Source organism: Phyllobates terribilis, unplaced genomic scaffold (genome assembly GCF_046119375.1).
Source record: "Phyllobates terribilis strain yellow unplaced genomic scaffold, ASM4611937v1 Scaffold_415__1_contigs__length_1637097, whole genome shotgun sequence".
In the NCBI taxonomy this organism is placed as follows: domain Eukaryota; kingdom Metazoa; phylum Chordata; class Amphibia; order Anura; family Dendrobatidae; genus Phyllobates; species Phyllobates terribilis.
Window position 1 is genome coordinate 364,195 of NW_027363175.1, and position 142,939 is coordinate 507,133.

A 142,939-nucleotide genomic window follows, 5' to 3' on the forward strand; every position below is an offset into this window, starting at 1 on the left:
AAAGCCATACTACCAAGCTGATGTTCCAAGTCTCTTTCAATCTCTGTCCCATGTCTCTCCTACAGAAGCACATGTCCCTTAAAATAGTCACAGTTCTCCATGCAAGTACACATTCACAGGTTTGGGGGAAAGGGCAGCGCTGAGGTCTCAATGTTTGAGCATTTAATGAATTTGCATAGTTTGTCCTCCTGTCTTGGGAGTCAACAAGCCACAGTGTCCACACAAAGCTTAATCAACATTCATTGTACCACAGACTAATAGAAGACAACAATCAGGGTTATACAAATACTGGTCTGCCCTTGACCAGTAACAGAAATGCTCATACATAACAAGTCAACAGAAACACAATAGTGTATTTCCCTTGGATTAACAAATCTAATCGTCAGTCTGTGTAGCATCTGTCAGGAATCCAGTATGAATGCTAACATGCCCATCTGTTCTCCATTGCCATTATTACATTACTAATCAAATTGTTGATGCAATTTTTCTGTCCAACAAAAGCATTGTAAACGGGGTATAGGAGGAATATATATATTCTTATATACGCAGATGACCTATATCATGATATTATATTCTGTACCAGTAGATGCTTTGGTGTCACACGGACGTCGGTCCATGTGCTTCGGTGGCATGTGGATGTCGGGCCTGGTGCTTCACGGGTATGCGGAAGCTGAGGCATGTGCTTTGATGGCAAATAAATGCCGGGCCGTGTGCTTCAGCGACATCCAGACATCGGGCCTTGTGCTTCAGTGGCACGTGGACGCCGGATCTTGTGCTTCAGTGGCACCTGGACACGGGACCGTATGCTTTGGGGCACTCAGATATGGAGCCGTGTGCTTTGGTGGTACCGGTACGCAGGGCTTGTTCTTCATAGGCACCCGGACACAGGGCCGTGTGCTTCGGTGGCACCTGGATGCACGGCCAAGTGCTTCGTAGCCCCCGTATGCGGGTCTGTGTGCTTCGAAAGCACCTAAACACGGGGCCATGTGGTTCGGTGACACCCGGATGCGGGGCAGAGTGCTTCGATGGCACACGGACACGGGTCTGTGTGTTTCGTTTGCACCCAGGCACAAGGCCGTGTGCTTCAGGGGCACTCGTACGTGAAGCCGTGTATTTCGGTGGTATCCGGATGCCGATCTTTGTGCTTCGGTAGCACCGAGAAGTGGGGCCATGTGCTTCGGTGGCACACGGACATGGGTCTGTGTGCTTCGGTGGCAGCTAGACACGAGGCCGTGTGCTTCAGGGGCACTCGTACGCGGAGCCGTGTACTGCGGTGGTACCCAGATCCCGGCTTTGTGCTTCGGTAGCACTGAGAAGAAGGGCCATGTGCTTCAGTGGAAACCGGACGCGGGGCCATGTTCTTCGGTGGCACATGGACGTTTGTCTGTGTGCTTCGGTGGCCCCCTGACACGGGTCTAAGCGCTACGGTGGCACCTAGACACGGGGCCATGTGCTACGGTGGCTCCCGGACTGGGGTCTGTGTGCTTCGGTGGTACACGGACATGGGTCTGTGTGCTTTGGTGGCACCCAGACATGAGGCCGTGTGCTTCAGGGGCACTCGTACATGGAACTGTATTCTTTGGCGGCACCTAGATGCGGGTCTGTGTGCTTCGGTTTCACCTAGACATGGGGCCATGTGCTTCGGTGGCACCCGGACACAAGGTCATGTGCTTCGATGGCACACGGATGCGAGTCTGTGTGGTTCGGTGGCACCCAGACACGGGGACGTGTGATTCGGTGGCACCCGGAGGCGGGGCAGAGTGCTACAGTGGCACACGGACGTGGGTCTGTGTGCTTCGGTGGCACCCAGAAACGGGGCCGTGTGCTTCAGTGGAACTCGCATGTAAAGCTGTGTGCTTCGGTGGCATCCAGACACGGGGCTTTGTGCTTTGGTGGCACCCGGATGCGAGTCTGTGTGCTTTGGTGGCACCTAGACATGGGGCCATTTGCTTCGATGGCACATGGATGTGGGACTGTGTGCTTCGGTGTCACCCAGACACGAGGCCGTGTGCTTCAGGGGCATTTATACCTGGAGCCGTGTGCTTCGGGGGTATCCAGACACCGGTGTTTGTGCTTCAGTAGCACCGATTAGCGGGGCCATGTGCTTCGGTGGCACACGAACGCAGGGCCATGTGCTTCTGTGGCACATGGACGTGGGTCTGTGTGCTTCGGTGGCAACCAGACACGGGTCTATGTGCTTCGGTGGCACTTGCATGTGGGGCCATGTGCTTCGGTGGCACCCGTACAGGTAAGCCGTGTGCTTTGATGGCACCCTAACGTGGGTTTGTGTGCTTCGGTGGCACCTAGACACGGGACCATGTGCTTCGGGGTCACCAGGACGCGGGGTCACTTGCTTCGGTGGCACACGGAAGCGAGACTTTGGGCTGCGGTGGCACCCAGACACGGGGGCGTGTGCTTCGGTGGCTCTCTTATGCTGGGCTGTGTGCTTCGGTGGCATCCGTATACAGGACCGTGTGCTTCGGTGGCATCAGTAACCGAGGCCGTGTGCTTAAGTGGCACCCAAACATTGGGCCTTGTGCTTCTCTGGCTCCCAGACTTGGGGCCATGTGCTTCTGTGGCACATGGACGCCGGACCGTGTGCTTCAGTGGTACCTAGACACCAGGCCATGTGCTTCGGTGGCACTCGGACGCGGGGCAGAGTGCTATAGTGGCACATGTACGCGGATCTGTGTGCTTCGGTGGCACCCAGACATGAGGCTGTGTGCTTCAGGGGCACTCATACGTGGAGCCATGTGCTTCGGTGGTACCCGGACGCCGGTCTTTGTTCTTCGGTAGCACTGAGAAGCATTGCCATGTGCTTCGGTGGCACCCAGATGCGAGTCTGTGTGCTTCGGTGGCACCTGGACACGGGGTCATGTGCTTCGGTGGCACCCGGACGAGGGGCCATGTGCTTCAGTGGCACACGGACGTAGGTCTGTGTGCTTCGGTGGCACCCAGACATGGGGCCGTGTGCTTCGGTGGTACTCGTACGTGCAGCCGTGTGCTTCGGAGTTACCCGGACACCTGTCTTTGTGCTTCGGCAGCACCGAGAAGTGGGACCATGTTCTTCGGTGGCACCCAGATGCGGGTCTGTGTGCTTCGGTGGCACCTAGACATGGGGCCATGTGCTTCGGTGGCACCCGGACGAGGGGCCATGTGATTCGGTGGCACCCAGACACATGGCCATATGCTTCTGTGGTACTCGTATTTGAAGCCGTGTGCTTCGGTGGCACCTAGACACAAGGTCATGTGCTTCCATGGCAGCCGGAAGAGGGGCCATATTCTTCTGTGGCACACGGACGCAGGTCTGTGTGCTTCGGTGGCACCCAGACATTGGGCCGTGTGCTTCGGTGGTACTCATATGTGAAGCCGTGTGCTTCGGTGGCACCAGGTTGTGGGGCCATGTGCTTCAGTGGCACCCGGACGCAGGTCTGTGTGTTTCGGTGTCACCTAGACATGGGGTCATGTGCTATGGTCGCACTCTTATGCAGGGCTGTGTGCTTTGGTGGCACCTGTTCAGGGGGTCATGTGCTTCGGTGGCACACGGACGCGGGTCAGAAAGGTATGGTGGCACATGAACGTGGGTCTGTGTGCTTCGGTGGCACCCAGACACAAGGCCGTGTGCTTCAGAGGCACTCGTACGTGCAGCTGTGTGCTTCGGAGGTACCCGGACGCAGGTCTTTGTACTTTGGCAGCACCGAGAAGTGGGACCATGTTCTTCATTGGCACCCAGACACAAGGCCGTGTGCTTTAGGGGCACTTGTACGTGCAGCTGTGTGCTTCGGAGCTACCCGGACGCCGGTCTTTGTGCTTCGGTAGCACCGAGAAGTGGGACCATGTTCTTTGGTGGCACCCAGATGCGGGTCTGTGTGCTTCAGTGGTTCCTGGACGAGGGGCCATGTGTTTCAGTGGCACATGGACGCAAGTCTGTGTGCATCGGTAGCACCCAAACACGTGGCCGTGTGCTTCGGTGGTACTGGTTTGTGAAGCCGTGTGCTTCACTGGCACCCGGACGCGGGGCAGAGTGCTTCGATGACACACGGACGCGGGTCTGTGTGCTTTGGTGGCACCCAGACACGAGGCTGTGTGCTTCAGGGGCACTCGTACGTGGAGCTGTGTGCTTCGGTGGTACTCGGACGCCGATCTTTGTGCTTCAGTAGCACCGAGAAGTGGGGCCACGTGCTTCGTGGCACCCGGATGCAGGGCCGTGTGCTTCTGTAGCGCATGGATGCGGGTCTTTGTGCTTCAGATGCACCCAGACACGAGTCTGTGTGCTTCAATGACACCCGTACAGGGAGGCCATGTGCTTCGGTGGCACCTAGACGCGCGTTTGTGTGCTTCTGTGGCACCTTGACACAGGGCCACGTGCTTCGGTGGCACCCAGACATGGGGCATGTGTTTCGGTGGCACTCGTATGTGGGGCTGTGTGCTTCGGTGGCACCCGAATGTGGGTCTGTGTGCTTTGGTGGCACCTAGACAAGGGCCATGTGCTTCGGTGGCAACCGGACGTGGGACAGAGTGCTTCGGTGGCACACGGATGCGGGTCTGTGCTACGGTGGCACCCAGACACCATGCCATGTTCTTCAGGGGCACTCGTATGTGGAGTTGTGTGCTTCGGTGGCACACGGACGCCAGTCTTTGTGCTGCGATAGCACCGAGAAGCAGGGCCATGTGCTTCGGTGGCACCCGGACGTTGGTCTGTGTGCTTCGGTAGCACCCAGACACGGGTCTGTGTGCTTCGGTGGCACGCGCATGTGGGGCCGCGTGCTTCGGTGGCACCTGTACAGGGAGGTCGTGTGCTTCGGTGGCACCCGGACGCAGGTTTGTGTGCTTCGGTGGCACCCATTCAACGGGGCCGTGTGCTTCGGTGACACCCAGACACGAAGCCGTGTTCTTCATGAGCAATCGTACGTGGAGCCGTGTTCTTCGGAGGTACCTGGACGCCGGTCTTTGTGCTTCAGTAGCACCGAGAAGCGGGAGCCATGTGCTTCAGTGGCACCAGTACGCAGGGCCCTGTGCTTATTTGGCACATGGACGTGGGTCTGTGTGCTTCGGTGGTACCCAGACACAGGGGCATGTGCTTCAATGGCACTCTTATGTGGGGCTGTGTGCTTCGGTTGCACCCATTCAGGGGGTCGTGTGCTTCGGTGGCACCCGGACACGGGGCAGAGAGCTAGAGTGGCAGTAGTACGTTGAGCAGTGTGCTTGGGAGGTACCCGGATGCCGGTCTTTGTGCTTTGGGGGCGCAGAGAAGCAGGGCCATGTGCTTCAGTAGCACACGGACGTGGGTCTGTGTGCTTTGGTGGCACCTAGACACGGGCCATATGCTTCGGTGGCACCCGGACGAGGAGCCATGTGCTTTGGTGGCACACGGACGCGGGTCTGTGTGCTTAGGTGACACCTAGACGCAGGGTCGTGTGCTTCAGGGGCACCTGTACGTGGAGCCGTGTTCTTCGGTGGTACCTGAACGCCAAGCTTTGTGCTTCGGTAGCACCGAGAAGCGGGGCCGTGTGATTCGGTGGCACCCGGACGCGGGTCTGTGTGTTCGGTAGCACCTAGACACGGGGCCATGTACTTCGATGGCACCCGGATGCGGGGCAGAGTGCTTCGGTGGCACATGGACGCGGGTCTGTGTGCTTCGGTGGCACCCAGACACGAGGCCGTGTGCTTCAGGGGCACTCGTACATGGAGCCGTGTACTTCAGAGGTACCCGGACGCCGGTCTTTGTGCTTCGGTAGCACCGAGAAGCTGGGCCATGTGCTTCGGTGGAAACCGGATGCGGGGTCATGTGCTTCGGTGGCACATGGACGTTGGTCTATGTGCTTCGGTGGCACCCAGACACGGGTCTGTGTGGTACGGTGGCACCTAGACACAGGGCCATGTGCTTCGGTGGCACCCGGACTGGGGTCTTTGTGCTTTGGTGGTACATGGACGCGGGTCTGTCTGCTTCGGTGGCACCCAGATATGAGGCCGTGTGCTTCTTGGTCACTCGTACATGGAGAAGTATTCTTTGGTGGCACCTGGATGCGGGTCTGTGCTTTGGTGGCACCTAGACAGGGGGCATGTGCTTCGGTGGCACCCGGACACAAGGCCATGTGCTTCGGTGGCAAACGGATGCGGGTCTGTGTGCTTCGGTGGCACCCAGACACGGGGCCTTGTGCTTTGGTGGCACTCGTATGTGGGGCCGTGTGCTTCGTTGGCACCCGGATGCGGGGCAGAGTGCTACGGTGGCACAAGGACGTGGGTCTGTGTGCTTCGGTGGCACCCAGACACAAGGCCGTGTGCTTCAGGGGCACTCGTATGTGGAGCCGTGTACTTCGGAAGTACCTGGACGCCGGTCTTTGTGCTTCGGTAGTACCAAGAAGCGGGGCCATGTGCTTCGGTGGAAACCGGACTTGGGGCCATGTGCTTCGGTGGCACATGGATGTTAGTCTGTGTGCTTCGGAGGCACCCAGACACATGGCCATGTGCTTCGGTGGTACTCGTATGTGAAGCTGCTTCGGTGGCACCTAGACACAAGGTCATGTGCTTCTGTGGCACGCGGACGAGGGGCCATATTCTTAGGTGGCACACGGACGCAGGTCTGTGTGCTTCGGTGGCACCCAGACATGGGGCCGTGTGCTTCGGTGGTACTCATATGTGAAGCCGTGTGCTCCGGTGGCACCAGGTTGTGGGGCCGTGTGCTTCGGTGGCACCCGGACGCGGGTCTGTGTGCTTCGGTGTCACCTAGACATGGGGTCATGTGCTATGGTCGCACTCTTATGCAGGGCTGTGTGCTTCGGTGGCAACTGTTCAGGGGGTCATGTGCTTCAGTGGCACACGGATGCGGGTCAGAAAGCTACGGTGGCACACGAACGTGGCTCTGTATGCTTCGGTGGCACCCAGACACAAGGCCGTGTGCTTCAGAGGCACTAGTACGTGCAGCTGTGTGCTTCGGAAGTACCCGGACGCAGGTCTTTGTACTTCGGTAGCACCGAGAAGTAGGACTATGTTCTTCAGTGGCACCCAGACACAAGGCCATGTGCTTCGGGGGCACTAGTACGTGCAGCCGTGTGCCTCGGAGGTACCCGGACGCCAGTCTTTGTGCTTCGGTAGCACCGAGAAGTGGGACCATGTTCTTCGGTGGCACCCAGATGCGGGTCTGTGTGCTTCGGTGGTTCCTGGATGAGGGGCCATGTGCTTCGGTGGCACATGGATGCAAGTCAGTGTGCTTCGGTAGCACCCAAACACATGGCCGTGTGCTTCGGTGGTACTCGTATGTGAAGCCGTGTGCTTCGGTGACACCCGGACGCGGGGCAGAGTGCTTCGATGGCACACGGACGTGGTTCTGTGTGCTTCGGTGGCACCCAGACACGAGGCTGTGTGCTTCATGGGCACTCATACGTGGAGCTGTGTGCTTCGGTGGTACTCGGACGCCGATCTTTGTTGCTTCGGTAGCACCGAGAAGTGGGGCCACGTGCTTCGTGGCACCCGGATGCAGGGCCGTGTGCTTCTGTAGCACATGGATGCGGGTCTTTGTGCTTCGGTGGCACCCAAACACGAGTCTGTGTGCTTCGATGACACCCGTACAGGGAGGCCATGTGCTTCGGTGGCACCTAGACATGGGTTTGTGTGCTTCTCTGGCACCTTGACACAGGGTCACATGCTTCGGTGGCACACAGACACGGGGCATGTGTTTCGGTGGCACTCGTATGTGGGGCTGTGTGCTTCGGTGGCACCCGGAAGCGGGGTCGTGTGCTTCGGTGGCACCCGAATGTGGGTCTGTGTGCTTTGGTGGCGCCTAGACAAGGGGCCATGTGCTTCGGTGGCACCCGGACGTGGGACAGAGTGCTTGGGTGGCACACGGATGCCGGTCTGTGTGCTACAGCGGCACCCAGACACCAGGCCATGTTCTTCAGGGGCACTCGTATGTGGAGTTGTGTGCTTCGGTGGTACACGGACGCCAGTCTTTGTGCTGCGATAGCACCGAGGAGTAGGGCCATGTGCTTCGGTGGCACCCGGACGCCGGTCTTTGTGCTTTGGTAGCACCGAGAAGCGGGGCCATGTGCTTCGGTGGAAACCGGACGAGGGGCCATGTGCTTCGGTGGCACATGGACGTTGGTCTGTGTGCTTCGGTGGCACCCAGACACGGTTCTGTGTGCTACGGTGGCACCTAGACACCGGGCCATGTGCTTCGGTGGCACCGGGACGCGGGGCAGAGTGCTTCGGTGTCACATGAACAGGGGTCTGTATGCTTCGGTGGCACCCACAAACGAGGCCGTGCGTTTCAGGGGCACTTGTACGCGGACCCGTGTGCTTCGTTGGTACTCGGACGCCGGTCTTTGTGCTTCGGGAGCACCGAGAAGCGGGGCCATGTGCTTCGGTGGCACTCGGACGCGGGTCTGTGTGCTGTGGTGGCACCCAGACACGTGTCTGTGTGCTTCGGTGGCACTCATATGTGGGGCTGTGTGCTTCGGTGGCACCTGTACAGGGAGGCCGTGTGCTTCGGTGGCACCCGGACGTGGGTTTGTGTGCTTCGGTGGCACATAGACACAGGGCCATGTGCTTCGGTAGCACCCGGACTCTGGACCATGTGCTTCGGTGGCACACAGATGCGGGTCTGTGTGCTTCGGTGGCAGCTAGACACGGGGCCATGTGCTTCGGTGTCACCCGGACGCAGGGCAGATTGCTTCGATGGCACACAGACGCAGGTCTGTGTGCTTCGGTGGCACCCAGACTTGAGGCCGTGTACTTCAGGGGCACTCGTACGTGGAGCCGTGTTCTTTGGTGGTACCTGGACGCCAGTCTTTGTGCTTCGGAAGCACCGAGAAGCGGGGCCGTGTGCTTCGGTGCCACCCGGACGTGGGTCTGTGTGCTTCGGTGGAACCTAGACACGGGGACATGTGATTCAGTGTCACCCGGACGAGGGGCAGAGTGCTATGGTCGCACATGGACGCGGGTCTGTGTGCTTCGTTGACACCCTTACAGGGAGGCCGTGTGCTTCAGTGGCACCCGGACGTGGGTTTGTGTACTAAGGTGGCACCTAGACACGGGGACATGTGATTCGGTGTCACCCGGACGAGGGGCAGAGTGCTATGGTCGCACATGGACGCAGGTCTGTGTGCTTCGTTGACACCCTTACAGGGAGGCCGTGTGCTTCAGTGGCACCCGGACGTGGGTTTGTGTGCTACGGTGGCACCTAGACACGAGGCCATGTGCTTCGGTGGCACCACGACGCGGGGCCATGTGCTTCTGTGGCACACGGACGCTGGTCTGTGAGCCTCGGTGGCACCTAGACATGGGGCCATGTGCTTTGGTGGCACCCAGACATGTGGCCGTTGTGTGCTTTTGTAGCACATGGACACGGGTCTGTGTGCTTCGGTGGCACCCAGACACGGGTCTGTGTGCTTCAATGGCACCCGTACAGGGAGGCCATGTGCTTCGGTGGCACCCAGATGCACCCGGATGTGGGGCCGTGTGCTTAGGTGGCACTCGTATGTGGGCCGTGTGCTTTGGCGGCACCTAGACACGGGCCATGTGCTTCAGTGGCACCCAGACGCGGGGCAGAGTGCTTCGGTGGCACACGGACGCGGGTCTGTGTGTTTCGGTGGCACGCAGATACAAGGCCTTGTGCTTCTGGGGCACTCGTACGCGGAGCCGTGTGCTTCGGTGGTACCCGGACGCCGGTCTTTGTGCTTCGGTAGCATCGAGAAGCGGGGCCTTGTGCTTCGGTGGCACCCGGACGCGAGTCTGTGTGCTTCGGTGGCATCCAGACACGGGTCTGTGTGCTTCGGTGGCACTCGTATGTGGGTCCGTGTGCTTCGGTGGCACCTGTACAGGGAGCCATGTGCTACTGTGGCACACGGATGCTGGTCTGTGAGCCTCGGTGGCACCTAGACACGGGGCCATGTGCTTTGGTGGCACCCAGACACGTGGCCGTGTGCTTCGGTGGTACTCGTATGTGAAGCCGTATGCTTCGGTGGCACCCGGACGCGGGGCAAAGTGCTTCGGTGGCACACGGATGCGGTTCTGTGTGCTTCGGTGGCACCCAGACACGAGGCTATGTGCTTCAGGGGCACTAGTACGTGGAGCCGTGTTCTTCGGTGGTTCCCGGACGCCGATGTTTGTGCATCGGTAGCACCGAGAAGCGGGGCCTGGACGCAGGGTTGTGTGCTTCTGTAGCACATGGATGCGGGTCTGTGTGCTTTGGTGGCACCCAGACACGGGTCTGTGTGCTTCAATGGCACCTTTACAGGGAGGCCATGTGCTTCGGTGGCACCCAGATGCACCCGGACGTGGGGCCGTGTGCTTAGATGGCACTCGTATGTGTGCCGTGTGCTTTGGCGGCACCCGGACATGGGTCTGAGTGCTTCGGTGGCACCCACACACGAAGCCGTGTGCTTCAGGGGCACTCGTACGTGGAGCCATGTGTTGCGGAGGTACACGGATGCCGGCCTTTGTGCTCCGGTAGTACCGAGAAGCCTGGCCATGTGCTTTGGTGGAAACCGGACAAGGGGCCATGTGCTTCGGGGGCACCCGGATGCAGGTTTGTGTGCTTCGGTGGCACCCATTCAACGGGGCCCTGTACTTCGGTGGCACCCAGACATGAGGCCGTGTTCTTCATGGGCACTCGTACGTGGAGTCTTGTGCTTTGGAGGTACCCGGACGCCGGTCTTTGTGCTTCGAGAAACGGGGCCATGTGCTTCGCTGGAAACCGGGCGAGGAGCCATGTGCTTCGGTGGCACATGAACGTTGGTCTGTGTGCTTCAGTGGCACCTAGACACGGGTCTGTGTGCTACGGTGGCACCCAGACACCAGGCCATGTGCTTCAGGGGCACTCGTATGTGGAGTTGTGTGCTTCGGTGGTACACAGACGCCAGTCTTTGTGCTGCGATAGCACCGAGAAGCAGGGCCATGTGCTTCGGTGGCACCTGGACGCTGGTCTGTGTGCTTCGGTGGCACCCAGACACGGGTCTGAGTGCTTCAGTGGAAACCGGATGAGGGGCCATGTGCTTTGGTGGCACATGGACGTTGGTCTGTGTGCTTCGGTGGCACCCAGACACGGGTCTGTGTGCTACGGTGACACCTGGATGCGGGGCAGAGTGCTTCGGTGGCACATGGACATGGGTCTGAGTGCTTCGGTGGCACCCACACACGAAGCCGTGTGCTTCAGGGGCACAAGTACGTGGAGCCATGTGATTCGGTGGCACCCGGACGCCGGTCTTTGTGCTTTGGTAGCACCGAGAAGTGGGGCCATGTGCTTCGGTGGAAACCGGACGAGGGGCCATGTGCTTCGGTGGCACATGGACGTTGGTCTGTGTGCTTCGGTGGCACCCAGACACGGTTCTGTGTGCTACGGTGGCACCTAGACACCGGGCCATGTGCTTCGGTGGCACCCGGATGCGGGGCAGAGTGCTTCGGTGGCACATGAACAGGGGTCTGTATGCTTCGGTGGCACCCACAAATGAGGCCGTGCGTTTCAGGGGCACTTGTACGCGGACCCGTGTGCTTCATTGGTACTCGGACGCAGGTCTTTGTGCTTCGGGAGCACCCAGACACGGGGCCGTGTGCTTCGGTGGCACCTGTACAGGGAGGCCGTGTGCTTCGGTGGCAACCGGATGTGGGTTTGTGTGCTTCGGTGGCACATAGACACAGGGCCATGTGCTTCGGTAGCACCCGGACTCTGGACCATGTGCTTCGGTGGCACACAGATGCGGGTCTGTGTGCTTCGGTGGCAGCTAGACACGGGGCCATGTGCTTCGGTGTCACCCGGACGCAGGGCAGATTGCTTCGATGGCACACAGACGCAGGTCTGTGTGCTTCGGTGGCACCCAGACTTGAGGCCGTGTACTTCAGGGGCACTCGTACGTGGAGCCGTGTTCTTTGGTGGTACCTGGACGCCAGTCTTTGTGCTTCGGAAGCACCGAGAAGCGGGGCCGTGTGCTTCGGTGCCACCCGGACGTGGGTCTGTGTGCTTCGGTGGCACCTAGACACGGGGACATGTGATTCGGTGTCACCCGGACGAGGGGCAGAGTGCTATGGTCGCACATGGACGCGGGTCTGTGTGCTTCGTTGACACCCTTACAGGGAGGCCGTGTGCTTCAGTGGCACCCGGACGTGGGTTTGTGTGCTAAGGTGGCACCTAGACACGAGGCCATGTGCTTCGGTGGAACCACGACGCGGGGCCATGTGCTTCTGTGGCACACGGACGCTGGTCTGTGAGCCTCGGTGGCACCTAGACACGGGGCCATGTGCTTTGGTGGTACTCGTATGTGAAGCCGTGTGCTTCGGTGGCACCCGGACGCGGGTTAGAGTTCTTCGGTGGCACACGGATGCGGGTCTGTGTGCTTTGGTGGCACCCACACACGAAGCCGTGTGCTTCAGGGGCACTCGTACGTGGAGCCATGTGTTGCGGAGGTACACGGATGCCGGCCTTTGTGCTCCGGTAGCACCGAGAAGCCTGGCCATGTGCTTCGGTGGAAACCGGACAAGGGGCCATGTGCTTCGGGGGCACCCGGATGCAGGTTTGTGTGCTTCGGTGGCACCCATTCAACGGGGCCCTGTACTTCGGTGGCACCCAGACACGAGGCCGTGTTCTTCATGGGCACTCGTACGTGGAGTCTTGTGCTTTGGAGGTACCCGGACGCCGGTCTTTGTGCTTCGAGAAACGGGGCCATGTGCTTCGCTGGAAACCGGGCGAGGAGCCATGTGCTTCGGTGGCACATGAACGTTGGTCTGTGTGCTTCAGTGGCACCTAGACACGGGTCTGTGTGCTACGGTGGCACCCAGACACCAGGCCATGTGCTTCAGGGGCACTCGTATGTGGAGTTGTGTGCTTCGGTGGTACACAGACGCCAGTCTTTGTGCTGCGATAGCACCGAGAAGCAGGGCCATGTGCTTCGGTGGCACCCGGACGCTGGTCTGTGTGCTTCGGTGGCACCCAGACACGGGTCTGTGTGCTTCAGTGGAAACCGGATGAGGGCCCATGTGCTTTGGTGGCACATTGACGTTGGTCTGTGTGCTTCGGTGGCACCCAGACACGGGTCTGTGTGCTACGGTTACACCTGGACGCGGGGCAGAGTGCTTCGGTGGCACATGGACATGGGTCTGAGTGCTTCGGTGGCACCCACACACGAATTCGCGTGCTTCAGGGGCACAAGTACGTGGAGCCATGTGATTCGGTGGCACCCGGACGCCGGTCTTTGTGCTTTGGTAGCACCGAGAAGCGGGGCCATGTGCTTCGGTGGAAACCGGACGAGGGGCCATGTGCTTCGGTGGCACATGGACGTTGGTCTGTGTGCTTCGGTGGCACCCAGACACGGTTCTGTGTGCTACGGTGGCACCTAGACACCGGGCCATGTGCTTCGGTGGCACCCGGATGCGGGGCAGAGTGCTTCGGTGGCACATGAACAGGGGTCTGTATGCTTCGGTGGCACCCACAAACGAGGCCGTGCGTTTCAGGGGCACTTGTACGCGGACCCGTGTGCTTCGTTGGTACTCGGACGCCGGTCTTTGTGCTTCGGGAGCACCGAGAAGCGGGGCCATGTGCTTCGGTGGCACTCGGACGCGGGTCTGTGTGCTGTGGTGGCACCCAGACACGGGTCTGTGTGCTACGGTGACACCTGGACGCGGGGCAGAGTGCTTCGGTGGCACATGGACATGGGTCTGAGTGCTTCGGTGGCACCCACACACGAAGCCGCGTGCTTCAGGGGCACAAGTACGTGGAGCCATGTGATTCGGTGGCACCCGGACGCCGGTCTTTGTGCTTTGGTAGCACCGAGAAGCGGGGCCATGTGCTTCGGTGGAAACCGGACGAGGGGCCATGTGCTTCGGTGGCACATGGACGTTGGTCTGTGTGCTTCGGTGGCACCCAGACACGGTTCTGTGTGCTATGGTGGCACCTAGACACCGGGCCATGTGCTTCGGTGGCACCCGGATGCGGGGCAGAGTGCTTCGGTGGCACATGAACAGGGGTCTGTATGCTTCGGTGGCACCCACAAACGAGGCCGTGCGTTTCAGGGGCACTTGTACGCGGACCCATGTGCTTCGTTGGTACTCGGACGCCGGTCTTTGTGCTTCGGGAGCACCGAGAAGCGGGGCCATGTGCTTCGGTGGCACTCGGACGCGGGTCTGTGTGCTGTGGTGGCACCCAGACACGGGGCCGTGTGCTTCAGTGGCACCTGTACAGGGAGGCCGTGTGCTTCGGTGGCAACCGGACGTGGGTTTGTGTGCTTCGGTGGCACATAGACACAGGGCCATGTGCTTCGGTAGCACCCGGACTCTGGACCATGTGCTTCGGTGGCACACAGATGCTGGTCTGTGTGCTTCGGTGGCAGCTAGACACGGGGCCATGTGCTTCGGTGTCACCCGGACGCAGGGCAGATTGCTTCGATGGCACACAGACGCAGGTCTGTGTGCTTCGGTGGCACCCAGACTTGAGGCCGTGTACTTCAGGGGCACTCGTACGTGGAGCCGTGTTCTTTGGTGGTACCTGGACGCCAGTCTTTGTGCTTCGGAAGCACCGAGAAGCGGGGCCGTGTGCTTAGGTGCCACCCGGACGTGGGTCTGTGTGCTTCGGTGGCACCTAGACACGGGGACATGTGATTCGGTGTCACCCGGATGAGGGGCAGAGTGCTATGGTCGCACATGGACGCGGGTCTGTGTGCTTCGTTGACACCCTTACAGGGAGGCCGTGTGCTTCAGTGGCACCCGGACGTGGGTTTGTGTGCTAAGGTGGCACCTAGACACGAGGCCATGTGCTTCGGTGGCACCACGACGCGGGGCCATGTGCTTCTGTGGCACACGGACGCTGGTCTGTGAGCCTCGGTGGCACCTAGACACGGGGCCATGTGCTTTGGTGGCACCCAGACATGTGGCCGTGTGCTTCGGTGGTACTCGTATGTGAAGCCGTGTGCTTCGGTGGCACCCGGACGCGGGTTAGAGTTCTTCGGTGGCACACGGATGCGGGTCTGTGTGCTTTGGTGGCACCCAGAGACGAGGCTGTGTGCTTCAGGGGCACTTGTACGTGGAGCCGTGTTCTTCGGTGGTTCCTGGACACCGATGTTTGTGCTTCGGTAGCACCGAGAAGCGGGGCCACGTGCTTCGGTGGCACCCGGATGCAGGGTTGTGTGCTTCTGTAGCACATGGACGCGGGTCTGTGTGCTTCGGTGGCACCCAGACACGGGTCTGTGTGCTTCAATGGCACCCATACAGGGAGGCCATGTGCTTCGGTGGCACCCAGATGCACCCGGACGTGGGGCCGTGTGCTTAGGTGGCACTCGTATGTGGGCCGTGTGCTTTGGCGGCACCCGGACATGGGGCCGTTTGCTTCGGTGGCACCCGGATGCGGGTCTGTGTGCTTTGGAGGCACCTAGACACGGGCCATGTGCTTCAGTGGCACCCAGACGCGGGGCAGAGTGCTTCGGTGGCACACGGACGTGGGTCTGTGTGTTTCGGTGGCACGCAGATACAAGGCCTTGTGCTTCTGGGGCACTCGTACGCTGAGCCGTGTGCTTCGGTGGTACCCGGACGCCGGTCTTTGTGCTTCGGTAGCATCGAGAAGCGGGGCCTTGTGCTTCGGTGGCACCCGGACGCGAGTCTGTGTGCTTCGGTGGCACTCGTATGTGGGTCCGTGTGCTTCGGTGGCACCTGTACAGGGAGGCCGTGTGCTTTGGTGGCACCCGGACGTGGGTTTGTGTGCTTCGGTGGCACCTGGACACAGGGCCATGTGTTTCGGTAGCACCCGGACTCTGGACCATGTGCTTCGGTGGCACACAGACGCGGGTCTGTGTGCTTCGGTGGCAGCTAGACACGGGGCCATGTGCTTCGGTGTCACCCGGACGCGGGGCAGAGTGCTTCGATGGCACACGGACGCAGGTCTGTTTACTTCCTTGGCACCCAGACATGAGGCCTTGTACTTCAGGGGCACTCGTTCGTGGAGCCGTGTTCTTTGGTAGTACCTGGACTCCAGTCTTTGTGCTTCGGTAGCACTGAGAAGCGGGGCCGTGTGCTTCGGTGGCACCCGGACGTGGGTCTGTGTGCTTCGGTGGCACCTAGACACGGGGACATGTGATTCGGTGTCACCCGGATGAGGGGCAGAGTGCTTTGGTGGCACACGGACGTGGGTATTTGTGCTTCATTGGCACCCTTATAGGGAGGCCGTGTGCTTCAGTGGCACCTGGACGCGGGTTTGTGTGCTAAGGTGGCACCTAGACACGAGGCCATGTGCTTCGGTGGCACCACGACGCGGGGCCATGTGCTACTGTGGCACACGGACGCTGGTCTGTGAGCCTCGGTGGCACCTAGACACGGGGCCATGTGCTTTGGTGGCACCCAGACACGTGGCCGTGTGCTTCGGTGGTACTCGTATGTGAAGCCGTATGCTTCGGTGGCACCCGGACGCGGGGCAAAATGCTTCGGTGGCACACGGATGTGGTTCTGTGTGCTTTGGTGGCACCCAGACACGAGGCTATGTGCTTCAGGGGCACTAGTACGTGGAGCCGTGTTCTTCGGTGGTTCCCGGACGCCGATGTTTGTGCATCGGTAGCACCGAGAAGCGGTGCTTCGGTGGCACCTGGACGCAGGGTTGTGTGCTTCTGTAGCACATGGATGCGGGTCTGTGTGCTTTGGTGGCACCCAGACACGGGTCTGTGTGCTTCAATGGCACCTTTACAGGGAGGCCATGTGCTTCGGTGGCACCCAGATGCACCCGGACGTGGGGCCGTGTGCTTAGATGGCACTCGTATGTGTGCTTTGGCTTCACCCGGACATGGGTCTGAGTGCTTCGGTGGCACCCACACACGAAGCCGTGTGCTTCAGGGGCACTCGTACATGGAGCCATGTGTTGCGGAGGTACACGGATGCCGGCCTTTGTGCTCCGGTAGCACCGAGAAGCCTGGCCATGTGCTTCGGTGGAAACCGGACAAGGGGCCATGTGCTTTGGGGGCACCCGGATGCAGGTTTGTGTGCTTCGGTGGCACCCATTCAACGGGGCCCTGTACTTCGGTGGCACCCAGACACGAGGCCGTGTTCTTCATGGGCACTCGTACGTGGAGTCTTGTGCTTTGAAGGTACCCGGACGCCGGTCTTTGTGCTTCGAGAAACGGGGCCATGTGCTTCGCTGGAAACCGGGCGAGGAGCCATGTGCTTCGGTGGCACATGAACGTTGGTCTGTGTGCTTCAGTGGCACCTAGACACGGGTCTGTGTGCTACGGTGGCACCCAGACACCAGGCCATGTGCTTCAGGGGCACTCGTATGTGGAGTTGTGTGCTTCGGTGGTACACGGACGCCAGTCTTTGTGCTGCGATAGCACCGAGAAGCAGGGCCATGTGCTTCGGTGGCACCCGGATGCTGGTCTGTGTGCTTCGGTGGCACCCAGACACGGGTCTGTGTGCTTCAGTGGAAACCGGATGAGGGGCCATGTGCTTTGGTGGCACATGGACGTTGGTCTGTGTGCTTCGGTGGCACCCAGACATGGGTCTGTGTGCTACGGTGACACCTGGACGCGGGGCAGAGTGCTTCGGTGGCACATGGACATGGGTCTGAGTGCTTCGGTGGCACCCACACACGAAGCCGTGTGCTTCAGGGGCACAAGTACGTGGAGCCATGTGTTGTGGAGGTACCCGGATGCCGGCCTTTGTGCTCCGGTAGCACCGAAAAGCGTGGCCATGTGCTTCGGTGGAAACCGGACGAGGGGCCATGTGCTTCGGTGGCACATGGACGTTGGTCTGTGTGCTTCGGTGGCACCCAGACACGGGTCTGTGTGCTATGGTGGCACCTAGACACCAGGGCATGTGCTTCGGTCGCACCCGAACGCGGGGCAGAGTGCTTCGGTGGCACACGGACATGGGTCTGTGTGCTTCGGTGGCACCCAGACACGAGGCCGTGTGCTTCGGTGGCACTCGTATGTGGGGCCGTGTGCTTCGGTGGCACCCGGACGCGGGGCAGAGTGCTATAGTGGCACACGGACGCGGGTCTGTGTGCTTCGGTGGCACCCAGACACGAGCCCGTGTGCTTCAGGGGCCCTCATACATGGAGCCGTGTACTTCGGAGGTACCCGGACGCAGTTTTTTGTGCTTTGGTAGCACTGAAAAGCGGGGTCATGTGCTTCGGTGGCACCCGGACGTGGGGCCATGTGCTTCGTTGGCACATGGACGTCAGTCTGTGTGCTTCGGTGGCACCCAGACATGGGTATGTGTGCTATGGTGGCACCAAGAGATGGTGACATGTGCTTCGGTGGCACCTGGACGTGGGTCAGAGTGCATCGGTGGCACATGGACGCGGGTCTGTGTGATTTGGTGGCACCCAGATGCGGGGCCATGTGCTTCGGTGGCACCCAGACACGGGGCTTGTGTTTCGGTGGCACTCGTATGTGGGCTGTGTGCTTCGATAGCACCCGGAAGCTGGGCCGTGTGCTTCGGTGGCACCCGATTGCGGGTCTGTGTGCTTTGGTGGCATCTAGACAAGGGGCTATGTGCTTCGGTGGCACCCGGACACGGGGCAGAGTGCTTCGGTGTCACATGGACGCGGGTCTGTGTGCTTCGGTGGCACCTAGATGCGGGGCCGTGTGCTTTGGCGGCACCCGGACGTGGGGCCGTGTGCTTCAGTTGCACCCGGACTCAGGTCTGTGTGCTTCGGTGGCACCCGTATGTGAGCTGTGTGCTTTGGCGGCATCCGGACGTGGGGCCGTGTGCTCTGGTGGCACCCGGACGCGGGTCTTTGTGCTTCGTTGGCACCTAGACATGGGCCATGTGCTTCGGTGGCACCCAGATGTGGGGCAGAGTGCGTTGGTGGCACACGGACGCGGGTCTGTGTGTTTCGGTGGCATGCAGACACAAGGCCTTGTGCTTCAGGGGCACTCGTATGCGGAGCCGTGTGCTTCGGTTGTATCCAGACGCCGGTCTGTGTGCTTCGGTAGCACCGAGAAGCGGGGCCTTGTGCTACAGTGGCACCTGGACGCTGATCTGTGTGCTTCGGTGGCACCTGTACAGGGAGGTTGTGTGCTTCGGGGGCACCCAGATGCTGGTTTGTGTGCTTCGGTGGCACCCATTCAACGGGGCCTTGTACTTCAGTGGCACCCAGACACGAGGCCGTGTTCTTCATGGGCACTCGTACGTGGAGTCTTGTGCTTTGGAGGTACCCGGACGCCGGTCTTTGTGCTTCGGTAGCACCGAGAAACGGGGCCATGTGCTTCGCTGGAAAGCGGACGAGGAGCCATGTGCTTCGGTGGCACATGAACGTTGGTCTGTGTGCTTCAGTGGCACCTAGACACGGGTCTGTGTGCTACGGTGGCACCTAGACACCGGGCCATGTGCGTCGGTGGCACCCGGACGCGGGTTTGTGTGCTACGGTGGCTCCCAGACACCAGGCCATGTTCTTCAGGGGCACTCGTATGTGGAGTTGTGTGCTTCGGTGATACACGGCCGCCAGTCTTTGTGCTGCGAGAAGCAGGGCCATGTGCTTTGTTGGCACCCGGACGCTGGTCTGTGTGCTTCGGTGGCACCCAGACACGGGTCTGTGTGCTTCGGTGGAAACCGGGCCATGTGCTTCGGTGGCACATGGACATTGGTCTTTGTGCTTCGGTGGCACCCAGACACGGGTCTGTGTGCTACGGTGGCACCTAGACACCAGGCCATGTGCTTCGGTGGCACCCGGACGCGGGGCAGAGTGCTTCGGTGGCACATGTACGCGGGTCTGTGTGCTTCGGTGACACCTAGATGCGGGGCCGTGTGCTTTGGCGGCACCCGGACGTGGGGCCGTGTGCTTCGGTTGCACCCGGACTCAGGTCTGTATGCTTCGGTGGCACCCGTATGTGGGCTGTGTGCTTTGGCGGCATCCGGACATGGGGTCATGTGCTCTGGTGGCACCCGGACGCGGGTCTGTGTGCTTCGTTGGCACCTAGACATGGGCCATGTGCTTCGGTGGCACCCAGACGCGGGGCAGAGTGCGTTGGTGGCACTCGGACGCGGGTCTGTGTGCTACGGTGGCACCCAGACACCAGGCCATGTGCTTCAGGGGCACTCGTATGTGGAGTTGTGTGCTTCGGTGGTACACGGACACCAGTTTTTGTGCTGTGATAGCACCGAGAAGCAGGGCCATGTGCTTCGGTGGCACCCGGACACTGGTCTGTGTGTTTCGGTGGCACCCAGACACGTGTCTGTGTGCTTCGGTGGCACTCGCATGTGGGGTCGTGTGCCTCAGTGGCACCTGTACAGGGAGGTCGTGTGCTTCGGTGGCACCCGGATGCAGGTTTGTGTGCTTCGGTGGCACCCATTCAACGGGGTCGTGTGCTTCAGTGGCACCCAGACACGAAGCCGTGTTCTTCATGAGCAATCGTACGTGGAGCCGTGTTCTTCGGAGGTACCCGGATGCTGGTCTTTGTGCTTCAGTAGCACCGAGAAGCGGGAGCCATGTGCTTTGGTGGCACCAGTACGCAGGGCCCTGTGCTTATTTGGCACATGGACGTGGGTCTGTGTGCTTCGGTGGTACCCAGACACAGGGGCATGTGCTTCAATGGCACTCTTATGTGGGGCTGTGTGCTTCGGTGGCACCTGTTCAGGGGGTCGTGTGCTTCGGTGGCACCCGGATGCGGGGAAGAGAGCTAAAGTGGCAGTCGTACGTTGAGCCGTGTGCTTGGGAGGTACCCGGACGCCGGTCTTTGTGCTTCAGTGGCGCAGAGAAGCGGGGGCATGTGCTTCGGTGGCACACGGACGTGGGTCTGTGTGCTTTGGTGGCACCTAGACACGGGCCATGTGCTTCGGTGGCACCCGGACGAGGAGCCATGTGCTTCGGTGGCACACGGACGCGGGTCTGTGTTCTTATGTGTCACCTAGACGCAGGGCCATGTGCTTCAGGGGCACTCGTACGTGGAGCCGTGTTCTTCGGTGGTACATGGACGCCAAGCTTTGTGCTTCGGTAGCACCGAGAAGCGGGGCCGTGTGATTCGGTGGCACCCGGACGTGGGACAGAGTGCTTCGGTGGCACACGGATGCGGGTCTGTGTGCCACCGTGGCACCCAGACACCAGGCCATGTGCTTCAGGGGCACTCGTATGTGGAGTTGTGTGCTTCGGTGGTACACGGAAGCCAGTTTTTGTGCTGCGATAGCACCAAGAAGCAGGGCCATGTGCTTCGGTGGCACCCGGACGCTGGTCTGTGTGATTCGGTGGCACCCAGACACGGGTCTGTGTGCTTTGGTGGCACTCGCATGTGGGGCCGTGTGCTTCGGTGCCACCTGTATAGGGAGGTCATGTTGTTCGGTGGCACCCGGACGCAGGTTTGTGTGCTTCGGTGGCACCCATTCAACGGGGCCGTGTGCTTCGGTGGCACCCAGACACGAAGCAGTGTTTTTCATGAGGAATCGTACGTGGAGCCGTGTTCTTCGGAGGTACCCGGACGCCGGTCTTTGTGCATCAGTAGCACCGAGAAGCGGGAGCCATGTGCTTCAGTGGCACCAGTACGCAGGGCCCTGTGCTTATTTGGCAAATGGGCGTGGGTCTGTGTGCTTCAGTGGTACCCAGACACAGGGGCATGTGCTTCAATGGCACTCTTATGTGGGGCTGTGTGCTTTAGTGGCACCCGTTCAGGGGGTCGTGTGCTTCGGTGGCACCCAGACGCGGGGCAGAGAGCTAAAGTGGCAGTCGTACATCGAGCAGTGTGCTTGGCAGGTACCCGGACGCCGGTCTTTGTGCTTCGGTGGTGCTGAGAAGCGGGACCATGTGCTTCGGTGGCACACGGACGCGGATCTGTGTTCTTAGGTGGCACCTAGGCGCAGGGCCGTGTGCTTCAGGGGCACTCGTACGTGGAGCCGTGTTCTTCGGTGGTACCTGGACGCCAAGCTTTCTGCTTCGGTATCACCGAGAAGCGGGGCCGTGTGATTCGGTGGCACCCGGACGCGGGTCTGTGTGTTCGTTAGCACCTACACATGGGGCCATGTGCTTCGAATGCACCCGGAGGCGGGGCAGAGTGCTTCGGTGGCACACGGACGCGGGTCTTTGTGCGTCTGTAGCACCGAGAAGAGGAGCCATGTGCTTCGGTGGAAACCGGACGTGAAGCCAAGTGCTTCGGTGGCACATGGACGTTGGTCTGTGTGCTTCGGTGGCACCCAGACACAGGTATTTGTGCTACGGTGGCACCTAGACACTGGACCTTGTGCTTCGGTGGCACCCGGACGTGGGGCAGAGTGATTCGGTGGCATACGGACATGGGTCTGAGTGCTTCGGTGGCACCCACACACGAAGCCGTGTGCTTCAGGGGCACTCGTATGTGGAGCCATGTGTTGCAGAGGTGCCTGGATGCCGGCCTTTGTGCTCAGGTAGCACCGAGAAGTGTGGCCATGTGCTTCGGTGGAAACCGGACAAGGGGCCATGTGCTTCCGTGGTACATGGACGTTGGTCTGTGTGCTTCGGTGGCACCCAGACACGGGTCTGTGTGCTATGGTGGCACCCAGACACCAGGCCATGTGCTTCGGTGGCACCCAGACGCGGGGCAGAGTGCTATGGTGGCACACGGACGCGGGTCTGTGTGCTTCGGTGGCACCCAGATACGAGGCTGTGTGTTTCAGGGGCCCTCATACGTGGAGCCGTGTACTTCGGAGGTACCCGGAAGCCGTTCTTTGTGCTTCGATAGCACTGAGAAGTGGGGTCATGTGCTTCGGTGGCACCCGGACGTGAGGCCATGTGCTTCGGTGGCACATGGACTGTGTGCTTCGGTGGCACCCAGACACGGGTATGTGTGCTATGGTGGCACCTAGAGATGGTGCCATGTGCTTCGATGGCACCCAGACACGGGGCATGTGTTTCGGTGGCACTCGTATGTGGGGCTGTGTGCTTCGATGGCACCCAGAAGCGGTTCCGTGTGCTTCGGTGGCACCCGAATGTGGGTCTGTGTGCTTTGCTGGCACCTAGACAAGGGGCTATGTGCTTCGGTGGCAACCGGACTTGGGGCAGAGTGCTTCAGTGGCACATGGATGCGGGTCTGTGTGCTTCGGTGACACCTAGATGCGGGGCCGTGTGCTTTGGCAGCACCCGGACTTGGGGCCGTCTGCTTTGGTTGCACCTGGACTCGGGTCTGTGTGCTTCGGTGACACCCGTATGTGGGCTGTGTGCTTTGGCGGCATCCGGATGTGGGGCCGTGTGCTTCGGTGGCACCTAGACATGGGCCATGTGCTTCGGTGGCACCCAGATGCGGGGCAGAGTGCGTTGGTGGCACACGGATGCAGGTCTGTGTGTTTCGGTGGCATGCAGGCATGCAGACACAAGGCCTTGTGCTTCACGGGCACTCATATGTGAAGCCGTGTGCTTCGGTTGTACCCAGACGCCGGTCTGTGTGCTTCGGTAGCACCGAAAGCGGGGCCTTGTGCTACAGTGGCACCTGGACGCTGATATGTGTGCTTCAGTGGCACCTGTACAGGGAGGTTGTGTGCTTCGGGGGCACCCGGATGCAGGTTTGTGTGCTTCGGTGGCACCCATTCAACGGGGCCCTGTACTTTGGTGGCACCCAGACACGAGGCCGTGTTCTTCATGGGCACTCGTACGTGGAGTCTTGTTCTTTGGAGGAACCCGGACGCTGGTCCTTGTGCTTCGGTAGCACCGAGAAGCGGGGCCATGTGCTTCGGTGGAAAGCGGACGAGGAGCCATGTGCTTCGGTGGCACATGAACGTTGGTCTGTGTGCTTCGGTGGCACTTAGACACGGGTCTGTGTGCTACGGTGGCACCTAGACACCGGGCCATGTGCTTCGGTGGCACCCGGACGCGGGGCAGAGTGCTTCGGTGGCACACGGACATGAGTCTGTGTGCTTCGGTGGCACCCAGACACGAGGCCGTGTGCTTCAGCGGCACTCGTACATGGAGCTGTGTTCTTCAATGGTACCTGGATGCCGGTCTTTGTGCTTCGGTAACACCGAGAAGCGGGGCCGTGTGCTTCGGTGGTACCCGGATGCGGGTCTGTTTGCTTCGGTGGTACCTAGACACGGGGCCATGTGCTTCGGTGGCACCCGGACGCAAGGCCATGTGCTTAGATGGCACATGGATGCGGGTCTGTGTGCTTCGGTGGCACCCAGACATGGGGCCGTGTGCTTCGGTGGCACTCGTATGTGGGGCCGTGTGCTTCGATGACACCCAGATGTGGGGCAGAGTGCTATGGTTGCACACGGACGTGGGTCTGTGCTTAAGTGGCACCCAGACACGTGGCCGTGTGCTTCAGGGGCACTCATATGTGGAGCTGTGTACTTCGGAGGTACCCGGACGCCGGTCTTTATGCTTCGGTAGCACTGAGAAGCAGGGCCATGTGCTTTGGTGGAAACAAGACATGGGGCCATGTGCTTCGGTGGCACATGGATGTTGGTCTGTGTGCTTCAGTGGCACCCAGACACGGGTCTGTGTGCTACGATGGCACCTAGAGACGGGGCCATGTGCTTCGGTGGCACCCGGACACGGGGCAGAGTGCTACGGTGGCACATGGACGCTGGTCTGTGTGCTTTGGTGGCACCCAGACACGAGGCTGTGTGCTACAGTGGCACTCGTACGTGGAGCCGTGTTCTTCAATGGTACAGGGACACCGGTCTTTGTGCTTCGGTAACACGAGAAGCGGGGCCGTGTGCTTTGGTGGCACCCAGATGCAGGTCTGTGTGCTTTGGTGGCACCTAGACACGGGGCCATGTGCTTCGGTGGCACCCGGACGAAGGGCCATGTGCTTCGGTGGCACACGGATGCGGGTCTGTGTGCTTCGGTGGCACCCAGACATGGGGCTGTGTGCTTCGGTGATACTCGTATGTGGAGCTTTGTGCTTCGGTGGCACCCATTCAGGGGGTTGTGTGCTTTGGTGGCACCCAGATGCGTGGCAGAGTTCTATGGTGGTACACGGATGCGGATCTGTGTGCTTCGGTGGCACCCAGACACGAGGCTGTGTGCTTCAGGGGCACTCATGTGGAGTGCTTCGGTGGTACCCGGAGGCCGGTCTTTGTGCTTCGGTAGCACCGAGAAGCAGGGCCATGTGCTTCGGTGGCACCCGGACGCGGGTCTGTGTGCTTCGGTGGCACCTAGAGACGGGGTTATGTGCTTCTGTGGCACCCAGATGAGGGACCACGTGCTTGGTCACTCACAGACGCAGGTGTGTGTGCTTCGGTGGCTCCCAGACACGGGGCTGTGTGCTTCAGTGGTACTCGTTTGTGAAGCTGTGTGCTTCGGTGGCACCCGGTTGCGGGCCCGTGTGCTTCGGTAGCACCCAGACGCGGGTCTGTGTGCTTCGGTGTCACCTAGACATGGGGTCATGTGCTTCGGTCGCACTCTTATGCAGGGCTGTGTGCTTTGGTGGCACCTGTTCAGGGGGTCATATGCTTCGGTTGCACACGGACGCGGGTCAGAAAGCTACGGTGGCACATGAACGTGGGTCTGTGTGCTTCAGGGGCACTCGTACGTGCAGCCGTGTGCTTCAGAGGTACCCGGACACCGGTGTTTGTGCTTCGGTAGCACCGAAAAGTGGGACCATGTTCTTCGGTGGCACCCAGATGCGGGTCTGTGTGCTTCGGTGGCACCTAGACACGGAACCATGTGCTTCGGTGGCACCCGGACGAGGGCCATGTGCTTCGGGGGTACTTGTATGTGAAGCCGTGTGCTTCGGTGGAACCTAGACATGGGGTCATGTGCTTCGGTGGCACCCGGATGCGGGTCTGTGTGCTTGGGTGTCACCTAGACATGGGGTCATGTGCTACGGTCGCACTCTTATGCAGGGCTGTGTGCTTCTGCGGCACCTGTTCAGGGGGTCATGTGCTTCGGTGGTATAAGGACGCGGGGCAGAAAGCTATGGTGGCACACGAACGTGGGTCTGTGTGCTTCGGTGGCACTCAGACACAAGGCCGTGTGCTTCAGGGGCACTCGCATGTGCAGCCGTGTGCTTCGGAGGTACCCGGACGCCGGTCTTTGTGCTCCGGTAGCACCGAGAAGTGAGACCATGTTCTTCGGTGGCACCCAGATGTGGGTCTGTGTTCTTCGGTGGCATGTAGACACGGGGCCATGTGCTTCGGTGGCACATGGACCCAGGTCTTTGTGCTTTGGTGGCACCCAGACACGTGGCCGTGTGTTTCGGTGGTACTGGTATGTGAAGCCATGTGCTTTGGTGGCACCCGGACGCGGGGCAGAGTGCTTCGGTTTTACATGGACGCGGGTCTGTGTGCTTTGGTGGAACCCAGACATGGGGCCGTATGCTTCGGTGGCACTCGTATGTGGGGCCGTGTGCTTCGGTGGCACCCAGATGTGGGGCAGAGTGCTATGGTGGCACACGGACGCGGGTCTGTGCTTCGGTGGCACCCAGACACGAGGCCGTGTGCTTCAGGGGCACTCATATGTGGAGCCGTGTACTTCGGAGGTACCTTTGTGCTTCGGTAGCACCGAGAAGCGGGGCCATGTGCTTTGGTGGAAACCAGACATGGGGCCATGTGCTTCAGTGGCACATGGACGTTGGTCTGTGTGCTTCAGTGGCACCCAGACACGGGTCTGTGTGCTACGGTGGCACCTAGAGACGGGGCCATATGCTTCGGTGCCACCCGGATGTGGGGCAGAGTGCTACGGTGGCACATGGACGCTGGTCTGTGTGCTTTGGTGGCACCCAGACACGAGGCTGTGTGCTACAGGGGCACTCGTACGTGCAGCCGTGTTCTTCAATGGTACAGGGACGCCGTTCTTTGTGCTTCGGTAACACGAGAAGCGGGGCCGTGTGCTGTGGTGGCACCCAGATGCGGGTCTGTGTGCTTTGGTGGCACCTAGACACGGGGCCATGTGCTTTAGTGGCAGCCGTACAGGGAGGCTGTGTGCTTCGGTGGCACCCGGATGTGGGTCTGTTTGCTTCGGTGGCACCTAGACACGGGGACATGTACTTCGGTGGTACCCGGACGAAGAGCCATGTGCTTCGGTGGCACACGGATGCGGGGCAGAGTGCTTTGGTGGCATACGGACATGGGTTTGTGTGCTTCGGTGGCACCCAGACACAAGGCCATGTGCTTCAGGGGCACTCGTACGTGGAGCCATGTGCTGAAGGGGTACCCGGATGCCGGTCTTCTTGCTTCGGTAGCACCGAGAAGCGGGGCCATGTGCTTCGGTGGAAACCGGACGCAGGGCCATGTGCTTCGGTGGCACGTGGACGTTGGTCTGTGTGCTTCGGTGGCACCTGGACACGGGTCTGTGTGCTACGGTGGCACCTAGACACCAGGCCATGTGCTTCGGTGGCACCCGGACGCGGAGCAGAGTGCTTCGGTGGCACACGGACATGGGTCTGTGTGCTTCGGTGGCACCCAGACATGAGGCCATGTGCTTCAGGAGCACTCGTACGTGGATCCGTGTTCTTCAATGGTACCTGGACACCTGTCTTTGTGCTTCGGTAACACCGAGAAGCGGGGCCGTGTGCTTCAGTGGCACCCGGATGCGAGTCTGTGTGCTTTGGTGGCACCTAGACACGGGGCCATGTGCTTCGTTGGCACCCGGACGCAGGGCCATATGCTTCGGTGGCACACGGATGCGGGTCTTTGTGCTTCGGTGGCACCCAGACACGGGGCCGTGTGCTTCGGTGGCATCCAGACGCGGTGCCGAGTGCTATGGTGGCACACGGACGCGGGTCTGTGTGCTTCGGTGGCACCCAGACACGAGGCCATGTGCTTCAGGGGCCCTCATACGTAGAGCCGTGTACTTCGGACACCAGTGTTTGTGCCTCGGTAGCACCGAGAATCGGGGCCATGTGCTTCAGTGGAAACCGGATGTGGGGCCATGTGCTTCGGTGGCACATGGACGTTAGTCTGTGTGCTTCGGTGGCACCCAGATACGGGTATGTGTGCTACGGTGGCACCTAGAGGCAACCGGACGCGGGGCAGAGTGCATTGGTGGCACTCGTATGTGGGGCTGTGTGCTTCGATGGCACCCAGAATCGGAGACATGTGCTTCGGAGGCATCCGAATGCGGGTCTGTGTGCTTTGATGGCACCTAGACAAGGGGCCATGTGCTTCGGTGGCACCCGGACGCAGGGCAGAGTGCTTTGGTGGCACATGGACGCGGGTCTGTGTGCTTCGGTTGCACCTAGACGCGGGTCTGTGTGCTTTGGCGGCACCCGGACGTGGGCCCATGTGCTTCGGAGGCACCCGGGTCTGTGTGCTTTGGTGGCACCTAGACAAGGGGCCATGTGCTTCGGTGGCACATGGACGCGGGGCAGAGTGCTTTGGTGGCAACTAGATGCGGGGCCGTGTGCTTTGGCGGCACCCGGACGTGGGGCCGTGTGCTTCGGTGGCACCCGGACGCGGCTATGTGTGCTTCGGTGGCACCTGTATGTGGGCTGTGTGCTTTGGTGGCACCTGGACGTGGGGCCTTGTGCTTCGGTGGCACCCGGATGCGGGTCTGTATGCTTCGGTGGCACCTAGACATGGGCCATGTGCTCTGGTGGCACCCGGACATGGGGCAGAGTGCTTCTGTGGCACACGGACATGGGTCTGTGTGCTTCGGTGGCACACAGACACGAGTCCCTGTGCTTCAGGTGCACTCGTACGTGGAGCCGTGTTCTTCAATGTTACCTGGACACCAGTCTTTGTGCTTCGGTAACACCGAGAAGCGGGGCCGTGTGCTTCGGTGACACCCAGATGCGTGTCTGTGTGCTTCGGTGGTACCTAGACACGGGGCCATGTGCGTTACGGTGGCACCCGGACGCAGGGCCATGTGCTTCGGTGGCACACGGATGCGGGTCTGTGTGCTTTGGTGGCACCCAGAGACGGGGCCGCGTGCTTCAGTGGCACTTGTATGTGGGGCCGTGTGCTTCGGAGGTACCTGGATGCCGTTCTTTGTGCTTCGGTAGCACCGAGAAGTGGGACTATGTTCTTCGGTGGCACCCAGATGCGGGTCTGTGTGCTTCGCTGGCACCTAGACACGGGGCCATGTGCTTCGGTGGCACCCGGACGAGGGGCCATGTGCTTCTGTGGCACATGGACGCGGGTCTGTGTGCTTCGGTGGCACCGAGACACGAGGCTGTGTGCTTCAGGGGCACTCGTACGTGGAGCCGTGTGCTTCGGTGGTACCCGGACGCCAATATTTGTGCTTCGGTAGCACTGAGTAGCGGGGCCACGTGCTTCGGTGGCACCCGGACGCGGGACAGAGTGCTTCGATGGCACACGGATGCGTGTCTGTGTGCTTTGGTTGCACCCAGACACAAGGCTGTGTGCTTCAGGGGCACTCGTACGTGGAGCCATGTGCTTTGGTGGTACCCAGACGCCGATCTTTGTGCTTCTGTAACACCGAGAAGCGGGGCCATGTGCTTCGGTGGCACCCAGACGCAGGGCTGTGTGCTTCTGTAGCACATAGACGCGGGTCTGTGTGCTTCAGTGGCACCCAGATATGTGTCTGTGTGCTTCGATGCACCTGTACAGGGAGGCCATGTGCTTCGGTGGCACCTGGACACGGGTTTGTGTGCTTCTGTGGCACCTTGACATGGGGCCATGTGCTTCAGTGGCACCAGGATGAGGGGCCATGTGCTTCGGTGGCACACGGACGCAGGTCTGTGTGCTTCGGTGGCACCCAGACACAGGGCCCTGTGCTTCGGTGGCACCCGGTTGTGGGCCCGTGTGCTTCGGTGGCATCCAGACACAGGTCTGTGCTTCGGTGTCGCCTAGACATGGGGTCATGTGCTTCGGTCGCACCCGTTCAGGGGGTCATGTGCTTTGGTGGCACACAGACGCGGGGCAGAAAGATACGGTGGCACACGAATGCGGGTCTGTGTGCTTCGGTGGCACCCAGACACAAGGCCGTGTGCTTCAGGGGCACTCGTATGTGCAGCTGTTTGCTTCGGAGGCACCTGGACGCCGGTCTTTGTTCTTCGGTAGCACCGAGAAGTGGGACTATTTTCTTCGGTGGCACCCAGACGCAGGTCTGTGTGCTTCGCTGGCTCCTAGATACGGGGCCATGTGCTTTGGTGGCACCCGGACGAGGGGCCATGTGCTTCTGTGGTACATGTACGTGGGTCTGTGTGCTTCGGTGGCACCCAGAGACGAGGCTGTGTGCTTCAGGGGCACTCGTACGTGGAGCCATGTGCTTCGGTGGTACTCGGACGCCAATATTTGTGCTTTGGTAGCATTGAGAAGCGGGGCCACGTGCTTCGGTGGCACCCGGACGCGGGGCAGAATGCTTCGGTGGCACCCGGACTCAGGGCCGTGTGCTTCTGTAGCACATGAACGTGGGTCTGTGTGCTTCAGTGGCACCCAGACACGGGTCTGTGTGCTTCGATGGCACCTGTACAGGGAGGCCATGTGCTTCGGTGGCACCTGGACACGGGTTTGTGTGCTTCTTTGGCACCTTGACATGGGGCCATGTGCTTCAATGGCACCCGGACGCGGGGCTGAGTGCTTCGATGGCACATGGACGCGGGTCTGTGTGCTTCGGTGGCACGAGCACATGGTGCACTGTGCTTCGGTAGCACCCGGACGTGGGGCCATGTGCTTCGGTGGCACTCGTATGTGGGCTGTGTGCTTTGGCGGCACCCGGACGTGGGGCCGTGTGCTTCGGTGGCACCCAGTCGCGGGTCTGTGTGCTTCGGTGGCACCTAGACATGGGCCCTGTTCTTCGGTGGCACCCAGACGCGGGGCAGAGTGCTTCGGTGGCACACGGACGCGGGTCTGTGTGTTTCGGTGGCACACAGACACAAGGCCTTGTGCTTCAGGGGCACTCGTACTCAGAGCCGTGTGATTCGGTGGTACCCGGACACCGGTCTTTGTGCTTCGGTAGCACTGAGAAGCGGGGCTATGTGCTTCGGTGGCACCCAGACGCTGGTCTGTGTGCTTCGGTGGCACCCAGACACGGGTCTGTGTGCTTCGGTGGCACACAGACGTGGGTCTGTATGCTTCGGTGGCACACGGACGCTGGTCTGTGTGCTTAGGTGGCATTTAGACGTGGGGCCGTGTGCTTCAGGGACACTCGTACGTGGAGCCGTGTTCTTCGGTGGTACCTGGACGCCAAGCTTTGTGCTTCAGTAGCACCGAGAAGCGGACCCATGTGATTTGGCGGCACCCGGACGCGGGTCTGTGTGCTTCGATGGCAACCAGACACGTGTATGTGTGCTTTGGTGGCACTCACATGTGGGGCCATGTGCTTCGGTTGCACCCGTACAGGTAGGCCGTATGCGTCAGTGGCACCCTTATGCGGATGTGTATGGTTCGGTGGCACCCAAACACGGGTCTGTGTGCTTCGGTGACACCCATACAGGGAGGCCATGTGCTTCAGTGGCACCCGGACACGGGTTTGTGTGCTTCTGTGGAACCCAGACGCAGGGCCATTTGCTTCGGTGGCACCCAGATTTGGGGCTATGTGCTTCGGTGGCATACGGACCACGGCTCTGTGTGCTTCATTGGCGTCTGTTTCGGTGGCACTCGTATGTGGGGCCGTGTGCTTCAGTTGCACCCGAATGCAGATATGTGTGCTTCTGTGGCACCTAGACAAGGGGCCATGTGCTTCGGTGGCATCCGGACGCGGGGCAGAGTGCTTCGGTGGCACACGGATGCGGGTCTGCGTGCTTAGGTGGCACCTAGATGCGGGGCCATGTGCTTCGGTGGCACATGGACGTGGGTTTGTGTGCTTCGGTGGCACGCAGACACAAGGCCTTGTGCTTCAGGGGCACTCGTACATGAAGCCGTGTGCTTCGGAGGTACCCGGACGCCGGTCTTTGTGATTCGGTAGTACCAAAAAGCGGGGCAATGTGCTTCGGTGGCAGCTGGACGCAGGGCCATGTGCTTCTATGGCACATGGACGTGGATCTGTGTGCTTCGGTGGCACCCACACACGTGTCTGCGTGCGTCGGTGGCACTAGTAGGTGGGGCCTTGTGATTCGGTTGCACCCGAATGTGGGTCTGTGTGCTTCGGTGGCACCTAGACAAGGGGCCATGTGCTTCGGTGGCATCCGGATGTGGGTCTGTGTGCTTAGGTGTCACCTAGACGCGGGGCCGTGTGCTTCAGGGGCACTCGTACGTGGAGCCGTGTTCTTTGGTGATACCCGGACGCTGGTCTTTGTGCTTCCGTACCACTGAGAAGCGGGGCCATGTGCTTTGGTGGCATACAGACATGGGTCTCTGTGCTTCGGTGGCACACAGACACGGGTCTGTGTGCTTCGGTGGCACCCGTACAGGGAGGCCGTGTGCTTCGGTGGCACCTGGACACGGGTTTGTGTGCTTCTGTGGCACCTTGACATGGGGCCATGTGCTTTGGTGGAACCCAGATGCGGGGCTATGTGCTTCGGTGGCACCCAGACACGGGGCGTGTGTTTCGGTGGCACTCGTATGTGGGGCTGTGTGCTTCGATGGCAACCGGAAGCGGGGCCGTGTCCTTCGGTGGCACCCGAATGCGGGTCTGTGTGCTTTGGTGGCACCTAGACAAGGGGCCATGTGCTTTGATGGCACCCGAACGGGGGGCAGAGTGCTTCGATGGCACACAGACGCGGGTTTGTGTGCTTCGGTGGCACGAGCACACAGTGCAGTGTGCTTCGGTGGCCCCCGGACGTGGGGCCGTGTGCTTCGGTGGCACACAGACGCTGGTCTGTGTGCTTCGGTGGCACCTAGACATGGGCCATGTGCTTCGGTGGCACCCAGACGCGGGGCAGAGTCCTTCGGTGGCACACGGATGCGGGTCTGCGTGCTTAGGTGGCACCTAGATGCGGGGCCATGTGCTTTGGTGGCACATGGACGTGGGTTTGTGTGCTTCGGTGGCACGCAGACACAAGGCCTTGTGCTTCAGGGGCACTCGAACATGAAGCCGTGTGCTTCGGAGGTACCCGGACGCCGGTCTTTGTGATTCGGTAGTACCAAAAAGCGGGGCAATGTGCTTCGGTGGCAGCTGGACGCAGGGCCATGTGCTTCTATGGCACATGGACGTGGATCTGTGTGCTTCGGTGGCACCCACACACGTGTCTGCGTGCGTCGGTGGCACTAGTAGGTGGGGCCTTGTGATTCGGTTGCACCCGAATGTGGGTCTGTGTGCTTCGGTGGCACCTAGACAAGGGGCCATGTGCTTCGGTGGCATCCGGATGTGGGTCTGTGTGCTTAGGTGTCACCTAGACGCGGGGCCGTGTGCTTCAGGGGCACTCGTACGTGGAGCCGTGTTCTTTGGTGATACCCGGACGCTGGTCTTTGTGCTTCCGTACCACTGAGAAGCGGGGCCATGTGCTTTGGTGGCATACAGACATGGGTCTCTGTGCTTCGGTGGCACACAGACACGGGTCTGTGTGCTTCGGTGGCACCCGTACAGGGAGGCCGTGTGCTTCGGTGGCACCTGGACACGGGTTTGTGTGCTTCTGTGGCACCTTGACATGGGGCCATGTGCTTTGGTGGCACCCAGATGCGGGGCTATGTGCTTCGGTGGCACCCAGACACGGGGCGTGTGTTTCGGTGGCACTCGTATGTGGGGCTGTGTGCTTCGATGGCAACCGGAAGCGGGGCCGCGTCCTTCGGTGGCACCCGAATGCGGGTCTGTGTGCTTTGGTGGCACCTAGACAAGGGGCCATGTGCTTTGATGGCACCCGAACGGGGGGCAGAGTGCTTCGATGGCACACAGACGCGGGTCTGTGTGCTTCGGTGGCACGAGCACACAGTGCAGTGTGCTTCGGTGGCACCCAGACGTGGGGCCGTGTGCTTCGGTGGCACCCAGACGCTGGTCTGTGTGCTTCAGTGGCACCTAGACATGGGCCATGTGCTTCGGTGGCACCCAGACGCGGGGCAGAGTCCTTCGGTGGCACACGGACGCGGGTCTGTATGCTTTGGTGGCACACGGACACGGGTCTATGTGCCTAGGTGGCATTTAGACGTCGGGCCGTGTGCTTCAGGGACACTCGTACGTGGAGCCGTGTTCTTCGGTGGTACCTGGATGCCAAGTTTTGTGCTTCGGTAGCACCGAGAAGCGGGCTGTGTGCTTCGGTGGCAACCAGACACGGTTATGTGTGCTTCGGTGGCACTCGCATGTGGGGCCTTGTGCTTCGGTTGCACCCATACAGGTAGGCCGTATGCGTCGGTGGCACCCTGATGCGAGTGTGTATGCTTCGGTTGCACCCATACAGGGAGGCCATGTGCTTCGGTGGCACCCGGACACAGGTTTGTGTGCTTCTGTGGCACCCAGACGCAGGACCATGTGCTTCGGTGGCACGCGAATGCGGGGCCAAGTGCTTAAGTTGCATCCGAATGCAGATCTGTGTGCTTCTGTGGCACCTAGACAAGGGGCCATGTGCTTCGGTGGCATCCGGACGCGCGGCAGAGTGCTTCGGTGGCACACGGATGCGGGTCTGCGTGCTTAGGTGGCACCTAGATGCTTGGCCATGTGCTCGGTGGCACCCGGACACGGGGCAGCGTGCTTCGGTGACACCCAGACACGAGGCCTTGTGCTTCAGGGGCACTCGTACATGGAGCCGTGTGCTTCGATGGTACCCGGACGCCGATCTTAGTGCTTCGGTAGCACTGAGAAACGGGGCCATGTGCTTCGGTGGCACACAGACGCAGGGCCATATGCTTCTGTGGTACAAGGACGCGGGTCTGTGTGCTTCGGTGGCACCCGGACGAGGGGCCATGTGCTTCTGTGGCACATGGACGCGGGTCTGTGTGCTTCGGTGGCACCCATACACGAGGCTGTGTGCTTCAGGGGCACTCGTACGTGGAGCCGTGTGCTTCGGTGGTACCCGGATGCCAATATTTCTGCTTCGGTAGCACTGAGAAGCGGGGCCACATGCTTCGGTGGCACCCGGACACGGGGCAGAGTGCTTCGATGGCACACGGATGCGGGTCTGTGTGCTTTGGTGGCACCCAGACACGAGGCTGTGTGCTTCAGGGGCACTCGTAAGTGGAGCCATGTGCTTTGTTGGTACCCAGACGCCAATCTTTGTGCTTCCGTAGCACCGAGAAGCGTGGCCACGTGCTTCGGTGGCACCCGGACGCAGGGCCGTGTGCTTCTGTAGCACATGGACGCGGGTCTGTGTGCTTCGATGGCACGACGACCACACGGGGCAGTGTGCTTCGGTGGCACCCGGAAGTGGGGCCGTGTACTTCGGTGGCACTCGTATGTGGGCCGTGTGCTTTGGCGGCACCCGGACATGGGGCCGTGTGCTTTGGCCGCACCCGGACGTTGGGCCGTGTGCTTCGGTGACACCCAGACGCGGGTCTCTGTGCTTCGTTGGCACCTAGACGCGGGTCTGTATGCTTCGGTGGCACACGGACGCGGGTCTGTATGCTTCAGGGGCAAACGGACGCGGGTCTGTGTGCTTAGGTGGCATTTAGACGTGGGGCCGTGTGCTTCAGGGACACTCATACGTGGAGCCGTGTTCTTCAGTGGTACCTGGACAGCAAGCTTTGTGTTTCAGTAGCACCGAGAAGCGGGGCCATGTGATTCAGTGGCACCCGGACGCGGGTCTGTGTGCTTCGGTGGCAACCAGACACAGGTATGTGTGCTTCGGTGGCACTCGCATGTGGGGCCATGTGCTTCGGTTGCACCCGTACAGGTAGGCCGTATGCGTCGGTGGCACCCTGATGCGTGTGTGTATGCTTCGGTTGTACCCAGACACGGGTTTGTGTGCTTCGGTGACACCCATACAGGGAGGCCATGTGCTTCGGTGGAACCCGGACACGGGTTTGTGTGCTTCTGTGGCACCCAGACGCAAGGCCATGTGCTTCGGTGGCACCCGGAGGTAGGGCCATGTGCTTCGGTGGCACTCAGACATGGGGCGTGTGTTTCGGTGGCACTCGAATGCACATCTGTGTGCTTCTGTGGCACCTAGACAAGGGGCCATGTGCTTCGGTGGCATCCGGACGCGGGGCAGAGTGCTTCGGTGGCACATGGATGCGGGTCTGCGTGCTTAGGTGGCACCTAGATGCGGGGCCATGTGCTTCGGTGGCACCCGAACGCGGGGTAGAGTGCTTCGGTGCCACCCAGACACGAGGCCTTGTGCTTCAGGTTCACTCGTACATGGAGCTGTGTGCTTCGATGGTACCCAGACGCCGATCTTAGTGCTTCAGTAGCACCGAGAAGCGGGGCCATTTGCTTTGGTGGTACACAGATGCGGGAGTGTGTGCTTCGGTGTCAACCAGACTCGGGTCTGTGTGCTTCGGTGGCACTCATATGTGGGGCAGTGTGCTTCGGTAGCACCCGTAAAGGTAGGCCGTGTGCTTCGGTGCCACCTGGAAGCGGGTTAGTGTGCTTCGGTGGCACCCAGACGAGGGGTCATGTGCTTCGGTGGCACACGGACGCGGGGCAGAGTGCTACGGTGGCACACGAATGCGGGTCTGTGTGCTTCGGTGGCACCCAGACACGAGACCGTGTTCTTCATGGGCACTCGTACATGGAGCTTCGGAGGTACCCGGACGCCGGTCTTTGTGATTCGGTAGCACCCAAAAGCGGGGCCATATGCTTCTGTGGCACATGGACGTGGATCTGTGTGCTTCGGTGGCACACAGACACGGGTCTGTGTGCTTCGGTCGCACCCGTACAGGGAGGCCGTGTGCTTAAGTGGCACCCAGACGCGAGGCCGTGTGCTTCCTTGGCACTGTGAGGTGGGGCCATATGCTTCGGTGGCACCCCGACGCAGGGCCATGTTCTTCAATGGCACCCATACGCAGGGCCGTGTGCTTCGGTGACACCCAGATGTCGGGATATGTGCTTCAATGGCACCTGTAAGCGGGACCATGTGTTTCGGTGGCACTCGTACACGGTGCCTTGTGCTTCAATGGCACATGTACGCGGGGCCGTGCGCCTTGGTGGCAACCGGATGCCAGGCCGAGTTCTTCGGTGGCACTTGTACACGGGATTGTGTGCTTCGGTGGCACCCAGACGCGGGTCAGCATGCTTCGGTGACACCCAGACACGAGGCCTTGTGCTTCAGGGGCAATCGTACATGGAGCCGTGTGCTTTGATGGTACCCGGATGCCGATCTTAGTGCTTCGGTAGCACCGAGAAACGGGGTCATGTGCTTCGATGGCACACGCACGCAGGACCATGTGCTTCTGTGGTACACGGACGCAGGTCTGTGTGCTTCGGTGGCACCCGGACGAGGGGCCATGTGCTTCGGTGGCACCCGGAGGCGGGGCCATGTGCTTCGGTGACACTCAGACATGGGGCGTGTGTTTCGGTGGCACTCAGACATGAGGCCGTGTACTTCAGTTGCACCCGAATGCAGATCTGTGTGCTTATGTGGCACCTAGACAAAGGGCCATGTGCTTCGGTGGCATCCGGATGCGGGGCAGAGTGGTTCGGTTGCACACGGATGCGGGTCTGCGTGCTTAGGTGGCACCTAGATGCGGGGCCATGTGCTTCGGTGCCACCCGGACGAGGGGCAGAGTGCTTCGGTGCCACCCAGACACGAGGCCTTGTGCTTCAGGGTCACTCGTATATGAAGTCGTGTGCTTCGATGGTACCCAGACGCCGATTTAAGTGCTTCAGTAGCACCGAGAAGCGGGGCCATGTGCTTCAGTGGTACACGGATGCGGGTCTGTGTGCTTCGGTGGCAACCAGACACGGGTCTGTGTGCTTTGGTGGCACTCGCATGTGGGGCCATGTGCTTCGGTTGCACCCGTACAGGTAGGCCGTATGCGTCGGTGACACCCAGATGCGGGTGTGTATGCTTCGGTGGCACCCAGACATGGGTCTGTGTGCTTCGGTGACACCCATACAGGGAGGCCATGTGCTTCGGTGGCACCCGGACACGGGTTTGTGTGCTTCTGTGGCACCCAGGCGCAGGGCCATGTGCTTCAATGGCACCCATACGCAGGCCGTGTGCTTCGGTGACACCCAGGTGCCGGGATATGTGCTTCAATGGCACCTGTAAGCGGGACCGTGTGTTTCGGTGGCACCCGTACGCGGTGCCTTGTGCTTTAATGGCACATGTACGCGGTGCCGTGTGCCTTGGTGGCAACCGGATGCCGGGCTGTGTTCTTCGGTGGCACCCGTACACGGGATTGTGTGCTTCGGTGGCACCCGGACGTGGGGCTGTGTGCTTCGGTGGCACCCGGATGCCAAGCCCTGTGCTTCAGTGGGACTCAAACTCGAGGACCTTGTGCTTCTGTGACACGTGGACGCTGTTCTTTGTGCTTCGGTGGCCCGCGGACGTCGGACTTTGTGCTTCGATAGCACATGGACTTTGGGCAGTGTGCTTCGTTTGTACCCGGATGTCAGGCCTTGTGCTTTGGTGGAAAAAAAAAACAGAGGCAGACCAATTGCCAATGAGTGTGACCTGGAGGGTAAACTCTCCAGTAATTCATTTTCAGATAACATATTGTATGTTAGTGGTTGTATTATTATCTACAGTTTGGTTGTAATTTCATATTTTGATAGCTTGTCATATTCTTATATGCGTACATAGATGACCCATAGCATGGCATTATATTCTCTACCAGTGGATTTAACTGTGCTGCAAACATTTAGCCATGTGCTTCGGTGTCAGGCAGATGTCGGTCAATGTGCTTCGGTGGCACGTGGATGTTGGTCCGTGTACTTTGGTGGCACATGGACACGGGGCCGTGCATTTCAGTGACATTCGATGACGTGGCCGTATGCTTCAGTGGCATACGGATGCTGGGTCATATGCTTCAGTGACAAGCGGAAACCAGGCTACGTGCTTTGTTGGCACGTGGAAGTTGAGCTGTGTGCTCTGGTGGCACGCAGATGCCAGGCCGTGTGTTTTGGTGGCAAAGAGACGCCGGGCCGCATGCTTCAGCAGCATGTGGACATCAGACCATGTGCTTATGTGGCATCTGTTCGGGCCATGTGCTTCAGTGGCACACAGAAGTCGGGTCATTACACAGTACACAGCAGGGGCACATTTATAAGATTATCTTAGCACAGGAACATTTTATTTAAACACATCCAATTGTGGAAATTATTATTCAAGATGTATTGATTAAAATTAACTTTTGTTCATTGGAAAACCCCTTTAAGTACCAGATGTGGAGCTGTAAGCAGAGTGACGGATAACTAGGACACAGCAAAGAGCTGCATCCAGGATCATGGCACCAGGGACACAGCCGGGATCAGGTTCATGACCACAAGCTATAACTAGAAATAGGCCTTGGACATAACCAGTATATAGCAGGAGCAGATCATGGACTCAGAACTAGGAGATGTGAGGAACAGAGGCCAGGACAAATTTAGGTTGGGAAGCATGGACAGCATCCAGGATTAGGTGAGTAGTCACAGCACAGGCCACGTACAGGGAGTAATTGGCTTGGGCAGGAATTTGTTGCGTCCTCAGTGAAATCACATGTGAACGCATACTCGCACAGTGTCTGTTGTTGCAGAGATCAAAGCAGCGACAAGGTGCAACAAGATGTGGACACTAGACGATAAGAGGTGGCCGGGGCATGGAGGTCTCATGCAGCAAACAGTGGCCAAACAAGAGCAAGTCACAGCAAGGACACAATCCAAGCAGCACCGCAGTAGCCAAGTAAGTCTTATTCTAATTCATTGGATGGGGCTGTATGGTCAGATGAAGATGCATGCAGTAAGGAAGGAAATATGTTTAACACGTTAATAAAGTGTTTGAAAGCTGAGAAGTGTTATAAGAAAGAGGTGATCACTACATGGCTGAAAGCTCAGAACAGTGAGATACTAGTCACAGCGCAGGGTGTGTTCATTGTCATCCACTTATACATTTGTAGTAAGAGCATCAGGGAAGGAGAGTACGTGGATGTTTTTTTTTTTTTTTAACCTAAGTCTTGGCAGCGAAGACAGACTTAGACAGGTAGTGAGGAAGAAGAGGAGAAATTATTAATGGAATTCCATTTTCAAGACTGTCCTATATAGGAATACAAGTGGACTCGCTAAAAGGGCAGTGTAGGCTGCCGGCTGTCAAGTTGATTACTGGAAGATGGAAAGGTGAATGCGGTGTGATGTGATGGTGAGAAATTTTTAGCCATTGTTGGATTCCCTGAAGTTTACATGTAGGGTGATTCTGATGGGGAAGATCTCTTTCAGCCATATGCCATTAAGCTCAATTGGGGTGAAGAAAAGGTTTCATAAGATCGGGGTTATGGACTAATTGAACAAAGATTTGGCGGTGTGCAAAAAAATTCTAACAGCTTTTAATGAACCTAGGCAGCACTGAAAACTGGGGTAGAAGGTGATCAGTAAGTATTGTAACACGATAATACTACATAGCATACATACAGTGAAGGAAGTAATTATTTGATCCCTTGCTGTTTTTGTACGTTTGCCCACTGACAAAGACATGGACAGTCTATAATTTTAAGGGTAGGTTAATTTTAACATTGAGAGATAGAATATCCCCCCAAAAAATCACATTGTATATGTTAGATAAATTTATTTGCATTTTGCAGTGAGAAATAAGTATTTGATTCCTCTGGAAAACAACAATTAATACTTGGTGGCAAAACCTTTGTTGGCAAGCACAGCAGTCAGACTTTTTTTGTACTTGATTATGAGGGTTGCGCACATGTCAGGAGGAATTTTGGTCCACTCCTCTTTGCAGATCATCTCTAAATCATTCAGATTTTGAGGCTGTCGATTGGCAACTCGAAGCTTCCACTCCCTCCACTCCTTTGTTGCCTTGGCTGTATGTTTTTCATTATCTTGCTGGAAGACCCTGTCCCGACCCATTTTTAATGTCCTGGTGGAGGGAAGGAGGTTGTCACTCAGGATTTTACGGTACATGGCTCCATCCATTCTCCCATTGATGCGGTGAAGTAGTCCTGTGCCTTTAGCAAAGAGACACACCCAAAACATAATGTTTCCACCTCCATGCTTGACAGTGGGGATGGTGTTCTTTGGGTCATAGACAGCATTTCTCTTCCTCCAAACACAGCGAGTTGAGTTAATGCCAAAGAGCTCAATTTTTGTCTCATCTGACCACAGCACCTTCTCCCAATAACTCACAGAATCATCCAGGTGTTCATTGGCAAACTTCAGATGGGCCTGCTCTTGTGATGAGCGAGTATGTTCAGTTAACCCTTTCGACAAGTATGCTCGGGCGAGTACCAAGTATCTTCAGCGTGCTTGTTTGACAGTTTTAATACATGTGAGGAATGCTTAAGAAACAAGCATTCTTCACATGTATTAAAGCTGTCAAACAGTCGCAAATCATGCACATGGGAGTGATTCAAACATATCACCGAGCATGCTGAAGATACTCTGTACTCGCCCGACCAATGGTTTTCTTGGTGACTGTGGTCCCAGCTACCTTGAGATCATTAACAAGTTCCCCCTCTGTAGTTTTATGCTGATCTCTCACCTTCCTCATGATCAAGGCTACCTCACGAGGTGAGATTTTGCATGGTGCCCAAGATCGATGTTGATTGACAGTAATTTTGTACTTCTTCCATTTTCTTACTATTGCACCAACAGTTGTCTTCTTCTTACCCAGCATCTTACTTATGTTTTTTTAGCCCATTCCAGCTTTGTGCAGGTCTATGATCTTGTCCCTGACATCCTTAGAAAGCTCTTTGGTCTTGCCCATGTTGTAGAGGTTAGAGTCTGACGGATTAATTGAGTCTGTGGACTGGAGTCTTTTATACAGGTGACTATGTAAGACAGCTGTCTTTAATGCAGGTAACAAGTTGATTAGGAGCGTCTAACTAGTCTGTGGGAGCCAGAACTCATAATGGTTTGTAGGGGATCAAATACTTATTTCTCACTGCAAAATGCAAATAAATGTATCTAATTTATACAATGTGATTTTCTTGATTTTTGGGGGGATATTCTATCTCTCAATGTTAAAATTAACCTACCCTTAAAATTATAGACTGTTCATGTCTTTGTCAGTGTGCAAACTTACAAAAACAGCAATTAATCAAATAATTATTTCCTTCCCTGTATCTAGAAGGGTTTACAAGATAATATGTTTGTCGGGAGTTCTTCTTTAAAGAGGATCTGTCACTTGCCATAAATATGGAAATATTTTACCTGGTCTAAATGATTTTGTTTCCCTGAAGTTGTTTTGGAAAAAAAAATCATATTAATGGCAAATGACAGCTTCTCTTTAAAACATGCATTTTGTAAGCTCTTAAATGCTACTGCACTTTGGTCATTGTGGCCCAGTTTTTGTGCAACTTGCAACGTCACATATTATTTCATACATATTGTTTTTTTAGCTCTGTCTTGTCAGTACATCACATTCATCTTATTCCCCTCTTGCTTTCCTAAACTGAAGGCTATATATCTCCATGGCATTCTGACCTCATGACTGGTCAACAAAAGCCTGACCCCGAGGAGCAATCCTGGTCTTCAGAATTTGCACGATGGGGAAGACCAAGAACAAGCAGGGCCTTTGACAGCAGAACAACTTGACCACAAAGGAGTTTCAGAAGAAAAACTGTTGCCCCTGCAGCTATTTTTACATTTAAAATAGAGTTTATACTTTAATGATTTTAATTAAAAAGTCAATGCTAAATAAAGTTTTGGAAAATGACATTTATCCGGACTTGTGTTTTATTTACATTATTATTTTAAAATAACTGTTACATGACTTCTTTTACGTGAGGTTTAGCTGAGGCTCTAACAGCCTTTACCTATCTTCCATTTTTATGGTAGGTTGGAGAATGGCTTTCCGGATGCTAAGGTGGCCATAGACATGAGTTGGCTATTGACAAGACACTTGTCCTGCCAACACTTATCTTTTCCGACTTCCCATTATAATAGAATGATCAGTATGACTGAGGGTTTACGTGTAGTCAATAGGGACAGCCACTGCTAGACACTAGAGATGAGCAGATTGATGTGCGAGATTTCGGTACAGCATCTAGGTCAGTGGTACCTGGCAGTTACACAGAAGGCCCAAAAATCAATTATCTGCCTGTCAACTGAAAATGCTGACAGGCTGACTCTTATAAAAATGAACAAGGGCTGGATTGGGCCAGGCTTCTCAACAACACCGAATGATAGCAGCGTAAGAAACTCAAATCCAGTGTCTTTTCTTGGGAGGTGTATTCCCATGCACCTTTTCACACCCACACATGGGTATACGCTTCCTGATTTTGGCTATTTGTTCTTTTCCTCCTCCTTCTCCTCATCCTCCACCACCATATCTCCATGGTGACCGTGGTCCGTGATGCAACACCCACATAATTTTCTTAGAGGGTGTTTATGATGCCCGTTAAAAAATTTTTTTATACAGTATGTTCATGTATACCCCCCAGGGGTAAATGTTTGTCAGCCCATACACTTAGTGCATGGGCATTACAAGTATAGGAGGCCCGCTCCTTTCTAATGGAAACATTTTTTTTTTATGAGGCCCTCCTCCACGTCTCTTCCAAGGGGCATTGAAGTGCCTCCAAATTTTTGGCAGCCCTTGCATTCACTGCATAGGCCAACACTATGGGAGACTCTCTCTTTTCTAATGGGAATTTGTCGTTACTATGGCCCTGCTCCGTGTGTCTTTAAATTCTTAGTGGGGTTTTTCCTAAAATTGGTCAGCCGTTGGACTCACTGTATACCCTATAACTGTATAGCAGACCCTCTTTTTTCTAATGGGAACATGTCGTACCTTGTTACTGTGGCCCTGCTCCATGTGTCTTTAAATTCTTAGTGGGGTTTTTCCTAAAATTGGTCAGCCGTTGGACTCACTGCATACCCTATAACTGTATAGCAAACTCTCTCTTTTCTTATGGGAATTTGTCTTTATTGTGGCCCTGCTCTATGTGTCTTTAAATTCGATTTCCCTCTATGCCAGTCCTTTCACCGAGCTAAATACAGCTCTCAGCAAAAAAAGCTGTGGACTGGCTCTGTACTGTCCCTGGCCACATTCACCTGTCCACGTGTTTGTGGTTAGGCGGTCCTTCCCAGTAAGTGCACTGGGGAGGGCACGGGTAATGTTGTGGGACCCGTGCTTGTGGAAGACGGAGACGACCCCGGGAGAAACAGTGGCGGCTGGGGACCGAGTTTGGACACCCGGCCGCTGCTGGCATGAGGTTATGAAAAGCTTCCGCCTTCACGAGCCTAAAAGGCCACATTTCAAGTGAAAGCAGCTTTAGAGGACTTCTTGGGAGAAATGACAGCTGGGTAGATATGGTTTCCCAAGTCCTTTCACCAAGCTAAAGAATATGGCTGTGGTGAAATACAACTCAGCAGAAAAAGCTGTGGACTGGCTCCGTACCTTCCCTGGCCACATTCACCTGTCCACGTGTTTGTGGTTAGGCGGTCCTTCCCAGTAAGTGCACTGGGGAGGGCACGGGTAATGTTGTGGTAACCGTGCTTGTGGAAGGAGGAGACGACACCGGGAGAAACAGTGGCGGCTGGGGAGAGGAGTATGGACACCCGGCCGCCTCCTGCATGAGGTTATCAAAAGCTTCCGCCTCCACGAGCCTAAAAGGCCACATTTTCAAGTGCAAGCAGCTGTCAAAAATTTGGCAGTATAGTATTGCAGCCTGTGGGTGGGTGGGTGGCTGCATACTTGCGCTTGCATTCCAAGGAATGGGGTAGGGACAACTGAACGCTGCACTGGGACAAGGACGTGGACAGTGATTGTTGCAAGTCTGCAACGACAGGTGCATGGCGGGAGGCATCTTCGCATGCGCCGCGCCAAGGATCACTTATGATGGCCACACTTTTAGGCAGTGACCTGGGAGTCAGAAATGCTTCCAGAGGTCTTCCCCATGCTGTTCCCATGTCTTTTCAGCACTGTATGCATGTGTCTGATGATGTGTCATACACCACATGGCCAGATAAGGTTGTAAAATGTTAAAATTACATTTCCCAGTGAATGCATTTGTCTTTGTTGAAAGCAATGCTAAAGTACAAAAACGCATCAAAAACGCTACGTGTGAACATAGCCCAAGGTGTGGAGGAGTATTTTTTGTTATTTATTTTGCCTTATATACAATCATTACCCTGGAAAGGATGTTCCTTAATATATTTCCCAGGAAAATCCATTTTGGTTTTGTTTTTGTATGTTTTATTGTGAGTCCGTAAAAGTGGTGTAATTCTCTGACAACGTTGTAGACACCAGTGACCTGGGAGTCAGAAATGCTTCCAGGGGTCTTCCCCATGTCATTTGAGCACTGTTCCCATCGATTTGGGCAATTTTTAGGCCCTCTGCAGACCGCCGGGGGGAGCCGCCTGAAAAATGCTCGAGTTTCCCATAGACTTACATTGGGCTCGTTGCTCGGGTCGAGCACCTGAGTATTCCAATTTGCTCGACCCGAGCATTTTTGTGCTCGCTCATCACTAATCCTAACCCATATCACTAAAGGAGTTACATGTGCTGTCAGGGTTAGGCCTCAGCTAGCCCAGTACTAACTCAGTCCTGTAGGCAAGCAGCAAAGTCACAGCAGGAATTTCAGTAAGCAACAAGGGTTTTTTTTTTAAATGGCCTAAAAAGAGTGAAGAAGCCAAGTTCTAGTTTCAGCAATAAGACAAAAAAAAAGAAAATTGGAAAATCATACAATGACATGCCTCCACATAAACCATGAAGATCCCAGCAATGCAAATCTCATAAAACAGCAGCACAATGTAAAAGTGGAATTTACCTATAACCAGACAACATGCAAGTAACTTAACCCTTGCACCCGCCAGAGCCCTTCCACTTACCCTGGTCATCACAGCTGCCATCTTTACACCCTCTCATAAAGGCCCTCATCACAGCACACAATCTGCTGACTGCTTCCTCTCTGTGGTTTAAATCCTGGAAGCTGGCAGGAGATTGGCCAGGAGACCATCAGTAAGCAGCTGCTGCAATTCATGTCTGATTTCTAGCCAGGATTGGGGCTCATTCACAGGATTGTATTTTTGGTCCGGGTGCTGTCTGTTGAAATAACGGACCACACTCGGACCATTGTTATTCAGTGACACAGTGCAGATGAGACATTTTTTTTTCACTGAATTTGTGTGAGAAAAATAGTGCAGCGTGCTCTGGTTTCTTCTATAAATCAGATGAGACTCGCACATTCAAGTCTGGGTGCGTAAAAAAAATCAGATGCCATACAGAGCCATAGTATAGCTTTCGATTTTTACAGATACATTGCAAAGGCATTACACATTAATCTAACTCTCTACCTAAACAGCGCATAACAAATACTGCTTGACACATTGACTTGGTGGATAAAAGATTGGCCACAGCCTTTATTAAAATATTAAAACACTAGCTTAATTTGGTCTGCCACATTAAGTTTCATGACAGATCATTTTAATAGTAAAAAAAAATAATCTTAATAGTAAAAAAAAATAATCTTAAGAGTAAAAAAAAATAATCTTATTTAGTTACTCGTACATCCAAAATTTCAGATGTCTAACTTCAAAACTGACGGATTCCATACAATCTTTGAACCCCTATAATATGAAGAGGGAAACTCTTGAGGGTGGAATTATCAAAATTCCTTTCTTAGTGCTCATTTAAGCTATAATAGAACCTATCTGCAAATTTCAAGATGCTAAGTTCAGTGGTTTCGGCTGTGCGTTGACCGCTAGGTGTGTCAGTCAATCAGGTTTACAGTTTTATATAATCTTCGCCTGTATGGTGTGTTTATAAAAAGTAGCCCTATGTCCTTCCCCAGGCTTGAAATTATCCATATCAAATTTCATCACAAACGGATTACTAAACACTGATTAATAAACAGGACGGACTGAAGTTACTTGCGTTTAATATTGTTCGTGTTAGTAAAGAATTGGTATGTAATTGGAATAATGGACATCTGCAGGTAATTTATCTATGTGTTTTTACTGCAAATACTCCTGTAAAGTATGTTATTTGATTTCTTTCGTTCAGCGAAAATATGTAGATTTTGCGATTTAGAAACACGTGAGCAAGCTACGTATAGCTGACCGTGGGAAAAACAGGGCGTGCCTAAATGTATCCCCGCTACCTTCAAAGTTTGCCCTTGCGATTTATTGATGGTCATTGAAAATGCAACTTTAAGTGGGAACTGCAAACGTTTGAAATTAAAGGGTAAGTTATTGGGTATTATTGGGATGCGCGGTATAAGAATATATTCACCCTTAGCTTCTCCAGTTAAAATTGTGGCCTTTACAATGTGCCTGCCTAGTTCAGTGACTCGCAATCTAGTGCCATTACATAATCTCGGGGCGTCCAAGTTGCGCATTAAAAAAACGGGTATACCGACCTTTAATTCGAGCTTATGAGATGGGACCCCGGATAGCTCCAAAGAGTTAAGATAGTCGACGGGGTAGCTCGTACAGTCTTCAGATGACATGACTGTGTCGATGGAGTTGTAGGTTGTTGCATCGCTGGTTACTTGGTCCAAGATAATTTTATTGATTTTCGCAACTGTTTCATTTCTTGGTGCTAGTATAGTTCTTTCACATAGCCAATTTTCATCGTGGATGTTTTGTTGCAAATTTGGAAAAACTTGAGCAATAAGTGCGTCTTCCGAATCCACAACATGACAAAATTGGTTAGTGAATAGAACCATACCTTCTTCGTCAGTTTCGATTCGACCTTCACCGATCTCGAGCAGTTTCTCAGCGTACGCGCCCGACTCTAGATCACTGAATAACTGGACACGCATGTTGGTGGTGAGGTGCAGCTTTTCAACTTTGGTCCATAAATATGAGGATTTCAGACATGCGTTAATTTCGTCTGCTGCAGTGCCTCGCTCGATGACAGGCAAAGTTTGCCTAAAGTCCCCAGCCAATAAAACAACCACACCACCCATTATTGTTTGTTTACTGTGTAAGTCTTGTAGACAACGATCAAGAGCTTCGATGACGCGTTTGTGTGACATTGTGCACTCGTCCCACACGATTAGTTTGCACTGTTGCAACAGGAGGCCACGGGCGCTGCTCTTGCTGATATTACACGATGGGGTTTCTTCGTTCACCAGATTAAGAGGTAATTTAAAGACTGAATGTGCCATCCGTCCACCGCTTAGCAATGTTGCAGCAATTCCAGAGGAAGCCACAGCTAATGCAACGTTATGACCGCTACGAATTTTTGCTAAAAGTAAATTAAGCAAGAAAGTATTTCCTGTACCACCCGGGGCATCAAGGAAAAAAAGTCCGCCTTCACCATTCTCAACTCGTCCTACTATTTTGTGATAAATCTCTCTTTGATCAGGTAGCAAACGTGGCTCAGTTTCGCAAACGTGAGCGTCTAACTGGTTGGTATCATAGCTTAGCTCTTTTATCAACTCGTTCGACAGCTCTCCTCTACGCCGCGGTGAGGGTAAACTAAAATCGGACAATTTCTTTCCAGAAATTATTAATATTTTGTCCTCGATAAGCCCCAACGCCTCATTGAAACAGAGATCATCGTTAACGTGATCCATTCTTTCAAATCTGTGCATGATATCCTCTGATAACGCAGTTTTATACTTGTGCCAGAGTTGTAGAGGATTGGATAAACCGCAAGTGCATATCAATATGGCAAACAGCTCTCTTATTTGCGCCGGGGAGCGACATAGCACGGCCTCTTCTAAGGTGGTATCCTAGTGGTTATCATCTTCCAACAACCGCATCTTCTCACACACCTGCCGAAAAGTTGCAAGTTCTTGACCTTCAAATGTTTTTAAATCCGAGAAGTTGGTTGGACCCCTTATTACATTCAGCAGCATACGCAAGCAATAACATTCAAAATTGCTAACGTGCACCGTGTAAATGCGACCTAGAGCGTCTCCTGCCTTCACACCTGGCCAGCCATCGACAGGTGTTCCTTGTAAACGACGTTTTCATTGCTTCCGAGCCACATTCCAATTATAGTAGTGAGGCACGTCAATGTAAAGTAATGTTTTTGCAAACGTATCACTTTGGCACAACAGGAAAAATGCAGTTAGTGTAGTTTTAGGTGGTGCTTCTAATCTCTCTCTAAAATTATTTTCCATAAAGTAAACCCTCTCGCCATTGGGTAAATGAATCACGAGATGAGTGACGGTTGGGTGTCTCTCGTGCAGAGGCAGACCTAAGATCCGCCACGTTGCTTCGTTACTACTAACATATCGGCCGTTTCTAAAGGTCTGCACCTCATCTCTTGGGTCAATGTTAACATTCCCTATCTGGCGGATGTTAAAAATAGCCTGGTCGCTACCCTTATTAATATATTTACAAATATATTTTATCGCCTGTACAGTATTACAGAACTCTACATTTAAATGAAAATTAAAATTTTTTGAGAAGAGTGGAGAATATGGGACCACCCAGCTATTGTCCACCAATAATTCCTGTGTTCCTCTACGGGTTTTTATAATCGTCGTGCGTCCACCATTCTCTGGTGCTCTGCGCCTGTACAAAGAAAGGATAACCTTTGTCATTGGTTTGAGTATCTTTTAAAAGCTTCCTCGGATATTTTTTGGTACATTTTATAACGGGTCTGGGAGGCGGAACCTCTGAGCTACTATACAAGGGGGCGGTCCTTGTAAGGGAGCGGGTGGCGACCAGGGAAGATGGGCAGGCAGTCACAGCAGGTGACCGGGACAGTCTCTGAGTGAACGGGCTGGAGGTCACGGCAAGTGACCGGGGCAGTCTCTGGATGAACGGGCAGGAGGTCACGGCAAGTGACCGGGGCAGTCTCTGGATGAACGGGCAGGAGGTCACGGCAAGTGACCAGGGCAGTCTCTGGATGAACGGGCAGGAGGTCACGGCAAGTGACCGGGGCAGTCTCTGGGTAAAGGGTAGGTACGACCTGTGATGGCAGAGCCTCCAGGTAGGCTAGCAGGCAGATGGTAGATGTGTGCTCCCTGGTGAGCAAGCGAGAGTCTCTGGAATGGCAGGTGGTCACAGCACGTGACGGCGGAGCCTCCAGGTAGGCTAGCAGGCAGGTAACAGGTGTGCGCTCCCAGGTGAGCGGGCAGGAGTCTCTGGAATGGCAGGTGGTCACAGCACGTGACGGCGGAGCCTTCAGGTAGGCTAGCAGGCAGGTAGCAGGTGTGCGCTCCCAGGTGAGCGGGCAGGAGTCTCTGGAATGGCAGGTGGTCACAGCACGTGACGGCGGAGCCTCCAGGTAGGCTAGCAGGCAGGTAGCAGATGTGCGCTCCCAGGTGAGCGGGCAAGCTGGTCCATAGACAGACTGACAGGAGTAGGAAGGCAGACCGTCGGACCTCAGGCTAGCAAGCAGGTAGGAGGAATGTCAGGCAGGAAATAGACAGCAAACTGGCAGGATTCTGGCAGGTAACTGGCTGGTAACTGGCAACGGGACCTGAGGGCTGAAGCAGAGTAGTGAACAGTGCAACAACATTGCTCTGGCACCTCCATTTTGGAGGAGGTGCCTTATATATGGTGAAGTCCTCCGGCCATTGGCCAGGGACTCCTTAGGACGGCGCGTGCAGCCCCTTTAAGAGGGAGGGAGCGCGCGCGCGCCCTAAGCACAGTGGCCGGGAAGGAGCGCGCGCTGCCAGCAGAGCGGGAGGAGGACGCCGGGCTCGGAGCAGAGGGGTGAGGGGAACAGCGTCCCTGCCTAGCAGAGGGCAGGGACGCCGGCGCTACAGTACCCCCCCTTTAGGCCCCCCCTTTTTTAGGCCAGAGAGAAATTTAGCTAGGATGAGAGGGGCATGGATGTTCTCCCCGGGCTCCCATGTTCTCTCTTCAGGACCAAACCCCTTCCAATCTACTAGAAAAAGGGTCTTCCCTCTTACCCTTTTGGTGGCCAGAATGTTCTCTACCTCAAATTCGTTTTCAGCGGAAACCGGAGCAGGAGGCGTACCTGTAGACTTGGAAAAAGAGTTAAGTACCACAGGTTTGAGGAGAGATACATGGAAGGAGTTAGGGATCCGCAAGTTGGCCGGGAGTTTCAATTTATAGGCCACCGGGTTGATCTGACTGATGACCTCCAGAGGACCGATGAACCGAGGCCCTAACTTATAGGAAGGAATCTTGAGCCGGACATACTTGGACGAGAGCCAGACCTTATCCCCTGGACGGAATTGAGGAGGATCCAGACGTTTTTTGTCAGCATGTCTTTTCATACGCTCGGATGACAGAAGGAGTGCGGATCGGGTACTCTCCCATATGGAGGAAAATTTGTTAACAAGAGATTCCGCAGCCGGATTGTCCACCGAGGTGGAGACGGGAAATGGGATCCGAGGATGCTGACCGAAGACAACAAAAAACGCGGATTTGGAGGAAGATTCGCTCTCGTGATTGTTGTAAGAAAATTCGGCCCATGGCAGGAGATCCACCCAGTCTGAATGGTGGGCATTAACGAAGTGCCGGAGGTAACTGGTCAGGTTCTGATTGATCCGCTCCACTTGACCATTAGACTGTGGGTGGTAAGCGGAGAAGTCCAGGGTGACGTCTAGCAGTTTACAAGTGGCTCTCCAGAAGCGTGAGGTGAACTGTACCCCACGATCAGACACGATGTGGAGGGGCAGGCCATGAAGACGGAAGATGTGGCGGATAAAGTCTTTAGCCAGCTTGGGTGCAGACGGGAGGCCTGGCAGGGGAACGAAATGAGCCATCTTGGAAAAGCGGTCAGCGACCACCCAAATGACCGTACAACTGGCAGAGACGGGGAGATCAGTTATAAAGTCCATTGCTATATGCTGCCAGGGGGCAACAGGTACTGGGAGCGGAAGGAGGCGACCGGCTGGCAGATGTCTCGGAACCTTGTTGCGGGCGCAGGACACACAGGCAGAAACAAAGTCTATTACGTCCTTGTGCAGGGTAGGCCACCAGTAGTGCCGGGTAATAAGCTGGAGGGTCTTTTTCTGACCGGTGTGGCCAGCTAGTTTAGACGAGTGACCCCAGTGTAGGATCTTCTCCCGATCAGGTACTGATACGAACGTCTTACCGGGAGGGAGACGATTTAGACTCACGGGAGCCACCTGCATTACTCTGGCGGGATCGATGATGTGTTTCGGTTCCTCCTCGAGATCAGACACCAGAAAGGATCGGGATAAGGCGTCCGCCTTGATGTTTTTGTCAGCCGGGCGAAAATGAAGAATAAAATCAAAGCGAGCAAAAAACAAGGACCACCGAGCTTGGCGCGGGTTAAGTCTCTGGGCATGCTGGAGGTAAGCCAAGTTCTTGTGGTCAGTGTAAATTATTACCGGGTGAAGAGCCCCTTCGAGCAGGTAACGCCACTCCTCCAATGCCAGCTTAATGGCCAATAACTCTCGATCTCCAATGGAATAGTTGCGCTCAGAAGAGGAAAAGAGTTTGGAGAAGAAGCCACAAGTTATCATTCTCCCGGAAGATGATTTTTGGGTAAGTACCGCTCCGGCTCCAGAGGAGGAGGCGTCAACCTCCAGGAAGAACTGCTTGTTGCCATCTGGGCGATGCAGCACCGGGGCGGAAGAGAAGGCCTGTTTTAAGGAAAGAAAGGCCTCCTCTGCTTCGGGCGGCCACTCTCTGGGATTAGTGCCCTTACGGGTGAGCGCGGAAATTGGGGCAGTCCGGGAAGAGAAGTGCAGTATGAAGAGGCGGTAGTAGTTGGCGAAGCCCAGGAACCGCTGAATGGCCTTCAACCCCTCCGGTCGGGGCCATTTCTCGATGGCAGACAGTTTCTCTGGATCCATTCGTAGGCCGGTCTGAGAAATAATGTTGCCCAAAAACGGAAGCGAGGTCTGCTCAAAGAGGCACTTCTTATATTTAGCGAAGAGGTGATTCTGCCTGAGCCTGAGCAGGACCTGACGAACGTCTCTCCGGTGAGTCTGGAGATCCGGAGAGAAGACCAAGATGTCGTCCAGGTACACCACTACGCAGGAGTAGAGAAGGTCCCGGAAGATGTCATTGACCAACTCTTGAAAGACGGCAGGAGCGTTACAGAGACCAAAGGGCATTATTCATAGTGGCCGTCCCGGGTGTTGAATGCAGTCTTCCATTCATCCCCTTGGCGGATACGGACCAGGTTGTACGCCCCACGGAGGTCCAGTTTGGTGAAGATTCTAGCCCCCCTCAGACGATCAAATAATTCTGGAATGAGCGGAAGGGGGTTCTTATTCTTCACCGTGATCTGGTTAAGGCCTCTATAGTCTATGCAGGGACGGAGAGAGCCGTCCTTCTTTTTTACGAAAGAGAAGCCTGCTCCCGCCGGGGAGGTGGATTTCCGGATGAATCCCCTGGCCAAATTCTCCTCAATATATTCGGACATCGACCGGGTCTCCGCAGCGGACAATGGGTAAATACGCCCACGGGGAGGCGTAGCACCGGGTAACAGGTCGATAGGACAGTCGTATGGTCTATGAGGGGGTAATGTCTCTGCCTCCTTTTTATTAAAGACATCAGCAAATGACCAATAGGGAATCGGAAGTCCAGGTAGATTAGTTGGGGTAGGAGAAGGACGGGCGGGATGAACAGGAACCAAACAAGTCTTATGACAGTCCTGTCCCCAGCGAAGGACTTCTCCGGTCTGCCAGTCAAGCACGGGTGCATGTCTCTGGAGCCAAGGTAGACCTAGTAAGAGGGCGTGAGAGAGTCCAGGCAGAACATGAAAAGAGATGCTCTCAGAATGCAGCATTCCCACCTGCAGAGTTACGGATTCGGTGATGAGTTGGATGGGACGTGGTAAGAGGCCCCCATCCACAGCAGCGACAGATAATGGTATAGCCAGAGGTTTGGTGGGAATGCGGTATTTTTCTACCAGGGCCTGTGAAATAAGATTCCCGGCCGCTCCAGAGTCAAGTTGGGCTAGTTCGAAAAAACGATTCTCCCCGCAGATAATTGAGACTGACAGCAGCAGAGATGGAGAGGATTTATTCTTGTCTAGGTCGACCTCTCTGAGCGAACCTAGACACAGGCGTTTCCCGACCTCTCCGGGCAGGTACGGATCCGGTGCTCCTTACTGCCACAGTAGAAGCAGCTCCCCTCGGCACGGCGTAAGTCCTGACGGGTTTTGACCATCTTGGTCTGGTCGACCTGCATAGGCTCAGGAGAGTGTACCTGGGGAGAAACGGAGGGAGTGACGGATTTCTGAAAAGTAGGAGCTAGACGTGGAAACCTCCTCTCACAGGTGACTTCTTTGGCACGCTCCTGGAACCGTAGGTCAATCCGGGTGGCAAGAGTTATTAGGTCATCGAGAGTGGTAGGAATGTCTCGACCGGCAAGTTCATCTTTAATACAGCCGGACAGACCCTCCCAGAAGACAGATACCAGAGCGTCGTTATCCCAGGCCAGCTCCGAGGCAAGGGTACGGAACCGTATGGCATATTGGCCCACGGTGAGACTTCCCTGACGGAGGCGTAGCAGAGATGATGCGGATGAGGTCTTCCGTCCAGGTTCGTCGAAGACTTTCCGGAAAGCCGTGAGAAAGGCAGGCAAGTCGGACACCAGGGGGTCTCCTCTCTCCCATAGAGGATTTAGCCAGGCCAGGGCCTCCCCGGTGAGATGGGACATGATGAAGGCAATTTTGGCCCGGTCGGAGTTAAACTGGTGGGACAGGAGTTCAAAGTGCAGGGTGCACTGATTTATAAAGCCCCGAGCCTGAGTGGAGTCGCCTCCGAAGCGAGGAGGTGCAGAAAGCCGGGGTCCGGGGTAGGATACCATAGTATTGGTGGGCAGCGGAGCTGCCGGATTGCGAGTCATGGCACTGGCGGTGGTTGCTGGTGGAGCAGTCAGAGTGTCCAGGCGAGAATTGACATTCCGCAGGTGACCCAGGATGGACTCCTGTTGGGACCTCTGACAGGACAGTTCATGACACAGGTCCGAGAGTGAGGGAGCTTGGGTGCCACCGGGTTCCATGGCCCGAGCAAACTGTAACGGGTCTGGGAGGCGGAACCTCTGAGCTACTATACAAGGGGGCGGTCCTTGTAAGGGAGCGGGTGGCGACCAGGGAAGACGGGCAGGCAGTCACAGCAGGTGACCGGGACAGTCTCTGAGTGAACGGGCGGAGGTCACGGCAAGTGACCGGGGCAGTCTCTGGATGAACGGGCAGGAGGTCACGGCAAGTGACCGGGGCAGTCTCTGGATGAACGGGCAGGAGGTCACGGCAAGTGACCGGGGCAGTCTCTGGGTAAAGGGTAGGTACGACCTGTGATGGCAGAGCCTCCAGGTAGGCTAGCAGGCAGATGGTAGATGTGTGCTCCCAGGTGAGCAAGCGAGAGTCTCTGGAATGGCAGGTGGTCACAGCACGTGACGGCGGAGCCTCCAGGTAGGCTAGCAGGCAGGTAACAGGTGTGCGCTCCCAGGTGAGCGGGCAGGAGTCTCTGGAATGGCAGGTGGTCACAGCACGTGACGGCGGAGCCTCCAGGTAGGCTAGCAGGCAGGTAGCAGGTGTGCGCTCCCAGGTGAGCGGGCAGGAGTCTCTGGAATGGCAGGTGGTCACAGCACGTGACGGCGGAGCCTCCAGGTAGGCTAGCAGGCAGGTAGCAGATGTGTGCTCCCAGGTGAGCGGGCAAGCTGGTCCATAGACAGACTGACAGGAGTAGGAAGGCAGACCGTCGGACCTCAGGCTAGCAAGCAGGTAGGAGGAATGTCAGGCAGGAAACAGACAGCAAACTGGCAGGATTCTGGCAGGTAACTGGCTGGTAACTGGCAACGGGACCTGAGGGCTGAAGCAGAGTAGTGAACAGTGCAACAACATTGCTCGGGCACCTCCATTTTGGAGGAGGTGCCTTATATATGGTGAAGTCCTCCGGCCATTGGCCGGGGACTCCTTAGGACGGCGCGCGCGGCCCCTTTAAGAGGGAGGGAGCGCGCGCCCTAAGCACAGTGGCCGGGAAGGAGCGCGCGCTGCCAGCAGAGCGGGAGGAGGACGCCGGGCTCGGAGCAGAGGGGTGAGGGGAACAGCGTCCCTGCCTAGCAGAGGGCAGGGACGCCGGCGCTACACATTTTCCTTCCTTCATGCATGGCGATGAAGAATTGAATGTACCACATGGCCCGTGAATCATATTCTTTGTCACTGTATCATAGAGCTTTTGATCGGTTTCTGGGTTTGGTATCTCAGCACATATGATTTTGTCAATTTGGTTCGGATGCAATTTTTCCTTTAACCACAGCAGTAAGTGCACATGAGGCAAACCTCGCTTTTGCCACTCGATCGAGTACATGAAGCATTGCATATCACCAAATATGTTACCTTTTGTAAGTAGAGCTACCAACTTCTGTACTTTTATTCTAAATACTCGAGCTGTTAAGTCTTGTCTGTCCGTTGAATTTTGACCAGCCATAAGCTCTTTGGTGATTTCTGGCCAAGCGGGGTTGCAAGTCATTGTAATAAATAAATCAGGCCTCCCATAATTACGTACGTATGTGAACGCATCTTGTGTGTATTCGTGTAGGTATCTCGGGCTATTTACAAATGATGACGGGAGAATCACCATCTGACCTAAGTTATTTGGATCCAAATCCGCATAATTTCTTATTGCATCTTGCAAGTGAATATAATTTTCTGCGTGCAGTTTTTTTTGATTTAAAGAAATGAACCTTAAGCGCTCACTTTCCATCTTTACATACATGTCGACCAGAAACTGATGAAGTAGGAGCCTACACTTAAGCATCAAATTAAAATCGCTGCGACGGACCATCAAGTGAAAGGCATAAAAATCTTTGCAGGACACCTTTTTGCTTGGCATTGCTTGTTTGGTAATTGGATTTATCTGAGGAATATCAATGCTGTACCCCTCTTGTCCTTTCCAAAAAATTATTGGGTACTCGAGAGCGTCATAGAATCTATGTGTATCGGGAACCCTAGTAAGCATGCCATCGCGCGGCTGCACAACGATGTCCCGAGACTAACTATTACAGCAGCTATTTCATTTGTAGTAGGGGCATTGAATCGTCTCTCATGTTGACCACGTGGTACACGGTCTGGGTGAATCACTACTTTGAAATGATCGTCATTGATCATTCTGTCTCTAGCCGTTTTAATTTCATGCACCAAAATGTTGTGGTCTTGAAGTACTCGTTGTAATTTTTTAACTATGTTTCTATCTACGCTTTGCACGCACTCAGTACGCCTGTTGATTTGTTCTTCTTCGTCACCTATGAAATAAACTTGTAAAAATTGTGGTTGCGAAATGGACGTAGGAATTAAAGAACCGATACGGTGGTATACTTGTCCTTGTATTGTAAAGGTCGGGCAAAACCCTGGCATTGAGACAATTTGATCTGCTCCAAAAGACGTCATATGAAAGCACATGTTGTATTTTCTTATATTATTTAGAAAAAGGCGAGATTCATCAGTTTCATTAGAGAAAAGCTCTTTTAAAGGTTGAACTGGCTCGTCTATATAAGGAAGAGCTACTTTCCCGCCCAAACAACACATACCTGCTGCTTCCTCTTTCCACTTAAGAGCTCCGCAATATTTGCAATCTATGGTCATTGCTTCTATTTTTATAAGCTTGTGAGTTTCATAATAAAGAGTCTCGTCATACTCAAATGCAGCTTTATGAAACAATATCCATGTATTTCTTGTAAATGTTTGACGTTGCTGTGCTGCCCTTTCAGCAACAGTGCGTCTGCGAGATTCGGCCATTTCATAAGTTTCAGTGGCTCTTTGGGACGCCATGTAAGTCGCTTGCTGCTGACGTCGAGCTTGGGACTGTTCTGGAGTTTCAGCAGCCCGTTGAGACGCCAGATACTCCGCATGCTGTTCACGTCGGGCTTGGGACTGTTCTGGAGTTTCAGCAGCCCGTTGAGACGCCAGATACTCCGCATGCTGTTCACGTCGAGCTTGGGACTGTTCTGGAGTTTCAGCAGCCCGTTGAGACGCCAGATACTCCGCATGCTGTTCACGTCGGGCTTGGGACTGTTCTTGAGTTTCAGCAGCCCGTTGAGATGCCAAAAACTCCGCATTCCGTTCACGTCGGGCTTGGGATTGTTCTGGAGTCTCTGCAGCTCTATGTGCCGCACAACGCACCGCCTGCTCAAGCCTTCGTTGCTCGGCTTGTTGAGACGTCTCATCACGTCTAATTATTTTCAGAGCTCGGGCTTTATTAGAGCTTTGCAAAATGTTAGACTTACGCTTTCGCGGCATTTTTATAAGTACTAATTACAAAATAGGTACTTAGTAAAGTTCAAACAAAATACTAAAACAATCTAATTAGTTATATTACGATCGCTGTACAGACGATATCAGTTGTATATGACTGGTCTATGAGGAGCAGCTGTGGCGCGGTTACCCATAGCAACCATTCCCAGTGCTCTGTGGGAGCTGAGAGCAGCCTGCTGGTGCTGTGGGTGACATGCTGCGCTGCACACACACAGGGCTGTGCTGCACACAGGAGGGGAGGACGCCATTTGTGTAGCGCTGCTGCCGGTGCTGTCAGGCTGCAGTGTGTGCATCCTCCATGGAGCCGCGCTCAGGTTACTGCCCCTCCCCGTGTGTGAGTCACTTCCCCTCCGCCCAGGTGAGGCGCTCGGAACTTTCCCGGCTGCAGCAGCTGGCGCAGGTGAGCGCATGTTTTATTATACGGTGTTATGTGGGGGGACAATGGCGGCGGGGACCCCCTGTGTGAGGACAATGACGGCCCGGTGCCCCCGGGCAACCTGCAGGAGGAAGCCTCACACTCCCCCCGGGCTGTGGGCGCGGGCAGGCCGTGCTGGGACGTGTAGTTCCCTAGTAACCTGTTCCTGACATATGGGCTGTTTTCTGGGCTATTTTTTTTTTTTTTAAGTCTGAGAAAATGTCATAAATTATCCTTCTCCCTTCAGCTGTTTCCAGAGTGTAATGTATCAGGGTGAGCTCATGACTGACAGCTGCCAAAGTTTCTAGGAAATGTCAGTCCCTGGGGGTCGTGTGTGAACCCCCTGTGCCACACTTGTACCTGGCCACGGTATATGATCACCCCTGTATTCTGACTGTGGACAGGCGGCAACTGTGACCTCACTATACAATGATCCACTATGGGCAAATGATTGTATTATCAATCTCTTCTGACTGCTGTAAATCAGCCATTTAAATATCACCTGTGTATGTGTGTATATAAGAGTTTGATAAATATACTAAAAAGTTTGATAAATATACTAAAATGTGCATTGTAAAATAGTATCTAATTTAATTAAATTTATGGTTCACAATTTTGGTCATAGTGGCTTCCACATAAAAGGTAGATATATGCTGTCGCGGACTTTTATTTAGAACTATTCAAGACAAACAATTCTACGGTACATCATCTTTGTGTAACTCCAACGGTTTAGGCAGCGTACGCCAAGATAACTCTCAGAGGCCAGATTTTTTTCCGACTTAATTGACATGTATCGTTATATTACGACCAAAATTACATAAAATCATTACAAATTGTAGCCTATATGTTATTCCGATGTATAATCTATATTACTGTAAAGTTTCATGCAAATCCGTCCAGTAGTTTTTTCGTGAAAGAGTAACAAACATACATACTCACAAACTTTCGCATTTATAATATTAGTAGGATGTTAAAGTTTGTGACGCCACCTGTGGATTGCGGCTAAAGGGAGCGGCCGCTGCGGAGCCGTCCTCTGAAGCTGATGTTACTGCAGCAGGGATGGTGTGGCTCTCCACAGGAAGAGCTAGCTCCAGGGCAGTGTAGATGTTGTTGTAGGTTGCGCTGGGCGTTGTAGTGCAGGGAGTGATGGCGCTGCAAGAAACACAGACAAGGTGGTGCAGTCCTCTGGATCTTTACTCACGGTTATTGCAGTCCAAGTTACAGACGTCAAGGTAACTTCCCGTGCCGTGCTGCATTTACTCAGTGAGTGGCTCAGTCCACCCCCAGGTAACTCTGGAGTTCATAGCAGGACCCCCTTCTGTGTCCTCTCTCTGGCTGTCTCCCTGAACCTCATACCAAGTGTCCCAGTCCAGTACCTGCGGGCCTTGGCGGGCGACGTCTGTTCCGTCCCCTGGGTCCTATATAGCTACCTTCCTGGTGAGACTGGTATGGAATGTTGGCTACTGGACATGAAATACTGCAGCCTCCGGTTTCTAGTTAAGACGTGCAATCTTCTACTAGTTGAGGGACCAGTTCCCTGTATGCAGCCTGACCCCTCCACCATATTCGGGCGTACGGGTGGCCTCTCGCACTGCCTGTACCCCTGGGATCCTTTCTTCTGGTTCCTGGAGCCTTCCTGCTCCCTCTCCTCTCCTTCTCTTCTTCCTCTCAGCCTTGGGCCTCACTGGCTAGGCCCGCCTCTGCAAAAGAGCTCCTACAGAGCCTCTGCTCCTGGCACTTTCCTCCTCAGACTAATCTGTCTTTCTAAGATGGTTTCTCTTTTTATATCTTCCTTCTATGTGCTCCCCTTAACTACGTCCTCCACCCACACCCCTTTACTAGGTTCCCCCCACTCCAGCCAGGGACCAGGGACTGTGCTCTCCCGTAGGAGCAATCTCGCCCCGCCCTCTGAAGTGTGGTGTAATGAATGCAGGTGGTAGGGTCCTGAGCTGTACTCCTTCCTTACCTGAGAGTGAGATACCACAGCTCTGGGTGAGATGCAGTACCTCTGTGGTGACCGAACCCTCAGGGGCGCCACATATATATGTGTGTGTGTATATAATATGTGTGTATGTATATAATGTGTGTGTGTATATATCTATATATATCTATATATACACAGCTCATTTTCATTTTCTCTGATTTTTCTCTTTATAGGTCTATTTTTGAGTAAAATGTACATTGTTGCTTTGTTCTATAAGCTACTGACAACTTGTCTCCGAAATTCAAAGCTAAACATTTTGTATTTATTTGCAGCAAATGAGAAATCGTCAAAATAATAAAAAAGAAACAGAGAACCAGAGAACCAGTGCTGTCAGACCTCAAATACTGCAAAGAAAACAAGTTCTTATTCATTTAGAAACAACAATACTCATGTTTTAACTCAGGAAGAGTTCAGAAATCAATATTTGGTGGAATAACCATGATTTTTAATCCCAGCTTTCATGTGTCTTGGCTGCTTTCCTCCAGTCTTTCACGCTGCTTTTGGGTGACCTTATGCCACTCCTGGCACAAAAATGTAAGCAGTTCTTCTTTGTTTGATGGCTTGTGACTATCCATCTACCTCTTGAATAAATTCCAGAGGTTTTCAATAGGGTTCAGGTCTGGAGATTGGGCTGGCCATGACAGGGTCTTGATGTGGTGCTCCTTCATCCACACATTGATTGACCTAGCTGTGTGGCATGGGGCATTGCCCTGCTGGAAAAACCAGTCCTCAGAGTTGGGGAACATTGCCTGAGCAGAAGGAAGCAAGTGGTTTTTCAAGGATAACCTTGTATGCGGCTTGATTCATACGTCCTTCGCAAAGATTAACCTGCCCAATTCCAGCCTTGCTGAAGCATCCCCAGATCATCACCGATCCTCCACCAAATTTCACAGTGGTGCAAGACACTGTGGCTTGTATGCCTCTCCAGGTCTCCGTCTAACCATTAGACGACCAGGTGTTGGGCAAAGCTGAAAATTAGACTCATCAGAGAAGATTACCTTACTCCAGTCCTCTATGGTCCAATCCTTATGGTCTTTGGCAAACTTCAGCCTGGCTCTCCTTTGCTTCTCATTGATGAAAGGCTTTTTTCTAGCTTTACATGACTTGAGGTCTCTAGGAGCCCGTTATGAACTGTTCTTGCCGTGCACTTCACCTCAGCTGCCATTTGCCATTCCTTTTGTAGGTCACTTGATGTCATCCTGCAGTTGCTGAGTGACATTAGAATAAGATGACGGTCATCCCGGTCAGTGGAGAGTCGCTTTCGCCCTCTGCCAGTCTGTAGCTTTGTTGTCCCCAATGTCTGCTGCTTGACCTTGTTGTAATGGACTGCCGTCTTTGAAATTTTAAGGATGGAGGCAACATGACGCTCACTGTATCCCTCTGCTAGTGAAGCCATAATTGAGCCCTTCTTTTCCTCACTCAAGACTTTTCTTTTCAACTCCTTTGGCATGGTTAAAAGTTAGTTTTTCATTCAAATTACTTTTGGGCTATTCCTAGCACTTGTTTTGCCATCCAGCTTGTCCTATTACAAGAGGATTGTGAAGACCACAGCAGTGTTTTTTATACTTTCCCTCATTACATAAGATTTGGTTCAGGTGATCACCTAATCAGAAGCACATTAAGTAGAATGAGGTGGACTGTGGTTGGAATTCAGCTGACGCTGGAATGGAATGGCTGTCAGACATGTAGAGATGGGGATTTTTTCCATTGATTTGAACAAAGGCAAACCGAGCCTAAAGTATGAATCTTCAGGCTCCATTTGCTCTGCTTTCAGATGTCTCATTTCAGACAGCACAATCCTGAATTTCTGGGATTCAGTTGTAAGCCTTGTGTAAAGACCTGAATGCAGCGCTGAATGTAGTGTGAATAGGTCCTTACATCCTACACCACCTCAGGGGATTGCTGTTATGGAGTATTGCCCCTGGGTGGCCGCAGTTATGACATCCACCAGGGCTCGCGGTCACCCACCCTAGCTTTGGTATTCTGGGGAGCTGGTATAATGAATATCTGAGAAGAGCCCTAGAGAAGCAAGAACATTGGACAACCAAGATGTGGTGGCCTCAAGTCAGGTGTAGTGTTCAACAGGGCAAGACTTTCTACCTTGTATCTATTGTGTATGGGTATCGTGGTTGTGGGGGACTTCATGTGTCCAGTAACCATAGTGGATGCCCTTTCCTAAACTAATCAAGGATTCCTGTGGACCTATTGAGCTAATAGAACCAGCAGTCAAATTAATGTCCCAAATGATCCCCACAAATTAATAACTAATAGGGAATTAGGTAATGCACACGGAGCATGATGCTTCGCACTTGTCTTTGGTTTGCTGCTGATTGCAGGAGCTTTATGGACTAGTTGATGTGCGGCCCCACAACTTGTCTATAGTAGATACCAGCCCCATCATCTTTTTTTCAACCTTTGTATGTGAGGACCCTGCACACGACTGGTCCAATTTCCATACTTTTTCCATTAATAGCCGGTCATAATAGAGTAAACCAGAGATGTGGGTCATCCATTTCAGGTGTTGTAGGTGTTCTCAGTCTTCTGAAATCCCTTTAAAGAGAACCTGTCCCTTTCCATAACGATGTAATTTTTTACCTGGTGTAAATGCCCCTGTTCTGAATACGGCGTTGCTTTTCTTGTGTTCCTGCCCCTCTGTCCCTCTTCCCTGGATGTAAATAATCTTTTTAGCCAAGTGGACTAAGAGTGGGATATATCAACCAATTCGTCTCCCCCCACCTGTCAGGCAGATATGTTACATCTCCTCAGATGGATGCCAGCTCTGCAGGGAATTATTTGACATAAAGAGGTTGTCCGGCACCACTCACATCTGCATTGGTGGTGAGCGACACTGATGACATTGCTCTGGGAGATACAAAACAGGACATGTACTTTATTAAAGGGAATCTGTCAGCAGATTTTTGCTACTTAATCTGAGAGCAGCATGATGTAGAGCAAGATATCCTGATTCCAGGGATGTGTCACTTATTAGGCTGTGTGTTGTAGTTTCAATACAATCCATGTTTTATCAACAGGAGATGATCACTGCCTGACTAGGTCTCAGGTACAGGCCAGTCAGGCTCATCTGTGTAACCCCGCCCTCACCACTGATTTGCAGTTTGTACACAGGAATCTGCCAGCGTGGGCGGGGTTACACAGGGCTTAACATTCTGAGCACTGCTTCATTTACAACAGAGAAAGCAGGGATTCTATCAAAACTGCACCAAGCAGTCTAGTAAGTGATACATCGCTGGAATCAGGCTCTCTGCCCCTACATCATGCTGATCTCTGGATTACGTAGCAAAACCTTCTGACAGATTCCCTTTAACTGGAATTGTGTATCTGTCCTATCCTATTGCAATAACTATAGATGCAAGTCGGAAACGCATTTGCGGTTAAACATTATTCTGGTTAGGATCGCGACCTATGGTGATGTTTTTATATATTTTTTACTACAAATAAACTCACAAGATTTTTAACCCTATCCTGACCCTGTAACACTATTTTCTTTGTTCTAATAAATAGGTGGAAAATTTGGCACAAATCCCTCCAAGTATCTGCTTTCCTACCTATAGCCAGCCTTGGTAAATGGGCTATTGTGTTCATTTCTGAGTGAGGCCCTAGTTTTGTCTTGGGGCCCATGGCTACTTATTGCCCCCTGTGACACCTATTTAGCCATTTTCCTGGGTTTCCTGCATTCTGCTTTGCTGTGATCTGGTCATCAGTCTTTCAGATAGTGTGTTTTATAGGACCAATACAATATAAGTGCCCCCATCACAGAGACCGACCCCCAAAACACTGGTGATGTAACTTGGGCTGGAGTTATATGTGACCTGCTCTATTACAGGTGCATCTCACAAAACTAGAATATCATCAAAAAGTTACTTTATTTCAGTTCCTCAATACAAAAAGTGAAACTCCTATATTATATAGAGTCATTACACACAGAGGGATCTATTTCACGTGTTTATTTCTGTTAATGTTGATGGTTATGGCTTACAGCCAATGGAAACACAAAAGTTATTATCTCAGTAAATTAGAATACTTTATAACAGCTTGAAAAATTATTTTAAAATCCGAAATATTGGCCTATTGAAATGTATATTCAGTAAATGCACTCAATACCTGGTCGGGGCTCCTTTTGCATCAATTACTGCATCAATGCGGCAATGTGGCATGGAGGCGATCAGCCTGTGGCACTGCTGAGGTGTTATGGAAGCCCAGGTGGCTTTGATAGCAGCCTTCAGCTCGTCTGCATTGTTGTGTCTGGTGTCTCTCATCTTCCTCTTGACAATACCCCATAGATTCTCTATAATAGATTCTCTATGGGGTTAAGGTCAGGCGAGTTTGCTGCCAATCAAGCACAGTGATACTGTTGTGTGTAAACCAGGTATTGGTACTTTTGGCCGTGTGGACAGGGGCCAAGTCCTGCTGGAGAATGACATTTCCATCTCCAAAAGTTTGTCTGCAGAGGGAAGCATGAAGTGCTCTAAAATTTCCTGGTAGGCGGCTGCGCTGACTTTGGTCTTGATAAAACACAGTGGACCTACACCAGAAGATGACATGGCTCCCCAAACCATCACTGATGGTGGAAACTTCACACTAGACCTCCAGCAGCTAAACAAATGAAATGAAACAAATTAAAATTGGAACTCTGGGACCTTGTGGAGTGTGTCAATGACTGCCTTCTGGACATCTGTCAAGTCAACAGTCTTCCCCATGATTGCGGAGCCTACTGAAACAGACTAAGGGACTTTTTAAATGCTTAGGAAGCCTTTGCAGGTGTTTTTTGTTAATTATTTAAGTTTACTGAGATAATGACTGTTGTGTTTTCATTGGCTGTAAGCCATAACCATCAACATTAACAGAAATAAACACTTGAAATAGATCACTCTGTTTGTAATGACTCTATATAATATATGACTTTGACTTTTTATATTGAAGAACTGAAATTAACTTTTTGATGATATTCTAATTTTGTGAGATGCTCCTGTATGTAGCACCCTCTATACTCCCTGGTCCTGCAGCAGCTGCCATCATGTATACAGCAGATGAGACAGACACTTTATTATATGCCGGATCAGCCAAGTCTGGTTCTAGTTCTGGAATATTGAGCGTCAGCGTTCACTCTCATCATTGTTTCTGTAGGGTGAAGTCCACACAAATAAAACACACAACACAATATATTATTATTAATTTTTTTATTGGAATAGCAATAAGCCACATTGTAATAAAAATATTACTGGCCCTTTAATAAATTAAAGTTCACAATGACTCTCAGGTCAGGCCCGATAGAGACTACAGAACTTGCTGCGAATAGTGCAGACCTGATGAGAGCCACTGGAACCAAAGATCCAGAGGAAGGCGAAGAAAACCCCCTAGGGGGGAAAAAAATTCCTTCCTGACCCCAGTTCTGGCGATCGGATATCTCCCTGGATCTTGTCTCTCCTGCTGCATATTGCTGTATATCTGTACGTCAGGGGCGGACACAGCCAGAAGAGGGCCCCTCTATCAGAACAGTATATCTAGCCCCGTGTCTGAACTGTTGGGCGGGCCGCCTCGGGCATGGCCCCGTGTCTGGACTGTTGGGCCGCCCACCTCGGGCCTGGCTTCGTGTCTGGACTGTGGGACTTCCCGCCTTGAGTCTGGACTGTTGGACCTCCTACTTCGGGTCTGGACAGTTGGGCCGCCCGCCTCGGGTCTGGACAGTTCCCCTCTATCAGTATATTGGCATAGCTCATCATAATGCACAATTCACCTGATTAGGAGGTGGTGGTGGCCCCTTTACATCTTGGGTCCCTGTGGAACTGCACATGTTGCACCAATTGGCCACCCTCCTCGGGTCTGGCCCCATGTCTGGACTGTTGGGCCGCCCGCCCTAGGTCTGGACTGTTGGGCCGCCCGCCCTGGGTCTGGACTGTTGGGCCGCCCGCCCTGGGTCTGGACTGTTGGGCCGCCCGCCCTGGGTCTGGACTGTGGGGCCCGTCCGCCCTGTGTCTGGACTTTGGGGCCGCCTGCCCTGGGTCTAACCCCAGGTCTGGACTGTGGGGCCGCCTGCCCCGGGACTATCCCCGTGTCTGGACTGTGGGGCATGCCCACCCCGTGTCAGGACTGTGGGGCCCGTCCGCTCCGAGCCTTGACTGTGGGGCCCGTCCGCCCCAAGCCTTGACTGTGGGGCCCGTCCGCCCCGAGCCTGGACTGTGGGGCCCGTCCGCTCCGAGCCTGGACTGTGGGGCCCGTCCGCCCCGAGCCCGGACTGTGGGGCCCGTCCGCCCCGAGCCTGGACTGTGGGGCTCGTCCGCCCCGAGCCTGGAGTTTGGGGCCCGTCTGCCCCGAGCCTGGACTGTGGGGTCCGAGCGTGGACTGTGGGGCCCGACCGCCTCGAGCGTGAACTGTGGGGCCCATCCGCCCCGAGCGTGGATTGTGGGGCAAGATCGTGGACTGTGGGGCCCGTCCGCCCCGAGCCTGGACGGTGGGGCCCATCCGCCCCGAGCCTGGACAGTGGGGCCCGTCCGCCCTCTGTCCGTACTGTGGCCGCCCCATGTCCGGACTGTGAGGTTGCCTGCCCCGGGTCTAGCCCCAGGTCTGGACTGTGGGGCATGCCCACCCCGTGTCAGGACTGTGGGGCCCGTCCGCCCCTTGTCCTAACTATGGGCCCGCCCGCCCCGTGTCCTGACTGTGAGGCCCGCCCACCCGGTATACAGACTGTTGGGCCTGCCCGCCCAGTGTCCTGACTGTGGAGCCCGCCCGCCCCGTGTCCTGACTTTGGGGCTCGCCCGCCCCAACTCCAGACTGTGGGGTCCATCCGCCCCGAGTCCGGACTTTGGGGCCGCCTGCCCCGGGTCTAGCCCCAGGTCTGGACTGTGGGGCCACCAGTCCCGGGACTAGCCCCGTGTCCGGACTGTGGGGCACGCGCGCCCCGAGCCTGGACTGTGGGGCACGCCCGACCCGAGCGGGAAAGGGGGGCCCGTCCGCCCCGAGCCTGGACTGTGGGGACCATCCGCCCCGAGCCTGGACTGTGGGGCCCGTCCACCCCGAGATTGGACTGTGGGGCCCGAGCGTGGACTGTGGGGCCTGTCCGCCCCGAGCCTGGACTGTGGGGCCCCCCGTCCGCCCAGGGTCTGGACTGTGGGGCCGGCTGCCCCCGGGTCTAGCCCCGAGCCTAGACTGTGGGGCCCGCCGGCCCTATGTCCGTACTGTGGCCGCCCCGTGTCTGGACTGTGGGGCCGCCTGCCCCAGGTCTAGCCCCAGGTCTGGACTGTGGGGCATGCCCACCCCGTGTCAGGACTGTGGGGCCCGTCCGCCCCGTGTCTGGACTGTGGGGCCGCCTGCCCCGGGACAAGCCCAGTCCCCGGACTGTGGGGCCGCCTGCCCCGGGACAAGCCCAGTCCCCGGACTGTGGGGCCCGCCCCATGTCCTAACTATAGGCCCGCCCACACTGTGTCCTGACTGTGGGGCCCGTCCGCCCCGAGCCTGGACTGTGGGGCCGGTTGCCCCCAGGTCTAGCCCCGAGCCTGGACTGTGGGGACCGCCCGCCCTATGTCCGGACTGTGGCCGCCTCGTGTCCGTATTGTGGGGCCCGTCCACCCCGTGTCCGGACTGTGGGGCTGCCTGCCCCGGGTCTAGCCCCAACTCTGGACTGTGGGGCATGCCCGCCCCGTGTCAGGACTGTGGAGCCCGTCCGACCCGTGTTCGGACTTTGCGGCCGCCAGCCCCGGGTCTAGCCGCAGGTCTGGACTGTTGGGCCGCCTGCCCCAGGACTAGCACCGTGTCCTAACTATGGTCCAGACTGTGGGGCCAGCCCGCCCTGTGTCCTGACTGTGGGGCCCCCCGCCCCGGGTCAGAACTGTGGGGCCGACTGCCCCCGGGTCTAGCCCCGAGCCTGGACTGTGGGGCCCGCCCGCCTTATGTCCGGACTGTGGTCCCCCCCCCGTGTCTGGACTGTGGGACCGTCCACCCCGTGTCTGGACTGTGGGCCGCCTGCTCCGGGTCTAGCCCCAGGTCTGGACTGTGGGGCATGCCTGCCCCGTGTCCGGACTGTGGGGCCCGTCCACCCCGTGTCCGGACAGTGGGCCGCCTGCCCGGACTGTGGGCCGCCTGCCCCGGGTCTAGCCCCAGGTCTAGACTGTGGGGCCGCCTGCCCCGGGATTAGCTCCGTGTCCGGACTGTGGGGCCCGCCCGCCCCGTGTCCTGACTGTGGAGCCCGCCCGTCCCGTGTCCTGACAGTGGGCACCGCACGCCCCGAGCCTGGACTGTGTGGCACGCCCGCCCCGAGCGGGAAAGGTGGCCCGTCCGCCCCGAGCCTGGACTGAGGGGCCCGTCCGCCCCGAGCCTGGACTGTGGGGCCAGTCCGCCCCGAGCCTGGACTGTGGGGCCCGTCCGCCCCGAGCCTGGACTGTGGGGCCCGTCCGCCCCGAGCCTGGACTGTGGGGCCCGCCCTATGTACGGACTGTGGCCGCACTGCATCTGGACTGTGGGGCCCGTCCACCCCGTGTCCGGACTGTGGGGCCGCCTGCATCGGGTCTAGAACCTGGACTGGACTGTGGGGCCCCCCACCCCAGGTCCGGATGGTGGGGCCCCCCGCCCGCCCCGAGTCTAGCCCCAGGTCTGGACTGTGGGCCCCCACGTCAGCCCCGGGCACGGACTGTGGGGCCCCCCACCCGCCCTGGGTCTGAACTGTGGGGCCGGCTGCCCCGGGTCTAGCCCCGAGCCTGGACTGTGGGGCCCACCCTATGTCCGGACTGTGGCCGCCCCTCTCCTCTCCTTCTCTTCTTCCTCTCAGCCTTGGGCCTCACTGGCTAGGCCCGCCTCTGGAAAAGAGCTCCTACAGAGCCTCTGCTCCTGGCACTTTCCTCCTCAGACTAATCTGTCTTTCTAAGATGGTTTCTCTTTTTATATCTTCCTTCTATGTGCTCCCCTTAACTACGTCCTCCACCCACACCCCTTTACTAGGTTCCCCCCACTCCAGCCAGGGACCAGGGACTGTGCTCTCCCGTAGGAGCAATCTCGCCCTGTCCCCCGGAAATGTGGTGTAATGAATGCAGGTGTTAGGGTCCTGAGCTGTACTCCTTCCTTACCTGAGAGTGAGATACCACAGCTCTGGGTGAGATGCAGTACCTCTGTGGTGACCGAACCCTCAGGGGCGCCACATATATATGTGTGTGTGTATATAATATGTGTGTATGTATATAATGTGTGTGTGTATATATCTATATATATCTATATATACACAGCTCATTTTCATTTTCTCTGATTTTTCTCTTTATAGGTCTATTTTTGAGTAAAATGTACATTGTTGCTTTATTCTATAAGCTACTGACAACATGTCTCCGAAATTCAAAGCTAAACATTTTGTATTTATTTGCAGCAAATGAGAAATCGTCAAAATAATAAAAAAGAAACAGAGAAACAGAGAACCAGTGCTGTCAGACCTCAAATACTGCAAAGAAAACAAGTTCTTATTCATTTAGAAACAACAATACTCATGTTTTAACTCAGGAAGAGTTCAGACATCAATATTTGGTGGAATAACCATGATTTTTAATCCCAGCTTTCATGCGTCTTGGCTGCTTTCCACCAGTCTTTCACGCTGCTTTTGGGTGACCTTATGCCACTCCTGGCACAAAAATGTAAGCAGTTCTTCTTTGTTTGATGGCTTGTGACTATCCATCTTCCTCTTGATTATATTCCAGAGGTTTTCAATAGGGTTCAGGTCTGGAGATTGGGCTGACCATGACAGGGTCTTGATGTGGTGCTCCTTCATCCACACATTGATTGACCTAGCTGTGTGGCATGGGGCATTGCCCTGCTGGAAAAACCAGTCCTCAGAGTTGGGGAACATTGTCTGAGCAGAAGGAAGCAAGTGTTTTTTCAAGGATAACCTTGTATGCGGCTTGATTCATACGTCCTTCGCAAAGATTAACCTGCCCAATTCCAGCCTTGCTGAAGCATCCCCAGATCATCACCGATCCTCCACCAAATTTCACAGTGGTGCAAGACACTGTGGCTTGTATGCCTCTCCAGGTCTCCATCTAACCATTAGAAGACCAGGTGTTGGGCAAAGCTGAAAATTATACTCATCAGAGAAGATTACCTTACTCCAGTCCTCTATGGTCCAATCCTTATGGTCTTTGGCAAACTTCAGCCTGGCTCTCCTTTGCTTCTCATTGATGAAAGGCTTTTTTCTAGCTTTACATGACTTGAGGTCTCTAGGAGCCAGTTATGAACTGTTCTTGCCGTGCACTTCACCTCAGCTGCCATTTGCCATTCCTTCTGTAGGTCACTTGATGTCATCCTGCGGTGGCTGAGTGACATTCGAATAAGATGACGGTCATCCCGGTCAGTGGAGAGTCGCTTTCGCCCTCTGCCGGTCTGTAGCTTTGTTGTCCCCAATGTCTGCTGCTTGACCTTGTTGTAATGGACTGCCGTCTTTGAAATTTTAAGGATGGAGGCAACATGACGCTCACTGTATCCCTCTGCTAGAGAAGCCAGAATTGAGCCCTTCTTTTCCTCACTCAAGACTTCTTTTCAACTCCTTTGACATGGTTAAAAGTTAGTTTTTCATTCAAATTACTTTTGGGCTCTTCCTAGCACTTGTTTTGCCATCCAGCTTGTCCTATTGCAAGAGGATTGTGAAGACCACAGCAGTGTTTTTTATCCTTTCCCTCGTTACATAAGATTTGGTTCAGGTGATCACCTAATCAGAAGCACATTAAGTAGAATGAGGTGGACTGTGGTTGGAATTCAACTGACGCTGGAATAGAATGGCTGTCAGACATGTAGAGATGGGGATTTTTTCCATTGATTTGAACAAAGGCAAACCGAGCCTAAAGTATGAATCTTCAGGCTCCATTTGCTCTGCTTTCAGATGTCTCATTTCAGACAGCACAATCCTGAATTTCAGGGATTCAGTTGTAAGCCTTGTGTAAAGACCTGAATGCAGCGCTGAATGTAGTGTGAATAGGTCCTTACATCCTACACCACCTCAGGGGTTTGTTGTTATGGAGTATTGCCCCTGGGTGGCCGCAGTTATGACCACCACCAGGGCTTGCGGTCACCCACCCTAGCTTTGGTATTCTGGGGAGCTGGTATAATGAATATCTGAGAAGAGCCCTAGAGAAGCAAGAACATTGGACAACCAAGATGTGGTGGCCTCAAGTCAGGTGTAGTGTTCAACAGGGCAAGACTTTCTACCTTGTATCTATTGTGTATGGGGATCGTGGTTGTGGGGGACTTCATGTGTCCAGTAACCATAGTGGATGCCCTTTCCTAAACTAATCAATGATTCCTGTGGACCTATTGAGCTAATAGAACCAGCAGTCAAATTAATGTCCCAAATTATCCCCACAAATTAATAACTAATAGGGAATTAGGTAATGCACACGGAGCATGATGCTTCGCACTTGTCTTTGGTTTGCTGCTGATTGCAGGAGGTTTATGGACTAGTTGATGTGCGGCCCCACAACTTGTCTATAGTAGATACCAGCCCCATCATCTTTTTTTCAACCTTTGTATGTGAGGACCCTGCACACGACTGCTCCCATTTCCATACTTTTTCCATTAATAGCCGGTCATAATAGAGTAAACCAGAGATGTGGGTCATCCATTTCAGGTGTTGTAGGTGTTCTCAGTCTTCTGAAATCCCTTTAAAGAGAACCTGTCACTTTCCATAACGATGTAATTTTTTACCTGGTGTAAATGCCCCTGTTCTGAATACGGCGTTGCTTTTCTTGTGTTCCTGCCCCTCTGTCCCTCTTCCCTGGATGTAAATCATCTTTTTAGACAAGTGGACTAAGAGTGGGATATATCAACCAATTCATCTCCACCCACCTGTCAGGCAGATATGTTACATCTCCTCAGATGGATGCCAGCTCTGCAGGGAATTATTTGACATAAAGAGGTTGTCCGGCACCACTCACATCTGCATTGGTGGTGAGCGACACTGATGACATTGCTCTGGGAGATACAAAACAGGACATGTACTTTATTAAAGGGAATCTGTCAGCAGATTTTTGCTACTTAATCTGAGAGCAGCATGATGTAGAGCAAGATATCCTGATTCCAGGGATGTGTCACTTATTAGGCTGTGTGTTGTAGTTTCAATACAATCCATGTTTTATCACCAGGAGATGATCACTGCCTGACTAGGTCTCAGGTACAGACCAGTCAGGCTCATCTGTGTAACCCCGCCCTCACCACTGATTTGCAGTTTGTACACAGGAATCTGCCCGCGTGGGCGGGGTTACACAGGGCTTAACATTCTGAGCACTGCTTCATTTACAACAGAGAAAGCAGGGATTCTATCAAAACTGCACCAAGCAGTCTAGTAAGTGATACATCGCTGGAATCAGGCTCTCTGCCCCTACATCATGCTGATCTCGGATTACGTAGCAAAACCTTCTGACAGATTCCCTTTAACTGGAATTGTGTATCTGTCCTATCCTATTGCAATAACTATAGATGCAAGTCGGAAACGCATTTGCGGTTAAACATTATTCTGGTTAGGATCGCGACCTATGGTGATGTTTTTATATATTTTTTGCTACAAATAAACTCACAAGATTTTTAACCCTATCCTGACCCTGTAACACTATTTTCTTCGTTCTAATAAATAGGTGGAAAATTTGGCACAAATCCCTCCAAGTATCTGCTTTCCTCCCTATAGCCAGCCTTGGTAAATGGGCTATTGTGTTCATTTCTGAGTGAGGCCCTAGTTTTGTCTTGGGGCCCATGGCTACTTATTGCACCCTGTGACACCTATTTAGCCATTTTCCTGGGTTTCCTGCACTCTGCTTTGCTGTGATCTGGTCATCAGTCTTTCAGGTAGTGTGTTTTATAGGACCAATACAATATAAGTGCCCCCATCACAGAGACCGACCCCCAAAACACTGGTGATGTAACTTGGGCTGGAGTTATATGTGACCTGCTCTATTACAGGTGCATCTCACAAAACTAGAATATTATCAAAAAGTTACTTTATTTCAGTTCCTCAATACAAAAAGTGAAACTCCTATATTATATAGAGTCATTACACACAGAGGGATCTATTTCAAGTGTTTATTTATGTTAATGTTGATGATTATGGCTTACAGCCAATGGAAACACAAAAGTTATCTCAGTAAATTAGAATACTTTATAACAGCTTGAAAAATTATTTTAAAATCCGAAATATTGGCCTATTGAAATGTATATTCAGTAAATGCACTCAATACCTGGTCGGGGCTCCTTTTGCATCAATTACTGCATCAATGCGGTGTGGCATGGAGGCGATCAGCCTGTGGCACTGCTGAGGTGTTATGGAAGCCCAGGTGGCTTTGATAGCAGCCTTCAGCTCGTCTACATTGTTGGGTCTGGGGTCTCTCATCTTCCTCTTGACAATACCCCAAAGATTCTCTATAATAGATTCTCTATGGGGTTAAGGTCAGGCGAGTTTGCTGGCCAATCAAGCACAGTGATACTGTTGTGTGTAAACCAGGTATTGGTACTTTTGGCCATGTGGACAGGGGCCAAGTCCTGCTGGAGAATGACATTTCCATCTCCAAAAGTTTGTCTGCAGAGGGAAGCATGAAGTGCTCTAAAATTTCCTGGTAGGCGGCTGCGCTGACTTTGGTCTTGATAAAACACAGTGGACCTACACCAGAAGATGACATGGCTCCCCAAACCATCACTGATGGTGGAAACTTCACACTAGACCTCCAGCAGCTAAACAAATGAAATGAAACAAATTAAAATTGGAACTCTGGGACCTTGTGGAGTGTGTCAATGACTGCCTTCTGGACATCTGTCAAGTCAACAGTCTTCCCCATGATTGCGGAGCCTACTGAAACAGACTAAGGGACTTTTTAAATGCTTAGGAAGCCTTTGCAGGTGTTTTTTGTTAATTATTTAAGTTTACTGAGATAATGACTGTTGTGTTTTCATTGGCTGTAAGCCATAACCATCAACATTAACAGAAATAAACACTTGAAATAGATCACTCTGTTTGTAATGACTCTATATAATATATGACTTTGACTTTTTATATTGAAGAACTGAAATTAACTTTTTGATGATATTCTAATTTTGTGAGATGCTCCTGTATGTAGCACCCTCTATACTCCCTGGTCCTGCAGCAGCTGCCATCATGTATACAGCAGATGAGACAGACACTTTATTATATGCCGGATGAGCCAAGTCTGGTTCTAGTTCTGGAATATTGAGCGTCAGCGTTCACTCTCATCATTGTTTCTGTAGGGTGAAGTCCACACAAATAAAACACACAACACAATATATTATTATTAATTTTTTTATTGGAATAGCAATAAGCCACATTGTAATAAAAATATTACTGGCCCTTTAATAAATTAAAGTTCACAATGACTCTCAGGTCAGGCCCGATAGAGACTACAGAACTTGCTGCGGATAGTGCAGACCTGATGAGAGCCACTGGAACCAAAGATCCAGAGGAAGGCGAAGAAAACCCCCTAGGGGGGGAAAAAATTCCTTCCTGACCCCAGTTCTGGCGATCGGATATCTCCCTGGATCTTGTCTCTCCTGCTGCATATTGCTGTATATCTGTACGTCAGGGGCGGACACAGCCAGAAGAGGGCCCCTCTATCAGAACAGTATATCTAGCCCCGTGTCTGAACTGTTGGGCGGGCCGCCTCGGGCATGGCCCCGTGTCTGGACTGTTGGGCCGCCCACCTCGGGCCTGGCTTTGTGTCTGGACTGTGGGACTTCCCGCCTTGAGTCTGGACTGTTGGACCTCCCACTTCGGGTCTGGACAGTTGGGCCGCCCGTCTCGGGTCTGGACAGTTCCCCTCTATCAGTATATTGGTATAGCTCATCATAATGCACAATTCACCTGATTAGGAGGTGGTGGTGGCCCCTTTACATCTTGGGTCCCTGTGGAACTGCACATGTTGCACCAATTGGCCACCCTCCTCGGGTCTGGCCCCATGTCTGGACTGTTGGGCCGCCCGACTCAGATCTGGACTGTTGGGCCGCCCACCTTGGTTCTGGACTGGTGGGCCGCTCGCCTCGGGTCTGGACTGTTGGGCCGCCCGCCTCGGGTCTGGACTGTTGGGCCGCCCGCCCTGGGTCTGGACTGTTGGGCCGCCCGCCCTGGGTCTGGACTGTTGGGCCGCCCGCCCTGGGTCTGGACTGTTGGGCCGCCAGCCCTGGGTCTGGACTGTTGGGCCGCCCGCCCTGGGTCTGGACTGTGGGGCCCGTCCGCCCTGGGTCTGGACTTTGGGGCCGTCTGCCCTGGGTCTAACCCCAGGTCTGGACTGTGGGGCCGCCTGCCCCGGGACTATCCCCGTGTCTGGACTGTGGGGCCCGTCCGCCCCGAGCCTGGACTGTGGGGTCCGTCCGCCCCGAGCCTGGACTGTGGGGCCCGTCCGCCCCGAGCCTGGACTGTGGGGCCCGTCCGCCCCGAGCCTGGACTGTGGGGCCCGTCCGCCCCAAGCCTTGACTGTGGGGCCCGTCCGCCCCGAGCCTGGACTGTGGGGCCCGTCCGCTCCGAGCCTGGACTGTGGGGCCCGTCCACCCCGAGCCTGGACTGTGGGGCCCGTCCGCCCCGAGCCTGGAGTTTGGGGCCCGTCTGCCCCGAGCCTGAAGTTTGGGGCCCGTCTGCCCCGAGCCTGGACTGTGGGGCCCGAGCGTGGACTGTGGGGCCCGACCGCCTCGAGCGTGAACTGTGGGGCCCATCCGTCCCCGAGCGTGGACTGTGGGGCCAGAACGTGGACTGTGGGGCCCGTCCACCCCGAGCCTGGCCGGTGGGGCCTGTCCGCCCCGAGCCTGGACTGTGGGGCCCGTCCGCCCTCTGTCCGTACTGTGGCCGCCCCATGTCCGGACTGTGAGGTCGCCTGCCCCGGGTCTAGCCCCAGGTCTGGACTGTGGGGCATGCCCACCCCGTGTCAGGACTGTGGGGCCCGTCCGCCCCTTGTCCTAACTATGGGCCCGCCCGCCCCGTGTCCTGACTGTGAAGCCCGCCCACCCCGTATCCAGACTGTTGGGCCTGCACGCCCAGTGTCCTGACTGTGGAGCCCGCCCGCCCAGTGTCCTGACTTTGGGGCTCGCCCGCCCAAACTCCAGACTGTGGGGCCCATCCGCCCCGAGTCTGAACTTTGGGGCCGCCTGCCCCGGGTCTAGTCCCAGGTCTGGACTGTGGAGCCACCAGTCCCGGGACTAGCCCCGTGTCCGAACTGTGGGGCACGCGCGCCCCGAGCCTGGACTGTGGGGCACGCCCGACCCGAGCGGGAAAGGGGGGCCCGTCCACCCCGAGCCTGGACTGTGGGGACCATCCGCCCCGAGCCTGGACTGTGGGGCCCGTCCACCCCGAGATTGGACTGTGGGGCCCGAGCGTGGACTGTGGGGCCTGTCCGCCCCGAGCCTGGACTGTGGGGCCCCCCGTCCGCCCAGGGTCTGGACTGTGGGGCCGGCTGCCCCCGGGTCTAGCCCCGAGCCTAGACTGTGGGGCCCGCCCGCCCTATGTCCGTACTGTGGCCGCCCCGTGTCTGGACTGTGGGGCCGCCTGCCCCGGGTCTAGCCCCAGGTCTGGACTGTGGGGCATGCCCACCCCGTGTCAGGACTGTGGGGCCCGTCCGCCCCGTGTCCGGACTGTGGGGCCGCCTGCCCCGGGACAAGCCCTGTCCCCGGACTGTGGGTCCCGCCCCGTGTCCTAACTATGGGAACGCCCACACTGTGTCCTGACTGTGGGGCCCGTCCGCCCCGAGCCTGGACTGTGGGGCCGGTTGCCCCGGGTCTAGCCCCGAAACTGGAATGTGCGGTCCGCCCACCCTATGTCCGGACTGTGGCCGCCCCGTGTCCGGACTGTAGGGCTCGTCCACCCCGTGTCCGGACTGTGGGGCCCGTCCGCCCCGAGCCTGGACTGTGGGGCCCGTCCGCCCTGAGCCTGGACTGTGGGGCCCGTCCGCCCCGAGCCTGGACTGTGGGGCCCGTCCGCCCCGAGCCTGGACTGCGGGGCCCGTCCGACCTGAGCCTGGACTGTGGGGCCCGTCCGCAGCGAGGATGGACTGTGGGGCCTGTCCGCCCTGAGCCTGGACTGTGGGGCCCATCCGTCCCGGGTCTAGCCCCGAGCCTGGACTGTGGGGCCCGCCCTATATCCGGACTGCGGCCGCCCCGTGTCCGGACTGTGGGGCCGCCTGCCCCGGGTCTAGCCCCAGGTCCGGACTGTGGGGCCCCCCGCCCGCCCTGATTCCAGACTGTGGGGCCCCTCGCCTGCCCCGGGTCCAGACTGTGGGATCCCCCGCTTGCCCCGGGTCTGGACTGTGGGGCCGACTGCCCCCGGGTCTAGCCCCGAGCCTGGACTGTGGGGCCCGCCCGCCTTATGTCCGGACTGTGCCCCTCCCGTGTCTGGACTGTGGGGACCGTCCACCCCGTGTCCGGACTGTGGGCCGCCAGCTCCGGGTCTAGCCCTAGGTCTGGACTGTGGGGCATGCCCGCCCCGTATCCGGACTGTGGGGCCCGTCCACCCCTTGTTCGGACTGTGGGCCGCCTGTCCCGGGTCTAGCCCCAGGTCTGGACTGTGAAGCCGCCTGTCCCGGGATTAGCCCCGTGTCCGGCCTGTGGGGCCCGCCCGCCACGTGTCCTGACTGTACGGCTCGCCCGCCCCGTGTCCTGACTTGGGGCCGCCTGCCCCGGGTCTAGCCCCAGGTCTCGACTGTGGTGCCACCTGCCCCGGGACTAGCCCCGAGCCTGGACTGTGGGGCACGCCCGCCCCGAGCGGGAAAGGGAGGCCCATCCGCTCCGAGCCTGGACTGTGGGGCCCGTCCGCCCCGAGCCTGGACTGTGGGGCCAGTCCACCCCGAGCATGGACTGTGGGGCCAGTCCACCCCGAGCATGGACTGTGGGGCCAGTCCACCCCGAGCCTGGACTGTGTGGCACGCCCGCCCTGAGCGGGAAAGGGGGGCCCGTCCGCCCCGAGCCTGGACTGTGGGGCCCGTCCGCCCCGAGCCTGGACTGTGGGGCCCGTCCGCCCCGAGCCTGGACTGTGGGGCCCGTCCGCCCCGAGCCTGGACTGTGGGGCCCGTCCGCCCCGAGCCTGGACTGTGGGGCCCGCCCTATGTACGGACTGTGGCCGCACTGCATCTGGCACGCCCGCCCCGAGCGGGAAAGGGGGGCCCGTCCGCCCCGAGCCTGGACTGTGGGGCCCGTCCACCCCGAGCCTGGACTGTGGGGCCCATCCACCCCGAGCCTGGACTGTGGGGCCCGTCCGCCCCGAGCCTGGACTGTGGGGCCCGTCCGCCCCGAGCCTGGACTGTGGGGCCCGTCCACCCCGTGTCCGGACTGTGGGGCCGCCTGCATTGGCTCTAGCCCCTGAACTGGACTGTGGGGCTCCCCACCCCAGGTCCGGATGGTGGGGCCCCCCGCCCGCCCCGAGTCTAGCCCCAGGTCTGGACTGTGGGCCCCCGCGTCAGCCCCGGGCACGGACTGTGGGGCCCCCCACCCGCCCCGGGTCTGAACTGTGGGGCCGGCTGCCCCGGGTCTAGCCCCGAGCCTGGACTGTGGGGCCCACCCTATGTCCGGACTGTGGCCGCCCCGTGTCCGGACTGTGGGGCTCGTCCACCCCGTGTCCGGACTTTGGGGCTGCCTGCCCCGGGTCTAGCTCCAGGTCTGGACTGTGGGGCATGTCAAGCCCGTGTCAGGACTGTGGGGCCCATCCTCCCCGTGTCTGGACTGTGGGGCCACCTGCCCATGGTCTAGCCTCAGGTCTGGACTGTGGGGCCGCCAGCCCTGGTACTAGCCCCGTGTCCGGACTGTGGGGCCCGTCCGCTCCGAGCCTGGACTGTGGTGCCCGTCCACTCCGAGCCTAGACTGCGGGGCCCGTCCGCTCCGAGCCTGGATTGTGGGGCCCGCCTGTCCCGGGTCTAGCCCCGAGCCTGGACTGTGGGGCCCGCCCTATATCTGGACTGCGGCCGCCCCGTGTCCGGACTGTGGGGCCGGTTGCCCCGGTTCTAGCCCCGAACCTGGAATGTGCGGCCCGCCCACCCTATGTCCGGACTGTGGCCGCCCCGTGTCCGGACTGTAGGGCTCGTCCACCCCGTGTCCGGACTGTGGGGCATGTCCGCCCCATGTCAGGACTGTGGGGCCGGTTGCCCCGGGTCTAGCCCCGAACCTGGAATGTGCGGCCCGCCCACCCTATGTCCGGACTGTGGCCGCCCCGTGTCCGGACTGTAGGGCTCGTCCGCCCCGTGTCCGGACTGTGGGGCCCGTCCGCCCCGAGCCTGGACTGTGGGGCCCGTCCGCCCCGAGCCTGGACTGTGGGGCCCGTCCGCCCCGAGCCTGGACTGTGGGGCCCGTCCGCCCCGAGCCTGGACTGTGGGGCCCGTCCGCCCCGAGCCTGGACTGTGGGGCCCGTCCGCCCCGAGCCTGGACTGTGGGGCCCGTCCGCCCCGAGCCTGGACTGTGGGGCCCGTCCGCCCCGAGTCTGGACTGTGGGGCCCGTCCGCCCCGAGCCTGGACTGTGGGGCCCGTCCGCCCCGAGCCTGGACTGTGGGGCCCGTCCGCCCCGAGCCTGGACTGTGGGGCCCGTCCGCCCCGAGCCTGGACTGTGGGGCCCTTCCGCCCCGAGCCTGGACTGTGGGGCCCGTCCGACCTGAGCCTGGACTGCGGGGCCCGTCCGCAGCGAGGATGGACTGTGGGGCCTGTCCGCCCTGAGCCTGGACTGTGGGGCCCATCCATCCCGGGTCTAGCCCCGAGCCTGGACTGTGGGGCCCGCCCTATATCCGGACTGCGGCCGCCCCGTGTCCGGACTGTGGGGCCGCCTGCCCCGGGTCTAGCCCCAGGTCCAGACTGTGGGGCCCCCCGCCCGCCCTGATTCCAGACTGTGGGGCCCCTCGCCTGCCCCGGATCCAGACTGTGGGATCCCCCACTTGCCCCGGGTCTGGACTGTGGGGCCAACTGCTCCCGGGTCTAGCCCCGAGCCTGGACTGTGGGGCCCGCCCGCCTTATGTCCGGACTGTGCCCCTCCCGTGTCTGGACTGTGGGGACCGTCCACCCCGTGTCCGGACTGTCGGCCGCCAGCTCCGGGTCTAGCCCTAGGTCTGGACTGTGGGGCATGCCCGCCCCGTATCCGGACTGTGGGGCCCGTCCACCCCTTGTCCGGACTGTGGGGCGCCTGCCCCGGGTCTAGCCCCAGGTCTGGACTGTGAAGCCGCCTGTCCCGGGATTAGCCCCGTGTCCGGCCTGTGGGGCCCGCCCGCCACGTGTCCTGACTGTAGGGCTCGCCCGCCCCGAGTCCAGACTGTGGGGCCCATCCGCCCCGTGTCCTGACTTGGGGCCGCCTGCCCCGGGTCTAGCCCCAGGTCTCGACTGTGGGGCCACCTGCCCCGGGACTAGCCCCGAGCCTGGACTGTGGGGCACGCCCGCCCCGAGCGGGAAAGGGAGGCCCATCCGCTCCGAGCCTGGACTGTGGGGCCCGTCCGCCCCGAGCCTGGACTGTGGGGCCAGTCCACCCCGAGCATGGACTGTGGGGCCAGTCCACCCCGAGCATGGACTGTGGGGCCCGTCCGCCCCGAGCCTGGACTGTGGGGCCCGTCAGCCCCGAGCCTGGACTGTGGGGCCCGTCAGCCCAGAGCCTGGACTGTGGGGCCCGTCAGCCCCGAGCCTGGACTGTGGGGCCCGTCAGCCCCGAGCCTGGACTGTGGGGCCCGTCCGCCCAGAGCCTGGACTGTGGGGCCCGTCCGCCCCGAGCCTGGACTGTGGAGCCCGTCCGCCCCGAGCCTGGTCTGTGGGGCCCGTCCGCCCCGAGCCTGGACTGCGGGGCCCGTCCACCCCGAGCCTGGATTGCGGGGCCCGTCCGCAGCGAGGATGGACTGTGGGGCCTGTCCGCCCTGAGCCTGGACTGTGGGGCCCATCCGTCCCGGGTCTAGCCCCGAGCCTGGACTGTAGGGCCTGCCCTATATCCGGACTGCGGCCGCCCTGTGTCCGGACTGTGGGGCCGCCTGCCCCGGGTCTAGCCCCAGGTCCGGACTGTGGGGCCCCCCGCCCGCCCTGATTCCAGACTGTGGGGCCCCTCGCCTGCCCCGGGTCCAGACTGTGGGATCCCCCGCTTGCCCCGGGTCTGGACTGTGGGGCCAACTGCCCCCGGGTCTAGCCCCGAGCCTGGACTGTGGGGCCCGCCCGCCTTATGTCCGGACTGTGCCCCTCCCGTGTCTGGACTGTGGGGACCGTCCACACCGTGTCCGGACTGTGGGCCGCCTGCTCCGGCTCTAGCCCTAGGTCTGGACTGTGGGGCATGCCCGCCCCGTATCCGGACTGTGGGGCCCGTCCACCCCTTGTCCGGACTGTGGGCCGCCTGCCCCGGGTCTAGCCCCAGGTCTGGACTGTGAAGCCGCCTGTCCCGGGATTAGCCCCGTGTCCGGCCTGTGGGGCCCGCCCGCCACGTGTCCTGACTGTAGGGCTCGCCCGCCCCGAGTCCAGACTGTGGGGCCCATCCGCCCCGTGTCCTGACTTGGGGCCGCCTGCCCCGGGTCTAGCCCCAGGTCTCGACTGTGGGGTCACCTGCCCCGGGACTAGCCCCGAGCCTGGACTGTGGGGCACGCCCGCCCCGAGCGGGAAAGGGAGGCCCATCCGCTCCGAGCCTGGACTGTGGGGCCCGTCCGCCCCGAGCCTGGACTGTGGGGCCAGTCCACCCCGAGCATGGACTGTGGGGCCCGAGCCTGGACTGTGGGGCCCGTCCGCCCCGAGCCAGGGCTGTGGGGCCCGTCCGCCCCGAGCCTGGGCTGTGGGGCCCGTCCGCCCCGAGCCTGGGCTGTGGGGCCCGTCCGCCCCGGGTCTAGCCCCGAGCCTGTACTGTGCGGCCCGTCCGCCCCGGGTCTAGTCCCGAGCCTGGACTGTGCGGCCCGTCCGCCCTATATCCGGACTGCGGCCGCCTAGTGTCTGGAGTGTGGGCCCGTCCGCCCCGTGTACTGACTTCGGATCTAGCCCCAGGTCTGGACGGTGGGGCCGCCCGCCCCGAGTCTAGCCCCAGGTCTGGACTGTGGAGCCCCCCGCCAGCCCCGGGTACGGACTGTGGGGCCTGCCCGCCCCGTGTACGGACTGTGGGGCCCCCCGCCCGCCCCGAGTCTGGACTGTGGGGCCGGTTGCCCCGGGTCTGGCCCCGAGCCTGAACTGTGCGGCCCACACACCCTATGTCCGGACTGCAACTGCCCCGTGTCCGGACTGTAGGGCTCGTCCACCCTGTGTCCGGACTGTGGGGCCGCCTTCCCCGGGTCTGGACTGTGGGGCCGCCTGCCCCGGGACAAGCCCCGTGACCGGACTGTGGGGCCCGTCCGCCCCGAGCCTGGACTGTGGGGCCCCCCGCCCCTGGTCTGAAATGTGGGGCCGGCTGCCCCGGGTCTAGCCCCGAGCCTGGACTGTGGGGCCCGCCCACCCTATGTCTGGACTGCTCCCAGTCCAGACTGTGGGCCTCGCCCTATATCCGGACTGCGGCCGCCCCGTGTCCAGACTGTGGGGCCGCCTGCTCCGGGTCTAGCCCCAGGCCCGGACTGTGGGGCCCGACGCCCGCCCCGATTCCAGACTGTGGGGCCCCTCGCCCGCCCCTGGTCCAGACTGTGGGATCCTCTGCTTGCCCCGGGTCCGGACTGTGGAGCCACCCGCCCCGGGACTGGACTGTGGGGCCGACTGCCCCCGGGTCTAGCCCCGAGCCTGGACTGTGGGGCCCGCCCGACTTATGTCCGGACTGTGGCCCCCCCGTGTCCGGACTGTGGGGACCGTCCACCCCGTGTCCGGACTGTGGGCCGCCTGCTCCGGGTCTAGCCCCAGGTCTGGACTGTGGGCCGCCTGCTCCGGGTCTAGCCCCAGGTCTGGACTGTGGGGCATGCCCGCCCCGTGTCCGGACTGTGGGGCCCATCCACCCCGTGTCCGGACTGTGGGCCGCCTGCCCCGGGTCTAGCCTCAGGTCTGAACTGTGGGGCCGCCTGCCCCGGGTCTAGCCCCAGGTCTGGACTATGGGGCATGCCCGCTCCGCGTCCGGACAGTGGGGCCCGTCCACCCCGTGTCTGGACTATGGGCCGCCTGCCCCTGGTCTAGCCCCAGGTCTGGACTGTGGGGCCACCTGCCCCGGGATTAGCCCCGTGTCCGGACTGTGGGGCCCGCCCGCCCCGTATCCTGACTGTGGAGCCCGCCCGCCCCATGTCCTGACTGTGGGGCCCGCCCTGTGTCCTGACTGTGGGGCCCGCCCTGTGTCCTGACTGTGGGGCCCGCCCTGTGTCCTGACTGTGGGGCCCGCCCGCCCTGTGTCCTGACTGTGGGGCCCGCCCGCCCTGTGTCCTGACTGTGGGCCCTGTGTCCTGACTTTGGGGCCCGCCCGCCCTGTGTCCTGACTTTGGGGCCCGCCAGTCCTGTGTCCTGACTTTGGGGCCCGCCAGCCCTGTGTCCTGACTGTGGGGCTCATCCGCCCCGTGTCCGGACTTTGGGGCCGCCTGCCCCAGGTCTAGCCCCAGGTCTTGACTGTGGGGCCATCTGCCCCGGGACTAGCCCCGTGTCCGGACTGTGGGGCACGCCCGCCCCGAGCTTGGACTGTGGGGCCCGTCTGCCCCGAGCTTGGACTGTGGGGCCCGTCCATGCCGGGTCTAGCCCCAAGCCTGGACTGTGGGGCCCGGCCGCCCTATATCCGGACTGCGGCGGCCCCGTGTCCGGACTGTGGGCCCGTCCACCCCGTGCCCGGACTGTGGGGCAGCCTGCATCGGGTCTAGCCCCAGGTCTGGACTGTGGGGCCCCCTGCCCCGAGTCTAGCCCCAGGTCTGGACTGTGGGACCCCCCGCCAGCCCCGGGTACGGACTGTGGGGCCCCCCGCCCGCCCCGAGTCTGGACTGTGGGGCCGGTTGCCCCGGGTCTGGCCCCGAGCCTGGACTGTGCGGCCCGCCCACCCTATGTCCGGACTGCGGACGCCCTGTGTCCAGACTGTAGGGCTCGCCCACCCCGTGTCCGGACTGTGGGGCCGCCTGCCCCGTGTCTGGACTGTGGGGCATGTCCGCCCCATGTCAGGACTGTGGGGCTCGTCCACCCCGTGTCTGGACTGTGGGGCCGCCTGCCCCGAGACGAGCCTCAGGTCTGGACTGTAGGGCCGCCTTCCCCGGGACTAGCCCCATGTCCGGACTCTGGGGCCCATCCGCCCCGAGCCTGGACTGTGGGGCCCGTCCGCCCCGAGCCTGGACTGTGGTGCCCCGCGCCCCGGGTCTGAAATGTGGGGCCGGCTTCCCCGGGTCTAACCCCGAGCCTGGACTGTGTGTTCCCCCCGCCCCGGGTCTAGCCCTGAGCCTGGACTGTGGGGCCCGCCCACCCGGGGCCCGCCCACCCTATGTCTGGACTGTGGCCACCCCGAGTCCAGACTGTGGGGCTCGCCCTATATCCGGACTACGGCCGCCATGTGTCCGGACTGTGGGGCCGCCTGCCCCGAGTCTAGCCCCAGGTCCGGACTGTGGGGCCCCCCGCCCGCCCTGATTCCAGACTGTGGGGCCCCTCGCCCGCCCCGGGTCTGGACTGTGGGATCCCCCGCTTGCCCCGGGTCCGGACAGTGGGGTCCCCCTCCCCGGGTCTGGACTGTGGGGCCGACTGCCACCGGGTCTAGCCCCGAGCCTGGACTGTGGGGCCCGGCCGCCTTATGTCCCCACTGTGGCCCCCCCCGTGTCCGGACTGTGGGGACCGTCCACCCCGTGTCCAGACTGTGGGCCGCCTGCTCCGGGTCTAACCCCAGGTCTGGATTGTGGGGCATGCCCGCCCCGTGTCCAGACTGTGGGGCCCGTCCACCCCGTGTCCGGACTGTGGGCCGCCTGCCCCAGGTCTAGCCTCAGGTCTAGACTGTGAAGCCGCCTGCCCCGGGATTAGCTCAGTGTCCGGACTGTGGGGCCCGCCCGCCCCGTGTCCTGACTGTGGAGCCCGCCCGCCCCGTGTCCTGACTGTGGGCCCACCCTATGTCCGTACTATGGCCGCCCCGTGTCCGGACTGTGGGGCCCGTCCACCCCGTGTCCGGACTGTGGGGCCGCCTGCCCCGGCTCTAGCCCCAGGTCAGGACTGTGGGGCATGCCCGCCCCGTGTCAGAACTGTGGGGCCCGTCCGCCCCGTGTCCGGACTGTGGGGCTGCCTGCCCCGGGACTAGCCCCGTGTACGGACTGTGGGGCCCGCCCGCACCGTGTCGTAACTATGGGCCCGCCCGCCCCGAGCCTAGACTGTGGGGCCCGTCCGCCCTGTGTCCGGACTGTGGGTCCCGCCCACCCCGTGTCCTGACTGTGGGGCTCGCCCGCCCCGTGTCCAGACTGTGGGGATCGCGCGCCCCGTGTCCAGACTGTGGGGCTCATCCGCCCCGTGTCCGGACTGTGGGGCTCTTCCGCCCCGTGTCCAGACTGTGGGGCTCTTCCGCCCCGTGTCCGGACTTTGGGGCCGCCTGCCCCGGGACTAGCCCCGTGTCCGGACTGTGGGGCCCGTCCACCCCGTGTCCGGACTGTGGGGCCCGTCCGCCCCGTGTCCGGACTGTGGGGCCCGTCTGCCCCGTGTCTGGACTGTGGGGCCCGTCCGCCCCGTGTCTGGACTGTGGGGCCCGTCCGCCCCTTGTCCGGACTGTGGGGCCCGTCCGCCCCGTGTCCGGACTGTGGGGCCCGTCCGCCCCGTGTCCGGACTGTGGGGCCCGTCCACCCCGTGTCCGGACTGTGGGGCCAGCCCGCCCCGTGTCCGGACTGTGGGGCCCGTCTGCCCCGTGTACGGACTGTGGGGCCCGTCCGCCCCGTGTCCGGACTGTGGAGCCCGCCCTCCCCGTGTCCGCCCCGTGTCCTGACTGTGGGCCCGTCCGCCCCGTGTCCGGACTGTGGGGCCCGTCCGCCCCGTGTCCGGACTGTGGGGCCCGTGCGCCCCGTGTCTGGACTGTGGGGCCCGTCCGCCCCGTGTCTGGACTGTGGGGCCCGTCCGCCCCTTGTCCGGACGGTGGGGCCCGTCCGCCCCGTGTCCGGACTTTGGGGCCGCCTGCCCCGGGACTAGCCCCGTGTCCGGACTGTGGGGCCCGTCCACCCCGTGTCCGGACTGTGGGGCCAGCCCGCCCCGTGTCCGGACTGTGGGGCCCGTCCGCCCCGTGTCCGGACTGTGGGGCCCGTCCGCCCCGTGTCCGGACTGTGGGGCCCGTCCGCCCCGTGTCCGGACTGTGGGGCCCGTCCGCCCCGTGTCCGGACTGTGGGGCCCGTCCGCCCCGTGTCCGGACTGTGGGGCCCGCCCTCACCGTGTCCGGACTGTGGGGCCCGTCCACCCCGTGTCCGGACTGTGGGGCCCGTCCGCCCCGTGTCCGGACTGTGGGGCCCGTCCGCCCCGTGTCCGGACTGTGGGGCCCGTCCGCCCCGTGTCCGGACTGTGGGGCCCGTCCGCCCCGTGTCCGGACTGTGGGGCCCGTGCGCCCCGTGTCCGGACTGTGGGGCCCGCCCGCCCCGTGTCCGGACTGTGGGGCCCGCCCGCCCCCGTGTCCGGACTGTGGGGCCCGTCCGCCCCGTGTCCGGACTGTGGGGCCCGTCCACCCCGTGTCCGGACTGTGGGGCCCGTCCACCCCGTGTCCGGACTGTGGGGCCCGTCCACCCCGTGTCCGGACTGTGGGGCAGCCTACCCCGGGTCTAGCCCCAGGTCTGGACTGTGGGGCATGTCCGCCCCATGTCAGGACTGTGGGGCCCGTCCACCCTGTGTCTAGAATGTGGGGCCGCCTGCCCCGGGTCTAGCCTCAGGTCTGGACTGTGGGTCCGCCTGCCCCGGGTCTAGCCCCAGGTCTTGACTATGGGTCATGCCCGCCCCGTATCCGGACTGTGGGGCCCGTCCACCCCGTGTCTAGAATGTGGGGCCGCCTGCCCCGGGTCTAGCCTCAGGTCTGGACTGTGGGGCCGCCAGCCCCGGGTTTAGCCCCAGGTCTTGACTATGGGGCATGCCCGCCCCATATCTGGACTGTGGGGCCCGTCCACCCCGTGTCTGGACTGTGGGCCGCCTGCCCCGGGTCTAGCCCCAGGTCTGGACTGTGGGGCCACCTGCCCCGGGTCTAGCCCCAGGTCTGGACTATAGGGCATGCCCGCCCCGTGTCCAGACTGTGGGGCCCGTCCACCCCGTGTCTGGACTATGGGCCGCCTGCCCCAGGTCTAGCCCCAGGTCTGGACTGTGGGGCCCGCCCGCCCCGTGTCCTGACTGTGGAGCCCGCCCGCCCCATGTCCTGACTGTGGAGCCCGCCCGCCCCATGTCCTGACTGTGGCCCCGTGTCCTGACTGTGGGTCCCGCCCGCCCCGTGTCCTGACTGTGGGGCTCGCCCGCCCCGTGTCCTGACTGTGGGGCTCGCCCGCCCCGTGTCCTGACTGTGGGGCTCGCCCGCCCCGTGTCCGGACTGTGGGGCTCGCCCGCCCCGTGTCCGGACTGTGGGGCTCGCAAGCCCCGTGTCCAGACTGTGGGGCTCCTCCGCCCCGTGTCTGGACTTTGGGGCCGCCTGCCCCGGGTCTAGCCCCGTTTCCGGTCTGTGGGGCAATCCCCGCCCCAAGCTTGGACTGTGGGGCCCGTCTGTCCCGGGTCTAGCCCCGAGCCTGGACTGTGGGGCCCGGCCGCCCTATGTCCGGACTGCGGCCGCCCAGTGTCCGGACTATGGGCCCGTCCGCCCCGTGTCCGGACTGTGGGGCCGCCTGCCCCGGGTCTAGCCTCAGGTCTGGACTGTGGGGCCGCCTGCCCCGGGTCTAGCCCCACGTCTTGACTATGGGTCATGCCCGCCCCGTATCCGGACTGTGGGGCCCGTCCACCCCGTGTCTAGAATGTGGGGCCGCCTGCCCCGGGTCTAGCCTCAGGTCTGGACTGTGGGGCCGCCAGCCCCGGGTTTAGCCCCAAGTCTTGACTATGGGGCATGCCCGCCCCGTATCTGGACTGTGGGGCCCGTCCACCCCGTGTCTGGACTGTCGGCCGCCTGCCCCGTGTCTAGCCCCAGGTCTGGACTGTGGGGCCACCTGCCCCGGGATTAGCCCTGTGTCCGGACTGTGGGGCCTGCCCGCCCTGTATCCTGACTGTGGAGCCCGCCCACCCAATGTCCTGACTGTGGGGCCCGCCTTGTGTCCTGACTGTGGGGCCCGTCCACCCCGTGTCCGGACTGTGGGGCCCGTCCACCCCGTGTCCGGACTGTGGGGCCCGTCCACCCCGTGTCCGGACTGTGGGGCAGCCTACCCCGGGTCTAGCCCCAGGTCTGGACTGTGGGGCATGTCCGCCCCATGTCAGGACTGTGGGGCCCGTCCACCCTGTGTCTAGAATGTGGGGCCGCCTGCCCCGGGTCTAGCCTCAGGTCTGGACTGTGGGGCCGCCAGCCCCGGGTTTAGCCCCAGGTCTTGACTATGGGGCATGCCCGCCCCATATCTGGACTGTGGGGCCCGTCCACCCCGTGTCTGGACTGTGGGCCGCCTGCCCCGGGTCTAGCCCCAGGTCTGGACTGTGGGGCCACCTGCCCCGGGTCTAGCCCCAGGTCTGGACTATAGGGCATGCCCGCCCCGTGTCCAGACTGTGGGGCCCGTCCACCCCGTGTCTGGACTATGGGCCACCTGCCCCAGGTCTAGCCCCAGGTCTGGACTGTGGGGCCCGCCCGCCCCGTGTCCTGACTGTGGAGCCCGCCCGCCCCATGTCCTGACTGTGGAGCCCGCCCGCCCCATGTCCTGACTGTGGGGCCCGCCCGCCCCATGTCCTGACTGTGGGGCCCGCCCGCCCCATGTCCTGACTGTGGCCCCGTGTCCTGACTGTGGGTCCCGCCCGCCCCGTGTCCTGACTGTGGGGCTCGCCCGCCCCGTGTCCTGACTGTGGGGCTCGCCCGCCCCGTGTCCTGACTGTGGGGCTCGCCCGCCCCGTGTCCGGACTGTGGGGCTCGCCCGCCCCGTGTCCGGACTGTGGGGCTCGCCCGCCCCGTGTCCAGACTGTGGGGCTCATCCGCCCCGTGTCTGGACTTTGGGGCCGCCTGCCCCGGGTCTAGCCCCGTTTCCGGTCTGTGGGGCAATCCCCGCCCCAAGCTTGGACTGTGGGGCCCGTCCGTCCCGGGTCTAGCCCCGAGCCTGGACTGTGGGGCCCGGCCGCCCTATGTCCGGACTGCGGCCGCCCAGTGTCCGGACTATGGGCCCGTCCGCCCCGTGTCCGGACTGTGGGGCCGCCTGCCCCGGGTCTAGCCTCAGGTCTGGACTGTGGGGCCGCCTGCCCCGGGTCTAGCCCCACGTCTTGACTATGGGTCATGCCCGCCCCATATCCGGACTGTGGGGCCCGTCCACCCCGTGTCTAGAATGTGGGGCCGCCTGCCCCGGGTCTAGCCTCAGGTCTGGACTGTGGGGCCGCCAGCCCCGGGTTTAGCCCCAAGTCTTGACTATGGGGCATGCCCGCCCCGTATCTGGACTGTGGGGCCCGTCCACCCCGTGTCTGGACTGTGGGCCGCCTGCCCCGTGTCTAGCCCCAGGTCTGGACTGTGGGGCCACCTGCCCCGGGATTAGCCCTGTGTCCGGACTGTGGGGCCTGCCCGCCCTGTATCCTGACTGTGGAGCCCGCCCACCCAATGTCCTGACTGTGGGGCCCGCCTTGTGTCCTGACTGTGGGGCCCGTCCGCCCCGTGTCCTGACTGTGGGTCCCGCCCGCCCCGTGTCCAGACTGTGGGGCCCGCCCGCCCCGTGTCCAGACTGTGGGGCTCGCCCGCCCCGTTTCCAGACTGTGGGGCTCGCCCGCCCCGTGTCCAGACTGTGGGGCTCATCCGCCCGTGTCCAGACTTTGGGGCCGCCTGCCCCGGGACTAGCCCCGTGTCCGGACTGTGAGGCCCGTCCGCCCCGAGCCCGGACTGTGGGGCCCGTCCGCCCCGTGTCCGGACTGTGGGGCCCGTCCGCCCCGTGTCCGGACTGTGGGGCCCGTCCGCCCCGTGTCCGGAGTGTGGGGCCCGTCCGCCCCGTGTCCGGACTGTGGGGCCCGTCCGCCCCGTGTCCGGACTGTGGGGCCCGTCCGCCCCGTGTCCGGACTGTGGGGCCCGTCCGCCCCGCGTCCGGACTGTGGGGCCCGTCCGCCCCGCGTCCGGACTGTGGGGCCCGTCCGCCCCGCGTCCGGACTGTGGGGCCCGTCCGCCCCGCGTCCGGACTGTGGGGCCCGTCCGCCCCGCGTCCGGACTGTGGGGCCCGTCCGCCCTTCGTCCGGACTGTGGGGCCCGCCCGCCCCGTGTCCGGACTGTGGGGCCCGTCCGCCCCGTGTCCGGACTGTGGGGCCCGTCCGCCCCGTGTCCGGACTGTGGGGCCCGTCCGCCCCTTGTCCGGACTGTGGGGCCCGTCCGCCCCGCGTCCGGACTGTGGGGCCCGTCCGCCCCGCGTCCGGACTGTGGGGCCCGTCCGCCCCGCGTCCGGACTGTGGGGCCCGTCCGCCCCGTGTCCGGACTGTGGGGCCCGTCCACCCCGTGTCCGGACTGTGGGGCCCGTCCACCCCGTGTCCGGACTGTGGGGCCCGTTCACCCCGTGTCCGGACTTTGAGGCAGCCTACCCCGGGTCTAGCCCCAGGTCTGGACTGTGGGGCATGTCCGCCCCGTGTCAGGACTGTGGGGCCCGTCCACCCTGTGTCTAGAATGTGGGGCCGCCTGCCCCGGGTCTAGCCTCAGGTCTGGACTGTGGGGCCGCCTGCCCCGGGTCTAGCCCCAGGTCTTGACTATGGGTCATGCCGGCCCCGTATCCGGACTGTGGGGCCCGTCCACCCCGTGTCTAGAATGTGGGGCCGCCTGCCCCGGGTCTAGCCTCAGGTCTGGACTGTGGGGCCCGTCCGCCCCGTGTCCGGACTGTGGGGCCCGTCCGCCCCGTGTCCGGACTGTGGGGCCCGTCCGCCCCGTGTCCGGACTGTGGGGCCCGTCCGCCCCGTGTCCGGACTGTGGGGCCCGTCCGCCCCGTGTCCGGACTGTGGGGCCCGTCCGCCCCGTGTCCGGACTGTGGGGCCCGTCCGCCCCGTGTCCGGACTGTGGGGCCCGTCCGCCGCGTGTCCGGACTGTGGGGCCCGTCCGCCCCGTGTCCGGACTGTGGGGCCCGTCCGCCCCGTGTCCGGACTGTGGGGCCCGTCCGCCCCGTGTCCGGACTGTGGGGCCCGTCCGCCCCGCGTCCGGACTGTGGGGCCCGCCCGCCCCGTGTCCGGACTGTGGGGACCGTCCACCCCGTGTCCGGACTGTGGGGCCCGTCCACCCCGTGTCCGGACTGTGGGGCCCGTCCACCCCGTGTCCGGTCTGTGGGGCCCGTTCACCCCGTGTCCGGACTTTGAGGCAGCCTACCCCGGGTCTAGCCCCAGGTCTGGACTGTGGGGCATGTCCGCCCCGTGTCAGGACTGTGGGGCCCGTCCACCCTGTGTCTAGAATGTGGGGCCGCCTGCCCCGGGTCTAGCCTCAGGTCTGGACTGTGGGGCCGCCAGCCCCGGGTTTAGCCCCAGGTCTTGATTATGGGGCATGCCCGCCCCGTATCTGGACTGTGGGGCCCGTCCACCCCGTGTCTGGACTGTGGGCCGCCTGCCCCGGGTCTAGCCCCAGGTCTGGACTGGGGGGCCACCTGCCCCGGGATTAGCCCTGTGTCCGGACTGTGGGGCCTGCCCGCCCCGTGTCCAGACTGTGGGGCTCGCCCGCCCCGTGTCCAGACTGTGGGGCTCGCCCGCCCCGTGTCCAGACTGTGGGGCTCATCCGCCCCGTGTCCGGATTTGGGGCCGCCTGCCCCGGCACTACCCCCGTGTCCGGACTGTGAGGCCCGTCCGCCCCGAGCCTGGACTGTGGGGCCCGTCCGCCCCGTGTCCGGACTGTGGGGCCCGTCCGCCCCGTGTCCGGACTGTGGGGCCCGTCCGCCCCGTGTCCGGACTGTGGGGCCCGTCCGCCCCGTGTCCGGACTGTGGGGCCCGTCCGCCCCGTGTCCAGACTGTGGGGCTCGCCCGCCCCGTGTCCAGACTGTGGGGCTCATCCGCCCCGTGTCCGGATTTGGGGCCGCCTGCCCCGGGACTACACCCGTGTCTGGACTGTGAGGCCCGTCCGCCCCGTGTCCAGACTGTGGGGCCCGTCCGCCCCGTGTCCAGACTGTGGGGTCCGTCCGCCCCGTGTCCAGACTGTGGGGCTCGCCCGCCCCGTGTCCAGACTGTGGGGCTCATCCGCCCCGTGTCCGGATTTGGGGCCGCCTGCCCCGGGACTACCCCCGTGTCCGGACTGTGGGGCCCGTCCGCCCCGTGTCCGGACTGTGGGGCCCGTCCGCCCCGTGTCCGGACTGTGGGGCCCGTCCGCCCCGTGTCCGGACTGTGGGGCCCGTCCGCCCCGTGTCCGGACTGTGGGGCCCGTCCGCCCCGTGTCCGGACTGTGGGGCCCGTCCGCCCCGTGTCCGGACTGTGGGGCCCGTCCGCCCCGTGTCCGGACTGTGGGGCCCGTCGCCCCGTGTCCGGACTGTGGGGCCCGTCCGCCCCGTGTCCGGACTGTGGGGCCCGTCCGCCCCGTGTCCGGACTGTGGGGCCCGTCCGCCCCGTGTCCGGACTGTGGGGCCCGTCCGCCCCTTGTCCGGACTTTGGGGTCCGTCCGCCCGTGTCCGGACTGTGGGGCCCGCCCGCGCCGTGTCCTGACTGTGGGGTCCACCCCGTGTCCGCCCGCCCCGTGTCCTGACTGTGGGGCTCGCCCGCCGCATGTCCTGACTGTGGGGCTCGCCCGCCCCGTGTCCTGACTGTGGGGCTCGCCCGCCCCGTGTCCAGACTGTGGGGCTCATCCGCCCCGTGTCCAGACTGTGGGGCTCATCCGCCCCGTGTCCAGACTGTGGGGCTCATCCGCCCCGTGTCCAGACTGTGGGGCTCATCCGCCCCGTGTCTGGACTTTGGGGCCCCGGGTCTAGCCCAGTTTCCGGTCTGTGGGGCACGCCCGCCCCAAGCTTGGACTGTGGGGCCAGTCCGTCCTGGGTCTAGCCCCGAGCCTGGATTGTGGGGCCCGGCCGCCCTATATCCGGACTGCGGCCGCCCAGTGTCCGGACTATGGGCCCGTCCGCCCCGTGTCCGGACTGTGGGGCCGCCTGCATCGGGTCTAGCCCCAGGTCTGGACTGTGGGGCCCCCCGCCCGCCCCAGGTCCGGACGGTGGGGCCGCCCGCCCCGGGACTAGCCCCGTGTCCGGACTGTGAGGCCCGTCCGCCCCGAGCCTGGACTGTGGGGCCCGTCCGCCCCGTGTCCTGACTGTGGGTCCCGCCCGCCCCGTGTCCTGACTGTGGGGCTCGCCCGCCCCGTGTCCAGACTGTGGGGCTCGCCCGCCCCGTGTCCAGACTGTGGGGCTCTTCCGCCCCGTGTCCAGACTGTGGGGCTGTTCCGCCCCGTGTCCGGACTTTGGGGCCGCCTGCCCCGGGACTAGCCCCGTGTCCGGACTGTGGGGCCCGTCCGCCCCGTGTCCGGACTGTGGGGCCCGTCTGCCCCGTGTCTGGACTATGGGGCCCGTCCGCCCCGTGTCCGGACTGTGGGGCCCGTCCGCCCCTTGTCCGGACTGTGGGGCCCGTCCGCCCCTTGTCCGGACTGTGGGGCCCGTCCGCCCCTTGTCCGGACTGTGGGGCCCGTCCGCCCCGTGTCCGGACTGTGGGGTCCGCCCGCCCCATGTCCTGACTGTGGGGCCCGTCCGCCCCGTGTCCGGACTGTGGGGTCCGCCCGCCCCATGTCCTGACTGTGGGGTCCGCCCGCCCCATGTCCTGACTGTGGGGCCTGCCCGCCCCGTGTCCTGACTGTGGGGTCCACCCCGTGTCCGCCCGCCCCGTGTACTGACTGTGGGGCTCGCCCGCCGCGTGTCCTGACTGTGGGGCTCGCCCGCCCCGTGTCCTGACTGTGGGGCTCGCCCGCACCGTGTCCAGACTGTGGGGCTCATCCGCCCCGTGTCCAGACTGTGGGGCTCATCCGCCTCGTGTCTGGACTTTGGGGCCGCCTGCCCCGGGTCTAGCCCCGTTTCCGGTCTGTGGGGCACGCCCGCCCCAAGCTTGGACTGTGGGGCCAGTCCGTCCTGGGTCTAGCCCCGAGCCTGGACTGTGGGGCCCGGCCGCCCTATATCCGGACTGCGGCCGCCCAGTGTCCGGACTATGGGCCCGTCCGCCCCGTGTCCGGACTGTGGGGCTGCCTGCCCCGGGACTAGCCCCGTGTCCGGACTGTGGGGCCCGTCCGCCCCGTGTCCGGACTGTGGGGCCCGTCTGCCCCGTGTCTGGACTGTGGGGCCCGTCCGCCCCGTGTCCGGACTGTGGGGCTCTTCCGCCCCGTGTCCGGACTTTGGGGCCGCCTGCCCCGGGACTAGCCCCGTGTCCGGACGGTGGGACTGCCCGCCCCGAGTCTAGCCCCAGGTCTGGACTGTGGGGCCCCCCGCCAGCCCCGGGTACGGACTGTGGGGCCCCCCGCCCGCCCTGGGTACGGACTGTGGGGCCCCCCGCTCGCCCCGAGTCTGGACTGTGGGGAAGCCTGCCCCGGGTCTGGACTGTGGGGCATGTCCACCCCATGTCAGGACTGTGGGGCCCGTCCACCCCGTGTCTGGACTGTGGGGCCGCCTGCCCCTGGTCTAGCCTCAGGTCTGGACTGTGGGGCCGCCTGCCCCGGGACTAGCCCCGTGTCCGGACTGTGGGGCCCGTCCGCCCCGAGCCTGGACTGTGGGGCTCGTCCGCCCCGAGCCTGGACTGTGGGGCCCCCCGCCCGCACCGGGTACGGACTGTGGGCCTCCCCGCTCGCCCCGAGTCTGGACTGTGGGGCCGCCTGCCCCGGGTCTGGACTGTTGGGCATGTCTGCCCCATGTCAGGACTGTTGGGCCCGTTCACCCCGTGTCTGGACTGTGGGGCCGCCTGCCCCTGGTCTAGCCTCAGGTCTGGACTGTGGGGCCACCTGCCCCGGGACTAGCCCCGTGTCCGGACTGTGGGGCCCGTCCGCCATATGTCCGGACTGTGGCTCCCCCCGTGTCCGGACTGTGGGGACCGTCCACCCCGTGTCCGGACTGTGGGCCGCGTGCTCCGGGTCTAGCCCCAGGTCTGGACTGTGGGGCATGCCTGCTCCGTGTCCGGACTGTGGGGCCCGTCCACCCCGTGTCCGGACTGTGGGCCGTCTGCCCCGGGTCTAGCCCCAGGTCTGGACTGTGAAGCCGCCTGCCCCGGGATTAGCTCAGTGTCCGGACTGTGGGGCCCGCCCGTGTCCGGACTGTGGGGCCCGCCCGCCCTGTGTCCTGACTGTGGAGACCGCCCGCCCTATGTCCGTACTATGGCCACCCCGTGTCCGGACTGTGGGGCCCGTCCACCCCGTGTCCGGACTGTGGGGCCGCCTGCCCCGGCTCTAGCCCCAGGTCAGGACTGTGGGGCATGCCCGCTCCGTGTCAGAACTGTGGGGCCCGTCCGCCCCGTGTCCGGACTGTGAGGCCGCCTGCCCCGGGACTAGCCCCGTGTACGGACTGTGGGGCCCGCCCGCCCCGTGTCGTAAATATGGGCCCGCCCGCCCCGAGCCTGGACTGTGGGGCCCGTCCGCCCAGAGTCTGGACTGTGGGGCCCGTCCGCTCCAAGCGTGGACTGTGGGGCCCGTCTGCCCCGAGCGTGGACTGTGGGGCCAGAGCGTGGACTGTGGGGCCCGTTCGCTCCGAGCCAATACTGTGGGGCCCATCCGCCCCGAGTCTGGACTGTGGGGCCCATCCGCCCCGAGCCTGGACTGTGTGGCCCTCCGCCCCGGGTCTGAAATGTGGGGCCGGCTTCGCTGGGTTTAGCCTGGACTGTGGGGCCCGCCCACCCTATGTCTGCACTGTGGCCGCCCCGTGTCCGGACTGTGGGGCTCGTCACCCCGTGTCTGGACTTTGGGGCAGCCTACCCCGGGTCTAGCCCCAGGTCTGGACTGTGGGGCATGTCCGTCCCATGTCAGGACTGTGGGGCCCGTCCACCCCGTATCTGGACTGTGGGGTCGCCTGCCCCGGGCCGAGCCTCAGGTCTGTACTGTGGAGCCCGTCCGCCCCGAGCCTGGACTGTGGGGCCCGTTCGCCCCGAGCCAATACTGTGGGGCCCATCCGCCCCGAGCCTGGACTGTGTGGCCCCCCGCCCCGGGTCTGAAATGTGGGGCCGGCTTCCCCGGGTTTAGCCCCGAGCCTGGACTGTGGGGCCCGCCCACCCCGTGCCCGGACTGTGGGGCCCGCCCACCCCGTGTCCGGACTGTGGGGCCCGTCCACCCCGTGTCCGGACTGTGGGGCCCGTCCACCCCGTGTCCGGACTGTGGGGCCCGTCCACCCCGTGTCCGGACTGTGGGGCCCGTCCAACCCGTGTCCGGACTGTGGGGCCCGTCCGCCCCGTGTCCGGACTGTGGGGCCCGTCCGCCCCGTGTCCGGACTGTGGGGCCCTTCCGCCCCGTGTCCGGACTGTGGGGCCCGTCCGCCCCGTGTCCGGACTGTGGGGCCCGTCCGCCCCGTGTCCGGACTGTGGGGCCCGTCCGCCCCGTGTCCGGACTGTGGGGCCCGTCCGCCCCGTGTCCTGACTGTGGGGCCCGTCCGCCCCGTGTCCGGACTGTGGGGCCCGTCCGCCCCGTGTCCGGACTGTGGGGCCCGTCCGCCCCGTGTCCGGACTGTGGGGCCCGTCCGCCCCGTGTCCGGACTGTGGGGCCCGTCCGCCCCGTGTCCGGACTGTGGGGCCCGTCCGCCCCGTGTCCGGACTGTGGGGCCCGTCCGCCCCGTGTCCGGACTGTGGGGCCCGTCCACCCCGTGTCCGGACTGTGGGGCAGCCTACCCCGGGTCTAGCCCCAGGTCTGGACTGTGGGGCATGTCCGCCCCATGTCAGGACTGTGGGGCCCGTCCACCCTGTGTCTAGAATGTGGGGCCGCCTGCCCCGGGTCTAGCCTCAGGTCTGGACTGTGGGGCCGCCTGCCCCGGGTCTAGCCCTAGGTCTTGACTATGGGTCATGCCCGCCCCGTATCCGGACTGTGGGGCCCGTCCACCCCGTGTCTAGAATGTGGGGCCGCCTGCCCCGGGTCTAGCCTCAGGCCTGGACTGTGGGGCCGCCAGCCCCGGGTTTAGCCCCAGGTCTTGACTATGGGGCATGCCCGCCCCATATCTGGACTGTGGGGCCCGTCCACCCCGTGTCTGGACTGTGGGCCGCCTGCCCCGGGTCTAGCCCCAGGTCTGGACTGTGGGGCCACCTGCCCCGGGTCTAGCCCCAGGTCTGGACTGTGGGGCCCGCCCGCCCCGTGTCCTGACTGTGGGGCCCGCCCGCCCCATGTCCTGACTGTGGAGCCCGCCCGCCCCATGTCCTGACTGTGGAGCCCGCCTGCCCCATGTCCTGACTGTGGGGCCCGCCCGGGGCCCGCCCGCCCCATGTCCTGACTGTGGGGCCCGCACGCCCCGTGTCCGGACTGCGCCCGCCCCGTGTCCTGACTGTGGGTCCCGCCCGCCCCGTGTCCTGACTGTGGGGCTCGCCCGCCACGTGTCCTGACTGTGGGGCTCGCCCGCCCCGTGTCCTGACTGTGGGGCTCGCCCGCCCCGTGTCCTGACTGTGGGGCTCGCCCGCCCCGTGTCCTGACTGTGGGGCTCGCCCGCCCCGTGTCCTGACTGTGGGGCTCGCCCGCCCCGTGTCCAGACTGTGGGGCTCATCCGCCCCGTGTCCAGACTGTGGGGCTCATCCGCCACGTGTCTGGACTTTGGGGCCGCCTGCCCCGGGTCTAGCCCCGTTTCCGGTCTGTGGGGCACGCCCGCCCCAAGCTTGGACTGTGGGGCCCGTCCGTCCCGGGTCTAGCCCCGAGCCTGGACTGTGGGGCCCGGCCGCCCTATGTCCGGACTGCGGCCGCCCAGTGTCCGGACTATGGGCCCGTCCGCCCCGTGTCCGGACTGTGGGGCCGCCTGCCCCGGGTCTAGCCTCAGGTCTGGACTGTGGGGCCGCCTGCCCCGGGTCTAGCCCCAGGTCTTGACTATGGGTCATGCCCGCCCCGTATCCGGACTGTGGGGCCCGTCCACCCCGTGTCTAGAATGTGGGGCCGCCTGCCCCGGGTCTAGCCTCAGGTCTGGACTGTGGGGCCGCCAGCCCCGGGTTTAGCCCCAAGTCTTGACTATGGGGCATGCCCGCCCCGTATCTGGACTGTGGGGCCCGTCCACCCCGTGTCTGGACTGTGGGCCGCCTGCCCCGAGTCTAGCCCCAGGTCTGGACTGTGGGGCCACGTGCCCCGGGATTAGCCCTGTGTCCGGACTGTGGGGACTGCCCGCCCTGTATCCTGACTGTGGAGCCCGCCCACCCAATGTCCTGACTGTGGGGCCCGCCTTGTGTCCTGACTGTGGGGCCCGTCCGCCCCGTGTCCTGACTGTGGGTCCCGCCCGCCCCGTGTCCTGACTGTGGGTCCCGCCGCCCCGTGTCCTGACTGTGGGGCTCGCCCGCCCCGTGTCCTGACTGTGGGGCTCGCCCGCCCCGTGTCCAGACTGTGGGGCTCATCCGCCCCGTGTCCGGACTTTGGGGCCGACTGCCCCGGGACTAGCCCCGTGTCCGGACTGTGAGGCCCGTCCGCCCCGAGCCCGGACTGTGGGGCCCGACCGCCCCGTGTCCGGACGGTGGGGCCCGTCCGCCCGGTGTCCGGACTGTGGGGCCCGTCCGCCCCGTGTCTGGACTGTGGGGCCGCCTGCCCCGGGTCTAGCCCCAGGTCTTGACTATGGGTCATGCCCGCCCCGTATCCGGACTGTGGGACCCGTCCACCCCGTGTCTAGAATGTGGGGCCGCCTGCCCCGGGTCTAGCCTCAGGTCTGGACTGTGGGGCCGCCAGCCCCGGGTTTAGCCCCAGGTCTTGACTATGGGGCATGCCCGCCCCATATCTGGACTGTGGGGCCCGTCCATCCCGTGTCTGGACTGTGGGCCGCCTGCCCTGGGTCTAGCCCCAGGTCTGGACTGGGGGGCCACCTGCCCCGGGATTAGCCCTGTGTCCGGACTGTGGGGCCTGCCCGCCCTGTATCATGACTGTGGAGCCCGCCCACCCAATGTCCTGACTGTGGGGCCCGCCCGCCCCGTGTCCTGACTGTGGGTCCCGCCCGCCCCGTGTCCTGACTGTGGGGCTCGCCCGCCCCGTGTCCAGACTGTGGGGCTCGCCCGCCCCGTGTCCAGACTGTGGGGCTCGCCCGCCCCGTGTCCAGACTGTGGGGCTCGCCCGCCCCGTGTCCAGACTGTGGGGCTCTCCCGCCCCGTGTCCAGACTGTGGGGCTCGCCCGCCCCGTGTCCAGACTGTGGGGCTCGCCCGCCCCGTGTCCAGACTGTGGGGCTCGCCCGCCCCGTGTCCAGACTGTGGGGCTCGCCCGCCCCGTGTCCAGACTGTGGGGCTCGCCCGCCCTGTGTCCAGACTGTGGGGCTCATCCGCCCCGTGTCCGGATTTGGGGCCGCCTGCCCCGGGACTACCCCCGTGTCCGGACTGTGAGGCCCGTCCGCCCCGTGTCCGGACTGTGGGGCCCGTCCGCCCCGTGTCCGGATTGTGGGGCCCGTCCGCCCCGTGTCCGGACTGTGGGGCCCGTCCGCCCCGTGTCCGGACTGTGGGGCCCGTCCGCCCCGTGTCCGGACTGTGGGGCCCGTCCGCCCCGTGTCCGGACTGTGGGGCCCGTCCGCCCCGTGTCCGGACTGTGGGGCCCGTCCGCCCCGTGTCCGGACTGTGGGGCCCGTCCGCCCCGTGTCCGGACTGTGGGGCCCGCCCGCCCCGTGTCCGGACTGTGGGGCCCGCCCGCCCCCGTGTCCGGACTGTGGGGCCCGTCCGCCCCGTGTCCGGACTGTGGGGCCCGTCCACCCCGTGTCCGGACTGTGGGGCAGCCTACCCCGGGTCTAGCCCCAGGTCTGGACTGTGGGGCATGTCCGCCCCATGTCAGGAATGTGGGGCCCGTCCACCCTGTGTCTAGAATGTGGGGCCGCCTGCCCCGGGTCTAGCCTCAGGTCTGGACTGTGGGGCCGCCTGCCCCGGGTCTAGCCCTAGGTCTTGACTATGGGTCATGCCCGCCCCGTATCCGGACTGTGGGGCCCGTCCACCCCGTGTCTAGAATGTGGGGCCGCCTGCCCCGGGTCTAGCCTCAGGTCTGGACTGTGGGGCCGCCAGCCCCGGGTTTAGCCCCAGGTCTTGACTATGGGGCATGCCCGCCCCATATCTGGACTGTGGGGCCCGTCCACCCCGTGTCTGGACTGTGGGCCGCCTGCCCCGGGTCTAGCCCCAGGTCTGGACTGTGGGGCCACCTGCCCCGGGTCTAGCCCCAGGTCTGGACTATAGGGCATGCCCGCCCCGTGTCTAGACTGTGGGGCCCGTCCACCCCGTGTTTGGACTATGGGCCGCCTGCCCCAGGTCTAGCCCCAGGTCTGGACTGTGGGGCCCGCCCGCCCCGTGTCCTGACTGTGGGGCCCGCCCGCCCCATGTCCTGACTGTGGAGCCCGCCCACCCCATGTCCTGACTGTGGAGCCCGCCTGCCCCATGTCCTGACTGTGGGGCCCGCCCGGGGCCCGCCCGCCCCATGTCCTGACTGTGGGGCCCGCCTGCCCCGTGTCCGGACTGTGGGGCCCGCCCGCCCCGTGTCCGGACTGTGGGGCCCGCCCGCCCCGTGTCCTGACTGTGGGTCCCGCCCGCCCCGTGTCCTGACTGTGGGGCTCGCCCGCCCCGTGTCCTGACTGTGGGGCTCGCCCGCCCCGTGTCCTGACTGTGGGGCTCGCCCGCCCCGTGTCCTGACTGTGGGGCTCGCCCGCCCCGTGTCCTGACTGTGGGGCTCGCCCGCTCCGTGTCCAGACTGTGGGGCTCATCCGCCCCGTGTCCAGACTGTGGGGCTCATCCGCCCCGTGTCTGGACTTTGGGGCCGCCTGCCCCGGGTCTAGCCCCGTTTCCGGTCTGTAGGGCACGCCCGCCCCAAGCTTGGACTGTGGGGCCCGTCCGTCCCGGGTCTAGCCCCGAGCCTGGACTGTGGGGCCCGGCCGCCCTATGTCCGGACTGCGGCCGCCCAGTGTCCGGATTATGGGCCCGTCCGCCCCGTGTCCGGACTGTGGGGCCGCCTGCCCCGGGTCTAGCCTCAGGTCTGGACTGTGGGGCCGCCTGCCCCGGGTCTAGCCCCACGTCTTGACTATGGGTCATGCCCGCCCCGTATCCGGACTGTGGGGCCCGTCCACCCCGTGTCTAGAATGTGGGGCCGCCTGCCCCGGGTCTAGCCTCAGGTCTGGACTGTGGGGCCGCCAGCCCCGGGTTTAGCCCCAAGTCTTGACTATGGGGCATGCCCGCCCCGTATCTGGACTGTGGGGCCCGTCCACCCCGTGTCTGGACTGTGGGCCGCCTGCCCCGAGTCTAGCCCCAGGTCTGGACTGTGGGGCCACGTGCCCCGGGATTAGCCCTGTGTCCGGACTGTGGGGCCTGCCCGCCCTGTATCCTGACTGTGGAGCCCGCCCACCCAATGTCCTGACTGTGGGGCCCGCCTTGTGTCCTGACTGTGGGGCCCGTCCGCCCCGTGTCCTGACTGTGGGTCCCGCCCGCCCCGTGTCCTGACTGTGGGGCTCGCCCGCCCCGTGTCCTGACTGTGGGGCTCGCCCGACCCGTGTCCAGACTGTGGGGCTCATCCGCCCCGTGTCCGGACTTTGGGGCCGACTGCCCCGGGACTAGCCCCGTGTCCGGACTGTGAGGCCCGTCCGCCCCGAGCCCGGACTGTGGGGCCCGTCCGCCCCGTGTCCGGACTGTGGGGCCCGTCCGCCCGGTGTCCGGACTGTGGGGCCCGTCCGCCCGGTGTCCGGACTGTGGGGCCCGTCCGCCCCGTGTCCGGACTGTGGGGCCGCCTGCCCCGCGTCTAGCCCCAGGTCTTGACTATGGGTCATGCCCGCCCCGTATCCGGACTGTGGGGCCCGTCCACCCCGTGTCTAGAATGTGGGGCCGCCTGCCCCGGGTCTAGCCCCAGGTCTGGACTGGGGGGCCACCTGCCCCGGGATTAGCCCTGTGTCCGGACTGTGGGGCCTGCCTGCCCTGTATCCTGACTGTGGAGCCCGCCCACCCAATGTCCTGACTGTGGGGCCCGCCCTGTGTCCTGACTGTGGGGCCCGTCCGCCCTGTGTCCTGACTGTGGGTCCCGCCCGCCCCGTGTCCTGACTGTGGGGCTCGCCCGCCCCGTGTCCAGACTGTGGGGCTCGCCCGCCCCGTGTCCAGACTGTGGGGCTCGCCCGCCCCGTGTCCAGACTGTGGGGCTCGCCCGCCCCGTGTCCAGACTGTGGGGCTCGCCCGCCCCGTGTCCAGACTGTGGGGCTCGCCCGCCCCGTGTCCAGACTGTGGGGCTCGCCCGCCCCGTGTCCAGACTGTGGGGCTCATCCGCCCCGTGTCCGGATTTGGGGCCGCCTGCCCCGGGACTACCCCCGTGTCCGGACTGTGAGGCCCGTCCGCCCCGAGCCTGGACTGTGGGGCCCGTCCGCCCCGTGTCCGGACTGTGGGGCCCGTCCGCCCCGTGTCCGGACTGTGGGGCCCGACCGCCCCGTGTCCGGACTGTGGGGCCCGTCCGCCCCGTGTCCGGACTGTGGGGCCCGTCCGCCCCGTGTCCGGACTGTGGGGCCCGTCCGCCCCGTGTCCGGACTGTGGGGCCCGTCAGCCCCGTGTCCGGACTGTGGGGCCCGTCCGCCCCGTGTCCGGACTATGGGGCCCGTCCGCCCCGTGTCCGGACTGTGGGGCCCGTCCACCCCGTGTCCGGACTGTGGGGCAGCCTACCCCTGGTCTAGCCCCAGGTCTGGACTGTGGGGCATGTCCGCCCCATGTCAGGACTGTGGGGCCCGTCCACCCTGTGTCTAGAATGTGGGGCCGCCTGCCCCGGGTCTAGCCTCAGGTCTGGACTGTGGGGCCGCCTGCCCCGGGTCTAGCCCTAGGTCTTGACTATGGGTCATGCCCGCCCCGTATCCGGACTGTGGGGCCCGTCCACCCCGTGTCTAGAATGTGGGGCCGCCTGCCCCGGGTCTAGCCTCAGGTCTGGACTGTGGGGCCGCCAGCCCCGGGTTTAGCCCCAGGTCTTGACTATGGGGCATGCCCGCCCCATATCTGGACTGTGGGGCCCGTCCACCCCGTGTCTGGACTGTGGGCCGCCTGCCCCGGGTCTAGCCCCAGGTCTGGACTGTGGGGCCACCTGCCCCGGGTCTAGCCCCAGGTCTGGACTATAGGGCATGCCCGCCCCGTGTCTAGACTGTGGGGCCCGTCCACCCCGTGTTTGGACTATGGGCCACCTGCCCCAGGTCTAGCCCCAGGTCTGGACTGTGGGGCCCGCCCGCCCCGTGTCCTGACTGTGGGGCCCGCCCGCCCCATGTCCTGACTGTGGAGCCCGCCTGCCCCATGTCCTGACTGTGGAGCCCGCCTGCCCCATGTCCTGACTGTGGGGCCCGCCCGGGGCCCGCCCGCCCCATGTCCTGACTGTGGGGCCTGCCTGCCCCGTGTCCGGACTGTGGGGCCCGCCCGCCCCGTGTCCTGACTGTGGGTCCCGCCCGCCCCGTGTCCTGACTGTGTGGCTCGCCCGCCCCGTGTCCTGACTGTGGGGCTCGCCCGCCCCGTGTCCTGACTGTGGGGCTCGCCCGCCCCGTGTCCTGACTGTGGGGCTCGCCCGCCCCGTGTCCTGACTGTGGGGCTCGCCCGCCCCGTGTCCTGACTGTGGGGCTCATCCGCCCCGTGTCCAGACTGTGGGGCTCATCCGCCCCGTGTCTGGACTTTGGGGCCGCCTGCCCCGGGTCTAGCACCGTGTCCGGACTGTGGGGCCGCCTGCCCCGGGTCTAGCCCCAGGTCTTGACTATGGGTCATGCCCGCCCCGTATCCGGACTGTGGGGCCCGTCCACCCCGTGTCTGGACTGTGGGCCGCCTGCCCCGGGTCTAGCCCCAGGTCTGGACTGGGGGGCCACCTGCCCCGGGATTAGCCCTGTGTCCGGACTGTGGGGCCTGCCCGCCCTGTATCCTGACTGTGGAGCCCGCCCACCCAATGTCCTGACTGTGGGGCCCGCCCTGTGTCCTGACTGTGGGGCCCGTCCGCCCTGTGTCCTGACTGTGGGTCCCGCCCGCCCTGTGTCCTGACTGTGGGGCTCGCCCGCCCCGTGTCCAGACTGTGGGGCTCGCCCACCCCGTGTCCAGACTGTGGGGCTCGCCCGCCCCGTGTCCAGACTGTGGGGCTCATCCGCCCCGTGTCCAGACTGTGGGGCTCATCCGCCCCGTGTCCGGATTTGGGGCCGCCTGCCCCGGGACTACCCCCGTGTCCGGACTGTGAGGCCCGTCCGCCCCGAGCCTGGACTGTGGGGCCCGTCCGCCCCGTGTCCAGACTGTGGGGCTCGCCCGCCCCGTGTCCAGACTGTGGGGCTCATCCGCCCCGTGTCCGGATTTGGGGCCGCCTGCCCCGGGACTACCCCCGTGTCCGGACTGTGGGGCCCGTCCGCCCCATGTCCGGACTGTGGGGCCCGTCCGCCCCGTGTCCGGACTGTGGGGCCCGTCCGCCCCGTGTCCGGACTGTGGGGCCCGTCCGCCCCGTGTCCGGACTGTGGGGCCCGTCCGCCCCGTGTCCGGACTGTGGGGCCCGTCCGCCCCGTGTCCGGACTGTGGGGCCCGTCCGCCCCGTGTCCGGACTGTGGGGCCCGTCCGCCCCTTGCCCGGACTGTGGGGCCCGTCCGCCCCGTGTCCGGACTGTGGGGCCCATCCGCCCCTTGCCCGGACTGTGGGGCCCGTCCGTCCCGTGTCCGGACTGTGGGGCCCGTCCACCCCGTGTCCGGACTGTGGGGCCCGTCCACCCCGTGTCCGGACTGTGGGGCCCGTCCACCCCGTGTCCGGACTGTGGGGCCCGTCCACCCCGTGTCCGGACTGTGGGGCAGCCTACCCCTGGTCTAGCCCCAGGTCTGGACTGTGGGGCATGTCCGCCCCATGTCAGGACTGTGGGGCCCGTCCACCCTGTGTCTAGAATGTGGGGCCGCCTGCCCCGGGTCTAGCCTCAGGTCTGGACTGTGGGGCCGCCTGCCCCGGGTCTAGCCCTAGGTCTTGACTATGGGTTATGCCCGCCCCGTATCCGGACTGTGGGGCCCGTCCACCCTGTGTCTAGAATGTGGGGCCGCCTGCCCCGGGTCTAGCCTCAGGTCTGGACTGTGGGGCCGCCAGCCCCGGGTTTAGCCCCAGGTCTTGACTATGGGGCATGCCCGCCCCATATCTGGACTGTGGGGCCCGTCCACCCCGTGTCTGGACTGTGGGCCGCCTGCCCCGGGTCTAGCCCCAGGTCTGGACTGTGGGGCCACCTGCCCCGGGTCTAGCCCCAGGTCTGGACTATAGGGCATGCCCGCCCCGTGTCTAGACTGTGGGGCCCGTCCACCCCGTGTTTGGACTATGGGCCACCTGCCCCAGGTCTAGCCCCAGGTCTGGACTGTGGGGCCCGCCCGCCCCGTGTCCTGACTGTGGGGCCCGCCCGCCCCATGTCCTGACTGTGGAGCCCGCCCGCCCCATGTCCTGACTGTGGAGCCCGCCTGCCCCATGTCCTGACTGTGGGGCCCGCCCGGGGCCCGCCCGCCCCATGTCCTGACTGTGGGGCCTGCCTGCCCCGTGTCCGGACTGTGGGGCCCGCCCGCCCCGTGTCCTGACTGTGGGTCCCGCCCGCCCCGTGTCCTGACTGTGTGGCTCGCCCGCCCCGTGTCCTGACTGTGGGGCTCGCCCGCCCCGTGTCCTGACTGTGGGGCTCGCCCGCCCCGTGTCCTGACTGTGGGGCTCGCCCGCCCCGTGTCCTGACTGTGGGGCTCGCCCGCCCCGTGTCCTGACTGTGGGGCTCGCCCGCCCCGTGTCCTGACTGTGGGGCTCATCCGCCCCGTGTCCAGACTGTGGGGCTCATCCGCCCCGTGTCTGGACTTTGGGGCCGCCTGCCCCGGGTCTAGCACCGTGTCCGGACTGTGGGGCCGCCTGCCCCGGGTCTAGCCCCAGGTCTTGACTATGGGTCATGCCCGCCCCGTATCCGGACTGTGGGGCCCGTCCACCCCGTGTCTGGACTGTGGGCCGCCTGCCCCGGGTCTAGCCCCAGGTCTGGACTGGGGGGCCACCTGCCCCGGGATTAGCCCTGTGTCCGGACTGTGGGGCCTGCCCGCCCTGTATCCTGACTGTGGAGCCCGCCCACCCAATGTCCTGACTGTGGGGCCCGCCCTGTGTCCTGACTGTGGGGCCCGTCCGCCCTGTGTCCTGACTGTGGGTCCCGCCCGCCCTGTGTCCTGACTGTGGGGCTCGCCCGCCCCGTGTCCAGACTGTGGGGCTCGCCCACCCCGTGTCCAGACTGTGGGGCTCGCCCGCCCCGTGTCCAGACTGTGGGGCTCATCCGCCCCGTGTCCAGACTGTGGGGCTCATCCGCCCCGTGTCCGGATTTGGGGCCGCCTGCCCCGGGACTACCCCCGTGTCCGGACTGTGAGGCCCGTCCGCCCCGAGCCTGGACTGTGGGGCCCGTCCGCCCCGTGTCCAGACTGTGGGGCTCGCCCGCCCCGTGTCCAGACTGTGGGGCTCATCCGCCCCGTGTCCGGATTTGGGGCCGCCTGCCCCGGGACTACCCCCGTGTCCGGACTGTGGGGCCCGTCCGCCCCGTGTCCGGACTGTGGGGCCCGTCCGCCCCGTGTCCGGACTGTGGGGCCCGTCCGCCCCGTGTCCGGACTGTGGGGCCCGTCCGCCCCGTGTCCGGACTGTGGGGCCCGTCCGCCCCGTGTCCGGACTGTGGGGCCCGTCCGCCCCGTGTCCGGACTGTGGGGCCCGTCCGCCCCGTGTCCGGACTGTGGGGCCCGTCCGCCCCTTGCCCGGACTGTGGGGCCCGTCCGCCCCGTGTCCGGACTGTGGGGCCCATCCGCCCCTTGCCCGGACTGTGGGGCCCGTCCGTCCCGTGTCCGGACTGTGGGGCCCGTCCACCCCGTGTCCGGACTGTGGGGCCCGTCCACCCCGTGTCCGGACTGTGGGGCCCGTCCACCCCGTGTCCGGACTGTGGGGCCCGTCCACCCCGTGTCCGGACTGTGGGGTCCGTCCACCCCGTGTCCGGACTGTGGGGCCCGTCCACCCCGTGTCCGGACTGTGGGTCGCCTGCCCCGGGTCTAGCCCCAGGTCTGGACTGTGGGGCATGTCCGCCCCATGTCAGGTCTGTGAGGCCCGTCCACCCCGTGTCTAGAATATTGGACCGCCTGCCCCGGGTCTAGCCTCAGGTCTGGACTGTGGGGCCGCCTGCCCCGGGTCTAGCCCCAGGTCTGGACTATGGGGCATGCCCGCCCCGTGTCCGGACTGTGGGGCCCGTCCACCCCGTGTTTGGACTATGGGCCGCCTGCCCCGGGTCTAGCCCCAGGTCTGGACTGTGGGGCCCGCCCGCCCCGTGTCCTGACTGTGGGGCCCGCCCGCCCCATGTCCTGACTGTGGAGCCCGCCCGCCCCATGTCCTGACTATGGGGCCCGCCCGCCCCATGTCCTGACTGTGGGGCCCGCCCGCCCCATGTCCTGACTGTGGGGCCCGCCCGCCCCATGTCCTGACTGTGGGGCCCGCCCGCCCCATGTCCTGACTGTGGGGCCCGCCCGCCCCGTGTCCTGATTGTGGGTCCCGCCCGCCCCGTGTCCTGACTGTGGGTCCCGCCCGCCCCGTGTCCTGACTGTGGGGCTCGCCCGCCCCGTGTCCTGACTGTGGGGCTCGCCCGCCCCGTGTCCTGACTGTGGGGCTTGCCCGCCCCGTGTCCTGACTGTGGAGCTCGCCCGCCCCGTGTCCTGACTGTGGGGCTCGCCCGCCCCGTGTCCAGACTGTGGGGCTCATCCGCCCCGTGTCTGGACTTTGGGGCCGCCTGCCCCAGGTCTAGCCCCGTTTCCGGTCTGTGGGGCACGCCCGCCCCATGTCCTGACTGTGGGGCCCGCCCGCCCCATGTCCTGACTGTGGGGCTCGCCCGCCCCGTGTCCTGACTGTGGGGCTCGCCCGCCCCGTGTCCTGACTGTGGGGCTCGCCCGCCCCATGTCCTGACTGTGGGGCTCGCCCGCCCCGTGTCCTGACTGTGGGGCTCGCCCGCCCCGTGTCCTGACTGTGGGGCTCGCCCGCCCCGTGTCCTGACTGTGGGGCTCGCCCGCCCCGTGTCCTGACTGTGGGGCTCGCCCGCCCCGTGTCCAGACTGTGGGGCTCATCCGCCCCGTGTCCAGACTGTGGGGCTCATCCGCCCCGTGTCTGGACTTTGGGGCCGCCTGCCCTGGGTCTAGCCCCGTTTCCGGTCTGTGGGGCACGCCCGCCCCAAGCTTGGACTGTGGGGCCCGTCCGTCCCGGGTCTAGCCCCGAGCTTGGACTGTGGGGCCCGTCCGCCCTATGTCCGGACTGCGGCCGCCCAGTGTCCGGACTATGGGCCCGTCCGCCCCGTGTCCGGACTGTGGGGCCGCCTGCATCGGGTCTAGCCCCAGGTCTGGACTGTGGGGCCCCCCGCCCGCCCCAGGTCCGGACGGTGGGGCCGCCCGCCCCGAGTCTAGCCCCAGGTCTGGACTGTGGGGCCCCCCGCCAGCCCCGGGTACGGACTGTGGGGCCCCTCGCCCGCTCCGTGTCCGGACTGTGGGGCCCTCCGCCCGCCCCGTGTCCGGACTGTGGGGCCCGTCCACCCCGTGTCCGGACTGTGGGGCCCGTCCACCCCGTGTCCGGACTGTGGGGTCCGTCCACCCCGTGTCCGGACTGTGGGGCCCGTCCACCCCGTGTCCGGACTGTGGGTCGCCTGCCCCGGGTCTAGCCCCAGGTCTGGACTGTGGGGCATGTCCGCCCCATGTCAGGTCTGTGAGGCCCGTCCACCCAGTGTCTAGAATATGGGACCGCCTGCCCCGGGTCTAGCCTCAGGTCTGGACTGTGGGGCCGCCTGCCCCGGGTCTAGCCCCAGGTCTGGACTAAGGGGCATGCCCGCCCCGTGTCCGGACTGTGGGGCCCGTCCACCCCGTGTTTGGACTATGGGCCGCCTGCCCCGGTTCTAGCCCCAGGTCTGGACTGTGGGGCCCGCCCGCCCCGTGTCCTGACTGTGGGGCCCGCCCGTCCCATGTCCTGACTGTGGAGCCCGCCCGCCCCATGTCCTGACTGTGGAGCCCGCCCGCCCCATGTCCTGACTGTGTAGCCCGCCCGCCCCATGTCCTGACTGTGGAGCCCGCCCGCCCCGTGTCCTGACTGTGGGGCCCGCCCGCCCCGTGTCCTGACTGTGGGGCCCGCCCGCCCCGTGTCCTGACTGTGGGGCCCGCCCGCCCCGTGTCCTGACTGTGGGTCCCGCCCGCCCCGTGTCCTGACTGTGGGGCTCGCCCACCCCGTGTCCTGACTGTGGGGCTCGCCCGCCCCGTGTCCTGACTGTGGGGCTCGCCCGCCCCGTGTCCTGACTGTGGGGCTCGCCCGCCCCGTGTCCAGACTGTGGGGCTCATCCGCCCCGTGTCTGGACTTTGGGGCCGCCTGCCCCGGGTCTAGCCCCGTTTCCGGTCTGTGGGGCACGCCCGCCCCATGTCCTGACTGTGGGGCCCGCCCCATGTCCTGACTGTGGGGCCCGCCCGCCCCCCGCCCCATGTCCTGACTGTGGGGCCCGCCCGCCCCATGTCCTGACTGTGGGGCCCGCCCTCCCCATGTCCTGACTGTGGGGCCCGCCCGCCCCATGTCCTGACTGTGGGGCCCGCCCGCCCCATGTCCTGACTGTGGGGCCCGCCCGCCCCATGTCCTGACTGTGGGGCCCGCCCGCCCCGTGTCCTGACTGTGGGGCCCGCCCGCTCCGTGTCCTGACTGTGGGGCTCGCCCGCCCCGTGTCCTGACTGTGGGGCTCGCCCGCCCCGTGTCCTGACTGTGGGGCTCGCCCGCCCCGTGTCCTGACTGTGGGGCTCGCCCGCCCCGTGTCCAGACTGTGGGGCTCATCCGCCCCGTGTCTGGACTTTGGGGCCGCCTGCCCTGGGTCTAGCCCCGTTTCCGGTCTGTGGGGCACGCCCGCCCCAAGCTTGGACTGTGGGGCCCGTCCGTCCCGGGTCTAGCCCCGAGCTTGGACTGTGGGGCCCGGCCGCCCTATGTCCGGACTGCGGCCGCCCAGTGTCCGGACTATGGGCCCGTCCGCCCCGTGTCTGGACTGTGGGGCCGCCTGCATCGGGTCTAGCCCCAGGTCTGGACTGTGGGGCCCCCCGCCCGCCCCAGGTCCGGACGGTGGGGCCGCCCGCCCCGAGTCTAGCCCCAGGTCTGGACTGTGGGGCCCCCCGCCAGCCCCGGGTACGGACTGTGGGGCCCCTCGCCCGCCCCGTGTCCGGACTGTGGGGCCCTCCACCCGCCCCGTGTCCGGACTGTGGGGCCCGTCCACCCCGTGTCCGGACTGTGGGGCCCGTCCACCCCGTGTCCGGACTGTGGGGTCCGTCCACCCCGTGTCCGGACTGTGGGGCCCGTCCACCCCGTGTCCGGACTGTGGGTCGCCTGCCCCGGGTCTAGCCCCAGGTCTGGACTGTGGGGCATGTCCGCCCCATGTCAGGTCTGTGAGGCCCGTCCACCCAGTGTCTAGAATATGGGACCGCCTGCCCCGGGTCTAGCCTCAGGTCTGGACTGTGGGGCCGCCTGCCCCGGGTCTAGCCCCAGGTCTGGACTAAGGGGCATGTCCGCCCCGTGTCCGGACTGTGGGGCCCGTCCACCCCGTGTTTGGACTATGGGCCGCCTGCCCCGGTTCTAGCCCCAGGTCTGGACTGTGGGGCCCGCCCGCCCCGTGTCCTGACTGTGGGGCCCGCCCGTCCCATGTCCTGACTGTGGAGCCCGCCCGCCCCATGTCCTGACTGTGGAGCCCGCCCGCCCCATGTCCTGACTGTGTAGCCCGCCCGCCCCATGTCCTGACTGTGGAGCCCGCCCGCCCCGTGTCCTGACTGTGGGGCCCGCCCGCCCCGTGTCCTGACTGTGGGGCCCGCCCGCCCTGTGTCCTGACTGTGGGGCCCGCCCGCCCCGTGTACTGACTGTGGGTCCCGCCCGCCCCGTGTCCTGACTGTGGGGCTCGCCCACCCCGTGTCCTGACTGTGGGGCTCGCCCGCCCCGTGTCCTGACTGTGGGGCTCGCCCGCCCCGTGTCCTGACTGTGGGGCTCGCCCGCCCCGTGTCCAGACTGTGGGGCTCATCCGCCCCGTGTCTGGACTTTGGGGCCGCCTGCCCCGGGTCTAGCCCCGTTTCCGGTCTGTGGGGCACGCCCGCCCCATGTCCTGACTGTGGGGCCCGCCCGCCCCATGTCCTGACTGTGGGGCCCGCCCGCCCCATGTCCTGACTGTGGGGCCCGCCCGCCCCATGTCCTGACTGTGGGGCCCGCCCGCCCCATGTCCTGACTGTGGGGCCCGCCCGCCCCATGTCCTGACTGTGGGGCCCGCCCGCCCCGTGTCCTGACTGTGGGGCCCGCCCGCCCCGTGTCCTGACTGTGGGGCCCGCCCGCTCCGTGTCCTGACTGTGGGGCTCGCCCGCCCCGTGTCCTGACTGTGGGGCTCGCCCGCCCCGTGTCCTGACTGTGGGGCTCGCCCGCCCCGTGTCCTGACTGTGGGGCTCGCCCGCCCCGTGTCCTGACTGTGGGGCTCGCCCGCCCCGTGTCCAGACTGTGGGGCTCCTCCGCCCCGTGTCTGGACTTTGGGGCCGCCTGCCCTGGGTCTAGCCCCGTTTCCGGTCTGTGGGGCACGCCCGCCCCAAGCTTGGACTGTGGGGCCCGTCCGTCCCGGGTCTAGCCCCGAGCTTGGACTGTGGGGCCCGGCCGCCCCATGTCCTGACTGTGGGGCCCGCCCGCCCCGTGTCCTGACTGTGGGTCCCGCCCGCCCCGTGTCCTGACTGTGGGGCTCGCCCGCCCCGTGTCCTGACTGTGGGGCTCGCCCGCCCCGTGTCCTGACTGTGGGGCTCGCCCGCCCCGTGTCCAGACTGTGGGGCTCATCCGCCCCGTGTCTGGACTTTGGGGCCGCCTGCCCTGGGTCTAGCCCCGTTTCCGGTCTGTGGGGCACGCCCGCCCCAAGCTTGGACTGTGGGGCCCGGCCGCCCTATGTCCGGACTGCGGCCGCCCAGTGTCCGGACTGTGGGGCCGCCTGCATCGGGTCTAGCCCCAGGTCTGGACTGTGGGGCCCCCCGCCCGCCCCAGGTCCGGACGGTGGGGCCGCCCGCCCCGAGTCTAGCCCCAGGTCTGGACTGTGGGGCCCCCCGCCAGCCCCGGGTACGGACTGTGGGGCCCCCCGCCCGCCCCGGGTACGGACTGTGGGGCCCCCCGCTCGCCCCGAGTCTGGACTGTGGGGAAGCCTGCCCCGGGTCTGGACTGTGGGGCATGTCCGCCCCATGTCAGGACTGTGGGGCCCGTCCACCCCGTGTCTGGACTGTGGGGCCGCCTGCCCCTGGTCTAGCCTCAGGTCTGGACGGTGGGGCCGCCTGCCCCGGGACTAGCCCCGTGTCCGGACTGTGGGGCCCGTCCGCCCCGAGCCTGGACTGTGGGGCCCGTCCGCCCGCCCCGGGTATGGACTGTGGGGCCCCCCGCTTGCCCCGTGTCCTGACTGTGGGGCCCCCCGCCCGCCCCGTGTCCTGACTGTGGGGCCAGCCAGCCCCGTGTCCGGCCTTTGCGGCCGCCTGCCCCGGGTCTAGCTCCAGGTCTGGACAGTGGGGACCCACGCCTGCCCCGGGTCCGGACTGTGGGGCCCCCCACCCGCCCCGACTCCGGACTGTGGGGCCCCCCGTCCGCCCCGATCCTGGACTTTGGGGCCTGTTCGCCTGAGCCTGGACCGTGCGGCCCGATCTCCCCGAGCCTGGACCATGGGACCCGTCCTCCCCGAGCCTGGACCGAGGGACCCGTCCTCCCCGAGACTGGACCGAGGGGCCCGTCCGCCCCGAGCCTGGACTGTGGGGCCCGTCCGCCCCGAGCCTGGACTGTGGGGCCCGTCCAACCCGAGCCTGGAATGTGGGGCCCGTCCTCCCCGAGCCTGGACTGTGGGGCCCGTCCGCCCTGTGTCTGGATTGTTAGGCCGCCTGTCCCGGATCTAGCCCCGGGTCCGGACTGTGGGGCCCGCCCGCCCCGGGTCCGGACTGTGGGGCCCGCCCGCCCCGGGTCCGGACTGTGGGGCCCGCCCGCCCGCCCGGGCTACTTTCAGTGGTATGTCAGCCGATTGTGGTTTGTAGGCTTGTTTTCTTTACTGTCTCAATGCTTCATTAACTAGCAATTCTGCTGATATTGGTAAGAATGACTTCCGGGTGATAACGGCTGATCCTATCAAACAACAAGGAGGTGCCTTAATAAAATACAGTCCTGAGGGTAGCTGGTGAGGCCAACAAATTTCCAGTCCATCCCTCATACTTAGATGTTAAAGGCAGACCTGTTCAATATGCTATCCATGTCCCAGTTTGGCCTCTTGTTGGTAGGAGGTGTAAATGGTTGCTTTAAACAGAATGAAGCTATTTTAAGTCTGATGTCGGGAGTCTCAGAATGGACTGGTCGACATTTTACTTAGCAAAATATTTATGTCCCAGTTATCCTTCTAGTTGAAGTTGGTCATGGTTGTGATTAGTAGGGGAGTAACGACTGCGGTCGCAGCAAGTCACAAAGGCCCGGAGGATCAGGGGCCCGCCGACACCAGCAGAACCTTTAATTAGATGTGTGTCCTCCTACGCACATCCAGTTGAAGTGTATTGCTGTGGACATACCTATTGGGTCCTTTAGCGACAATGCATTCTGTCGGCCAATCATAGGCCAGCACATGACGGGGCGCATGGCAGTAACGTCATGCACTCCCGTCACAGGCCGAAGTCAGCTGCCTGCTTCACAACAGGACTTGCGGAGCGGGAGTGAAGGGAAGGTGGGTAGAGTATTTAAATATTTATTTTAAATAAGTTGCCATACTACTATATGTAGCATCGGCATCTCTGCCCCCTGCTAGGCAGAGACGCCGTCCCATTCACCTCCTCGCTCCCCGCTCTGCGTTCACTAGCGCTCCTCTTCCTGCAGCCGGCGCGCGCAGCTCCCCGGGCACTGTGCTTAGGGCGCGCTCGCTCCCTCCCTCTTAAAGGGGCCGCGTGCGCCGTCCTAAGGAGTCCTCGGCCAATAGCCGAGGGTCCTCCCATATATAAGGCACCTCCTCCAAAATGGAGGTGCCCGAGCAAAAGTTGTTGCACAGTGTTTCCGACTTCTGCTTCAGCCTTCAGGTCCCGCTGCTAGCCTGACTACCAGTCTTGCCCACCAGCCTGTTACCTGCCGTGCCTGCCAGCCCGCTCACCTGGGAGCACTTGCCTGTGACCTGCCTGTTACCTGCCGTGCCTTCCTGGAGGCTCCTGCCGTCACTTGCCGTGACCACTTGCCAGCCCACCTAGAGACTCCTGCCGTCACTTGCCGTGACCACCTAGAGACTCCTGCCGTCACTTGCCGTGACCACCTGCCAGCCCACCTAGAGACTCCTGCTCGCCAGCCTGCCTGCTGTGCCTACCTGCTATTCCGGTCAGTCCCTGCCATCTGTACCGTGAAGGTCACCTGCTCCCTTACAAGGTCATCCCCAGAGTAGCACCTGGTCCCTCGGCTCGGTCCCTCCCTGGTCACGGAGTCGTTAGCCGCCGTACGACCAGGGTCAGTCCGGGTTGATACTTAGTTACGCCCCTCTGGGTCCCTCCTTGCACCATAGCACAGAGGTTCCACCCCCCGGACCCGTAACACTATATATGACTATGAGGTGCTTTATACTACTATATATGACTACGGGGTGCATTATACTGCTATATGACTATGGGGTACATTATACTACTATATATGAATATGGGGTATACTATACTACTATATATCGCTATAAGGGTGCATTATACTGCTATATATGACTATGATGTACATTATACTGCTATATATGACTATGGAGGTACATTATACTGCTATATATGACTGAAGTGCAATATAGTGCTATATATGACTATAGGGTGCATTTTACTACTATTTATGACTATGGTGGTGCATTATACTACTATTTATGACTATGGAGGTGCATTACACTACTATATATGACTATGGGGGTTGTATTATACTACTACGGATGACTATTGGGGTTGTATTATACTACTACGGATGACTATAGGGGTGCATTATACTTCTGTATATGACTATGAAGGTGTATTATACTACTATATATGACTATGTGGGTGCATTATACTACTATATATGACTATGGGGGTGCATTATACTGATATGACAGTGGGGTGCATTATACTACTATATATGACTATGGGGGTGCATTATACTGATATGACAGTGGGGTGCTTTATACTACTATATATGACTATGGGGTGCTTTATACTACTATATATGACTATGGGGTGCTTTATACTACTGTATATGACTATGGGATGCTTTATACTAGTGTATATGACTATGGGGGTGCAGTATACTATTATATATGACTATGGGGGTACATTATACAACTATATATGACCAGGAGGTGCAATATACTGCTATATATGACTATGGGGTGCATTATACTACTATATAAACTATATGGGGGTACATTATACTGCCTTATATGACTATCGAGTGCATTATACTGCTATGGATGACTATGAAGTGTATTATACTACTATATATGACTATGAGGATGCATTATACTACTGTACATGTCTATGGGGTGCATTATACTACTATATATGACTGGGGGTGCATTATACTGCTATATAGGACTATGGCTTGCATTATACTGCTATATATGACGATGGGGTGCATTATACTGCTATATATGACGATGGGGGTGCATTATACTGCTATATATGACTATGGAGGTGCATTATACTACTATATATGACTATGGGGTGCATTACACTACTTTATATGACTATGGAGGTACATTATATTACCATATATGACTATGGGGGTGAATTATACTGCTATATATTATGATGTGGTGCATTATACTACTATGTATGACTGTGGAGGTGCTTTATACTTTATTGAAAACTATGGGGTGCATTATACTACATGTATGACTAGGAGCTGTGCATTATACTTTATGGACGACTATGGGCTGTACAGTATATTATATAGAGGAGAATGGGATGCATTATACTATATGGAGGACTATGGGATGCATTATACTATATGAAGGACTATGGGGAGTGCGTTATACTTCTGCTCTGGAGCCCCATGACTTGAATGTACACCCCTGGTGAGTATAATGGCTTAGTTTTTTTTTTATACAATAAAGAACAGCGGCAGAATGGGGGACATATTCGGGATATATATATTCAGACTCTAGTTACGCCACTGGTCATAAGACACATGAAATCATTGTAAGTTCAATTAATATTCGGGGTCTGGAGTCATAAATTGGACTGATTGGCGTTTAAGTTGGTTAACCATTTAGTTTCCAAGTTATCCTTTAAGTTGGATTTGTAAGTTGGGTATGGCTGAGCTGAGCAAAACCAGTGTAAGTCCAGCTGCTCCTCCTGGTCCGGTGTCATAGGATGGACTGCTCAGCATTTAAGTTGATAAACATCTACATTTCAGTTTACTCTCCTTGTTGGAGGTGCAAGCTGGACATGGCTGCAATAAGCTGAATAAAACCACTGTAAGTCCAGTTAAGGCTCCTAGTTGGAAGAGATGGCCTTGTGGACACAAAGTGATTAAACTGTTAATGCCCCAATCTACCCTCCTGGTATGGAGTGGTAAGATGAGCTTGATGGTGTCATGTTGGACAGCACTACAGTGGAGAAAATAAGTATTTGATACACTGACGATTTTGCAAGTTTTCCTACCTACAAAGAGCGTAGAGGTCTGTCATTTTTATCGTAGGTCACTTCATCTGTGAGAGACAAAATCTAAAAATCAGAAAATCACATTATATGATTTTTAAATAATTAAATTGCATTTTATTGCATGAAATAAGTATTTGATCACCTACCAACCAGCAAGAATTCTGGCTCTCACATACTTGTTAGTTTTTCTTTAAGAAGCCCTCCTACTCTGCACTCATTACCTGTATTAATTGCACTTGTTTGAACTTATTACCTGTATAAAAGACACAAGGCTGGGATGGGCTACAGGACAATAAGCAAGCAGCTTCACGAGACGGCAACAACTGTTGGCGCAATTATTAGAAAATGGAAGAAACACAAGATGACTAAGTCTTCCTCGGTCTGGGGCTCCATGCAAGATCTCGCCTCGTGGGGTAAGGATGATTCTGAGAAACGTCAGGAATCAGCCCAGAACTACATGGGAGGACCTGGTCAATGACCTAAATAGAGCTGGCACCACAGTCTCAAACATTACCATTAGTTACACACTACGCTATCATGGATTAAAATCCTGCAGGGCACACAAGGTCCAGTGCTCACCCCAGCACATATCCAGGCCTGTTTGAAGTTGCCAATAACCATCTGGATGATACAGAGGAGGCATGGGAGAAGGTCATGTGGTCAGATGAGATCAAAATAGAACTTTTTGGTGTCCACTCCACTCACCTTGTTTGGAGGAAGAAGAAGGATGAGTACAACCCCAAGAACACTCTCCCAACCATGAAGCATGGCGGGGAAAACCTCATACTTCGGAGGTGCTTTTTTTTGCAAAGGGGACAGGACGACTGCAATGTATTGAAGGGAGGATGGATGGGGTCATGTATCTTCCTTCCCTCAGTAAGCACGTTGAAGATGGGTTGTGGTTGGGTCTTCCAGCATGACAATGATCCGAAACACACAGCCAGGGCAACCTAAGGCGTGGCTCGATAAGAAGCATTTCAAGGTCCTGTAGTGGTCTAGCCAGTCTCCAGACCTGATCCCAGTGGAAAAGCTTTGGAGGGAGCTGAAACTCAATATTGCCCAGCAACAGCCCCGAAACTTGAAAGATCTGGAGAAGATCCGTATGGAGGAGAGGGCCAAAATCCCTGCTTTATTATGTGCAAACTTGGTCAAGAACTACAGGAAATATCTGACCTCTGTAATTGCAAACAAAGGTTTCTGTACATAATATTAAGTTCTATTTTTCTATTGTATCAAATACTTATTTCATGCAATAAAATGCAAATGAATTATGTAATGTTAATCATACAATGTGATTTTTCTGGATTTTATTTTTAAACTTGGTCTCTCACAGGTGAAGTGACCTACGATAAAAATTACAGACCTCTCATTGTAGGTGGGAAAACTTGCAAAATCGGCAGTGTATTAAATACTTCTTTTCCCCACTGTATACCAGTCTGCCCTCCTAATGGAAGTTGGATCTGGATCCGCCAGTGTGGGGCTGATAAACCATCAATGTCCCAGTCTATCCTCCTAACTGGAGGAGCATGATGGACGTAGTTATACCGGTTCTAGTGAAAATATTCCAAGACCAGCATATCCTCTTGGTTGAAGTTGGAAAATGGACATATTAGAAATTAAGTCGGTGAAGCCATTATACCCAATAAGTATTTCAGGATTGAAGTCCTAAAATTGCTAGATTGAACTAAGTGGTGAGTTGGTTAAATATCCGGTCAATGTGCTTTTTGGGTGATTAAAACGGCAATTCTGCAATAAATCTACAAGGGGAGGAATTGATGGATGAGTTAAAATGTCCACTTACCTGTCAGACTCCTGTAGCAAAGGAGTAACCTCTCCGCTAGTCAAGACGAATGCCTTCTCACTGCGTTTCTTCAGACGACTTAACGTTCCGCCCTATGGGACAAACCAAAAAGAAAAAGATTGGTGAAGTCTGATTGAAATAAGGTATTAAATATTCTGGTTTCTGGATCCCCTTTGGCATTCTGGGATGCTCAATCTACACTTTATAGCAAAAAGTGGGGTAGATATTTTTGAACCATTAGGTGGTCATTGACACTGGAAGGGTTTCTTACTGTCCAGACCTTCGCCTTAGGGGGGCCTTACTTCAATGGAAAATATCAACAATATTGTGTTTGTGATCCAATTCTCTCGCATGCGAGATTCGGATCACAGGTGTGGAGAAGATGGAGCATTTAATTTCTCCATCTTCTCAATTGTGTGTGTCAGCCGGCGTATATTGGACTGCACTCAGATGACATCTGAGTGCAGTCCGATGTTTTTCACGTATCCATAGACTTGCATGGGCGCGTCGTCTGATATACTCTGCCAATTGCAGCATGCAGCAATTTTTTTCTCATGCTGACTTGGCATGAGAAAATAAACACTAGTTGGCACTGCCCCATAGTATAACATTGGAGTGAGTGCTATACTCATCCGAGTTATATGCCGGCTACTCAGCAGTGTCAGCGATCCCTAAAGGCATCACCTTGACAATCACAGCAATAAGCACATGACACAGATGTGTGGGCTCTGATTTTTTGGGGGGCAAAATGGTGCAGTGCTGAACTTCACCACAGACACCCCCAGCTACATGATGTGTAAACAGGACCCCAAGATTGTGTGAAGAGACGCTTACCTGGACCAGTCTCCTTCAAGCTGTCCGGGGTTAAAGACATAAAATGATTCAGGTTTAGAAATGTGCACATTCTATTTCATCTGTGATGTCATGGGATGTCGATGATGTCACGTGCCCTGTGATGTCATTAAAACTCTCACTGCTTTTTATGGATCCAGTTTACAACATCAACAAAAAATTAATTCAATAAAAAGACAAAACCCGACCTCATTTTATAATTCTATGAGGCACATATAAAAGGAGCCTTTTATTTTATCTATATTACCTACTGCTCTATGTACTAAAATAACACCCAGGACCCCATACTGCCAGTCCTGACCCCAGTAACCTACAACTCCAATGTCCCCCCGAATTCACAGGAACAAAAGAGCTGACAACAGAGAATGATGGCATACGCTACTAAATTTCTGTTACAAAGTGCTGTAATTCTACCACGTCAATGGCAAAACGATCCAAAAATGGAGCCCCATAAAGATGTCCCAACTTGAGCCCCCCCTATCTACATGCCTTACTAGAGCATAGGGGTGACATAGGGGGCGAGCGCCATTGTAGTCTGCCATAGTGGGGAGCCAGTGCAAAGAGCTGGAAGACCCCCAACAAATATGTATCATCACATTGTCATCCTCCTGCTATAGGGGGCATGTAACACGCTGCTTCCCCAGCAATATAGCAGCTCATTGCTGGGGGTTTAGCTGCCATACTTGTTAATATCAGCAGATCATCAGTGACTCCTCATTTAGGTAAGGGGTGGTCCTGAAAATGTCTTATTACAGAGTGTTTCTGGAGATCCATGATAAATCCGGGGGATACGCTATAAGTATACCAAAGCTTAAAAGTAATGTGCTCCCTACCTGGACTCGTCCCCTTCCAGCTGTCAGATCCTAGTGACACAAGATGGCTCTGGTGCAGAGCTTCATACATTCTACTCCAGCTGTCATGTCTATGATGTCATGTGCATTGTGATGTCATCATGGCTCTCACTGTTATTTCACATTTACAACCACAAGAAAAAGTTGATTTTAATTGTTTAAAAAAACAAAACTAAAAAACATTGTGGGTAATTGCAGCCTGTGATTATTTTACACACTATCATTAATATTTGGGGGGATTAGTCAGGTCCTTCGCCTTCCCCTCCTGCACTGCACTTTATATGTTGTATATTATAATAATGGACAATCCACAAGCCCTGCTTGTAGAATATGTAATATATATACAGTACAGACCAAAAGTTTGGACACACCTTCTCATTTAAAGATTTTTCTGTATTTTCATGACTATGAAAATTGTACATTTACACTGAAGGCATCAAAACTATGAATTAACACATGTGGAATTATATACTTAACAAAAAAGTGTGAAACAACTGAAAATATGTCTTATATTCTAGGTTCTTCAGAGTAGCCCCCTTTTGCTTTGATGACTGCTTTGCACACTCTTGGCATTCTCTTGATGAGCTTCAAGAGGTAGTCACCGGAAATGGTTTTCACTTCACAGGTGTGCCCTGTCAGGTTTAATAAGTGGGATTTCTTGCCTTATAAATGGAGTTGGGAACATCAGTTGTGTTGTGCAGAAGTCAGGTGGATACACAGCTGATAGTCCTACTGAATAGACTGTTAGAATTTGTATTATGGCAAGAAAAAAGCAGCTAAGTAAAGAAAAACGAGTGGCCATCATTACATTAAGAAATGAAGGTCAGTCAGTCTGAAAAATTGGGAAAACTTTGAAAGTGTCCCCAAGTACAGTTGCAAAAACCATCAAGCGCTACAAAGAAACTGGCTCACATGAGGACCGCCCCAGGAAAGGAAGACCAAGAGTCACCTCTGCTTCTGAGGATAAGTTTATCTGAGTCACCAGCCTCAGAAATCGCAGGTTAACAGCAGCTCAGATTAGAGACCAGGTCAATGCCACACAGAGTTCTAGCAGCAGACACATCTCTTCAACAACTGTTAAGAGGAGACTTTGTGCAGCAGGCCTTCATGGTAAAATAGCTGCTAGAAAACCACTGCTAAGAACAGGCAACAAGCAGAAGAGACTTGTTTGGGCTAAAGAACACAAGGAATGGACATTAGACCAGTGGAAATCTGTGCTTTGGTCTGATGAGTCCATATTTGAGATCTTTGGTTCCAACCACCGTGTCTTTGTGCGACGCAGAAAAGGTGAACGGATGGACTCTACATGCCTGGTTCCCAGCGTGAAGCATGGAGGAGGAGGTGTGATGGTGTGGTGGTGCTTTGCTGGTGACACTGTTGGGGATTTATTCATAATTGAAGGCATACTGAACCAGCATGACTACAACAGCATCTTGCAGCAGCATGCTATTCCATCCGGTTTGCGTTTAGTTGGACCATCATTTATTTTTCAACAGGACAATGACCCCAAACACACCTCCAGGCTGTGTAAGGGCTATGTCACCAAGAAGGAGAGTGATGGGGTGCTACGCCAGATGACCTGGCCTCCACAGTCACCAGACCTGAACCCAATCGAGATGGTTTGGGGTGAGCTGGACCGCAGAGTGAAGGCAAAAGGGCCAACAAGTGCTAAGCATCTCTGGGAACTCCTTCAAGATTGTTGGAAGACCATTTCCGGTGACTACTTCTTGAAGCTCATCAAGAGAATGCCAGGAGTGTGCAAAGCAGTCATCAAAGCAAAAGATGGCTACTTTGAAGAACCTAGAATATAAGACATATTTTCAGTTGTTTCACGCTTTTTTGTTAAGTATATAATTCCACACGTGTTAATTCATAGTTTTGATGCCTTCAGTGTGAATGTACAATTTTCATAGTCATGAAAATACAGAAAAATCTTTAAATGAGAAGGTATGTCCAAACTTTTGGTCTGTACTGTATATACTAGATGGAGGCCCGATGCTGTCTCATCGGGAGGGCAGTAATGTCACGATGGGGGCAGGCTTTGCACAGTTGAGAATCTCTCCCCCCCATGTGCTCACCCACCTATCCACTCTCTCTTTTCCTCCTTCCTGTGCTGTGTTCTCCCCTCATGTGCTGTGCCGTTTGAGCTGTCTCCCCCCTGTGCTCTGCCTCTCTCCCCCTGTGCGCTTTCTCTCTCCCCCATCTGCTGTCTTCTCCTCTTTTGTGCTCTCTTCTTTGACCCGTGTACCCCATGTGCTATCCCCCTTGTCTGCTTTCTCTCTCCCCCATCTGCTGTCTTCTCCTCTCATGTGATCTCTTCTTTGACCTGTCTACCCCATGTGCTCTCCCCCTTGTCTGCTGTCTCTCTCCTTCCTGTGCTGTGTTCTCCCTTCATGTGCTGTCCCGTTTGAGCTGTCTCCCCCCTGTGCTCTGTCTCTTTCCCCTCCGTGCACTTTCTCTCTCCCCCATCTGCTGTCTTCTCCTCTTATGTGATCTCTTCTTTGACCTGTGTACCCCATGTGCTCTCCCCCTTGTCTGCTGTCTCTCTCCTTCCTGTACTGTGTTCTCCCCTCATGTGCTGTCCCGTTAGAGCTGTCTCCCCCCTGTGCTCTGTCTCTCTCCCCCTGTGTGCTTTCTCTCTCCCCCATCTGCTGTCTTCTCCTCTTATGTGATCTCTTCTTTGACCTGTGTACCCCATGTGCTATCCCCCTTGTCTGCTCTCTCTCTCCACCCCGGTGCGGTCTTCTTCCCTCATGTGTTCTCTCGTTTGAGCTATCTCCCCACGCAGTAAATCAGACTGTCGCCATCTTTGTGCAGGCAGATAGCGGCGGTCACATTAAAACTGCGCATGCGCTCCTCCTGTACAAAGATGGCGGCAGTCAGTGAATCATTCGGCTGATCCCGGCGGCGGCGTGTTTGCGACAGTGTTCTGCTGGTGGTACCACGCAAGAGGCTGCGTACGGCGTATACCGTGTGTATGGTGCGTACGGCGTATACAGAGTGTGTGTGTGTGTGTGTGGTGGTGCGTACGGCATATACAGTGTGTGTGGTGTGTACAGCGTATACAGTGTGTGTGTTGTGCGTACGGCGTATACTGTGTGTGTGGTGTGTGCAGCGTATACAGTGTGTGTGTGTGTGTGTGTGTGTGGTGCGCAGGGTGTATACAGAGTGCGTGTGTGTGTCGTGCGTACGGCGTATACACTGTGTGTGTGTGTGGTGCGTATGGCGTATATAGTGTGTGTGGTGCTTATGGCATGTACAGTGTGTGTGTGTGGTGCGCAGGGTGTATACAGAGTGCGTGTGTGTGGTGGTGCGTACGGCATATACAGTGTATGTGTGTGTGTGGTGCGTACGGCGTATACAGTGTGTGTCTGTGGTGGTGTATATGGCGTATACAGTGTATGTGGTATGTACGGCCAGGGGCATACATAGGAATCATGGGGCCCCATAGCAGAAGCTCTAATTGCCCCCCCCCCCCAAAAAAAAAAAATTAAATAATTGTCGGGGTCACCAAAGATCAGATCTCACAACTTTCCATCCTTTACATAGTAATTTTCCTCCTGCTGATGTCCTAGATCTCTTTCATTGCCCCATAAAGTGTGATGCCAATAAAAGGGCCCCCCAAACACAGTATAATACCCCCATGGTGAATTCGTCCACATGCACAGTATAATGACCCTACTGTACCCCACCTCAACTCCCAGGGTAAAGTATGCTGTCCCCAACACAGTATGATCCCCCAACTGTGAGCCGCTAGAGAGGATGGTACATAATAAGGGAGGGTGTTATACATAATAAAAGAGGAAACTATATAACTAAGGATGGCGCTATACATAATAAGTGAGTACACTATATACTAAGGGACTGTGCTATACATAATAAGGCTACATTCCTGCATCTGTGTGCAGTGTCGGTGTGCTGCCCTGTTTTACTGACGCATTGAGCATGTCCTATTCTAATCCTCAATATCGGATCAGAACAGGAGATTCTCTGACCCTCTTAGATCTCATTCTCAGATCCGTGATTTTCATGGATGTGTGAATGGATCTATAAAACTGTACGAGTCCGTGAACCATCCGATAAAAAGATCTGGCAGCACACGGACATTTCACACAAATGTGAGAGTACAGCCTAAGGGATTTTACAGATAACATTATCACTCCAAGTCACACAGTGCAGATACAGAATAATATTTACATCCAGGCACTTACCGCTGACGTCTCATCTGATCAGAGTCGGTTTCTGCTGCTTCTTCTCCATCTGGTCAGACCTTCATGTCGACATCTCCCAGCCACGACTCGTCTTGTCACGATGATCTCCAGCCTAGAAAATAACAAGGTCACATATTGTATGTATACCTGTGTCTCCCCCGCTCTGCGTCCTCGAATACAGATATGTAACCCCCCATTAATATACTATTAACCACCTAGTAATCAAAATATAAAGTGATAAGCAGCACTGTGCCCCCCATTAACTATAATCTGCACCGGCCAATAATATAAATTATTCAGTCTCTGTGACTCTCCCCAATTAACTGTAAGGCTATGTGCACACGGAAAACATACAAGGCTTCACAGTACAAGCAAAGTGAAACCCCCATAATTGCTCTCTCCCAGCACCCCCGTCATTGCTCTCTCCCAGCACCCCCATCATTACTCTCTCCCAGCACCCCCATCATTACTCTCTCCCAGCACCCACGTCATTGCTCTGTCCCAGCACCCTCATCGTTGCTCTCTCCCAGCACCCCCATCATTGCTCTGTCCCAGCACCCACATCATTGCTCTGTCCCAGCACCCTCATCGTTGCTCTCTCCCAGCACCCCCATCTTTGCTCTCTCCCAACACCCCCATCATTGCTCTCTCTCTTAGCACCTGCATCATTGCTCTGTCCCACAACCCCCATCATTGCTCTCTCCCAACCCCCATCATTGCTCTGTCCAGCACCCCCATCATTGCGCTGTCTCAGCACCTCCATCATTGCTCTCTCCGAGCCCCCCATCATTGCTCTGTCCCAGCACCTCCATCATTGCTTCTCCCAGCACTCCCATCATTGCTCTCTCCCAGCACCCCCATCATTTCTCTGTCCCAGCACCTCCATCATTGCTCTCTCCCAGCCCCACATCATTGCTCTCTCCCAGCCCCCCACCATTGCTCTGTCCCAGCACCCCCACCATTGCTCTCTCCCAGCACCCCCATCATTGCTCTCTCCCAGCACCCCCATCATTGCTCTCTCCCAGCACCCCCATCATTGCTGTGTCCCAGCACCCACGTCATTGCTCTGTCCCAGCACCCTCATCGTTGCTCTCTCCCAGCACCCCCATCTTTGCTCTCTCCCAGCACCCCCATCATTGCTCTCTCTCTTAGCACCTGCATCATTGCTCTGTCCCACCACCCCCATCATTGCTCTCTCCCAACCCCCATCCTTGCTCTGTCCAGCACCCCCATCATTGCGCTGTCTCAGCACCTCCATCATTGCTCTCTCCCAGCCCCCCATCATTGCTCTGTCCCAGCACCTCCATCATTGCTTCTCCCAGCACTCCCATCATTGCTCTCTCCCAGCACCCCCATCATTTCCTCTCAGCACCCCCATCATTACTCTGTCCCAGCACCTCCATCATTGCTCTCTCCCAGCCCCACATCATTGCTCTCTCCCAGCCCCCCACCATTGCTCTGTCCCAGCACCCCCACCATTGCTCTGTCCCAGCACCCCCACCATTGCCCTCTCCCAGCACCCCCACCATTGCTCTCTCCCAGCACCCCCATCTTTGCTCTCTCTCTTAGCACCTGCATCATTGCTCTGTCCCACCACCCCCATCATTGCTCTCTCCCAACCCCCATCATTGCTCTGTCCAGCACCCCCATCATTGCGCTGTCCCAGCACCTCCATCATTGCTCTCTCCCAGCCCCCCCATCATTGCTCTGTCCCAACACCTCCATCATTGCTTCTCCCAGCACTCCCATCATTGCTCTCTCCCAGCACCCCCATCATTTCCTCTCAGCACCCCCATCATTACTCTGTCCCAGCACCTCCATCATTGCTCTCTCCGAGCCCCACATCATTGCTCTCTCCCAGCACCCCCATCATTGCTCTCTCCCAGCACCCCCATCATTGCTCTCTCCCAGCACCCCCATCATTGCTCTCTCCCAGCACCCCCATCATTGCTCTCCCCAGCTCTATCAGCCCCATTATTGCTCTTCCCAGCCCCATCCCCTCCCCAGCATTTCAGTAAAAAAAAAAAAAACTTACTTCAGCTCGCTCCCCTGCAGCAGCATCCTCCTGGTTGCCGGCAGCTTTCTTCCTGACCCAGGCGCGCGCTGCATGATGACGTCATCAAGCTGCGCGCGCCTGGGTCAGGGAGGAAGTAGAGGATGAACCCTCCAGCTCCGCTGCTATTCTCCTCCTGACAGCAGCGGAGCTGTAGGAATCACTCCCTGACCGCCGCGTGCAGGGAGCAGCTGCACCTTGTGGGCCCCTTGGTGCAGTTGCATGGTGGGGACCCGGCGCAGCTGCACCGGTGGCGGTATATCCACCCCTGGACTGCTATGGGCCCCCTCGGCTCACGGGCCCCATAGCAGTCGCCTGGTCTGCCGCCATTGGCAGTACGCCACTGTGTACGGCATATACAGTGTGTGTGGTGTGTACGGTGTATACAGAGTGCGTGTGTGTGGTGCGTACGGTGTATACAGAGTGCGTGTGTGTGTGGTGGTGCGTACGGCGTATACAGTGTGTGTGTGTGTGTGTGTGGTGTGTACGGCATATACAGTGTGTGTGTGGTATGTACAGCGTATACAGTGTGTGTGTGTGGTGAGTATGGCGTATACAGTGGATGTGTGGTGCGTACGGCGTATACAGTGTGTGTGGTGCGTACGGTGTATACAGAGTGCGTGTGTGTGGTGCATACGATGTATACAGACTGCGTGTGTGTGGTGCGTACGGCGTATACAGTGTGTGTGTGGTGTGTAAGGCGTATACAGTGTGTGTGGTATGTATGGCGTATACTGAGTGTGTGTGGTGCGTACGGCGTATACAGTGTGTGTGTGGTGTGTACGGCGTATACAGTGTGTGTGGTGGTGCATATGGTGTATACAGTGTATGTGGTATGTACAGCGTATACAGTGTGTGTGTGGTGCGTACGGCGTATACAGTGTGTGTGTGTGTGGTGTGTACGGCTTATACAGAGTGTGTGTGTGTGTGGTGTACGGCGTATACAGTGTGTGTGGTGTGTACGGCGTATACAGTGTATGTGTGTGGTGTGTACGGCGTATACAGTGCGTGTGTGGTGTGTAAGGCGTATACAGTGTGTGTGTGGTGTGTAAGGCGTATACAGAGTGTATGTGTGGTGTGTACGGCGTATACAGTGTGTGTGGTGGTGCGTACGGCGTATACAGTGTGTGTGGTATGTACAGCGTATACAGTGTGTGTGTGTGTGTGTGTGTGTGTGTGGTGCGTACGGTGTATACAGTGTGTGTGTATGTGGTGCGTACGGCTTATACAGAGTGTGTGTGTGTGGTGTACGGCGTATACAGTGTATGTGGTGTGTACGGCGTATACAGTGTGTGTGTGTGTGGTGTGTACGGCGTATACAGTGTGTGTGGTGTGTACGGCGTATACAGTGTATGTGGTATGTACAGCGTATACAGTGTGTGTGTGTGTGTGTGGTGTGTACGGCGTATACAATGTGTGTGTGGTGCGTACGGCGTATACAGTGCATGTGGTATGTATGGTGTATACAGTGTGTGTGTGGTGCGTACGCCGTATACAGTGTGTGTGTGTGTGTGTACGCCGTATTCAGTGTGTGTGTGTTGCGTATGGAGTATAAAGTGTGTGTGTGTGTGTGTGTGTGGTGCGTACGGCGTATACAGTGTATGTGTGGTGCGTACGCCGTATACAGTGTGTGTGGTGCGTACGGCGTATACAGTGTGTGTGTGTGTGTGTGTGTGTGTGTAAATTAACCTTAAAGAGTAAATCAACTTTTGGGATGTTTTTAATGTGATTTAGGGTCATTAATTCTGAGCAGATTTGTGGGGACCCCAATCCTTTGCTCCTTTGCTTAAAAGACCTCCTAGAAGAGCGCAGCTCAGTAGATAGGAGAGTACACTGAGCGGAGCAAATGCAGCAGAAAGTCACAGTCATGTCTCCTCACCTCTTCACTTCTAAGAGATCTTTTGAGTCATCAGGGTCTCAGATTCGCACTAATCTGCTCAAAATTATAGGACCTAAATCATGTAATATATATCCCAAAATGTAAGTTACTTTTTAAACGTTTAATAGTTCCACTGCTTGCATCTAATCAGTACATTGGTTCCTATATGGTCCACAGTCTGATGATGACTGGTAACAACTCCCAGTATCTCCTTACCATTGCTAAGGACATACTGGGAGTTGTAGTTAAGTCCTCCATTCTCTGGAATTCCTATTGTTAGCAATGCCCTTCCTCCACCAATTGCAAATACAAAGGATCCATCCATGGGGTGAGATCTTGGGAATAATTGAATCGTACCTACATTTAAAAAAAAATAAATCTCCTATTCTTAATAATAACCGTATTTTTCGGACTATAAGATGCACTTTTTTCCTCCAAAATTTTGGAGGAAAGTGGGGGGTGCGTCTTATAGTCCGAATACTATATTATTGTATGGCCGCATGGTGGTGGGTGTGGGGGAGCCACAGGGGTGGATTAAGAGTAGCAAGGACCCCGGGCAGTTTAGAAGGCACGGCCCCCACCACACACACACATACCTGTATGTATGACATGTCACATGATCCCCTGTGATAGATCATGTGATAGTTCACGTGAAATTAATTTGGCACAATATTAATTATAATAATTTTTTTTAGGCTGTGTGCCCACTACGCGTTTATTAAGCATTTACGCAGCGCCAATTCCGCTGCAGAAACGCTTAAAAAACGCTTGGTAGAAGGTCTGCCATGTTCCCCAATGATAATCCGCATGTGCTGTGCACATGAGGCGGAAATTTCCGCTGCGGATTACCATTGCGGAAAAATCCGCAGCAATAACAATTATTTTGCGGAAGCGCTGCGCTTTCGCCGCCATTGACTCACATTGGAACACATGGAATCTGCATCACTGCATCTGTACATGCAGATTCCATGCGTTTCAATGTGCGGATGGTACCCGGGTTTGGAGAAAAGGAGACTCTCCTCCGGACCAGGGTACCATAGCACCTGTAAAAAAAGAATAAAATAAAAAATAAATATTATACTTACCTTCTGATGGCCCCCGGTCTCCATAGCGATGCGTCCTGGCTTGCCGGCAGCTCACGATGGTCTGAAAAGGACCTGCCGTGATGTAATTTAGTCATGTGACGGGTCACGCGACCGCTGACGTCGGCAGGCCATCAGAAGGTAAGTATATATTTATTTTTTACCTTTCTTTTACAGTCACACTATATAAATCCATGCCGGTTGCATGGATTTATATAGTGTGACCAAGTTGTCAAGTACTTTCCAAGTGATGCTAAAATCGCTTGGAAAGCGCTTGTCAACCCGCATGCGGAAATGCATGTGAAGAACGCTTCACATCCGCATGTCCCTGGCAGGTAATTTTATGACTCAATATTGAGCACACGTAAACATTTATACACAGCAGGAGGCCGCACTGCGCCATCTATACATAGCGGGAGGCCGCACGTAGCCATCTTTACACAGCAGGAGGCCGCACGTAGCCATCTATACACAGCGGGAGGCCACACGTAGCCATCTATACACGGCAGGAGGCCGCACGTAGCCATCTATACACAGCGGGAGGCCGCACGTAGCCATCTATACACAACGGGAGGCTGCATGTAGCCATCCATACACAGCGGGAGGCCACACGTAGCCATCTATACAAAGCGGGAGGCCGCACGTAGCTATCTATACATAGCAGGGAGCCGCACGGTGCCATCTATACACAGTGGGAGGCCACATGTAGCCATCTATACACAGCGGGAGGCCGCACGTAGCCATCTATACACAGCGGGAGGCCGCACGTAGCTATCTATACACAGCAGGGAGCCGCACGGTGCCATCTATACACAGCAGGAGGCCGCACGGTGCCATCTATACACAGCAGGAGGCCGCACGGTGCCATCTATACACAGCAGGAGGCCGCACGGTGCCATCTATACACAGCAGGGAGCCGCACGGTGCCATCTATACACAGTGGGAGGCTGCACGGTGCCATCTATACACAGCGGGAGGCCGCACGGAGCCATCTATACACAGCGTGAGGCAGCACGGAGCCATCTATACACAGCGTGAGGCAGCACGGAGCCATCTATACACGGCAGGAAGCCGCATGTAGCCATCTATACACAGCGGGAGGCCGCACGTAGCCATCTATACACAGCGGGAGGCCGCACGGTGCCATCTATACACAGCGGGAGGCCACACGTAGCCATCTATACACGGCGGGAGGCCGCACGTAGCCATCTATACACAGCGGGAGGCCGCACGGCGCCCCCCCCAGAGACAGCAGGAGGCCACACAGCGCCATCTATACTCAGCAGGAGGCCGCACGCAGTCACGCACACACAAACATATACAGACATATACATACACGCATAAACACATTTGAAACACAAAAATACATATAAACCGACATCACACAATGATATCTGCCTGCACACACATACATACATACACACAGACAGACTCACACACACACACACACACACACACACACACTCACCATCCCCCGGCTCGGCTCCAGTCCTCCTGGCTCCTGCTCCTCTCCGGTGGTAAGTAGCAGTGCAGGCCGGGCGCGCACTGCGTGACGTCACAGCTAGGAGACACGGCCGCGCACAGGGCTGTGTCTCCTAGCAGTGACGCGGCCGGGCCAGCACAGGGAAGTTAACTGCTGCAGTGCTGGCCCGGCCGAAGAAGAAGCAGCGGCTGTGCATCGCTGCTGGGGGAGTGGTCCGGTATGTGCCGCGGGGCTGCACATATAATGAGGGCAATCCGGCCATGGAGACCCGAGGCCCCGGGCGGTAGCCCGGATTGCCCTCATTATAATCCACCTATGGGGAGCCGCAGCGGGGGATCAGCGGGGCGCAGGATTTTACAAATCGCAGAAAACCCATTTGATGTTAATTGTTTGGGCTTTTCTCATGCGCCGAGCATCACTCACGAGAAAAACAAGCTTCAAAGAACAAATGAGAGGAGACAGTCCATGCATTATGTGTCACGGTGGCGTGTCATTACCAACCCCCTTGCTGCAGCGCTCCCTAAATTCCCCACAATGTAGAAAAACCTTGTCCACACGTCACGGCTCTGAGCTGACTAGTCCTGGAGGATCGTGAGGTTCCTTCCTTACATCTCTCCTCAATTATCTCGGCTTCGGTAAAATAGGCCGAGTCTAATGGGATGAAAAATGCGGCTGCAGAATAAAGGTTCTCTGGCATTTATCTACTCTGTGATCACCGTTCCTAATCCAATCATGGAGGCGTTCCTGGCTGTTACAAGGAATTAGTAGGATTACTAAAGTGTGACAGGCGAGGGTACAGCGCCTGTGCCGGTCATGGATTCTCAATAGAGGTGGCTGGGAATGGTCGCTGTCCACTGAAATGATCGGGGGGTGCACATACTTCCCACAAGAAAGCACTTGAATTGTCAAGGTCAATCTATTCTATAGCTGTAACTTTAGCCTTAAAGGAATGGATACAGTGGGTTACATCTGGTGCCCGGGGGGCAGTGTTTGGTATACTCTGTGTCCCTCTGAAAAAGCTAAAAAAGTGAAACGTGTGTTTAGGAGAGTGGCAGGCACATAATGGGTAAGGATCTCCTCATTACTGGTACTCAGGCGCAAAATACGTAGAATTTACACTACACTAGGGATGAGCGAACCCCGTGGATGTTCGGTTTTGACCAAACCTTAGTCCAAAGTTTGGTTCGGGTACCAGAACTTGAACCCGAACCCCATAGAAGACAATGGAGACACAAACTTTGATGCTGTAAAATGGTTGTAGTAAGGGCTAGGAGGTCTCTCACTCTTAAAACGGACTTGCCAGTGTTCGGAGTTCAGCATTGGACACTAGGTGTCCGGTATGAACCCCAAACTTTACAGTTCGGGTTCGCTCATCTCTACACAACACTCGTTATACTGTTGTACTGATACATTACACGTCTAGTCCCTGTGATTGACTATATATTCATTGCTGAGGACGCTCTTGCAGATGGGTCTAATCTCTGATGTCACGCCATCTGGAGGCTGAATCTTGAACTAAGTGCTCTTGTAATACAGGTTTTAATATTACGCTAATAAAATATATACTGTATACTGTACAATAGCTTTCTGACCCCGTTACACAGTTTTTGAGCACTTGAGCTGAAGTTGTTAAAGCTCAATTGGTGTTTTGCATAGTCTGAGGGGGCTATAGGTGTAATTCTGCCGAGATTTTGACTTCGATGCGTGTTGCAGTTACATTGGCATAATACTCTGTTCCATGTACAATATTATGTAGAACAGAGTTTTGATTCTAAATGGACTGTAGATAAAACAGTATGTCCTGGAACAGTACCAATACACATGCTCTGTAACTTGCCATCCACTCTTTTGGAGTGGACGATTCCTCGTTATCAGCATTCTGTCAGCACTATAGGTCCCGGGACATCCTTTCTCTCATTACTCAGCATGTATTGCTTCCGACATTGCTTAATGAGATGCCTGCAATTAACTGAAAGGCTGCATCTCTGTTATGCCTGCATATACAGTTTGACAGGCAGGAGCAGAGAGACGAAGGCCAAGCCCCACTTCCGGTAATCCATATAGGGGGGTTTCTGCTGCTAGAGACAAATTACACTTAGACAGAAGGAAGACCCTACCGGCCGACACTTTTAGGTTATCTAACCCCTGAAAAGTAACTCCAACTTAATTGAAGTTTATAAAGGGATTTTGCACATTATCTATCGAATGGGATCAAGTACAGGAACCATTTAATTTGTATTAGGGTTCAACTCACCTGCAAACACCATGGGTTTCGCAGGCTTAAAGCCGGGCAGAGCCACTGGCTGCTTCAGTAAATGCAGAGTGTCTCCTATTTGTGCTTCCTGTACGTCCTTCATCCCAGCCATTAGATAACCTACTTGCCCAGCATATCTAGGAAACAATGAGAGTAATATATATTCACAATTAGTGCAGATTCATCAAATTCTACATTGAATATCAGGTACAGTTATATGAAAAAGTTTGGGCACCCCTATTAATCTTAAGCTTAATGTTTTATAAAAATTGGTGGTTTTGCAACAGCTATTTCAGTTTGATATATGTAATAACTGTTGGACACAGTAATGTTTCTGCCTTGAAATGAGGTTTATTGTACTAACAGAAAATGTGCAATCTGCATTCAAACAAAATTTGACAGGTGCATAAGTATGGGCACCCTTATCATTTTCTTGTTTTAAATACTCCTACCTACTTTTTACTGACTTACTAAAGCACTTTTTTGGGTTTTGTCACCTCATTGAGCTTTGAACTTCATAGCCAGGTGTATGCAATCATGAGAAAACCTACTTAAAGTGGCCACTTGCAAGTTGTTCTCCTGTTTGAATCTCCTCTGAAGAGTGGCATCATGGGCTCCTCAAAACAACTGTCAAATGACCTGAAAACAAAGATTATTCAACATAGTTGTTCAGGGGAAGGATACAAAAAGCTGTCTCAGAGATTTAACCTGTCAGTTTCCACTGTGAGGAACATAGTAAGGAAATGGAAGAACACCGGGACAGTTCTTGTTAAGGCCAGAAGTGGCAGGCCAAGAAAAACATCAGAAAGGCAGAGAAGAAGAATGGTGAGATCAATCAAGGACAATCCTCAGACCACCCCCAGAGAGCTGCAGCATCAACTTGCTGCAGATGGTGTCACTGTGCATCGGTCAACTATACAACGCACTTTGCACAAGGAGAAGCTGTATGGGAGAGTGATGCGAAAGAAGCCGTTTCTGCAAGTACGCACAAACAGAGTCGGCTGAGGTATGCAAAAGCACATTTGGAGAAGCCAATTTCTTTTTGGAAGAAGGTCCTGTGGACTGATGAAACCAAGATTGAGTTGTTTGGTCATACAAAATGGCGTTATGCATGGCGGCAAAAAAACACAGCATTTCAAGAAAAACACATGCTACCCACAGTAAAATTTGGTGGAGGTTCCATCATGCTTTGGGGCTGTGTGGCCAATGCCGGCACCGGGAATCTTGTTAAAGTTGAGGGACGCATGGATTCCACTCAGTATCAGCAGATTCTTGACAATAATGTTCAAGAATCAGTGACAAAGTTGAAGTTACGCAGGGGATGGATCTTTCAGCAAGACAATGATCCAAAACACCGCTTCAAATCTACTCAGGCATTCATGCAGAGGAACAATTACAATGTTCGGGAATGGCCATCCCAGTCCCCAGACCTGAACATCATTGAACATCTGTGGGATCATTTGAAGAGGGCTGTCCATGCTCGGCGACCATCAAACTTAACTGAACTGGAATTGTTTTGTAAAGAGGAATGGTCAAAAATACCTTCATCCAGGATCCAGGAACTCATTAAAAGCTACAGGAAGCGACTAGAGGCTGTTATTTTTGCAATAGGAGGATCTACTAAATATTAATGTCACTTTTCTGGTGAGGTGCCCATACTTATGCACCTGTCAAATTTTGTTTGACTGCAGATTGCACATTTTCTGTTAGTACAATAAACCTCATTTCAAGGCAGAAACATTACTGCGTCCAACAGTTATTACATATATCAAACTGAAATAGCTGTTGCAAAAACACCAATTTTTATAAAACATTAAGCTTAAGATTAAAAGGGGTGCCCAAACTTTTTCATATAACTGTACAAATCTACCATAAAAGAAGGTAGCAACGGCTCTGAGACCCAGCACTGCATGAGTTCACTACAGCTATATACAGCTGGCACTAGAGGGCGCTCACTGGAGACAGACTTCTACTGCTGCAGTTGGGTTCAATACTAGCTGTACATAATCACATGTCAACAGCTCCCCCTGGTGGTGGCTGCATGCAGCAAAAATAGTATTTCATCTAGTTACATTCATTTAAGTCAGAAATGCTGTGACATTAGTCAGCACTGAATTTTGGATGTAAAACTATTTTGGATCTATCAACATATATGTTATAACTTCCCAGAGCCTAAATACCACATCAGAGAGCTCTGCTAATCGCACTGTAACAAGCTGAGAACCATCATGCGGCCACAACAGATTTGTATTGAATGGCAATAAAAACACAAAATTGTATTTTAATTTACAGAACTTTCCATAACACAATATTGACATTTTATTTGCTTTAATAACAGATTCCCCTTTCAGCTCTGCACTCTCCTGGGCATCAAACATCCATGTATATTCATAGAAAGCAGCACGGACAGGAGCATCACTACTGCATGCAGGATTAGAGCGCCATCTAGTGGCACTATAAGAATATTCCTAGTGTGATAAAATGTCGCTCTATTATATCCTGCACAGGGTCGTACACAATTTTAAATGATTTGGATATCGGAAAAAATTACTTTAAAAAAATGATGGAAAAACCCTTTTAAAAAGACACAGAAAGCAATAAGGAAAAAGCACAAACAAAAGAAGTGGTGCTGAGATGGGCCGGCTGCAGTTTATGCAGATCCTTGGGTGACAAAGTGCATGTGGGATAATCTTCACTTTTACAATTTTTTTTTATCCTTGCCTTCTAAAAGCTATAAAACTTTTTTTTCCAGTAGATTCGTTGTATCTGGGCTTTTTTTCCCAGTAGATTCGTTGTATCTGGGCTTTTTTCCAGTAGATTCGTTGTATCTGGGCTTTTTTTTCCAGTAGATTCGTTGTATCTGGGCTTTTTTCCAGTAGATTCGTTGTATCTGGGCTTTTTTTTCCAGTAGATTCGTTGTATCTGGGCTTTTTTTCCAGTAGATTCGTTGTATCTGGGCTTTTTTCCCAGTAGATTCGTTGTATCTGGGCTTTTTTTTCCAGTAGATTCGTTGTATCTGGGCTTTTTTCCAGTAGATTCGTTGTATCTGGGCTTTTTCCCAGTAGATTCGTTGTATCTGGGCTTTTTTCCAGTAGATTCGTTGTATCTGGGCTTTTTCCCAGTAGATTCGTTGTATCTGGGCTTTTTTTCAGTAGATTCGTTGTATCTGGGCTTTTTTCCAGTAGATTCGTTGTATCTGGGCTTTTTTTCCAGTAGATTCGTTGTATCTGGGCTTTTTTCCCAGTAGATTCGTTGTATCTGGGCTTTTTTTCCCAGTAGATTCGTTGTATCTGGGCTTTTTTTCCCAGTAGATTCGTTGTATCTGGGCTTTTTTTTTCCAGTAGATTCGTTGTATCTGGGCTTTTTCCCAGTAGATTCGTTGTATCTGGGCTTTTTTTCCAGTAGATTCGTTGTATCTGGGCTTTTTTTCAGTAGATTCGTTGTATCTGGGCTTTTTTTTTCCCAGTAGATTCGTTGTATCTGGGCTTTTTCCCAGTAGATTCGTTGTATCTGGGCTTTTTTTCCAGTAGATTCGTTGTATCTGGGCTTTTTTTCCAGTAGATTCGTTGTATCTGGGCTTTTTTTCCAGTAGATTCGTTGTATCTGGGCTTTTTTCCAGTAGATTCGTTGTATCTGGGCTTTTTCCCAGTAGATTCGTTGTATCTGGGCTTTTTTCCAGTAGATTCGTTGTATCTGGGCTTTTTTTTCCAGTAGATTCGTTGTATCTGGGCTTTTTTTCCAGTAGATTCGTTGTATCTGGGCTTTTTTCCCAGTAGATTCGTTGTATCTGGGCTTTTTTTTCCAGTAGATTCGTTGTATCTGGGCTTTTTTCCAGTAGATTCGTTGTATCTGGGCTTTTTCCCAGTAGATTCGTTGTATCTGGGCTTTTTTCCAGTAGATTCGTTGTATCTGGGCTTTTTCCCAGTAGATTCGTTGTATCTGGGCTTTTTTTCAGTAGATTCGTTGTATCTGGGCTTTTTTCCAGTAGATTCGTTGTATCTGGGCTTTTTTTCCAGTAGATTCGTTGTATCTGGGCTTTTTTCCCAGTAGATTCGTTGTATCTGGGCTTTTTTTCCCAGTAGATTCGTTGTATCTGGGCTTTTTTTCCCAGTAGATTCGTTGTATCTGGGCTTTTTTTTTCCAGTAGATTCGTTGTATCTGGGCTTTTTCCCAGTAGATTCGTTGTATCTGGGCTTTTTTTCCAGTAGATTCGTTGTATCTGGGCTTTTTTTCAGTAGATTCGTTGTATCTGGGCTTTTTTTTTCCCAGTAGATTCGTTGTATCTGGGCTTTTTCCCAGTAGATTCGTTGTATCTGGGCTTTTTTTCCAGTAGATTCGTTGTATCTGGGCTTTTTTTCCAGTAGATTCGTTGTATCTGGGCTTTTTTTCCAGTAGATTCGTTGTATCTGGGCTTTTTTCCAGTAGATTCGTTGTATCTGGGCTTTTTCCCAGTAGATTCGTTGTATCTGGGCTTTTTTCCAGTAGATTCGTTGTATCTGGGCTTTTTCCCAGTAGATTCGTTGTATCTGGGCTTTTTTTCAGTAGATTCGTTGTATCTGGGCTTTTTTCCAGTAGATTCGTTGTATCTGGGCTTTTTTTCCAGTAGATTCGTTGTATCTGGGCTTTTTTCCCAGTAGATTCGTTGTATCTGGGCTTTTTTTCCCAGTAGATTCGTTGTATCTGGGCTTTTTTTCCCAGTAGATTCGTTGTATCTGGGCTTTTTTTTTCCAGTAGATTCGTTGTATCTGGGCTTTTTCCCAGTAGATTCGTTGTATCTGGGCTTTTTTTCCAGTAGATTCGTTGTATCTGGGCTTTTTTTCAGTAGATTCGTTGTATCTGGGCTTTTTTTTTCCCAGTAGATTCGTTGTATCTGGGCTTTTTCCCAGTAGATTCGTTGTATCTGGGCTTTTTTTCCAGTAGATTCGTTGTATCTGGGCTTTTTTCCCAGTAGATTCGTTGTATCTGGGCTTTTTTTCCAGTAGATTCGTTGTATCTGGGCTTTTTTCCAGTAGATTCGTTGTATCTGGGCTTTTTTCCCAGTAGATTCGTTGTATCTGGGCTTTTTTCCCAGTAGATTCGTTGTATCTGGGCTTTTTTTGCAGTTAGAGCTGTAGTTTTTATAAATATTTTCTGATCTCTTTTTATTACTTTTCTTGGTGAGGCAAAGTGAACAAAATAAACTCCAGAGATTCTGCCGCTTCATCTTTTTTCTTCTTTTTCATTCCATCATCCACTCGATAGGATTTCTAGAAGATATTTTTTTTAGTTTTAACACGAACAGATGTGGTGAAGCCAAAAATGATGTAACGGGAGAATTTAACTTTGCAGGCTCAGGTCACCAAAAGCATCCAATGGCTTTACCGCTACAGTGTAGAGTAAAATGACCAATCTCATATTAATCCCAGTTATGGGACGGGCTTCATAGTTGTACAATCATGGAAGACATGGAGGCCTTCAGTAGGATCCTTGGCTGTCAAGACAATGCCATTGCCACATAACACTCATATGATTGATGACGTGACATGGCTTTATAACTGATGGGGAGCCGCACCCCTTCAAGCCCCACTGATTCTCAGAAAGAGGGGGATGTTGTCTTTGCCTGCACAGCGGCACTCTAAGGCTGTGTGCCCACGATGCAGAAATGCTCCGGCTTTTTCCTGAACGTTTCTGTATCTCCCTGGCATGTGGATTTTACATGCGTTTTTTTCAGCCAGGGACAAGCGTTTGTCACACGTTTTGCACACGCGATTTCGCATGCGGGTTGTCAAGCGCTTTCCAAGCGATTTTAGCATCACATGGAAAAGTGCTTGACAGCTTGGTCACACTATATAAATACATGCAACCGGCATGGATTTTATATAGTGTGACCAAGTTAGTTAAAAAAACATTATACTCACCTTCCAATGGCCCCCGGTCTCCTTATCCGATGCGACCCGTCACATGACTAAATGACGTCATGAAAGGTCCTTTTAGACCATCGCGAGCCGCCGGGGAGCCAGGACGCATCACTAAGGAGACCGGGGGCCATCAGAAGGTGAGTATAAGGTTTATTTTTTATTTTAAATTCTTTGTTTTTTAACAGGTACTATGGTACCCGGGTCTGGAGGAGAGTCTCCTCTTCTCCAGACCCGGGTACCATCCACACATTGAATCGCTTAATATCCGCATGTGTACATGTAGTCATGCGGATATTAAGCGATTCAATGCAAGTCAATGGCGGCAAAAACGCCGCACTTACGCAAAATAATTGGTAGTGCTGCGGATTTTTCCGCAATGATAATCCGCAGCGGAAATTTCCGCAGCATGTGCACAGCACATGCGGATTATCATTGAGGAACATGGCAGACCTTCTACCAAGCGTTTAACCGTTCCTGCGGCGGAATTGCCGCTGCGGAAACGCTTAAAAAACGCATAGTGGGCACACAGCCTTACGCGGTGAAATGAGCTGCATCTGGATCTCGTCCACCTAAAGGGACTGTCAGCACAAAATGACTGTTCAAACTAAGCCCCAACTCTCGGTGCTTCATGACGGGGCCAATCATTTATATACACCTTCCCACCTGCTTGTTTTCCCTCTATCCACACCCTCCTCTTCTTTGATTGACAGCTCTGGCTTCATAGAACCAGAGAAGGAAGGAGACAGAGGTGAAACAAGCAGGTGGGAAGGAGTATATAAAGGATTGGCCCACGCCGTGATCCACGGAGCGCTTGTACTTGGTTTCAACAGTCATTCTGTGCTGACAGTCCCTTTAAAATCAGTGTTTCCCAAACTCCAGTCCTCACGGCCCCCACAGGTCATGTCTTCAGGATTTCCATAGTATTGCACAGGTGAGAGAATTCCTGATTCCTTGATGATACTTTCATCACATGTGTAATACTGAGGAAATCCTGAAAACCTGACCTGTTGGGGGCCATGAGGACTGGAGTTTGGGAAACACTGCTTTAAATGGAGCGGTGCTGCAGTTTTATTATTCAGCAATTAGCAGGATCCCCCAACAATTTCTTAAGCAATGAGAAAATGCAGTCCCTAATGATGTCCTCTGACAATAAGCGGATCACGGACAGCAGATGCATTGGGTTCTGCATTTCTTGGAGAATGGGATGGGGCAGCTTCTGTCTTCTCAGTGATACAATCAGGAAGGAGATGTGACGCGCCCCTGGGCCTGTGTCGCGCTGCGTTGCGCACGCGGGAGCTTACCCGGAGCCGGATCTCTTGAGGGTTGTAGTCTCGTGGCGGTGATCCGGTCCGTGCCCAGGGAGTCAGACTAAGTGGCGCTGTATTAGCGGTTGATGTTGGACGACTACGCCACCCGTTGAGTACAGCTAAGGAGCTGCTGCTGCAGGGCAGACCGCTGAGGCCGGTGGTAGGATTGTGCAGCGTGATAGTATAACCCCCAACGGGAGGGGTATGGCCTCAGGGCAACCGACGTGGATGATGGGGGTAGCAGGAACCACTCGGAGACGGTACGGTGTAGTTCAGGGTCTTTACTGGTGACAAAGATAGACCCTCCCGGAGTACTGGCTAGCGATTGGGGCCTGGTCAGTCCTTGAGCAGATGGGATCTCCCCTGGCCAGACGGAGTTGTAGGCCTCCCAAACTAACGATACTCTTCCGGCTACCTTGCTAGAGGCGGGTATAAGTAGCCCACGTCCCTGAGTGTACCGTGTGGTGCTCACCCGTATGGCCGGTGACTCGGGGCCTACTAATAGCTTCCGCTCCACGACGGCGGTGCTGGTCCCACGTGTGTGACCGTGCCTTCGGGTTTCTGGGCCAGAGGACCTGCAATCCCCTGCCGGTCGGTTTCTGCTGCTGGATAGGAGTTAGTCCCCACAGCCTCGGACTCCGGGTCCGGTGATAACTTCTCAGTCAGGGCGAGCTCTGCAGCTGCCAGCCCCTGACTCCTTGTAGCACTGCTCCCACAGAGCTCCTGATGTTCTTTTCCTATATCTGCTTCTCTGTCTCTACTTCTTCTCTACTCCTGGCATGGCCCAGGAGCTGGGCCCAGCCGGAGCCACAGCTCCCTGTCAGCCCTCCTGGCTGAACTCTCCCTCTCAACTCTCTAACCCTGCCTCAGCCCCAGGTTTATACAGGGGAAGTTCTTCCCCTCCCAGGACTGGGCAGGAGGTGTGGCATGCATAGGATTCCTGACCAAGAGACCTCCCACCTGCTCTCAGACATAACATTGCCGTTACTGTGGAAACCAGACCCCTGGGGTGCCACATTCCCCCCTAGTGAAATTTAGTACTCCGGGACTAAACATATTTTTAGAAAAACATAACAAGGTATAACAATAATAATACAATAAGAAAAACACATAAAGGTGGTCACGGCATGTCCGCAACCGGGTGCAGTCTTTGAAGGAAACAAAGGTGTCCATTTCACCAAAACAGGGAGACGTAACCAGGTAGGGGTCTGTCCTGCCCCGAGTCCTTAACAGTCTTTTAGTCCATCCTGGGTTACGCTCCACTAACTGTACAAAGGATTCCCGGTAAATCCACCAAGGACTCCTATAAATTACTAGAAACACATAATTATTTACAGGATATGGCCGCTCTCAGTCCTCGGCCAGTGGGGATAAGGATTGGCTGCTCACAGTCCTCAGCCTGGTAAGGGATAGGGACACACGGGGAACAATTCACTAATCCCAACGGGGACCATATTTTAATTAGCAGCAGTCCTTGTACCCTAACGGGTAACTATGTACAGCTCTTTATTCACGCTACTTCCCTTCAGTAGCTATGTCCTCTTTGTGCTCCCTCCTGAGGGTAGTCCTCAGACCCGTCCGGGTCTTCTTGGCTTTCCTCGTATTGGTAGTACTGCAGCTCCTCCTCGGTTAGCTGGGTTAGTATCTCTGCGACAGTCCTCCTCCCAGGTGGCCAGGACTTTACCTCCCTTTGGGCTGCCCCGGTTAATTGGGCCACCAGGATGCTCACTTTTTGCTCCTCTGTGAGGGGGTACACCTGGAAGAGGCTATCCAGCTTTTCTCTAAAGTCATGCAGGGTATGTGACTCCCCTGAGTACTGGGGTAGCCAGGCTGCCCCCGGGATATAGGGCATGGTGAAAGGCATGACCGCAACAGCGGTGGCGCTGGCGGGGGTTGAAGCGGTGAAGCTCTCCTCCGTATCCGACATCCTTCTCCCCCCTAGTGGACAGTGGCCTACCTTGCGATGATCCTCTTCCGTAGGCCGCGGCTCCGCAGTGGATCGTCAGGGTTGAGGACCTTCCGTCGCGCTCCTGTGACGTCGGCGTCTGCTGGGCTCCTTCCAGGACCTTACGCAACGTCCGGACGTGAGGCGGGGCTTCAGTTCTCGCGCGCTTTCGGAGTCCACGCCCCTCTTCTTCCCGCGCGGCGTCCTCAAGATGGCGTCCAATGGCGGGAAAACTCCACGTATGGCGGGAAGAAGGCCGAAGATGGCGCCGGATGGCGGGAAAACTCCACCGATGGCGGGAAGGAAGCGGAAGATGGCGCCGGATGGCGGGAATCTTCACCACAGGTAAGTTTGAACAGTCTTTTTCAGGCACGCAGTACCCGGTGGTTGCGGGCACGAGATCCTGCCGACTACGCCAAAAGTTGACGCGCCCCTGGGCCTGTGTCGCGCTGCGTTGCGCACGCGGGAGCTTACCCGGAGCCGGATCTCTTGAGGGTTGTAGTCTCGTGGCGGTGATCCGGTCCGTGCCCAGGGAGTCAGACTAAGTGGCGCTGTATTAGCGGTTGATGTTG